Genomic DNA, 105,919 nt, shown 5'->3' with positions numbered 1-105,919 from the left:
GGCCATGCCACCCTGAACAAGCTCAATCCCGTCTGATCTTGGAAGCTAAGCAGGGTTGGTCCTTGTTAGTACTTGGATGGGAGACCACCTAGGAAGACCAGGTGCTGTAGGCATTTAAAAAAATAAATAAAATAAAATAAAATACACCCTTTGGAGAAAATCATTCAGTATTTTTCGCATACCTGCTCCATCCCAGCCACTATCCTGGGCATTAAAGTTAAAACGCTGCCCAGAAGCAGGCACAGTGGCCCTCATCATGAAGCTTACAGTCTAATATATCTTATCCCATGTTCTGAATGCCTTGAAGACTCTAATGAAAAGTATGGGCCCCAGGAAAAGAACTGTCACACAGTTTCAGGAGATGCAAAGTTTTCTGAAGCTCATCCATCACTCTAAGGTAAGAAACCAGTTCTAGACTGGCTCGGGTATTTATTTCTAAGTATGAGGATGCATTTGTGATGTTTTGGGGAGGAGAATAAAGTTTTTTGGATATAGGACATTTAGATAGCAAAAAGAAACTGGGGGCAACTTTGTGAATATAAGTCTGGAGAAGCTTGGAAAAGCAAAAATCAATCATTTTGCCCATGGCTGGTCCCTGAAAAAAAAACTGTGTAACTCACAAAGAGGAGCTTGCTGAACAGAAGTTGTGACTCTACAAGGCCACAGATTGGCATTGAGATTGAACCGATGGTCAATGGAATAACATGATATAACGATTCTCCTTTCACTGAAATAGCATTGAGTTGACCTTCTCACTCCCGGCTTTGCACTGTGATGAAACAGATCCAGTGTGACAGGGTCACAGAATTAAAAACAAACGAACAAACAAAAAACCCAGAGGACATACCTGATTGGTAAAGCTGGACTTGACAGTGGTTGGAACACACTCCTCCAGGTTGGCATCCTCAAAGACGATGGCAGGATTCTTGCCCCCCAGCTCCAGGGAGAGCTTCTTGCAGTGGAGAGCGCTGAGCTGGATGATCTGCTAGGCTGTAGGCTGGCTCCCAGCGAAGGAGATGAGGAGCACATCTGGGTGGGACACCAGGGCCTCGCTTACCCTGGGCCCTGTTCCGAACACAATATTTACCATACCTGGTGGAACACCTGGATGGGAAACAGTATCAGTTAAAGTAATTCTTCTCAGTATGTTGAGGACTTCAGGTTACATGGAGATTCTCCTTGAAAGTCCAATTACTTGAATGGGGGAGGGAGGAAATTCTTATGGCTGTCTCTGGTTTAACAGCAAAGCAAAGACTATAGCATCACCTCGGTCTAGAGTACACCCTAGGTGGGATTTCTCCAGGCACTTTGCCTCAGAACATTCTACATAATTCATTCCCTAAAACTAACTAGGCCTCAGGGGCTGAGGATGCAGAGATACCTTCCAAGCCCTAGGAGGGAGGAGAGCCCCACTCCAAGTTGGCATCCAGGAGTCACCACTGAGTGTGAAAATGTTATGGAGAGGGGAGACTAAATCATGCATCATCCGGAGAAGAGATGGACTGTCTTGGCCCGGAAGAGTGAAGGAGGGTTTCCTCGGAAAGGTAAGTTTTACGTTGAAGGTCCTGTGCCTCATGATATAGAAGCACCATTACACTCCAGGTCTGACTTAAAAGGCCAAGAACCAAAAACAGATGCTCCACTCTTTTCTATCACAAGACCCTCTTAACCTAGGTCTGCATATGTTTATTTACATGTTCCATGGATTTACCTGTTTATTACTTACCTGGCACTAGAAGGTATACTAGCTGGGGGAAGAAATAATATTTTGCTCTCCATTGTATCTGCGGCACACAGCCTAGTTTGCCATAGAGAATTAATGCCAGTAAATGTGCACTCACATTTATTGGGTGCTTATTGTAGGTCAGTCATTGCTGTGAGCGATTCACACTTTTTAGACCTCCCATCAACTCTATTAGGTAGGTAGTATTACTATCCTCACTTTACCAAAGAGAAAATTGAGGCAAAGTAAGGTTAAATGACAACCTGTAAAGGCAAAACTGGATGTAGAAGGTCAAGAAACATTTATTAAGTAAGCGAATGAATGAATGAATGTTTAGTGTACATTATCCACATTACAAATGGTGCTTGACTTCAGGAAGCTTTAAGTGTTCAGAAAGACAACCTGTGTGCAGTGTGTTGTGTCCAGGAGGTTCATATGGTTTGCCTGGAGGTGGTTGAGTTTATTCCCTCTATTTCTTCAGGCTTGAATTTTGTAGGGGCAGAAATCCTCCAGTGTATAAAGTTTTTGAACTAATTTCCTGCTCCTAGTACCTTTCCCTTGCTTCAAGTTAGATGTTCTCTCAATAGAAACCTACTCTCTTGGATTAAAACTATCTCTTCAAAACTATGCTTTTAAAGTATAAATAATAATATTGCATTGATGATCAATTATCATCCAAAACACCTTCCCACAAAGCCTTAGCCCAGTCACGCTGAGGGACAATCAAGGCCCCATTTGGGTGAGGTCTCAAGAAGGTGAGTGGGAAGATTCAGTGAATCATGATGGTATTTGGCAGAGCCTCACTTCTCATGACCTCCCCCTCCAAACTCAGTGTGCATACTTGTTGAAATCCAGTTTAGGTCAGTTCTGGATCATAAGTCACTACCAGATGAGGGTAGGCCAAGAACCAGGCACCATGAGAAAGAGGCTGGGTCCTGAGTTGCGGCAAAGAAGATGCTTAGGGGTGCAGCTCTCCCTGTGATTGATGGGAGGAAAGCAAGGACAAGTTTCTCACCATTGGCAGAATGGGACCCTGCATCTCCATCAAATATTGGGTATGTGGATATTTATCTGATGTTTGGATAGGGGGTTGGAGGCCAGGAGACTCTTGGGCTTTATAAATTTCAAAGGCAAAAAATGAACCGAATCACTTGGAATGTTTACAGTAGCATTTTAACAGAAGGTGAGAGAAAACATAGAAACATCACATATTTATCATCACGGGAAAATGAGCTTGTTTCAGCGGGCTGATGGTCTTCTACACACCAGCATAACTTTTTGATTGCATTTCCTTGAGCTCCGATGTTAATGCATTAAGAGCTATCTACTGGCCATTATTCTTCAGTATCGTTTTGCCATTTGATCAAGGCATTAATGGAAATTGTTTAGAGACATCTGATCTCTACCCTTAAGAAATTCTAGTTTTAAGATAAGGAAGGTAGTTTAATCAGCCAATAACAATTTGGTAAAATTCAGGGTAGGTGCTAACAGATAATGGAGAGAACGAGGTCCCATCCAATGCTAGGATGTGGCAGGGTGACAAGAAGTTTAAGCTTAAATAGAGCAGAACAAAAACTAATAGGAAGGGCCAGAAAACCCATCAGTGGAGGCTCTAGGAATGAGGGCAAACATTTGGTGCCCCAAAGAAGAAAATGAATATTCCAGGACTCTTAAAGAGGTATTCGTCGCATAATTTTTTAAATGATTTTACTCTAAAGGAAGGTCATCCATCTCAACACTCAGGACTAGAGGAGCTAGCTTCTTAAATATCCTGAATGCATTAGCAGGTGACTTTAGCTCTCTTTTCCCTACACTATTAAGTTTCTCTCGCAGTGCTCTAAAGCAAGATTATGTAGATGTGAGTCATGTGGTAGAGAATCTGGGGGCTTAGAAGCTGTAGGCATGGAAGAGGTAGGCATGTTCATATCATACACCCTCTTGAGGCCTAGGGCATCCATAGACATCATCTCAAAAACCTAGAGATGGTCTCGTTCCTCTTAGCACACGGGGTAATGAGTGGCTAAACCAGAATCTTAAGGCCCAGTGCTTTTTGCTAACAGGCATGGTTTAACCTGTCATTCTGGAGTAAAGAATTGACTCATCTTTCCTGGAAGCCAATATGAATGTTTTTGTTTTGAGAGGAAAGGTATCCAGGAGAGAGAGATGGGCTCTTTACAACTACCCACTCAGTGGATATGGGTGAGCCCGGCAGTACCTTCTCTGTGGGCTTGAAGGAAGCAGGCACGGCGGAGACTGGCAGAGACAGAAAGACAGCCTCTTTCCTGCCACCCACCCACCATTCCTAACCAGGCTGTGCAAAGACACAAGCTGAGGGACCTAACAGCAAGGGGCTTTCCCATTGAGGACAAGCTATGGCCTCCTGCCTGTTATCTCCCAACTCTCATGCAGCATCAGGAACACCCTAGAACTAAACCAGGCATGTACCCTAAACGTGGCCATTACGATACTAGCAAAGAGAGGACATGAAGCCACATTATATCTGCATCCAAGTAAGAGTTCCAAATGCAGGGAAAACTGAAGGATGTAGCATCTCAATTCTCTCGAAAACAGACTCTTTCTATCAGGTATTCTATAGTTCCGCAAACCAGAGAACTGCTTAGCAATAGTCTTACTTTCATCAAGGTTAACTTGTGATTCAAACATAAGATTTAAATTGACTATTGAGGACACTCTCTGGAGCAGGCTGGAGACTGATTTGTTCAGGCTCTTAAGCCTGACATTATACTCCTCTTGCATGCCCTCTTCCTGCGATACTGCCAGCTGACCCCTGCAGGGAGGAACTGTGCAGCAGCAGCACCATCCTGGGTTCAAGAGAGGAAGCCGTGTGAGCGAACCCCATGGATGAAGGGCATTTCTCAGAAAAAAATCAGGGAAACAAAAACCAAAGACGGCACTGGAATCTACTTTGCTACTGAGCAGATTTCTATCCAAAATAACTTTTCAGATGTCAGTGACCCTAAGAGAGCTGAAGCCTACAAAACATATACCCCCAAAGCCACTCCTGTGCCTCCTTCAAACTCGAACACCTAATTACCTGCTTTCTCCAGGAGTTTGCACACCATCCACGCAGTCACTGAAGTCAGCTCGCTGGGCTTGGCTATCACAGCGTTGCCAGCAGCAATCGCGGGCACAGTCTTCCAGGTCAGCAAGTAGAGTGGCAAATTCCAGGGACAGCTCAGACCAGCTAACAGAGGAAAGCAGAAGCATTGCCACCAACGACATGCCCCTCAAAGCAGGTCTGCCCAATGGGATTTATTAAGGTAGAACTCCTTTATGCTGCATGAAACTTAAGCTCCAAAATCCTAAACTTTGCTGACTTGTAGCCAATTGCAGGGAAATCATTCTAAAATGTATTACAGACATCACTGCCTTTTGAAACTATAATCCATACAGTTTACTCATTTTCCTGATAGTTTACAAAATATTTATAACAACAGCAGTATGAGTTCCCAGGCTTAAAGCCTGTCACATGTCACTAAACAGTTTCAGAATGTGATGACTTCTGAGATTTATGGACTGCTTCTTACATTTGTTTAAACTTCTCTCTCCTCATCATTAAACTGCCAGCTACTATTTCTTCAAAGTTTCTCCATCTCTGTTTCTGATCTGTTGTAGATTGAGACATAAAATCTCTAGCTTTTTACAATTATTTGTAAAATAAGAGAAAATAGGTTCTGAGACTGCAAAATCTAGAGAATTATTGCATTAAAAAATTAGCTCTAGGTTCTCAGTTGTATCCTAACCAGATAGGTTTGCTAGGTAAGTAATAAAACCAACATCTAGAATGGGTCTTCATGTAATAGTCTCAAACTGTCCAGGCTTCCAACCATAAAACAAATTTTTAAAAATTACCTTATGAATAAGTAAATGGATTAACCTTATTTTACAATCTGCCCTCCAGTCTATGCTATAAAAATAAACATATTTTATATTATTACATTTCTTTAGGGGATAACAACATTTTTGCAGAATAATGTATTAGCATACTTCTTAGGAGGATGTTTGAGCTTCTCATAAGGCCTTGAAAATACCATTTCCAAAGCGTTCAAATAATCAAAGTGGTGAAATGTCCCATTTTCTTTTTCTTTTAACTTATATTCTGTCATAAAATGTAACTAGTAAAATATGGATTTTTTTTTCTAAGAGGAAACAATGACATCTAGTGGACATTTTGAGTCATTGCAGATATTCACATATCCTCAAAGGGCAGGAAGCAAAGAAATGAATGAGGGAAGTAGATAATTCAGTCAAGGGTTATTTACCATATACCTGGGCCTGTTCTTACTATCCTATACTTATTAATTTATTTGATATAAAAATATATAGACACATAATCAAACTATTCTCCCAATTTTTCAGGTAAGAATACTAAAGACACAAAGGTTATATTACTTGCCACATACGTATCCAAAATCTATGCCCTTAACCATAACACTCCCTGGAAATGAACTTTTTTTTTTTAATTACAAGGGGAAAAATAGCCTGGTTTGTGAATTTACTCTCAGCATCATTCTTTCCCTGTGATTTCCCAAGAACAATGTTCTAGGAATGAGTAGGGGACTGCACACAAAGAAAATAAACCAGAAATCAGTTTTTAAGGCTAATTATATTTCAATCAAAGTAGAAGAAATCGGCTCCTTTCTTTTCCTCATGCCAGTGTTATGGTTTTCCCCATAAGAAGTCAACAACAGCAAGCACTGTCAGTGTATTTCTCCATAGACAGTGGAGACACTTTATCACACACGTACCCGAACTCATGCTGAAGTAACCTCTGTTCCTTCCAGTCTGGGATGGTCGTTATTTGAATATACAGTATTGATTATGGTTTGATAAAACCATGAAATAATTAGATATGAGGTTATATGATGAGGTAGGAGGGTTAAATTTGAGTCATAGAATCTTTGCTTTATTGACTGAACAATTCATAGGTATCATGAATTTGCCAGCTCTTTCAATTCAAAAATCACAAGCTTTATACATGCTACAAAGAGGTTGGAATGGTGGGTGTTAAGACAGCTGTATTTGGACATCACAAAAAACCACTTTGATAAACACGTGATATATATTAAATATCCCCTAACATATGGCAGAGTCTTTAACATGGACATGTGACAGAACGACTGATGGGGACCCCTGGCACAAGATGCTGTGTGGCACTTGATCGCCCATATTATACTCCATATACATCCCAGCTCCTGGATTGAACAAAAAGAGACAACTAAGCTTATCTGGATTATTAGTTATCTTTAGTGATGCAGGGAGATTCTGCAGCGTCCAAAGTATCAGCAGGAAATATTTTCTTAAGAGCTTGGAGTCAGGCTGCTTCCTAACTTCAGACTGGTTTACCGCACACGTATAATTTTAAAAGGATCTTGGCTTTTCCTAACAGATATTATTACAAAGATTTACAGACATTTATTACCTTACCTTTACCTCTGAGAGAGAGTTTAAAAATTGGGTAACTGTGTTGGAAGTGGAATAGTAACATCTCAGAAATCTTTCTAAATAACTTGCCCGTGCAACTGCTCTTCAAATTACCTTTGCTTTGGAATTCTCCACCCAGAATTGCTGTAAGATCACAGGATCAACTCTAGTTCTCTCTCTCTCCCCAGATCCATGCCCTTTGACATACATACATCTTTGCAATGCTTTCCACCAAAGTGTATTTATTTCCCTGCTTCCTGAACTTCGGTTCAGGGTTGAGTCACTTTAGCGACAGAATGAGGCAAAAGCCTCAGCCTCTGCCATGAGAAGCACATGTTGGGGCTGTTGGCCTGCTGGTTCCAGGAGGGGTAACATGAGGAAAGGGCCCCGTTCCATCCATTACAGTTAAGAGGCAAGAGATCATCTGACAAACTGGAAGGAGAGGATGAATCGCCAGCATCTGATTAATGGATTGCACTTTCCATAAAGCATTTGGTTAAGAGACAGCTGCGCTCAACACCCGGCTCTGCTAGGGCGAGAGCTGTGAAGACTGAAACGGAAAAGGCCGGCAGAGAGGGCTCTCACCCTGGTCTTTAGACTCGGCCTGAGCCAACTCCTCCAGGCACTGCTCCAGCAAGTCCGCCAGCCGGGGCAGCACGCGCGAGCGCTCCTGCGGGCTCCGGAAAGACCGGCCCGGGAAGGCTGCTTGGGCGGCCTCCACCGCCGCCTCTATCTTCCCGGAGCGAACCGGAGAGAGGGTCACCTTAAGACTGTGGCTCCCGAGGGGTCGGATGAATCCAGAATCCACAGGTCCATACACGTCTAATTTTTTTCTGCCTAATTTCGATTTATTTTATGCCTAGTTTCCCAGTACTGTTACCCACAAAGTGGTGTTGACGTGACCTGCAAAGCAGGGGGCACCACAAATATAAAGAAAAACGCTCCGTCAAAGATATCTAGAATGTGGCAATCGAATCATTGGAAAGAAGCTATTTGAATTTTAACAGATGTACGTTTTCGATCATTTCAAAATATAGAATTTTTTGGAATAGCTTATGAGAGGAAACTTAGTCAAGATCTGTAGAACCTCTCAAGTCCAGCTCTGACATATCTGATAAAGTCTAAAATGTTGTTTGAAAACACATCCTCCGACTGTCATTCCTACTTGGAATGCCCAGTCATATTAGTCGTTTATTGACTAATTTTTATATATAATAGAAAATGCTAAATGCTTTTCACAAATTATTTTATTTAACTCCCTTTAAATACCTGTAACAAGAATATTGGTATGGCCATTTTGCAGATGAAAAATGGAAGCCTGACAGCTCAATTTCCCAGAGGTCACACAGATAATAATTGGCAGAATCTGGATTCAAACCCAGATCTTCGTGGCTCCTAAGATTACAAGCGGGCCTGCTATGGCATAACAGTTTTTGCTCTGTGCCTGTCTCTGCTCAATGGAAGAGGTCTCTGTTGGAGATAAGAGTATGGGTGGTTGAACAGATCGCTTCAGAACCTGGTTTTGGAGCTAAATCACGTAAATAATATATGGAAAGGTATGGGCAAAGCCAATGTATGCAGATAGAATGAATTCTCAGGTCATCTGCTGCCTTTCTCCTTTCTTAGGCAATATCTAAGCAATGCCTTTTCAAGAGAAAGCAAATCCATAGACTGTGTCCCATCCTCTCTCCTCTCACATGCATGACAAATATTTGTAATCACTTACAGCCATTTTCCACCACGGGGCCCACAGGCTCAGCCCCAGAATCCTTTTCCACAGGCTTCAGACAGCCACAGCTTATTTCTTGGGTCACATGACCTGACAATTCAGCCACCCAAGCCCTGTCCTAGCCCTGTCACCCAAAATTTGATCTCTACTTCTATCCTGCTTCCTTTATGTAGACAAAGTCATTTTCAGATGAGTCGAAGTAAGGTATAAAATGATTCTCATCTTAATTATAAATTTCTGGAAAGACGATGTTTTCATTTCAAAAACTGAATCCCTAATAGAGTTCTGCAGACAGGAAGAAGGAGGACATGTGGGCTTTAGTGTTCTCCATCATGAGCTGCAGCCTCGCAGACGCCCTGTTGCCAGCCAACAAGAGAGGAGTTTATTCCTATAGCAGTCAACGTAAAAACCTCATCTTCTTACAGCTGTCATTGTAAAAATCTACTCTTTTTGATAAGCAGAAAAGTCAGGTCCATTCATATTTTTAAAATTGTTTTATGACACAGGTCTTATGTCCATTTCATATAGAATACATATTAATCTACTACGTACAATAATATTCACAAAAGCTAATACTTAGAAAGCATTTACTATATTCCAGACAGTAAGAGTTTTACAAAAACCAATCTATTTAATCCTCAGAACTCTATGAAGTAGATATTATTATTCCTATTATATAAATAAGGAGACTGAGACTACTTAGTCAAGACCATAGATACTAAGTGGTGGAGCCAGGTCTTTGCAGCCAGGCTATGCTTCTAACTGCAATGCCATAAGGCAAATGCTACCACAGATGTCACAGATGTGTGTGTGTGTGAGAGAGAGAGAGAGAGAGAGAGAGAGAGAGAGAGAGAGAGAGAGAGAGAGAGAGAGAGACTATTGATCTAAGCATCAAAGATAAGCCTATTAGCATCCTGTCCTCTGTAAAATAAGGATAATAGTAGAGTCTAGTTTGTAGGCTATGACTCATGTTTGGGACAATTCATATTAAAGGGCTTACTGAATACAAAGTATGTAGCACTTTCTGTGAGTGATCTTTTGAGAAATTGGGCATGTAGTTTGTATGATGACCATATTATTCAAGCTAGAAAAGAATAGGATTTATAGGATCAGATAGAATATTTGCAAGCTAGATTGCTAGGAAATCCAAAATATCTAATCTTTTGCTAGCGAGAGCATCCATAACTCAAAAATGCATGAGCCATTAGCTGCAGAAAATATTTCAACTGAATTTGGCATATTTTATATTTTAACCACTTTGGAAAACATTCTGAGATAAGGACTGAAAAATACAATGCTGGATTTCCCACATCTATTTTAGGTCATTTGAAGTAAATTTGTGGGTTACAGTTTAACTAACAAATTAGCCAATATTGATAAACTTTAATCCACAAGGTAAGGTTTTTTAATGTGGACAGATTTAAAATATTATTAACAATAGAAAAATAATAGCTTAGTTCTTCCAAAAAATACTTGTATATTATATTTACTTATATATGAAGGCCACAATTATCTTTTAAATAATCTAGTTCTTTATACCTTAAAAAATAAAATCCATTAGGTATTATATGAGTACAGATACATCAGCCACATTTATCATCCTAGACATTTTACATTCTCCATTCAATCACTGATAACTAATCAAATAGATCACAAAATTATTCAAATAAAATTAACTTTATACCACTAAAAAAATGTTTAATGTGTGTGACATTAAGCACTTGAATAAGAAAAAGGATGCTGTTAAATCTAACTCCAAAAATATATGGGAATTTGATTTTGAATTTCACCATTGAAATTGTCAGCTTTACTTTACTAGCTACTTTGAAGAAATTAGGAATTCTTAGAGGATAATCCAAAATAAATCGATGGATATAGAGGCAAGTTTAGGCAACACTTGATAAAGAGGGGGTACTTAACACTGATAATTTTTGCGAATAATACTTTTTACTAGACACCTATTAAGGAATGTCTGCGAATTGTGGCTATGTGTTAGGTTGCCTAGATTAAGGATTTGCTTCTATGTATAATAACCTGAAATTTGTTCCATGTACCATACATGTCCAGTTACAAGGTAAACCTTCTACCTTCTGCTAATGTTTAGCAGTTCTACACCTTTTCCCAACTCCCTTTACCTGTAGAAAATTAAGTTACTCTTAATTTACCAACATACTAAGCACACTTCAGTCTTCTCTGAGTGAGAATACTTACCTCATCTTTTCCACTATTCGGCACTCTGCAGTACACCTCTCCTGTGGATGGATCATAAGAATCTATAAGTGAGTTACAAGGTAAAAATTTCCCATCTATGAAGTTTTCTAGCATCGAAAGTGTCTTTGTTCCAGCCATAGTAAGAAAACTCTGGATCTTTCCCTTGACAGTTGTTCAGGTAGGTTATCCCCACTGCTTTTACTCTACTCCTGAGTTAGTTTCCTCCCCAAGTCCTCATTTGCCAATCAGTGAAAGTGGGAGATGACCTGACACTCTCAGAGAGTATCCTGGTCTCCAAACTGAATGAAGAGACTTCTCAAGTATTTCACAGAGCTGCAGTACATTATAAAAAATAGATAATAATATGTTAAACATCAGCTTATGTGTTCATGGCCTTTCAAGACTGTCTAAGGCTTCTGTGTATATATCATCAGGTTCACTGTAAAGGGTACATTGCTTAAACATTGGTTAAGTGCCAGGCCCTGAAGCAAGTCCCTCACATGAATTTACTCATTTATTCCACACGATCCTATATAAAGTAAATGACAAAACCGCCCCTCTTTTGTAGCAGAAATCGAGCCTTAGAGAGGTTAATTTATCCAAAACTTCATAGTTAGTAAGGGGTAAATTTTAATCCTTTTGTGCTTCTTCCTCAATGCATTATTGCCATCACCCACAGCGGTGGCTGAGGACAGACTCTATTTTTCCGTTGCTCACCTGTTTCTCTTTATCTTTGATGCCTTCTCGCTAACCCTCCTCTCCATCCTGAAACCAGGGCTGCAGAGACCGTGACTACCATCCCAGATGTGCCATGGAGAAGAAGATACGAACCAAAAATATGTATGATATATAACATACAAGATGTAAGAATTTCTACAAATCGGTAAGGTATCATAATTTCTCTGATTGTCCTTGGCCATTTTAATTGATTCTAAGGTCTGATCCTCCCCAAGCATCCAGTCACAAATATTGATCAAGGCACTGTGGAAGTAGATATGCTGGATATTCAGAAACGATGGGGCATCATGTGGCAACATAATCTCAAAATGTTCAGGAAAAAAATTGTTTGTATAGTACTTGGAACTTTTTCATTCATATACGTGAGAGATTTTCCAAAAACATACTAATAGAAAAAGTGGAATTGAGTTTTTATACCAAGCACATATACTCATTCTTCACAAACATGTGTAGAAAAAAAAAGTTTTTTAAGGAAGGAAATATAAACCTCAAAATTATCATGTCAAGGATGGGGAAAGGCAGACTGATAGGATTAGGGTGACTTCAGTATTTGTTAGTAATGTTCTAATTCGTTACTAGAAGAATGGATTTATGGGGTTTTATTGTTATTCTTATTCTGGATATTAATTACATATATTCTTTTGCTTGTATCAAATATTACATAATAAAAATCTAAAGAATAACTACGTAAAATATTTTTTAGGAGTCTTAGGTTCACGGAAAAACTGGGAATTCTCATGTACTCTGCATCTAGTTTTCCTATTATTAATGTTTTACATTAGTGTATTACATTTGCCACAATTAATGAACCAGTACTGATACATTTTATTTCCTAAAGTCCATAGTTTATTCATATTTCTTTAGTTTTTACCTAATGTCTTTCTGTTGCAGGCTCCCATTCATGCCCTCTTATGTTCATTTTGGCAGTGAGTTTCTCAGACTTTCCTTCTTTTTGATGACTTTGATGGTTTTGATTAATATTGCTCAAATATTTTGTAGGACGGCCCTGTAATGGAATTTGTCTGATGTTTTTCTCATTAGACTGGTGTTAAGAGTTTTTGAGAGGAAGACCACAGACGTAGAGTGCTGTTTTCACTACATCACACCAGTGGTATACATAATCAACGTGACCTAATCGCTGTTGATGTTAACCTTGATCACCTGGCTGAAGTAATATTTTTCAGGTTTCTCCACTGTAAAATTATTGTTTTTCACCCCTTTTCCATACTGTACTCTTTGAAAAGAAGTCACCATGCTCAGCCCACATTTAAGGAGTGGAGTTAGGCTCCACCTCCTTGAGGATGAATATCTACATACATTACTTGGAATGCTTCTGCAAGGGAGATTTATCTCTTCTCCTCGCCCCCAACCCAACCCTTTATTCATTCCATCATTTATTTATATCATTGTGGATTTATAGGTGCACTTCCTGAAGACAGTTGTTTTGTTTCCTTTCTAGGCTTTTAAAATTTTTAATTAATTTATTTTGAATATGTTGGTAATAAAAATATTTAAGGCTATACACTCTGATTCCACTTCACATTACATATAATACACATATATATTATATATTTGTGTAGCTACATATTTATACATTATGTACTTGTACATATAATTTTTATTTTATTTAATATTATTTATACCCACAGCACCTGGTCTTCCTAGGTGGTCTCCCATCCAAGTACTAACCAGGCCTGACCCTGCTTAGCTTCTGAGATCAAACATCAGGCTTGTTCAGGGTGGCATGGCCATAGACTATGAACTATGGCTCCACTGGGGCATGAATCCAGAACTTTCTGCATGTAAAACAGACGTGCTAAACCACTACACTATGGAACCACGTCCTGTGTATACATATATATTATATATTTGCGTCACTCATTCTTTTTTTTAGTTGTATCTAATTCGTTTAATCTAAATACCAATTTTTAGTTTTAATTATATGTTTCATTTTTAAGTTATATTTTGGTTAACTTTAAACTTGTCTGGTCATTTTTTATTTTATTTTTATTTTTTATTTTTGCTTATTTATAGTTCCACTTAAGTAAATATTAAAGATTAAAATATTTCACCCAGCTATTTTGTATGCTCTAACCAAATAATTCCAATATTTGTCGTACAGAAAGGGAAAATTAATCTGTTTAAGACGTTCCAAAGCTGAAAGATAAGTCCATATCTATGGTCTGATCCACTGAGTTGCCTTTGTAACATAACTCTCCAAGAGTAGTATTATCTCATTATCAAATTCTTGAAGGAAACTTATAACTGTGTTCTCTCTGCATTTATGTTCATTCTTTCTACTTTATTGTTGTTACTCAAGTCTTCTGACTTTTTGTTTGTTTCCTTAATCTATAAGGCGGTGCCGTGAGAATTCCTTAATAATTATGTCCTTTAATTTTTTATTTCTAATTTTCATTATGCATTTTGATGCTATTTGGTACTTGTTTCATTTTTTTGCTCACGATTGTACCTCTTATCAATATGAAATGGTTCTCTATATAATCATCAAGGTTTTTTGTTTGTTTGCTTGCCTTAAATTTAGTCCAGTATTAACATTGTTACCCTTGATTTCTGGAGAGGCAATGTGGTGTAGTGAACATGCCTTCCAGTCAGGCTTAAATCAAGATTTAAATCATGGCTCTATAATTGACTTGTTGGTTTTTATTAATCTCTGAACTTCAGTATTCTTATTTATAGGCTGACATTAATAATGCCTACCTTATATAATTATAAAAATGAACAATTGTGTGAAAACTGCCTGACATATGTAAACACCGAAACCATGGTAGTTATCTTTACTTCCTTGATACATCTGTGTATTTTTTCTTCCAATCTATAGTTTTAGACATGTCTTTTGTAAACAGCTTATCATTAGCTTTGCAGTTTGAGTCTTTTTAAGAGAAAAATCTAAACTTAATCTTTGTTCTTCCCCTCCTTCATGTCCCCATATTTGAGGTATAATTTAATGACTTATTTCATTATTTTGTTTTACACTATTAATTTATTGCTGCATATGTAAATGCTTTCAACGTGAGCCTGTTATTCGCAGCTAGGTCATGGTATTCTCTTACTGAACATTAACAATTCCTAAATCATCGACATCAGAGGAGGTCACCGTGATTTTGAAGAAGTGAAATAGACCAAAAGTCACTGTGCAAACCATAAAAATGACTAAGCAACCCCCTCTTGTGGCTAACATGAGCAACTGCTTCTACTTTACTTCGTTCCGTTTCTCCTACCTCCTAGATAAAAACTGATACCCAATTGCAGAATTACTCCCATTCTGACAGCATCCAATGCAGAAGAAACCCCCACTCACATGAGCCCTCCTCAAAATTAGCTATGTGTGCTCAAATTCTTTAACAAACCCCTCCTTACACCTTCTTACTAAGAAGCACCTCCATGGTCTGTTGCTCCAGTAAGCAAGCCTCAATAAAAATAATTTTGACTAGTTGTGTCCTGGTGGTCTTTGACTGATGACATCAAATGATGGGCATCAATATATGCCTGCTGCAGAATTTTGTATCGTGACCTCCCCAGTCTTAAGGTTTTGAACTACCTTTTTGTGATTTGATCATTTTAAGCCCTTCACAGCTCTCCCAGGACATCTCCTGAGACTTTCTTACCCTCACCTACAAAGGATGCCATAGCTGGGTAATGAATTTGTGGGTTACAATTCCTATCACTTAAAGGTTTATGTATTTAACTCCTGTGTTCCTTTGTCTTTTGGAATTCAGTGCTGCAGAAAAGACTGAGGATAATTTTTATTTCCTTTAAGATGACTTGTTGGGGAGTTTTTTAGTCCCAAGACTTGTTTTAATCTCAAAACTTTAAAAGTTTTAACGAAAAAAGTGGCTGTAATCTCTTTGTGATATTTTACATAAAATATGGTATACACTCTTCATGTGTACCTTGGGGTCTTCCTGTTCATCATTTTCACCTATCTGCATTCTAGAGGTGGTTTCCAAAGACAGCTTCTAGATCATCAGTTCCACTTTTTGTGATTAACTGTTTTTACAGCCTTCAATGAATATTTGAATTTTGCTACTATGATTTAGGTTCCCATGTAGTCTTTTCTAACCTATCCTGATTCTTTTCTTAACTCAGCAACCGTCTCAGATTTTACAGACACCACGTAGCAGTTATTTAAAGAAAACTTGTTTCCTGTAATATGCCTGAAAGGTTTTTTGTCTCCACATGCTGTGAACATCACTCTTCATGAACTGCAGATGTTTCCATAGATTTGTTACCATGTTTTTAAAATCATCTCTAAATTAAAATATATATATATATATATATTCGAGCCTAGTGTTGGAAAGTAAGAATGCTTCGATTACCTTCAGCCACCTCACGGTCCACTTAGGTGCTAGCAGAATCCCTGGCAGCCAGGTGACTGCTGGTTCCCATTCTGAAATGCAAGCACACTTGAATCTTTCAGGCTCAAGAGGCTCACCCCAGTTCAGGAAAAGACTCCAAACTAGGGCAGTGATTCACCAAACAGAAGGACAGACAGAAGCAGTTCTAAAGTTTGCTTATGACAAGTTTTCTTTTTCCTTCATTATAAAAATAGCCCCTTCGCACACATTATAATGGAAATAAAAACTTGTAATTTTCAGATAATAAAGACATAGAGAAATTAAAATCATCCATAATGCTACCACCAGCATCAATGCTTTCATTCATTTAACAATTTGATGTGCTAGGGACTATACCAGTTGCTGAAAAATAATAGTTTAAAAAAAAAAAAAAACAGGAAAGGTCTCTTTCCTCTTGGGACTTGCATTTCAGTGGAAGGAGAGAACAATAATTAATCATACAATAAATGTAAAATTGCAGCCTTGAAAGCATTCTAAGGAGAGAGACAAGGTTCTATGAAAGCACACAGTAACTCATTCTCCTTTACACTAGTCAGAAACCAGGGGTTCCCTGGGAAAGTGGCATTAAGCTGGGACACAAGAATCAAAACTGTTACACACAATATCTTAATTTATCTTTATCATGTATAGTTATACACCTCATCTCATCCCTCGTGTTTCATAGGCTTTTTTTTTTTTTAATCTTGTGTGGCTTTGGCATCTTCAAAGAACCAAACTGTGAATTACCCCATGAGTTCTATCTTTTCTAAGATTCTAAGACCTCTGATGCCTACGGGCTTTAAAGGGCTTCAGCGAAGGTTATGGTTAGGCTCATCTTGCCTCCTGCATCCATCCTTCTTCATGTCAGCTACTGAGTCTGCAGCCTTGTGCCAGCTTCGGTCCCACTGTTAAAGATTCTCATTGCTGTGGCTCTTATTGGGGGTGAATGAGTTCTAAACAATGGTTTAAACAGAGGGTTGGTAAGATTTTCGGTGTTGCTAGTTTGGAAGCCAAAAGCTGCCCTGCAGGTTGATTTTGCCAATGCAAAACCTGCCTCCCCCTTCCCCCTAATTTCTGAATTAGCAGGAAAGAGGCTGTGATTACACATTGAGTTACTTGGACTAAAGAGAATGTTTTATGTAAGTAAAATCTTACTTCAGCATTAATGGCTCCACCTGCTCACCTAGTACCTTCCACACTGTCTGTAGGGGATTCCTCCTGGATGCCTTCATGCTGTTAATTCTTGTTTGTAGTTTATGGTACTGAGAACTCCCCTGACTGGACTGTCACCCCTTTCAAGACCAGGGCTCAGGAGCTCTTCCTTGTGCCTGGAACACGGCAGATTCATATTTAGGAAGGAAGGAATGTATTCTATTCACATATTAATATGGACATTTTAGAGGAAAACTAGAATATGATGACCCAGTAGTTTTTATGAGACCTTCTCATTTGGAAGCTTTTTTTTTTTTTAGCTGTATAATCTCGACTGATTCTTATACATCATGGCATGTAATTTTGTATTTTTACATCATTAAAAAAAGCTATTAATATTTTAATTGAAAAATCTTGACATAAAAAGATCTTGACTAACCATTACAATTACCTAACAAAAATTTTACTGTAGAGAAAAGAAATACATCAAAATGTTAGAGCAGTAATATTTAGGCAATAGAACTATGGGTGAATTTTATTCTTCCCTGTACTTTTCTGTATTTTTCAAATTTTCTAAAGTAAGTTATTACATTGTAACAATGATTGATATTATTGATCTGCATATTCATGGGAAAGATTATTTCTAGAAATAGTTTTCTAAAACACCTTTCACAATATAGGGGGCTGAAATATTATCAGAAAAAATGAACGTGTGAAAAAACACTAACCAGTCAAAACATGGATCTGTAATGTGTACAGGCCAAGCTACCCTCAAGTAATTGATCAGTAGAGCCTCACAAAGAGTCGAGAACAGAGGACAAAGCCACTAGTATGAAGAAATGGTGAAACCATAAATAGGAAGATGAGAAGTACTTATAACAAAATGAGACAAAATGGATGTTCTATTATAGATGGAAGTTTCAAGGGGAGGAAATCAGACCAAAATCAAGCTTGGGCATGCTTCTTGTACCCCGTCTCTTAACCCCACTGCCAACACTCTTCTCTCACAGTGGGTCCTCTTAGTATCACCACCCCCTTTAACAACAATCAATTGTAAACATAAGGTGAATAAAAAGTCTGCACTTTATCACAATTTGAGCAGGAAGAAATAAACTCGTTCATTTCTACTGCTACTACTGTTCGTTTTACAATAAATTCTTATTTAAAATTCTTAATTCTATCATGGCCTCATATAATAGAGTGGATGTTTCTCGTTTTTGCCACCCCCCACCCACCAAACCATCTTCCCTTCCTAATAGTACAATTTCCAACCCTCTCCCTACAATTCTCAGCTATGTGCTTTGAGTGATATTCACTTCACATCCAGCCCCAAGGATGCCCCAAGGAAAGAAATTACACTCAATTATAGTTGGTGACAGATGTTTCTAGGGTTCCTGGAAAAAGACATGCTCTTTCGGCCTTCCCCCAGACGAGGATCTAAACGCTAGCGGCTTGATCTAACTCAAAGCTGGGGCTACTGCTAGTCATTCTTTTTTGCTTAAGTTACTTTAAATTAGGTTTCTGTCAGATGTATCTGTTAAATTCCCGATAAATTTTATAAAAAACAATTCCTTACCTTAGCAAGTTTACTCTGAAGTGACAACTACACAAATACTTTTTTAGTAAGAAATGTATCACACGGTGTGTTCACTCTGTGATCACCCACCAAGCTGCGCATTTATGCTCTGTGTCCTTTACCATGGATGCCATTCTTCGCTTAGGAAGAAAAAATGATGTTTTACATACAAATGACATCATTTACCAATTTAAAAAGTTTATCAGAGAGTCCATCAGATCCGAATTCCAGGCTCGGTTGAGGACAAAATCCACTCTAAAGCAATTTATACCCAGGAGGACACTCAACAAATACTCGTTACTAAATATACCTTGGAAGTTTTGTTGCTGAAACTTTAAAAAAAGCATGACTCTTACAGGGAACTTACAGTCTATAAGGTAGATAAGAGTCATCAAAATGTAATTCTAAAAGTGAGAATGAGAAAAAAGTTATGGTTAGAAATGGATGAAACTAAATTTGATTTGTTATTGAGATAAAAAGCCAGAATTCATGTGAAAAGCATCAGGAAAACTCAGGTGGAAAAGGGCCCATAAAACCCCCAAGTCACATTTAGTGACAGTGGTAGAGACTCTCATAAGCATTTAAGAAACAAAACACGCTTTGCTGTTATGCTCAAACTAAGACATTTTATTAGTTGGCTTTATACCTTAAATAATAAAGGAACAGTTTCCACTAATTCCAAACTAATCTTTCAAAAAAGTTTACTTATTGAGGAAGAACATTCTTATGCTCAACACAAAATACCTTTCTTATAACCTTTATCAATTCTTTACTTAGCGTTAACCAAAAATAAACAAAAAAAAAAATTGTGCAGGTCAAATATTAACTACTTCAACAACCAAATTTAGCTATTTTTCCTTAAAATGTATGCAGTAGAGTTGAAAATCGAAATAGAAAACTGTAAACATTCTGTGGTTTAGCTGGAAGTAGCGTTCATTTCATGATGATTCGATGTCTTCTAATACATATTTCTGACAGTTTTCATAAATCTTAGCAAAGTAAATCCATTCACTAAACATTTCAAAGGGAAGGCTGGTTTTTAAAATAAAAGCACAATATTAGCCTTTCTGTGCCAGTTGGTGACTTGAAATTTTGCAGGAATGATGATTAATAAATACTTCTTTGTAGCTGGTTACAGCTTTAATTTTCTCTCTCATCAATTGCACCTTCTTCTTTTAAGTGAATAACTGGATTCTATAAAAACAGAGGTTAGCGATTTCCTTGCATTTGGAAACATGGTAGAAATTCTGACCCATCATTCTTTTATCTGCAAAGAAGAAAAACATATTTGCTATAATTTAATCAGTCATGTTACAAGAACAACAAAAAGAAAGCGGCAGTGAAATAATCATTATATCAAGATGAAACTTGCTTTTTCTTGCCACTTTTTCCCTTCCCTGGTCATGCTATTTCTGAGATTAACTATAATCTCCCCATTATTTCCCACAAGAAACTGTATCTTATTTTTAGAATGTTCTTTTATAAAGAATGCTTTGACAGATTAAGTATGATATTGATAAGAATGATGTTAGATAACATTTATTGAATTATTATATGTGTCAATTACTGTGCCAAATCTTTCTATAGATCATTTTATTTCACAATTCTAGGAGGTAGATTCTACTACCTTGTTTTTTTATAGAAGGATAAATTGAAGGAGAAATATTGTACACGTGCTGCTAGCAATCAGTGGAACGGTAACACAAACGTGGACAGTTTAACTCTAGAGCCTTTTACATGATACATGCATTACTGAGGGTTTTTTTTCCTTTTTAATATCTTTCTTTTTCAAAAAATTTATTTATTTAAATTAGTTTCGAGTATTCAGTACATTGGTTAGACATCTATATAGTTCATAAAATGATCCCCCCAATTGCTCCCTCCGTCCCCTGGCCCTCCACTTAGCCATCATATTAATGCTAACTGCATTCCCTCTGCCATGCTCCCCATTCCTGTGATCAACTATCAACTACTGATTTGTATTTCGTAACTGAGTAGTGATGCAACCTAACGCCCTATGTCCAAAGTATACATCCAATAAGTTTTATGCAGAAAATAATTTAAAAAACTAATAAATTCCCTTTTAAAACTATAATATCCATTAGATTTATATTGATCATGATAATGTGGAAGAAAATTTTAATTATTGAAATTTTTAGGTTCATTTCAGGCTATTTTCTCCAAAACTCAACTGCACCTCACATTACATTATAGGTTTGTTTTAGAAACATTACTAATATTTTAACTGAAGTTTTTGAATGAATCATTTCAAATGCCCTTAGAGCCAATTATTTAAAGAAAAAAATTTAATAAGGGCTCTTCCATTAAATGAAATTACTACTCCCAATTCATTTGACTCTTAAAGTCTGTATTCTCATAACCTGGATTGCATACTTACAGATTTTTCAACAGATTTCCTTTAATTTTGAGTGATATTATTGGTGGAGAAAATAGTTTAGAAGTCCACCTGCAGGAAGTTCTAAGACCTAACATTTTCTTCCCATCTTTCTTTTAATTTTTTAATATAAATTTTAAAATCTTGTTCTAATACGACAACTGTGTTTCCCTTAAGCCATAAAACCTCTGTAATCATTCTTAAAAAGCAGAAAAAGAAAAGACATTGAACCATGGATACACAGTCGGCCACTTTAAAATACCTCAGTGACTACACCAGCAGCTATCGTGGAACCACTGTAACGCAGCATAAATCTCCCCAGCTCTTTAAAGTCTTTGTAGAGCTCAAGAGCGATTGGTCTTTGTGTCTGCAGCTCTACCAAGGCATTCTGGCCTTTACTCAATAATCTATGAAGAAAAAAAAACAAAGGAACAAATGGATATCCAATAGAGGTGAATAAATGTATTAACAACTTGAAAAGAAAATACTTCATAATTGACAAATCGACTTAGTCTTTCAAAAACGTAAAAAGAAAAAATTTTTTCTTAAAATGAAAATATGTGCTTTTAATTTTTCTGGGTTAGTTGAAAAAAGATGACAGGAGTAATTTTAGATTTAAGACATATTAGCTAGTTCATTATTTGTCATATATATAGTGCCAATTTTCCAAATATCGCTCTAGCCCTTGAAGGACCCCATAACCTAAAATATGCTCAAGGCGCCTCCACCAAAGCCCTCCCTTTCATTCCCTCATGAAAGAGAGAGGCTCAATTATCTCATAAAGAAAGTGAGGCAACTGAACTTTAAAACAGGGATGCAATGCCCCATGTCTTCCTTAGTAAAATTCTAATTGGTAGATTATGTGTCAGGAAGTTGTCTTTAAGAGGATAATCCCCTAGTGCCAACGAACTACTCTAAATCTCTCTCTCTCCCTCTCTCTGTCTGCATGGAGGAACAGTGATTCTTTAACAGATATTCAGGACAAAATCACATAGGATTTTCCCACATGATGTTTGTAGGAAATAAAAGGGGATGAGACATGGGCCTGATTGTAAATGGGTTCACACGAATAAGCAAATATACCAAATCCTTGTACATGGGCCCAACCCATACTTAATAAAATAGGTCGAACTCAAAGGGGTACATTTTGAAAATGTTCTCTAATTTAATTTTGATGTGCTCTAGAAGGATAGAGGGCAGCAATCATAAACTTGCCTTCTGAAAAATCAGTTCAGTTCAGAGACATACAGAATAAAAATTTCTAAAAACTTAGTCTAAAATTTTCAAATATTGGTTTTAGACCATTTCAGCCCAAAGTCTCATTCCTTAGGGAGGAAAGCATCTAATGTAGTCATAATTTGTGCTTAGTTACTAAAAAGTTCAATTTCACTATATATAAAGCAATTAAATCTACAATGTGCCTATTGTGTAAATGAAAAGGCCAAATGGTGTCAGTGCAAATAAGAGGACTAAATTACAAATAAGATGGCAGAGAAAACTAACACGAGAGTATATTAAGACCTAACATCACTGAGCTAAAACTTTGTAGCAGGAGCAGTGAGGGGAAAATTCAGGATTAGATATGATGAAGCAATTTCAGATTAAGAATTAACCATATCTCTGGTCTGGGTCAAACAACCTGACTCCTGACAAAAAGAATATAATTTATGTGAACCGAATGACTGGGTTAGAGTCTTGGTAATGCTACTTGCTAGTTTTGTGACCTTTAACATGTTATACAACCTCTCTAAGCCTCAGTATCCTCATCTGAAAAATGGGAAAAGTAATAGTACTTGCTTCATGTAGTACCTGAGGATATAACCACGTGAAAGCATTCATGATGGAGCCTAAAATATAGTGGTCCTCAAGAAATGTTAGTCATTAATTACATCACATTTCTCAAAACATTATGGCAGACACTCATGCTAGAAGCTAAAGGCTCAGGTTAAAATAAAGAACTATCTTTAAGAGATGTTAAGTAGCCCTTCCTTCATAACGGAGAAAGAGGCAGGAGTTTAGAGCAGTGTGAAGATTCTCTCTTCCACCTGCAGCAACTCATTAACCCAGTAACCACCTTTGGCTTCTTACACAGGTGCAAATGAGGAGGAACGCTCAAGGACTGAAAAAAGGGGATTTTGGGTGGGATTCCCCATAGGGTTGAAATGAGGAAAACCCCAAAGCTGAAGCAGCCAAGCCAAACTGTGGTTAGCCTTTAATTGAACTGGGGCAAGCAACTTAAGTTTCTCAGGAAGCACTTCCTTTGAAAAATCTCAACTTTGTCCCAGCCAAAGGTAAACTGTCTGCACAAGGCCTGGATATTACTGGTAGTCAGAGGAAACCAGCATGATGATGACCACCTTAATTTAAAGCTCTAGTTGGACTTCGAGCAGAAGGAAAATACTTTCTGGGTAGGGAAAAACTAAGTACTACAGAGTGTGTAGTTCACTTTCTTCCTGGGGTATTCTTTGCATAAGGAATGATTCTCATTAAGGAGACAAGAAAGTTGTGAAGATGACTCAGCTAGAATTTGGAACCAAAGGATAATATATCAAATTTATCCTTTAAAGTGTAACACTGATTTTTTAAGTGCCTTTATTTTTATATCATCTGTATTTAGAGCTTCATACATACATATACATTTCTATTTCTATTTTTATTTACAATTCATACCCCACCACTACCATATAGAACAGAAACTATATCAGGCACTGATACCTAAACAGGTGTTTAAATATTTGTTTTTGTGTGTTTTAATCTAGTCCTTGAAAAAAAAAAAAATGATTTCTGGAAAAGTAAAAACGGACTTCACTTACTACCAAAAGAAATATTACATGAATCAAACTGTAAGAAATTTGCTTAAATTGCCTGTGTTTATTATTTATGCTTTAAAACACTCACTTAGGCTTCTTCTTGGTGACTTCACCTGTGCTTTTGTTTAAGATGCTAATCAATCGTTTAATAACGGCAGGTTCACTGACAGTTTGGTAGTGTAACAGCACCTGAAACAAAAAATGGTAACACAATAAAACTGCTTACCATAGCGTCTCTGGTCTATTATTTCAGTGCTCACATTTAATTATTTTAAACTCAGCACTACAGCTTGGAGTCTTGCAGTATCTCCAGTTGCCTCCTCTAAGTCTCCACTCTATTCATGTTGTTGTTCCTTAACTTACCAGGGAAAAAAGGTCACAGGAGGCATTTCAAATATCTCCTCCATCACTTACTGTGCCGACTTTAGTGAATTACATAACCTTCCTTACAAGGTTGTGATGAGAATTAAACAGGATCAAAGACAGTGCATGGTATAGGAGATGTGTAACAAATGTGAATTGTTCCATTATAAAAATAAGGGAAAGGGAATCATGTGACCTGCAGCAAGAATTAATGTATTTGTTGGATGGGAATAAAATATCACATGAGAGTTTAGACCAGCTTTGAAGTCAGACACCTGAGTTCAAATCCTGACTCCACACTTGTCAGCTGTACAACTAGGGGCAAATCCTTTAACCACCCCTTACTCCTAACATCCCCAGCCTCAGGATCCTCATCACTAAAATGAGGAAAATCAGATGTTAGTTTAAAGTGGTGCTTAGCCACTTTAAAATGGTAAAACATTCAGTTTTTGATGGCTTTACATATTAGCTATTGTTGCTCATGTTTTATATTTAAGAAAATTTAAAATCAAAAAGGCTAAGTAGTTTAATGTGGTTGTGGTGATATGTGTTGGAGAGCAGCTGGAGTCAGAGTTACAGATAATGGGTTATCCTCCATTCAAATAATAAGCATTGAGTGTGTACTATGCCTATAGCTTGGGGTTACCAGAAAGATCAAATAGCCAGGAACTGGCAAAGCTATCCACATTTAACTGGTTTCTAAATACCATTTTATGCTGTTCTCCTGAAGAAACACTGACACTTCTACTCTGGGATTTCCTGGTTAAAATAGTTTTTACACTCAGAAGACAGAAATACAAGGGGAACTTGTGGATGCACAATCCCGGACTTAGGAACTTTCTAAAAACTGAGACATTCAATCAGCACTTTGTTTTCTAGTTCTACTTCTTTTCTTTCACCATTACAAAAGCAGTTCGGACAATCGTCTCTCATCCAAATTACATCACAGACTCCTTGGTCTCTCTGCCACCATTCCAGTCCTTGTATAACCCATTCTTCATATGTCTACCAGACCGATATTCTAAAATACAAATTTAATGATATGTCCTTGCTATTTAAAACCATGGGAACTTTAATTCCACTACAAGGTATTAGGGCCTCCTCAATCTGACCCTTACTAACCTCTCCAGCCTCGTCTTTCACCATCCTCTCTTGCATTCTATGCTCTGGACATACAGAGCCTCCATTCCCTACAGGCACCAGGCCCTTGCTAACCTTCAGGCTTTACGGGTACTATCTGCTCTGGATAGAACACACCCTCCCATCCCTGCAGCTTCATGTGGCTAACTCCTACTCAACCTGGCCCCAGTAGAGCATCGCTTCCTGCAAGCCTGAACCCGTAGTCTGAGTTAGATATGCTTCCTCTATGTCCCATAATCCCACTATGTAACATCTCATTTTTACTATAATTGCTAGTTTGAATGTCTGTTATCCCATGCAAAAATGAATTCTTTGAGAAAAGGAAGTATGTATACCAGTGCTAGACATTTAATTGGCACTCTGTGAATATTTGTGAAGTGAATGTAAGAATAAAGAAATAAAAGAGCACCTAAAAACATGGAGAAAACCAGTCACTTTTTATTAAGGCATGACTGAACCTTCATTACTCTACAAAGGCAAACTAGTTTTCTTTTTCAATGGCATTTGACCATTATGAACTGGAAAGACTCCAGAAAAAATTAGCAACCAACTCTTAGGGAAAAATACTTCCACAATGGATGGTAAAATGATGAGAGCCACATTTGTGTATTCAACAGATTCAGGTATCAAGCAGCACCAACAGTAACATAAATGTAGGCTTATATAACTAAGAAGCATGTCTTTCACAACAGTCAGGTAAACAAGCAGGATCCCTTTCACTGGACTCGGATGTGACTAAGACATTGGCAACTGGTCTCCATGCCAAATTTAAAAGAACAGAAACACATGAACTTAATTAAGTTCCTTCTAACCTTTGTGAGCTATGTGTGAGTTCCAGGGTAAAATCAGGATGGATGAAGAATGGGTTGTGGCAGTATGGGGTTAGGTTTTGTCTGTCTCCATGGTGTCTTATAGATTCGTAGCAATATCAAAATACTTGAACACGTGAGTAAAAAATCTACATGTAAATAAATGGGAAATAACTACATACTATCTTAACATTTTAATTCATATGATATATAATCAAAGTCAATCCACAACATAATGTAAAAGGGAAAAAAAAATACTGAATTTTGAAGTGAAAAGTGCTAAGTATGAGTCTTGGCTTAATCACTTATTATTCAGATAGTCACAACATCTCAAGAGTCTCCAATTCCTCATCTGTAAGTGATATAATACTAATACAAGTCCACAATTTCTTACCTGCAATTCCAAAAGCCCCAAAACACTGAAAACCTAAGTTATTCCTAATTCTGTTATAAGCCCATTTAAATAGTAAATTGAGACCTATATTGATATAATTTATAGTTCTTATTTATTTCACTCAACATTAATAAACTGTGGTACAGAAATATTAGTATGTTTGACTACAGGGTGTTGCCCTATTCTCTGTTAGGGATTCATGTATATGTATGCATCATATCGTCTTTCTAAATCTGAATATTTCTGAATTCTGAAGCATACTAGCCTGAAGAGTTTCAGATAAGGGTTGGGGCTCTGTACTTCACGTGGGGTTGTAAGAATCAAAACATCTAGCATTTTATAAACTAAAATGGGTTGCATGATCTGTTAGGCAGCAAAATACATCAAAAGGAAGAGGTAATTTCTTAAAGGAAAATTGAAGCGCTATTTCCCAAAGAAGGAGGTAAAAGTTCAGACCACAATCAAGAGATGAATGAGTAAGCAAAATGTAGCATATACATACAATGCAATATTATTCAGCCTTAAAAATGATTGAAATTCTGATACATGCTACAATATGGATGAACCTTGAAAGCATTATGCTAAGTGAAATAAGCCAGATGCAAAAAGGCAAACAGTTATGATTCCACCTACATGAGGTACCTAGAATAGTCAAATTCATAGATACAGAAAGTAGAATAGTGGTCACCAGGGGTTTGGGGATGGGTGTGGGGAGTTACTGTTTAATGGGTACAGTTTCAGTTTGGCATGAAGAAAAGCTCTAGAGGTAGATGGTGTTGATGGCTGCACAAGGTAAACGTACTTAATGCCACTAAATTGTACACTTAAAAATGGATAAAATGGTAAGTTTGATGTTATGATGTTAGTTAAATTTAGTTATGAATAATTAGTTAAATTCTTCTATTTTTCCTTCTTAAATATATATAGTTTACCATATAAACCAAAGGAAACGAATATATTTATACAGCATTAAGGAATTAGTCCCTAAATAGTAAAATTCTAATTGCTGAGGAAGGCTCTTCTTCGTTAAAAAACTTTCTTTTTGAAGGTTTCTTCCCACAGGGAGTGGACAATGACAAAACACGACCTTTTATTCTGAAACAAATTTCATCCTGCTATTCGTGAATCAATATATATGAGGATGGAATTTCACAATGCAGCACTGAAAAACTTTCAATTCATACTTATTTTTAAGAAACTACAGTAGACAGGAAGACAGTGTTACTATTCAAAGTAACTATTGACCTCTTGACCTCTCTACCTCCCCATTGGCAAAAATTATCGCTGCATGAGTAAAAACACGCAGTAATCAACATCTCCAGCTTCTCTCCATTGGACATATTGCTTTCTAAGAATGAGTGCCATTTGTTCATTGCAATTAAGTTGTAGTTTCTTGCCTATCAATACATGAATTTTGAATAATTAAAAATTAAATATTTTCAACTGTAACAATTTTTTTGAAGTTTTTACTACTTTATTAGCATATGAGAGAAATGCAATATAATTATACACCTAAAATACTTAAACAATATCTTATAAATATAATTTTATTTAATTTACATAGAAATAATTACAAAAGATTATAAGCGAAGCCCACGGGGTTTTCTCAAATAAAAGCGTAAAGTATAAAATGAATTTAAATGAGCTAAACGAATTTATTTCCAACTCCTAAAATATATCACTAACTTAATTTAAAGTTTAAAGGTCAACATCTTTACTGTCTTACTTTTATTGCAAAGATTCATGAAATGGTGAAATGATTTGTTTATATTTTCAAAGGCAAGCCATTTAATTCCACTGAGGAACACTTTTTACTGTTGTGCAGAATCTGTACTATGTAAGCTGATCAAGAAAAAAAAAAATCTAATGGGATAATGATCATTTGTTAAGTGGCAAAAGCAAAGTACAAAACTATGAACAGTATAGCCCCAAATATCTGAAAAAAATTACACATAAAACAAGGAATTCATGGTAGGCACAAGTAGCAGTATCTTTTCTAGACAGTGTAAAATCACCTTCTTCTCATAAATGTGTATGTTCAAATGATGCCGGTCAATGATGACCTATAAACCACCTCACAGCATACATGCTATCTGAAGGTGTTGTTTCAGTACAATTAAGTTTACTCTATGTCAAGCTTCCCCAGAAAATACCCATAAACACCAATGGGTGGAAAACATGTACCAAAAAAAAAAAAACACACTGAAATGTAAAGAGCATATAGTTATGGATTATGCAATTATATAACATTATTATTATCTTTATTTTATCGTGTTTTTCAAAAAGTTCTATAACTATGTATCACTTTTATAATCAGAAAAACTACAAATTAACATATTAAAACAAAAACAGAAAAACCTAATCTATGAAGATCAGTCGGATAACCTTTAAAACAGCAATAAAGTATCTACCAATTTCTCTACATGAATGTTATTATTATCATAAGTTTGTATCCTCTTGATTATGAAATTTCTGTTCAACACTTCTTTGAAAAAATCTTCAGGCTCAAAGATCAAAATAAAAAATAAAATGAAAATGATTTTCAAATTCTAATTTCATGTTTTTCTAGATTAGAGTAATAAGACGTTAGCTGAAAATAACTATAGCATCATCACTTGTAAAGAAAATTACAAATTAAAGTGACTTTGAATTTATAAAACAGTAATATTTTGGAACTTACAGGAAATCCTTTGGTGATAGGAATTTCAATATTAAAGATGAGGATTCGGGCTCTGAAACGAGTACAAGCTCTAATGGGTTCTTTAGGGCCACAAAATATGCAGCCAACACTGTAAAAAAAAAGAGAGAGAGAAAGGGACAGTAGTTGGGAAGACAAACAAATATATATCCATTAGGAATACCTCTAAAACCATGTACAAAGTAAAATGATCAAGCAAATTAGAGACTTTTTCTAAATTCTCCCTTCTGGATTAAAGCGTGGCTTTAGACAATTATTAACCTACATATTTTCACACATCATAGCTTTCACTCAGGGAACATGTCAAGTATGTGCACTGACATGTATTAATTTCAGTTTTAAGTAGGTTTTGCTTATCAATCTTATACTTCCAGTAAGTGCCTGTTTTGGGCCAAACGATATTCAGAATTAATACTCATTCTTTCATTTAAACTTGTGAATTGCAAAATTTATGTGTTTTGAGGTCCTATATCCAAAACAATCATTGCTTAAACTCATTTTCTCACTCACTTGATTTTGATGATATCCATCCCAACCAACGTAAGACTAACATGATCACCTGCTGCTGCCCAATCAACAGGTTCATCATGCAGAGTGATTCCTGGAAATGAGTAAGAACCAAAGAATACAGTAAAACACTTCAATATCAAACCATAACAACCAAGAGAGTTTGGCTGATTTGTGTCTCACCAGTCACTACTCAACATTTTCAATATGAATGGATTGAGAGTGAGAAGAGTAACTGTGAGCGTTGAGGAAAACACACTTCCTCTAGACTTGACTCTGCTGGAACACCACCCTAAACATAAAGTGACTTGTATTTGTCCATGAAAGGCTGATTTCTACTTTTTTAATCAAGAATTTTAAACTCACACAACTGAGTATTCATTAAACATGTCTCTTTCAAGTATTTCTCTTACATTAATGAATGCAGTCATAATACAGTTCAAGTTATTTTTAATAACATAAACGATGGGACTGGGGAAGGTGCCTAGTCTTGAGCTTTACTTTTAATTAGACAACTACCTAAACAATTGCCTCTGTTCTCCAAGTAACCCACAGGGCATCAGTGCTCAGTCAGTTGTGCTCTTGGCAGGCCCCTCACTGATTCCTGTCTCAGAAGAACTGCTTCCCAGAGAGAGATGCACAGTGATAACTGGTTATATGAAAAGGAAGAGATTAATTTAAATTTAATTCATCCATATCTTTCTGAAAATGCTTATTTTTCTATGTAGCATACTCTTAAATAAGTTTAAGACTTTTTAAAAGTTTAAAGAAAACTTTTAGAGCTCTGAGACAACCTACAGTTTTATTCAAAATTTCATATATATGCACATCTGAATTACTCTTGAGAAGAGGGACCATAACTTTCATGAAGGTATCAAAGAGATTCTTGGCTCCAAAATTGTTAACAATTATGACATTAAGGAACGTCTGTTAAATTTTCAACTAATTAAATTTAGTTTTTAAATGTAAATTTTAAATGACCATATCTGATTTTGCTATGAAATGTGGAATTAAAGACTGAAGAGCTTTCATACTACAATTCAATCAACAATATAAAATTTCAAAAAGATAATATATAATCTGGTTTTCTCCCCCCAAACATAATTCATTGTATTATTTATCTTAATAATGACCTTCTTCATTAGACATTACACACAAAAAAGTTCTTTTCAAAACTCGATATGTTAATAAATCACTCGATATGTGAACTTGATATGTTAATAAAGTAAAAACGTAGTTAAGAATTTCCATTTGTTGGTTGCAGATTTAGTCACTACTCTTTTAGGATGCTACTGGTTGTAAGCCACAAAAGCTCCTAAAGTGCTCAGACAGAAGTGTGCATTAAACAATCAAGCAAATCAAGCAGAAACAACAGGGTTAGACAGTAAGGACCGAGAACCTCCAAGCTGGGTTACAAGCATGGCTCTCAAGGAATAGGGTGCTGCTCCCCAGATGCTTCTGATATGGCTTCTCTTTAAGAACCACTAGATTAAAGATAAATGATTAGAGTTTTTCTAGAAGAAAAGAGTCAGGAAAGAGCACAAGAAAGCATGTAAGACTTTCAGAAGTAACCAAACTGTCATAAAAGAGTCAATCTGAATGGCCCATGGATAATTTTAAAATCACAGTTTTAACTCATGTCTAGGGATTATAAAAAAACTTCCTAGTCTCAAAAAAGCTCATTAATGTACAAAGAAATTTGTATTTCAAAAATGCTTTAGCTCTGGATCATTTTAAAAAACAAAAACAGAGATTAGAACTTGCAAACAATAGATCTATGTAAAATGATTATTTTTTTTAAAAAGCATATATTACTTTTTACTTGTACAGAATTTTCATAATCTCTAAGCAAGCAGAAAGAAAAAAGTAAAATGGAAATACCTTTGGCTTTCATTCCCTATTCATCTTTAAATTTAGGTTAAACTCTGTTACCTAAACAGATACTCATTAATAATCTTTAAGAAATCAGCTTTTAAAGTAACCAAATCAATTCAAAGAAAATGTACATTCAAATTTATAAACCAGTCAGATACAACTCTGGATATAAACTATAAGACTAACAGAAGAAAAAGTACTGCAGTCTAAAAAATTTTAACATTCCCAGTAGATTATATGTTAGCTTAAAATTGTTACAAATATTACTTTATAGTATAAAACAGATCTTGAGTTTTATGTTGAAATCAGAGGCTTAGTTGGAAGGCAGGTATAAAATTATAAACTTTCAAGAAGAATTCAGAAAAAGATAATCATGAGAAGATGGAAATATTTATTAGCTAACAGGAAAGGTCAGACAGTAGATTACATGCAGAAACAGTAATTGTGCACTTTAAATTAGCTCGATTTCTCTTTTCAACATTAAAATTCCTTGCATTTACATCTTTTCTTAAATCTTCCTGTAAAATACTTTTTTTTTTTGATATAAACATGATCAGAGCTCTTATAGTAATTCTGAAATACACGTTTCAAAACAACAGACTATAGCAGTATGCTTTGCCATTGACTATCTAGTGCCAGTTTGGGGTTAGATTTAATTTCTGCTACTGAATACTATTTTAAATGTATCTGTCAGGTGTCTATACATCTGGTTAAATCCTAACCAGACTTCTCAAATCACCGTCAAAAAAAAAAAAAAAAAAAAAATGTTACCACAGTTAGAATGTTATATGTATATATGTACACAGTCACAAGAGAAAAAAATCGTTTAATGTTTTCACATTTTTATCTTCAACAGTTAGTATCATTTTGACAGTCAGTTACAATTTCAGTAAGAGGTTATTTACTCTGGAGTTAATAACTAAACTACTTTTTAAAATCTGCTGTCTCAACTTAAGGGGTGTTTGGCAAAAGAATCTTGCAGAGGAATACCTTTTGCAGTACAGGTTTCATTAGGAGGCATTGCTAGTAGTCGGTCACCAGTCTGTATATAACCAGCTTCAATTTTACCAGTTACACAAAATCCAGATCCTTGATCTGCAAAACATGCCCAAATCTTACAATGATTCATATAGCAATGTTATCTGTTGATTAATACTGTTAGCTCTATTTAGTTCCCTACTATGATCATCTCGAAATTTTTAACTAAATATGATATATTTCTGATTTTTTTTACAAAAAAAATTCTTATCACAAAACATGAAAATTAATTCCTTTTTCAAATAATTTATTGAGTGTTTACTAAGTACCAAGCACTGTGTTAAACTCTGGGGATAAAAAGACATGAAAATATAAGCCTTTATCCATAAGGAGTTTAACCTAGTGAAGAGAAAAACAAAAATAATTATATTGTCTGAAGACAAATGTTATTTATAATATACACTAGAAATAAAAAAGGTGCCCAAAGAATCCATGGTAAGGGAATACCGTTACCCTCTAGCTGAGCACTTAGAAAGAGAATGAACAGGAGATTACTAGGTAGCTTATGTGTACGGGTAGAAGAAGGAAAACACTGCTGACCTAGGAAACTTCATGTTCAAAGACACAGAGTTATAACGGCATGTGGCATGTGCTAAGACCTATGTATCATTTATATGGAATCATTTATATGAGATAATGAAGGAAAGGCAAGACATGAAGCAACATAGGTAGGCAAGGGATAAATGATAAAGGGGCCCAATAAATCACACTTAGGGCTTGAATTTCAACCTCAGTTAAGTAATGGGAGCCAGTAAAGAATTGTGAACAGAGGAGAGACATGATGGTATTTTCATGTCAGAGAGGAAAAAGGCTAATTGAAATGTAGAAAGGGAATAAACTCAAGAATTTGGGAAGAAGGTATAACGGATTTAGGGTGATAAGGTAAGTGAGGGATAATGGCAAAAAGGGAGAAATCTGAGAAGATGATGCATTAACTGTGAGACAGGAAATTAAGTAATAAGACTCATTTCAGCCTTGACTTGTAGAAGTGTCTACAAGTCATATAGGTGGAGAAGATGCATTCCGAGCATCCCCTTCAAAGACACTCGATGTAGAGATGTTCACCAACAGTTAGAACATATATCTGGAGAGTACGAACAGGTTTGGGTTGGAGATACAGATTTGGGAATCATCAAGAGGCCAGAAGTAGATGAACTCATGATGTCCATCCAAAAGAAGCATGTAGAGTAAGAAGAGGACTGAAGCAATGGAATGCTAGTTAAGAGACAGAAAGAGAGGGGTCCACACCAAGATACAGAGAAGTCAGAGACATAGACAGGATAGCAGGAGAAAGTGGAGCACAGGAATCAAGGGAGAAAAGTCTCAAAGCAGATGTGGCTACCAGTCTCAAAAGTAATGCCTAATTCAAGTTAGATGGAAGTAAGACAGAAATGAAAAATGTTATTGACTTTGGCAACCAAGAGGTCATTTGGTAACCTTCATGGAAACATACTGAAGAGAACACTGTAGGCAGAAGCCATGAAGTAGCTTGAAGAGAGAACGGAACGTGAAAAATAAAGTCATCAAACATTGTTAATCAAAAAGAAAATTAAGCACCTCTTGTATTTTAAATTGATAACAGACATTTTGAAAGCATTACTATATTTCCTCTACTACTAGAATGCTGGAAGCTAATAATGATAATAAATTTCTATTTCATTAAATAATTTTTGTGAAGCATCTTCATTCATTCATTAAACATTTACTAAGCATGTATTATGTGCCAGGCACTGAGCTAAGTCCTGCAGATATAGATACAGAAAAGAGAGTACTTGCCCTCAAGAAGTTCACAATCTAAGTGAAATAGCACAAAAACAATTATATACTGCATGAAAAAATGCAAGAGGATACAAAGAACACAGAGGAACACTTTAGAGTATGTGTTCAGTGAACTTGTCAGCTATCAATTTATCGCTCCGCAGTTCCAAATCCACTCTTTAGTGCCTGCTCTGTGATAACAGAGATTCAGGGGACAATTGACATCTTTATCGTACTGATGATTATTCTGGTATATAAATATGTTGTATCCTTTTATTTGTTGAAATCTTTTATTCCATTTCCATTTTATAGTTTTCTGTATAGGGTCTTGTACTCATTAAGTGAGATGTATTCTTATATATATACTACAATACCTTCTTCATCAAGGTCAAAACCCCTACTCTGCCTTTCCTTCCTTGGACAGTCTTCCTCAGCCCTAGGGTACCATATAGTTTCTTTATATCTTATAGTCATTCTTTCATCATATTAGTAATTTTTTATATTAAACTTCCCATTTTACCTATGTGTGGTATCTATCTTCTGATTGGACCCAGATGGGTAGGAAATAGAAATGTAAAAAGAGAGAAGAACAAAACATGAGTATACACAGGGGCAATAAAAATCTCCTATGTGGTTAAGAAATAGTCAATGATCCAGTTAGGCTGAAGGATACAGAGACTTAAGGGATCTAATGGGAGAAAAAAGCTATGAGGCTAAAAAGATAAAGAATAAGGGTTATTTTGTTTTGTTTTGTTTTTTATACCTGGAAGATAAGTATGAGATGGGGAAATGGTGAGTAAACTGAAGGTTCTTCTGGGCAGGGGAGTTAAGTAACGAGAACAGTGCACTTTAAATCTGGCAATGGTCCTCAGAAGGGAGACTGAATACAATATAGTAATTCATACAAGAGGTCAGGAGAGAATGGAAAGGCAGGCATCATACTGAAGACACACTGTAGAGGTAGCACTTACCTTTGAAAACATCAGATACACATAATCTAAAAGGCTTATCAATAGATCTTTGAGGAGGCTTGAAGGAATCTGGGAAAAAATGGCAAAAAAGTGGGGTTTAATTAAAAAGCACTTTTTGACTCATGTCCAATGAGCCCATTTTGCCCCATGTCTTCTAGAAAATAGGTTTTTTAAAGTAAGTATTAATAACAAATTCACTGTCATTCATAAAATGCTTTGCAGTTTATAAAATGTTTTCACATGTGTTAAATTATTTAATGTCAACAACAGTTTGTGAGGTGGGTGGGGTCCAGGTATTAATTAAATAAGGAAATATTGCATGTGATTTCAAAACTGGTAACTCAGATCCCCTGAGTACAAATCCTATGCTTTTTCACACACAACACTGTCTCCATAAAAAAACTCTAAATAATAATGACAAGTTTATACTGCATCAAAAGTCATAAGGCTGTATTCTTACCAATTTGTTCTAATAAACACAGTCCTTTATACCATTTTGTAAGTTCACTCAGTCGAGATCTTGTGATTAGATTTTCACCACTGAGACCACTGGTAGGGATAAAAGCTACATCACTTTCCTGTTAAAAAAGATTATGTAAAACAATATTTAACATTGTTTTTAAAGCTAAAAGGTTCACCATTACCAAAACTGCACCAAGTTTACAAAAACAAAAATAACATACTTTTTAAAAAGTAATAGAAATGAGAACGACAATCCTGAAGTTAGCTGAGCCAAAGTTTTCAACTTCATTGATTCTGTGGAAAACTTACAAAAGTGTTCCAAAACACTTATGCATTTTTACCTAGTAGCAAAGGCACATTTCACATTTTAGCTGGAGAAACTCCTCTCTGCTAGTTTCCACTTTCTTCTAAACATATATACCTAACTTAATAGGTGGAGAAAGTCTTTTATTTAAATTAAATCAAAGCCAATTTTTAAAATATATGCAAGTAAAGGTAAAGCAATCGAAAGAACAGAAGGTAATATATGCACAATACCAGGGGAAATAAAAACAAAAATTAAAGATACTTAACAAGATAAGAACACCAAAGCATTAGTTTTTTTCCCTCATATCAGTGAAATGAGACTTAAGAGAAGTAACCAAATTAATTTAAAATTATCTTACCTTAAAACCTGCTTGTTTAAGAAAGTGTCCAAGTTTTCCAGTAATCTCTTGAAACCTTTCTTGTTGCCAATTAACCTGGTAAAGATCCAATTTATTTTTAAAACTATGCTTTAGATCTTACAATATATAAAATTTAAATTTCTGCAATAAAAAGTAAATAATCAAGAATATAAAATATAAATATAAAATCTATTAAATGTGAAATCCTTTAAAATTAACTCGGAATATTAGCTCTTACTATTAATATGATCTAAAGGTAACTTTTCCTACAATAGAAAGCCTAGAAACAAACTCCAATACATATAGAAATTTTTGAGTATGCTAAAAGTGATTTCAAATTTAGGAAGAATAAATAATTTATTACATTGTGCTTGGACCAACTGCTGAAATAAAGCCAAATAAGCTAAAAATGTATATGTAATATGAACTCTAAATAACATTATGCATGCTGTAGTATTTCGGGGTGAGTATAACAATGTCTGTAACTTACCTGGAAATTTATATCAAAATAAGATGGATTAATGGATGGATATAGAAGTAGAGAGACAAAAATGTGATGAGGCAATTAGTAGAGACTCTTAAGTAGTGGGTATAATATAGGTGTGTTTACTGTAAAATTCTTTCAACTTTTCTTTATATTTGAAATTTTTCATACTAAAATACTGGAAAAAATAAAAGATATGTGATAATGATATCATAGAAGAACTATGTAGAAAAATGTAGGTGAATATGTATCTGATTTCAGGGTAAGAAAATACCAAAGTATAAAGAAAGAAGTCAAAAGAAAATATTTATAAAGTTGAATATATGTCAAAAACAGACCGCAAAGAAAATGAAAAGTAAAATAATAAATTGGGGAAGATATCTAAGACAAAAGATTAGTACCTTTAATAAATAAATTATGCTTACAAATTGATAAGAAAAGTTTCAAAAATGAGCAAATTTATAAATAATTCCCAAAAACCACAAATGGTTACTATACAAAGTATATTTACATATTATTAACATTCATAGAAGAGTAAAAGAAAAAAAATCATGTTTTATGTATCAAACTGGAAAACAATCCTTTAATAACAGCAGTGTTGATAAGAGTTTGGGAAAATGAATATATCGCATTTGCCAAAAGGAAATAACTACTTTTCTCGAAGGCACTTTGATCACCTACAGCAAGTCTTAAAAATGTATATGCCCTTAGGTCCAGAAATTTCTATAAAATAAACTATTTCTAAATACACATACACACGAAACTGAAAATATTCCTAAGTAGGGGATTGTCTGAAAATATTATAGTATATCTTTAACATAGACTAGAATAAAGCTATAAAAACTACACAAAAATTATTACATGGAAATATGTACAAGAATATTGTCAATTTTTTGAAAAAGCAGGTAATAAAAGAGATTATAACCCTACGTTATAAAGATTCTTATCTATAAAAATAAATTGTATGGATGTACAAAATAAAAAGTATAAAGTTTTTTAGGGGGAAAGGGAAGTGGGGAACATAGGTTCTTTCAGGTTTTCTTTATACTAAAATGTGTATTACTTTATAACAAAGAATTTTAAGACATTTTAATTAATTTTGAAAATGAAAAGACATCTTCATGCTTAAATGTTACTCATACCTCATTTATTTAACATCAAGATTGTGAATTCATTTTTTAAAATGTGTCAACTGGACTAATAAAATGTACACTAGTCACAACTTAGGTCATTAATATAGCAGAATACATTCTTAATAAGCATCTAAAATGAATTCTCATAAAAGCCTTTAAATACCTGATCCATTTTATTGACTGCAACTGCAAGCTGTGTTACTCCAAGAGAACGAACCAAAAGGCCATGTTCTCGTGTCTGTCCCCCAGTCTCAAATCCAGCTTCAAACTCTCCCCTGCTGGCATCTACAACTAAAACAGCTACATCCGCCTAAGGAAGAAAAAACAATCACAACTAGAAATAACATCACAGCATTTAAATTCAAAGGACAGATTATTCAACTAATTGTGTTGGTCAGCTTTTAAAGGCAGACTCTAACCTGATACCAAACACCAAAGCAAATCAAACAAAAAAATTACACAGATGGATTAAAATTTTTAAATAAAAAAATAGTAGTAGCATGCAATAAAAAAAAAAATGACATAAGGAATAAAAAGTTTCCATATTTGATTACAATTTAAATACCTGGGTAAAAGAAGAAAAACATTAACAAAATTAAAATGTAAGTAAATAGGGATGACTATTTGTAACATATTAAGTAAAAGTTAAAATCAAGTAAGTTTTTTTAAAAAAAAATGAGAAAAAGGACGTAGTTCTGTAAAAAATAGTTAAAGAAACATAAATGGCTAATCAACATGGAAAAATTCAAATTCATTAGAAACCAAAAAAAAGACATTAAAAATACAACAAAATATTCCTCCCTTTTCTCACTTTTACAAATTATATTGGCAAAGATTTTTAAATTATTCAATATAAGTAATGATGCAGTGAGAAGGGCATTCTCATACATTGCCTGTGAGACTCTAAGTGCACAATCTTTCTGGAGGGCATTTTCACAAGTTTCAAGAGCCTTATAATATGTACATTTTGCTTCCCATCAGCTCCACCTCTAGAAATTTATCCTAGAGAAATAATTATGGATCTACAAAGATATTTGTCACAGTATTACTTATAGTAATAAAAAAAAAGTGAACAAATGAATTATCAAAAAATAGCATATTCACCCTCTAGGGTCACTCAAAAAGAACCTTTAATAACAAAGCTTCCTAACCTTTGTGGAGCATTTTGAGAAACAGATCAAACACATTTCTCCTCTTACACAATTTACACAAAATAAGAAGAAAAAAAGTGAACCTTAGCCTTAGCTCATTTTCCTCTTTATCTTTATTGATACTAGTTTTACAGATTCCCACTACTCTTTTGTGTGATGTTTCTTTTTGTGATTCCACTTACATGATGTGGATGTAGCCTTTTAAAACATACAGTAAACAGTTTGTGCAACTACAGATGTTTTTCCATTTTCATTCTCATCAATTACTTCTGTCAATGCATTGTCAGGACATTTTTTAAAGAAACACTTTCATTTTTCCCTTTTATAGTTTTTGCTTTGTATGCATACCTGTTCTCACAGAAATCTGTTTTCCTGTAATCCAGGATACAGTGATTACATCTGGCATTCCCCTCCAGCTATCTCATAATGTTAACACGATAACCCTGTCTCAGAGGCCCTGTTACAGTCAGTCCATCCTCATCAAGTTCTCTGGCCTTCTGGTCAGAACAGAGTCCACAATAGCCTTTCTCTCTGTAGTTTCCTCAATGACACTTTGTGCTATATAATTTTTAAAGAATTTCACACACATTATCACCATAGTGGGAAATAAAATAGTCACTAAGTAAGTAAAGACTGGATCAGATACTTTGCTCTGAACAGAACTTTATCATCTACATACTTTGATGGGGCAACTGACACTATTATTTCTATTTATTCTATGCAAATACTTGTCTGATTTACTTCTACTCAAATCAGCATTCATTTCCATTCTTTCATAATTTATAATGGTGAACTCTAATTTCTTCAATGAGATCCAGTTCTTTTGATCAAGGATTTTTAGTTAAGAGTATAAACTGGGGCAATCAGTTTGAAAATTGGCTCTTTCACTACTGATGGGTAGTCACTAACAGGTATCACATGTTAAGCAAATTGTGTAATCTCTCCACTTAACAATTTATTCACTTCACAGATACACTGGGGGAGTTAACAGAGTTTTTTAAAGCGTCCAGCTCTGATCTTCCAAATCCTAGGCTCAATAATTGTAAATCTCTCTCATCAAGTTTTGCTGATAACTATCAAATTATATTTACTTTCTTAGGTTAAAATTTGAAATTCAATGACTTGGTATTCTTCTTGATCCTCTTTCCTATTACTGCCTCCAAAAATTTTCTCAGCAATTTCTCTATTCTTTCTTTGCAACAGCCTGTCTTGGGGAGCTCAAATGCCTATGCATTTTCAAAGAAGCTTTTTAAAGGAGTACATAGCTATCTTTCCTCATCATGTATACTGTGTACCTTATTCTTGTAGTACATTTGTATTGGTCTTTTTTCTTCCCATGTCTTACCTTCCTACACTGTGATTTCCCTGGAGAGGTACCATGTCCTGAATGCTTCCTTGTGTCCCCAAAAGCCTACCACAGTATTCTGCACACTAGGTAAGTGACTTAACGTTTTTGAGTCTATTTCTTAATTTGTCACAAAATGGAATTTAATTCAATAATCTCTAAAATCCTTTCCTACCCCTAATTCCATAAGGAGTTTGGAATAAATGATCTTTATGATTACTCTGGACTTTAAGGTTCTAGGACTGAAAAACATTTTACTGTAAATGCTTGTTCTGGTGTTTGCCTTTCCCATTTAACTATCAATATGTGCTTTGTAGTCCATCATATCCCCAGACTGCCTACCATAGTGCTGGAATATAGCAGGCATTCAATAAGTATTTATTAAATGAATACATACATACATACACACACGTATGCCTATACATACATACATACATACACACACAGAGACACATACATATAAGGAAAGAAAGCAAAAATATATCCGCTGGTAAATGCAATAAAAAGTATATTCATTTAAAGTGGGGATGATATGTACTTCCAGAATTGTTATAAAGATTAGATTAAACTAAATGTATACAAAAGAAAACTAGTATAATGTCTGCCCATATTAGGTACTTAATCAACAGTGATTATTATTTTTTAATCTTCATTATCTATCAGCTTTCTAAAATAGAATCAAATACTTTCTCATTTACCTTCACATATATTCTAATTTATTCATATAACACCCTTTTTAGGTTGACAAATGCTCATATTAACATTGCTTTTTAATGGGTGGAAGAACTCAGAAAACGGTCAATTGCTAAAGTCACACTTTGCCAAGTGACACAGGCAAATTTTTGAAGTCTCTGTATATTCCAATAATCATCTATTACAAAATAAATCAATGTCAAATATGTGCAATGCTATTTTCATTGTTATAATTTGATTTCTCTTCAGTATCTCTATTTAGAATCATGTAAGGTTACAAATTATAATTGTTTTTTAATCCTATAAAGTAAATAAATCACAAGGGGAAAACTCGCAAGCTTCATTATTTCTGCACAAATTAGCTCTTAATAAATATATAGGACTTGAAGATATAGTAAAAAGGTGATGTTGAAACAGTCACTCCAACTTATTAATAAATAAAATATAAGGCTATATACTTCATCAAGTGTTTTATCATTATTTTTACTATAAAGAAATTCATAGCTTTTACACATTTGCTTTTTTATATAGTTAGGGAAATACTGGGTACCTGGGCTGCTCCCGTAATCATATTTGGAATAAAATCCTTATGGCCTGGAGCATCCATCAATGTAATAACTTTGGTTGTAGTCTCAAACTTTGTCATACCAACATCCATTGTTACTCCCCTTAAAGAAAACAGAGAATGGTTAAAATGCACTATATAAAAAAATCAGTGTTACAGATTAAATTATTTTATAATAGAGGTTAAACGATAGCCTAAATTTTTAAGTAACGATGGAAATTTTATTATCTAGTCTATTATTTTGAGAAATTAAGCTATCAGTTTGGGCTGGAATTTCTGCTGTAACAGAATTACACCCATATGGCTTTAAAACAAAGTTGCAGACAGAGGAAGAACTTAATCAAAACGATAAATATATATATATATATATATATTTTTTTTTTTTTTTTTTGATAAGCAATGTAGGTTGCAAACAAGACACATGGGGATGGACAAATCTCCAAAGAAGGGAAAAATAAATATTGCCCATGAGAAAAAATAAATATTGCCCAGGAGAAAAAATAAAATGAAGAATGATCACTATCAGGAGGTAGTTTTCCTCATCTTCTTACATTTATGCTTCACTAATTATAAAAATAAACTTATAAGGATTTATTTGCAAGATAGGTCAGCATGTTACACATTTAGAAAACAGAAAATATCAAAGGAGATGCCCAATTTTTTAAAAATTGAGAAAGATGAACAGTGGTTTTTTTCACATCCCATTTCATCCTCCTTGGAGAATAATGCAGTGCGTCTTTATATCCACAAAAATGTAGATTCAAATTATAAGAAAGCCGACTACAAAGGTACTAAAGTCACCTAGACTTCAGGAATTTAGAAGGGGAAATCAGGTAAGCAATAAACTAGATAACCATTCATCTGTTTGCCCAGGATAGTCCAGAGTAATGAATGAGCACTCCCTTTTACTACCAAGTATCCTAACAATTATAATGATAAATTACGTGTTTGCCCTAGCAGTAAGGTAACTGTGGGTCTTCTTAGTGAAGTCATTCTAGTTTAATCTGAAACCATGGGCCATTTGAGTTTAAGAAAATGCTGCTTCATTCTCTTTACTAATCTCCAAATAATTGCTTCTAGAATAGTGATGAACCATGACTTATTCTGAGCTCCTCCCTAGACTTCTTTGACCAGAATATATTCTTTTGATAGAGCTCTGGTTTGGATTTGTGAGCTAAGGATACAAAAATGTCACTCATTTCACTAATTTCTCTTCAATATACAAGCAGAACAGAGAATTTACAAATATTTAACATGGTGGGATGAACAATATATTATATTTTTGAAATGCTATTAAGGAACATAAAGTGGTAAATTAAAACTCCCATCATGTTTCTGAAAGCTTCTGCTATCTACGGAATGAAGGAATACTCTAAAAATTGCATCATGCTGTGCAATAGAGAACCAGCAGCAACAAAACTGACACCCAACCAGGAGATGGTATTATTAAAACAAACAACCAAACAAACAAAAAACCACTAAAAATGTTGATTATTTTAGGAATGAGATTATTAGCTCTCTTGCCAGCTCAACTCACATGTTAAGTAAATTCAAACAGGTCATTCTAACTTAAAATATACTCTTCTCAATCAGTTACCTATTTAAAAGATGACACAAAGAAAGCTAAAAAGCCATATACTTTAATAATCTGTGTGGTAAACTAATAAAAATTATTTAGTCTTCTAATATGACATAAAAAATGCCACCATTTTCCAATATAAATTTTCTAAAAATTTGCAACTGTCCAATTTTTCTTACTAAGTTGAAAAACAAGATTGTGATAGTACATACAGAACAAAAATGACATCCACAAGAAGAAAAACACTATGATATAAATTCCTATTTAGCAGAAGAGCTAAGAATATTGTGATTCCCTTTACTGAGAATTATCTTATATATTATAATGTAGACTATCCAAGACTCCAAGAAAAACATACACATTTTTAAATAGTTTGAAAATCCAAATATATCTCCAAATCATTCAGAATAAAGACATCAGGGAACAGAGAGTAATCTCTTTGTTGAATTAGGACTTTCAGAGGACTTCAGAGTCTTTAGAGTAATTATTTTGACACAGTTGATATATCTGCCATTTCACTTAATCATTAAGGTGTTTTCTTTGTTTCCTGACAAAGGTGCCATTGGCTCCCCCATCCTTAATAGTTCTAATGTGATATATATCAACATTCTAAAAAGACTTCAAAAGAAATATTATTCTTTGACCAGAGATATATGAGTAGTGGCATTCTCCTGCTAGAATCTCCCCCAAACTATAATTGAACACAGTTAACAAAACAGACAGAATAAATGACTGGATTAAATCTATATGGTAAGAGATAGGTTTAATCACTTGTTTGTTGCCTTTTTGTCTCACAAAAATATAGTACAGAAAATATAAAAATGAATTAAGCCCAGTAATTTGCATTTACTGGTCATTTTGCTTCCAGAGAGAAGACAGTTTACTATAAAAAGCTGCCTTTCCTTTATAACCTAATATAAAATTAACAGTCTTATTCATAACTTTAATTCAAAATCAAGACAATTTGATATATACTTAGGAAAATAACAAGAGAAACTTCTCCCAATGAATTATTAGCTAAGTTACTGCTTTTTTTTCTGTTTTTTTAAATTTTTTTGATAAACATTCTTTTAAACTATTCTAAAAGAATTTAGAAGAAAAAAACATATGTAGGTTCTTTATGTACACAGTAATGAAAACTAAAATATAAATACTTCCCTAATAATGGAGAGCTTTTTCTAAAAATAGCATCTAAAATATTTCATGGTACATTTCACACATATTCACATTTTACATATTTAATGAAAAACTACATATCATTCCAAACTTTGAAATATAGTGGCTACCTTTCCCTTTCTTCACCAGTCTCATCCAAGACCCACGCATATGCAAACGAAGCTTTGCCAGCCTTTTTAGATTCTTGTTCATACTTATGCATAGTTCTTTTGTTTACATTGCCCAGAAGATAAAGCATATGGCCCATCAGAGTACTTTTCCCAGCATCAACATGACCTAAAGAAAATTGATTCAGGATTAATACTAGGTACATTTTCCAAACGTTGTTTACATTGAGGCATTGCATAAATATGTAATTCAATAGTTCATTCAGTGTTTAGAGTAATAAATACCAATTTTTATCAAATGATATTTAAAACATCTAAATGGAGGAGGAAAAAAGGTATATCTCTTTGGGGAGGGGCAATTTCTCTGATTTTTGTAAACTGTCAACAAGACACCATTTTCAAAATGTTCACAAAATGAAAATGTCACAACCAAGTCTAATGACCTCCTTCATAACGTGATCACCCAGTGTGACCAGAAAGCATTATGATGCAACGCCTCCTTGCTTTATGTCCATCACTCCCATACTGAAATTCAGAGTGCAATGAGCGTATATATGCTGCCACTAGAAAGCTGTCCTGCTAAGGCAGAGTGGACTGACAATCCAGAGTAATGAAGGGCATTACCAATGACCACTAAGTTGAGGAGTTGCTTCCCTCCTTGCCGCTTTTCCAGTTCCGCTTTGACATCTATTTGTTGCCTCAACTTGCTAGACTTTTTCACTGGTGTTTGTGTGGAACTCTGCTCTTCTGATGCTTGAATGGTGTGGGATGAAAGAGCTGACTTAGAAACGGTCTCAAGAACATCAGAAGAAGCAAAGCTGGTATCTTCACTAGGATGTCCTTTATGAGGTGTGTGGAAACTATGACCATTTTCTTCAGCAGTTACACTACAGAAAGCAAAGATAAAAAAAAAAAAATGTTTAAACCAACTCAACTGATGTCTTATAATGTCAGAAGGTCAGAGAAGTTCTCTATTCACATTCCTTACTCTTATGAACCAAAAATGATCTCTGCTAAGTGGCTAGAGTCTGCTAAGGTGGAAATGATAAACGAGCTAGACCCAAACCACACAAATAGACTTAGAAGGTCTCAGGAGAAAAAACAGTCTACCAAAAACTAAAATAAGAAGAAAATATCCTGTAAAATAACAAACTCAAAATCTAAGCCCATAGCCTTAGCCATATAATCCTATCAAAACAGATGACATGAGACATTTTGTAAAAATTGGCACCAAATGTGTTCCTGGAGATAAATTAGTATTTAAAAAATAGTTTTATCACTAACTCATTCCTCTAACAGGACAAAGACAACCTCTTTTGCTCAAACACTATCTTTAAGGGAGCTATCTCTAAATGTCTACATATTCTTAATACTTTTGGCAAAAGAGCTTTATTCATTAATCCAACCAATACTTAATTTACTAAAAATTACTACATATCCCAGGCACTATTACATGCTAAATACTATTACATATGAGAAGTAAGATGATATAGAAATGAGAAAATTATCCACACCCAAAAGCTGACAATCCAGTGAAGGGCTCAGAAACATAAAGCAAAAACAAGATCACCTTGCTTAATTTATTCTCTCCTTGACAATGCAAATGCCTCTAAAAGTAAACACTGATCTCAGTTCTTCATTAGCTCTTTGATTATTTTCCACAGAAACTATAGCAATGCTATCCTATGGAATGTGATCTAATCTACCAGACTGCAATATACCTTATATTTCCTTCGACGACTACAGATAAATAGAATTAAGACAAAGAACAGGTTAAATTGCAAGTTATTAACAATGAAGCCAATTATATCCAACTTAATGTGGAGCTGGCAAATACAAAAAGTAGTTTATAAAAATCACTGAAGATAGCAGCATAATGAAAATGTGTAAGAGTAGTAAATCTACTTTCTTTTTACCCATTGTACCAAAAATCACATTCGTTTTTCCTTCCCAGGATACTTTTACATGCTTGACACTTACATGCTTGACCCTTCATCCTATAACTCAGCAAAGAGTCAAATTAGTTATAATTGCAACTTCATTAAAAACCTCAAACTCATTCCCATTTTATTTTGTTCTGCAAGTCTTCACTAGCCAATTTTGTCGTTCAGTTTTTAACACTACTTAGATTAGCTTCATCTCGAACTACAGGGGGAAAAAGTTTTAGTAATGTGGAAAATGTTCCCCATCTTTTAAAGGATTACAACAGGCTAAATTAAGTGAAATCAAACTTAAGACTATAAATTGCAAACATTTATTTGAATGATCACAGCTAGGTCTAAAACCTAAACATGACAACTCTACATTTAGAGGAGTTAAAAAAAAAAAAACAAAAAACCTACAAATTACAAGAAAAGTATTCAACCAGAATGACTAGACATAGGCCTTGGTTCTAATCACACTTGAGAGAACTCGCCATCTGGCTTCAAATCTTTCTATTTTTGGTTGCAGAAGCTTTCCAAAAGCTGATGCTAACTACATCATGAAAAAGAAATAAAAGCAGAATGGCTATGGTTGACAGAACTCAACTCATCCATCAATCCAGGCAGCTTTCGGGATAAGGAGAGCTTCACAAAACGTGAGTCTGACTTAATCATATCATTTTCAACTTAGTAACGTGAAAGGTTTTTTTCCTCTCACTTTCATAACATTCTCTTTCAAGTAGATTTTATTTGGTAAATTGAAAATGAATTCAATAAATTGTATAGTGTTAGAGGGAAGTGACCAAAGTAATTAGAAAAGCATCCTAGTAAAAACTTCTGCATATTATAAAGTGAAAGTCAATGTTTTAAGATTTTGAAATATGTCTAAGATGAGGTCTAAAAATGAGCATTCTGGGTTTAAGGGCTATAATTTCTGACTGACAAGAAAGAAAGAATAAGTTGGTTGAATGTTTTTTCAAGTACTTTCTAATATAATTTTGTAACCTATCTATTATAAAATGACTAGTCTGTTTCTAAACCATCTTTCCAAAAGTGGGAATATTTCTACATGAATCTAAAGGCTAATCTTTCTTGAATTATTTAAATGACACTGGAAAGCTAATAATGTAGATTTAAGAGAGTAACCAGAGAGTATTTGTTCTGTATTAGGTTCTGAACATTTTTATTTACATAAATTCTCTAGAGAGGTATGTACTATCTTTAATAAATTAGTGAAGAAAAAGTTTGCTGTTTGAGTTTCTTCTAAGCAATGCAATATACTTTTTTTATGAGCTGTCATTGGGAATCACACTATGTAGAAATATATCATGTGGAAATCTTAACTCAAAGTGTTTCAATATATTTCTCTGTGCTTTCTTGAGACCAAATCAGAACAATTACCTAAGTATTATCCCTACTATAAATTTCTCCAAAAAATCCTATGAAAGTATTTGATGCAAATATAGCTTAGCCTTTGAGCAATTTGATTCATTTTTGAGTATCTCTATCTGTACCTACAGACCTTTCACATTCTGATGACTTCTCCCATAGGGCCACATGAAAATATTAACTCACAGGCTGGTTTTTCTTTTTATCTTTATATATTACCAAGTTTATTTTTTAAATAAAATATATTAAAAATCAATAAGTAAATAAATAAATAAAATATATTTTCCTAAGGACTCTGATCAATAAATATTTAAACAACTATTATGTGAAAGGAAGACAATGATGAACACTATAGTGATGAAACATATGCTCTTATGAGATTTTAAAAGTCCTGCATTACATTTGTAAAGTATAAATCTGAGCTTTCAAAAATTATTTACTGTATTTACTATTTATTACCCATTATTTTTATAATTATTCACAAAAATATACATTTACTTCTGATACATTTATTTGGGCTCGTTGGCATGTTGTTTTCTAAGACTTCCGAAACCTTTTGCATTAAGATTATAGACTCCTTAGAACAAGAAATTGTGTATTACATTTTTTTCTCTCAATGAAAATAATCCCATAATAGGATTAAATGACACTCAAGACTTAAGGGTAAAAAAGCCATCTATTACTCTCACAATCCAATCCTAATTCATAGACAAAAGACATACATTAAGGTTTTTGTGACTGAATCAAGAGTTCAAAATTATTTTAACAGGCTAAAGTTACCCACATTAAAGATTTATTTTTTTATTCATCTAATCATTCAACTAAAATATACTGAATGCCTACTATGTTCTAGATATGGAGTTCTTTCCCTCAGTAAATCTGAAATCTTGTGAATAAAGTCTTGTTTTTAAAAAATCAAAAAATTAAACAAGTTGATCATTATGATTCTTCCCATCCAAGATGCATGATACATCCACTGACTTAGACGGAAGGATGCTATAAGGGAGAAAAAAAGCCCACTGAGTTTATTATATTTGAAGTTATATCTTGAAGTTAAAAAAAATCCTTCTATTGTTTATATTTGATAACAGTGTTTCTTATCTATCTAACTGGCAGCGAAAATATATATAAGTAATTGATTTAGAGGATGATTTAAAAATCGTTTAAAGAGGTTAAGACTTAATATTTTCAAACTGTACTTCCCTTGTCTATAAAAACTCCTGGGAGAATTCTAGACTGTGATGAGAAAGAACAAATGAGTGCTACTAATATATGACTTATTATCATTTTTAAGTAGATATCTGAAATTTAACTAGACATCTGAAATTTATATTTTATGTCTTTGTTACACTGATCCATTTTATTCAATATGAAAATCTAAGAGTTTAAAAATAATTAGCAAAAATATTTTAATTAATGATTCCCTGATTTGCTAACTACATGTAAATCCCAAATGCTGCTTACATATGCCATCTAGTGAAATCTAGCACTGTGAGTCCCAATCTCACAGTGCTAGATTTCACAAAATTCAAGGATTTTTGTTAAAATAGCTATAAATAATTTAATTTATATGAGGAAATTGATAATGAGATAGATTAAGCAACATATATACATAAGTCTAGAATTAAGCCTCATTTCTTATCCCCTTCTCTTTGTACTATGACCTACTGAAGGCTGTGAAACTTCAGTGTTAATGATATGTTAAGCAAATTGAAACAGATTCTCTTTCTTGTAGTCTAACAGGAGACAATACCAGTTACAATAAAAAGGCAGTGGGGTGAGGGTGGGGAAGGGGGGTTAAAAACCTTACCCAGGCACTTCAAATCCCATAGTTTGCTTCTTTCCAGATACAGTCATTTTAGCAACTTTTGGCACAATTTCAGATTCACTTCGAGATGACCGAGAATCTATTGATTTTCCTAATTAAAGAGTGAAATATAAAAGGCCAATTAATTAAAGTTGATTTCTAGAAACACCTATTACATATTATACATAGTATATATTATAATTACACTTCACCGAATTCATATCTTTATATAAACACATTTTCTTTTATATAAAAAATTAGTAAAATATTAAAATGCTGAAAAAAATTCTCTGTCATCCTATTCTGGGAAATCCCCTATATCAGGCCTTTGGTATGCTTAACCTCCACTAAATCTCTTCCTAATTTTGAATTGACTCTTAAGTTTCAGTATTAAGAGGTCACAAGTTGGTTTCTGCACTGAGCCTTATTCTGACAATATACCTAGACCCTTTATCTCCATCTCCTACCACACCCTTTCGCAATACTAAAATTATTTGGTCAGTTAGCAGATGGCTAAACTATTTTTAATCCTGTGATACCTACAAACTAAAAAGCAAGTTGAGAGTCTGTTGAATTGTGCTGGATACTGCATTTATTTTACTTGTACACAATATTACTTAGCAAGATATTTGCTATCTATAAAGAATAAAAGGGAAGAGGTTAACATAGAAAAAGTGAATTAAGAACACAGAAGATAAATTATGAGCTAAATCAAAGTAAGACATTTATATATGTAATCCATGGAAATCTTTAAAATTTATATTTTCAAGAAGAGTGCTATAATATTGGGTCCACATAAAACTACGGAAAATGCATACACTACCTTGGTAAATATATATACAGAAATTACTTTTAAAACTTAGAAAAGACAAAAAAATGTACAGAAATAATTCAAGATGTTTGCTATTTGCCTACTATATGCCAAGCACTATGCTGAAAATATAAAAGTGAACAAAAGCAGACATAATCCTTGTGCTGAGAGAACATACATTTACAGTCTAGTGGAGAAAAGGTATTGAGTGATAACAAAAAGTAAAAGTAAAATTAAAACTGTTATTAGTGTTATAATCTGCATATGGTGCCATAAAATTTGGTGATGGGCATATGAATTAGAGCACTTCCACAGAAAAGTAGAAGTTGCACAAAGATGCAAAAAATGAGTAGGAATTAACTATATAGAAAGAAAGACCATTCTGACAAGAGGAAGTAGCTTGTATATCGACCCTGTTGTAGGAGGCAGCATGGTACTACAGAGGGAGTAAAAACAGAAGGGGACAGGAAACATAGTTAAATGAAGCTGGGGTCAGGGTACGGGGAGCAGCAGCAGTGCTGGTGCCCAGGCAATGCAGGACCTTTAGGCCAAAGATCCTAATATTTGTTCTAACAGAACCGAAAGTCACCAAAATGATGTCAACAAATGGGGGGGGGGGGGAAAGTAAAGGGTCAGGCTCAAAGGAGAGGTCTGGGATAGAGCGTATATTTATGACTCATCAACACATAACTAGTAGTTGAAGGCACAGACATAGCCAGATCACTGAGATCACATAGAGAATAAGAAGAGAAGTGATCCTAGAACAAAGCCTTGGAATAATCCAGCATTTAACTGCAAGATGGAGGACAAGGAGTCTGTAAAAGGTGACAAAAGAGAGCCAGGGGAAGACAGTGCCAAGGAACCTAAGAGAAGAGGGTGCTTGATAGAGCTGCTATCACCAGTCAAGTAAAATGAAGACTGAAAATATGATAACACCTAGTGACACGATTCTTTTATATAAAGGTCAATGGCAGTTAACAAGAACCATTTGAGAGAAGTGAGGGAAGTAGAAGCCAGAATGGGTTTAAAAAAATATGAGGAAGGTGAGAAAACAGAGGTGGCAATACATGTCCATGATCTCTCATCCACTATTTTGAAAGCCAAAAGCTCTGAAAACTTAAGGGTTGTTTTGTTTTAATAACTCATTTGGAAGCAAAATCTTACTTGGACTGATTTGAGGCTACTTGTAGCCCTTACTTATCCCTCTGATCTCAAAGGCTTTAGATAAGAGATTATAGATGTGTATAAATGACTCTTTAAAAAGTTAGGCTGAAAAGGGAGGGATGTGGTAGAATGGCAGCAAAAGAGACACGTGGAATCAGCTGATGGAAAGGATAAAAATGAGGGGAGCTGTTTGAAAATACTAGGAAGAAAAAAGATCACTTTAGATATTTTAGGATTTCTGAGAAGGTAGGAAGGAATGGGATCCAAAGCACAAGTAGAAACTAAACTAAGATAGGAGACAGGCTCTTTAATAGAAAGCAGATTTGTATGTTGAGGAGCTAGAAGATGAAAATTCCTAATGGTTAGTTTCTATTTTCTCCATAACACAGCAGCTAGTTACCTGCCAAGACTGAGGTGAATGAGAAAAGTAAAAAGACTGGTGAAGCAAAGTTTTCAATAATCACTGTACAAAGGAGAATGAATTGGGAGAAAGTAGGGGGGTTCATAGCACTAGAAAAGGTAATGATATGAGAAGCACAACCAGGTGGTTGTGGTTAAGAATGAAATGTGTGAAATTCAGGATTTTGGAGGAGGGGGCATTATAGTGAATTGCTGACAGGTGAAGGTCACTAGAAAGAAAGTGGTCAAGGAACTGAAAGTCCAGGGTGTTGGACTTGGCATTTTTCCACATCGATACACACGTAAACTATGGACATGAAGAGCTTAGTGTGGAGAAAACTGTAAGCCAGCTAAAGTCTTCAATGCATAAGAAAAAGTGGCCATGAGGTTGTTCATGACAGTACTGGTGACTAACAAAAGGCCAGTTAGGGCAAAAAAGACAGAAACTTCAAGGGAAAAAGAGATTTAAGGAAAATAAAAAGGATGGAGGAATTATGCTGTTGGAAAAAGCAGCAAAGAGAACAAAGTTGACTTTCCAGACCCTGAGGTTTGATAAGGATAGCAATGAAATTAGGCAAGGAAGTAAAAAAAAAAAAAAAAATGAGGAAAACAGATTTAGAATTATAGAGGAATTTGCTTTTCAAGAAAAAAGCAGTTCCTAGGTTTATAGCAAATGTAAAGAGGAGTGAAAGGTAAGGATTAGGTAAAGATTAGGAAAGAGGAAACAGCCTTATTTATTTGTGTGTGTGTGTGTGCGCGCGTGTGTAAAACACCTTGACTGATTAAGAAAAGAGGCATGGATGATTTTGGCCTCTGTTAAAAGAATAGGAGGAAATAACCATGAAGCATAAAAATGTCACAATCTAGGCTATACAAGACTAATTCCTACTTCTGGGGATGCAATAAATATATTATTTTTCAGTTTTGGTTATCCTTATCTATAAGACATCAAACCCAAGATGTAGTGTTTCAAGCATTTGGATATGTAAGTGAAAGTCTTTTTTTAAAAGGGAAAAAAGTCTAGTATAAGGAATCGGAATACTATCCACTAAAGAGTGTAAGTTCTTAAACCTTTTTATTTCAGTCAAATAACCCTTTGAAAAAGCTAATGAAAATTCCAAAACACTCAAGAGAAAAATGCACCATACACACAAAATATTGCATGCTATTTCGAGGAGTTCAATAATTCCAACTCTGGACCTCTCCCTTGAGAGATAACCTTGATTTGGGCTATTTTGGAAATGTTAATTCAATTTGATGTTATCCACGGTCAAAGAAAAAAACATATATTCAGTAACTTTTCCACTAAGCTGTTAACAGCAATGTGAAGTACTTCTACTTATCCAAGAACATTACCAAGTCCCCTTCATGTTGGTAGTAGGCAAAATCACTGACATAGGTCAGAAATAAACTAATAACTAAAATAATCAGCCATGGATCAATAAGAGATACATATGAGTATTCGAATTCATCACTGTTTACTGTGTTTCCCCAACCAACTAGTTCATTCGCTGTATAGCAAGCTCAAGAAATTGGGCATTAAATTTTCAGAAAGTCCTAAAAAATGTCAGTATGGAATGGAATTAGTACTTGATGGAAAAAAGGAGCCTGGATTCTGGTTCCTGCCCTGCCACTAATTAGCTGTTACCCACTTTACAGCTTAAGCAGTTCATTTAATTTCACTAGCTTCAGTTTTCTCATCTATATAATGAATTAAATTAAATGATTTCTAGTTCTAAAGAGTGTAAGTTCTTAAACCTTTTTATTTCAGTCAAATAACCCTTTGAAAAACTCCCCAACCACTAACAAGTGCTGTAAATCAGTGATCCCCAACCTTTCTGGCACCAGTGCTCCTTTGAGAATCTAATGCCTGATGATCTGAGGTGGAGCTGAGGCAGTGATGCTAGCTCTGGGGAGCGGCTGCAAATACAGATGAAGCTTCGCTCACTTGCTTGTCTGCCACTCACTTCCTGTTATGCGGGCAAGTTCCTAACAGGACATGGACTGGTACTGGTCTGCAGCCTGGGGGTTGGGGACCCCTGCTTTAAATCAAATAGCTCACTATGAAGTAAAAATAAAACGTATCATTCCAAAGGGAAATCCCTTTATCAGTGTCCTCCCCCAAGTCATGTAAAACCCACCCACCAAATCGTTACCAAAAAGATTTGCCTTCTGAAGACTCACATTATTAATTAGTGTCCGTTCAGTCTCCAGCAGGATGGTGAATTGATCATTTAGATTTTTCATTTGGGTGGAAATAACAGCTACCCAGTTATCAAGTCTAACCTGTTTATTTTATAAAATACAAAAAGCAAGAGACAAAGAAGTGACTTCACCTTAGTGGCAGAGCCTGCACTTAAACACTTTCTCATACTCCAGCTGTATCTAAAGGAAGGCCTTCCTGTGTCCCTGTGGTTACCCCTTGATGGGCTGCTTCCTCCAAGGCTCCACTGCTTCCTTTCTGGAGCTAAGATTTAAATAGCAGTATAGGTTTTCTCTTGAACATGAAATTATCTAGGTCTCTTGTCCTGAGATTTTTTTTTTTTCAATGAATACTCCTTTGTAAAAGATTTAAAGCTAATCTCTCTAGCCACACAATTGTCACAGACTCTTGTTGAATCTAAATGAAACCCTTTGCTTGCATCTCTACATGGTTTACCCTCTTCCAACTCATTTCTTTGATCTTTAAACACAGTCAATAATTGACTACTAGCCCTGAGGGTAAAGACTGCCTTATAGATGTGTTCACCTAGTCCACAGAACATGACATAGTGCTCTGCCCAGAACAAGCAATCAATAAACAGTTTAATGATTAATCCCTAATGGTTTAAATTTTGAAACCTCAAGTTGATCTCTAGTATTTCTGCAAGTTATCTTAGATATCTCTTCTTTAGACAATAACTTCCTCAGATTACCCTCTCCATCTACTTCTTGCATGAATACCAGCCACCTCCAAATGTTTAGAGATCTGGGTTCTAGAAAGCCACTTGGCGCTTGCTACAGGTATCTCATATGCTCTCCTGCCAGGTGCTTTCCATGCTTTTTACCTTCATAACAATTATACAGGATAGTTTTTTATTCCTACTTTAGATCTGCGAAATGCTATAAATTTGTGACGTGGCTAGATTAAAAAAGATATAAATCATACAGTGGCTACTGTCAACAAGCTTATACGCAATCCTGAGACAATTTTAACAGTTGTGGAGATGAGTTACAGAGAAAATAAGCAAAAGAATTCAAAGTATGTACCTGAGTAATTATGGAAGACATAAATGAGATTTAACCTGACCCTGAAAAATAAAGAGAAGACAAAAATAACATGAGAAAAGGCAAAAGTTCTGAAAAAGACTGGGCAATGATCAATAAACTTTTATGGTAAGACTATATAATTGAGGCTTTGAATAAAAGGCTTTTGTAAACAAAAAAAGATCTTTTATAGACATTTTCAAGGATTCTGTTTTTCTCATCTAATAAAAAAGTGTAAAACAGCAGTAGTAGTAAATACTCTAAATTAAATTAGGAAAGATCATTACTGAGACTGCTTACAAATGGGGATGGCCAAAGTAAGATTAGTTAAGAGAAAAAACATGGAAACTTAAGTGATAATGATTTCGGCATAAATTATGCTGCTATGTCTCATCCTTCTATAAGTCCTTTATTTTTCCCAAGCCACTAATGAGGCATCCCCGAACCCTCGGTCCTAGGATGCTATTTAAACTCTACAGATATCATCTATCCCGTAATCAATTCTACTTAGTCTAATATAGCTAGAAATCTAAGGCTCTGCCACCAGAAAATTCACAGAACTTGAGTCTTGACCTAGACAAATATTTCAGAGACTTGAGTTATCCCACCACAAAATGATATCAGCACCCAAATTAACTGTCTAGCAAAGATGTTATAATAAATATTATATATGTGAAAGCACTTCACTATTAATTTAAAAAATATTCTCAAGCAAAACTAAAAAAACACCTTCATTCCATAGAATTATCTCATCATTGTTTGTATAATAATACCCTTGCCAGAAAACTTTTAAATCAAAAATAACTGCTGACGTTCATGGCCAGTACGTTTACTGTAATTATTTTTAGTTGGACTGAATACTGCTGTACCCATTAACCTCTCTTTTCAAAGTGATTTTAGGTGATTATAGGATCAACAAGTTCTAGATGCACCTAGTCATGGATAGACAATAACACAAAAAGTGTACCACATCTTGGGTTGAACCCAGTGTTTTTTTATTTGCATAATAGCAATGCAAGTTAAGGAGTACATAACCCAAAGAAAAGAGAAAAAACAGGAGGAGAGGGAGCGGGGAGGAGAAGGAGAAGAAGAAGATCTAGTAGTGCAAAAGCCAATGGGACTATATTTTGGGGGAACACATTCCAAGTTGATACTGAAATTCATCTGGAAAAGTGAATGTAAAGGGATGACCAATAAAAATTTTAAATTAAGAATAATAATAGGGGAACTGAACTACCAGAAATCAAGACCTCCTATAAAGGTGGAGTAAATTAACATGTGGTAATAGCACAAGAATAGCTTGATGAATTAGAATAGAACATCCGCAAATAGACCAATTAACAGAAATATATTTTTATTTGTTATACATAGGAATAATACTTAAATATATGGAAAAATATATAGGGATATATATGTTAAATACACTTATAAATAGAAATTCAGTATAAACAAAAAGATAATTCAAAACAGTGGGAAAGGATGGGTTTATCCAATATTGTATTGGGAATATTTGGTATTCATTTGAGGAAAAAGCTCTATATGTCTATAGTATATCATAAATAAATTTATTGATTAAAGATATGAATATAAAGAAAACATAATCTTCAGGTAAGAAAGACTGATGAATCTTACATAATTTTAAAATTTCTTCTTGATTACAGACACCACAAGTGAACACAAAGTATGTGCGGAAATATGTATGTAACCATGTAAATCTTCACTTCTTTAAAATGACTTTTTTTCTTCTTTCTCCTTGATTCAAAGTGGCCTTGGGCTCGCTCACCTGCTTCTTTTCTTTCCTTATCTTTCTGCATACTGCACAACCACTTCCTTAATCATAAGCCCTTAGGTCAGCATCAGTCTTAGGTCTATTGACCACAGAAACAGTTTTGGTCAAACAAAAGATAACACCTTGCAGCTCCACACCATGAACGCAGAAAGACCCTACCAGCATCTCCTTGAAACCAAACAGAAGGACACCATGACTGACATCAGGACCCAATGCAATGACCAACTGCCTCCTACCCTAGCCCTGACTAATCAATGGAGCCCACGACCCCAACTCCCTCAGATACTGAGTTTTCCCCTATATAACCCATCCCCTAGAGACCATGGGGGAGCCAGGTCTTTGAGCACTAGCTCATCTGTGTCTCCAAGCGTGGAGCCATTTCCTGAAATAAACCTCTACTTTCTTTGTCTGTATCTTTGTTGGCTTTGATGCATGCAGGCAAAATGAGCTCCTTGAGTTCAGTAACATATTCAAGGGGGTTAATATATATATATATATATATATATATACATATTGTTATATATATATAACAATATGTATATATATATATACATATTGTTATATATATATAACAATATATAACAAAGAGCTCCTACAAAGCAGTAAGAAAAAAACTCAGAAAAAGTGAACAATAAATAGACAAAGTCAAAATACACAACTCAAAGAAAGGTGTGGCAGAGAAAAGGGAAGACAGAAATGGGAGAGGGGAGAGGGAAAAGAGGAGGTAATGAAGAAGGGGAGAGAGAGGAAGAGTGGAAAAGGAATAAGTATTTTTTTATTAGCATCTAGTGCTTCCAAGGGAAGTGGGGAGAGGAGCGAGCTCTGACACTGCTGGTTAGAATACAGCCAGGTACACCTTGGACAGGGTGTAAAATTTTGATAAAATCAAAATTTTTCTATGTATACTATATTTTTGGAAATGTGTTCTACAGAAATATTAATACTACTGCGCCACAATATATGAACAAGATTGTTTACCATGGTGCTGTTTGTAATGGCAAAAAAAAAAATTGTAAATGTACATCAGTAAGGGAATGGTTCAACAAATTATGGTACATCCAGACAATGAAACAGTTTGCTTCAGATATAAAAGTAGTAAACCTACATGCATGAAAGGAAAACCATGACACACTAAGTATAAAAAGCAATTGCAATATTATATAGCAAAAGTGCTATATCACTATTATTGGTATTAAAAAGTCTATAAGAATATAAGTGAACTTTTAAAACTGACTACTTCTAGAGTGATATCAGGAAAGAGAGCCAGTGACTTTAATTTCAAAACATATACTTCTATGCTACAATAACTATATATTTTGATAAAAATGTTTACGTAAAATGCATACATATTAAAACATTTCAAAACACTAAAAACTTCTTTCTATATTATTCTTGAGACTCTTGATTTTTCTTAAAGTAAAAAGCTACTTAGCAATAACACTTAGAAATTGTGTACCACAATAAAACTACATCAATGATCATGACTATAACATACTACTGAAAATATCCACTGGAAAGTTTATGTTTTGAAACAAAGATACAAAGTTCATGTTTTGAAACAAAGATCCAATCAATCATTCAAGGACAACTTTATATTCAGAGTGCTCTAGTAAGGCTGAAAGTAATGCTCTAAACAGTTTTGTCTATATACAATGGAATATTACTCAAGAATAAGAAAAGATTAAATACTGCCACTTGCGACAACATGGATGGATCTTGAGATAATCATGCTAAGCAAAATAAGTCAGACAGAAAAAGTTGAAAACCAAATGATTTCATTCACATATGGGATATAAAACTGAAAGCAACAAACATGACAATTGGAGACACATGGATATAGACTGTGGATTAGTGGTTACCAGAGGGAATGTGTAGAGGAGGAAGGCAGACAGAGGAAAAAAGGGTCAAATATTTGGTGACAGCAATAAATATACGACATACTGTTGAACTGTACACTTGAAACTTATTTGATTTTACTAATCAATGTCACCCCTATAATTTTTAATAAAAAAAAAAGTTTCGTCTTTCATGTTAACTAAACTCCTTCTTTAAGCTGGGAGGCTCTCTGACAGCAGGGACTGCATCTTGAGATTTCTCCATTTCCACAACTCGAAAATTTAATACATTGTACATAATTTATACATGTTTGCTGAATGCTAAACTGAACAAACAAAATCATTTCCCGATAGCTCTTTCAATGCTGATAAAAATTTCCTCAAGAAGGGAAGGTGAAAACTAAAAGGGAATCATGTGACTTCTTTGAACATGTATTTTCTCACTAGGTTAAAAAACAAGGTAAAATCTAACCTGGCCTCCTTGGACTCTCTAAAGTAGGATTTCTCAGCTTTGGTACTACTGACATTTGGGGCAGGATATTTCTATGGTGTGGGAGGCTGTCCTCTGCACTGCAAGATGGTCAGCAGCATGCACTGTAAGATGGTCAGCGGCATCCCCAAAATGTCTCTGGACATAGCCAAATGTAGGGCAAAGACACCTCCAGTTGAGAACTACTGCTCTAAAGAGTTATTAGCAAAAGAATACATATTACGTACCCTACGTACAATCACCTCAAATAACATACAACATCTCTCTCTTAAACTTATCCTCTTGCCCATAAAACAAGTAATTTTTAAGCCTTTTCCCATCCAGCCAAACTTGAAACCTCAAAGTCATTGTTTTCTGATTCCCTTTTCTCTCGAAACCTCTAGATCCAATTAATACTAATTCTAATAACTTTTCCCTCATAAATATTTCTCAAATTTGTCCTTTTCTTTCTCACCTACTTAGGCCAGGCCCTCGGGATCTCACGTTTGTGGTGTTGGATATGGTGTCTCTCCTTCTGTCTCTTGCTTATTAAAACCATGTCCTACCACTATCACTAGGTTTCTCATCACCTCACTCATCTGCTAAAATATATTTAGTGGCCCAGTACAAAAAAAAATCAATTCTTTATATAATCCTTTGAAACTTGACCCTAACTTACTTTTCAAGACTCATCTCTTCTTTGCTACTCCCATAAGCAGACTGTGATTCTCTGGCATAAACACTCTTGCTCTCACATCCATAGCCATGGCTCACGCTATTTCTATGTTCATGCAAATGCCATTATGTTCATGAAAATTATTAATACAAGGAAGCCAAGGCTTCTCGATAACGCATAAATCACGGAGGCCACTTCAGCACTGTATGATCAAAGATGTTTGGATTCATCCCACAAAGAGTCACCGGGCATCTATAAGGTAAAAACACTGAATAAAGCACAAGCAAATTTATCTGCATACTTGTATGTTCCCACAAGAGAGTCGCAATAACCATCCCATGCCAAAACCCTCCAATTCATCAGTCACTTAGAGTATGGTGAAATAGGTAAGACACAGACTCTGCTGCCAGGTAGCCTGAGTAAATCCAGGCTCCACTACTTACTAGTTATGACTTCGAAGTCATCACTTAACTTCTGTGCCTAGTTGCTTCATCTGTAAAATGGTAACAACAGTATCTACCGAATAGCGACGTTAGAAGAATTAAATAAGACATGTAAAATGTTTACGGCAATGTGTGGCAATATATTAAATATTCAATGCTTCACACCACTAACAGAAAGCAACATAGTCTGTGGGTGTCTGATAGCACCAAAATATCGACTTCCTTTTCCTCATTTGACACCAGGAAATTCAGACACAAATTACTCTCTGGCAATCCATATTGATTCATGATGAGGAGGAAAATGTCAACTGTGTGACACTGTGCTAGGTACTGGGACAAACAACCGAAAAATAAGATGTGATTCCCATCCTCAAGAAACTAAGCGTAACAGAGATACCACACAAGCATATTAGTACAATGTGAACTGCAGGCTCAATGAGAGTGCATAGTAAAGATACTAAGACACCCACACTGAAAAAATTAGACAAAGTTTTCTTCAAAAGATTCCTAATGAATCTTTGAGGAAAAAATAAGGAAAAGGGGTTCAGAGTATGACTTATCTACTGACAATGCATACCACTGCCAGTAGATCGGCATGGCTGGGAAATAGGGAAAGAGATTAAGTGGTGAGACGTAAGGATAGAAAAGCAGGCAACTCATTTAAAGCCATGTATAACATACATTTAGGCACTTCACTTGATTTTGAACAATAAGAGCCACTAAAAGATTTTAAGCACTGGAGTATCATACTGTGCTTTTAAAACATCCTCTGACCATAATATGGAAAATAGTTGTGGAGGCAAGACTGAAAGGAGCAGTTAGTAAATTGTTGTACTGATGTGTGTAAAAAATGCTATAGACTGACCTAAGGTAAGAATAATGGGGAAAGGGATATCTAAAAGACATTATAAGGTAAAATTAGGAACACTTGAAGCCCTAAGATATGAAGTGAGGTGAGAAAAAGAGCAGTTCCCAGATTTTCTACAAGAGAGTGAATGGTTATGTCATCACCAAATGGAGAATATATTCAAGAGAACTAAGAGAAGTCTGCTAGTCAGGATCTTGCTCCTCTTGGGTCGTTTCATCAAGTGCAAAATTACAGCAGTCCACAGAAGAACTGTTTCCTGCTAAGTAAATGGGGGCTGCTACCAAAGACTATTTTTTAAACAACACCTAGATACTATCTCAGGTCTTTACATTTTCAAGTTAAATTATAATGTGTTCTTGGCACTGGGGACACAAGGATGAGTAATAGTCTCTGTTTTCAGGTAACTTTCATTCTAGATGTGATGGACATGTAGATAGATAAGACTGAAAGAAAAGACAGAGGAGGATAGTCATAGAACTTTGCCAAGAGATCACAAGTGCTATGACTGAAGCTGAGCAAGTACCAGAGCATAGGAAATGAGTAAGAGGAAACAGGCAGGAGAGACAATACATTAATAGGTAATAGTGATAAATTAAATGTTAGGGAAGAAAAAAAAAAAAAAAAAAATAGCAACTAAATCCCAAGTACTCTAAATTAGATATGAATGTGGTATACATTGGGTCTGAGAATCTTTCTAGACAAATAGAAATTGGAAAAAGAAAAAAGAAAAAAATAGAAATTGGATAGAAACCTGGATAATCAAGTTTGGAAAGCAGGAGAAATGACAGCACCACTAAAACACATAAAGTAACATAAGACCTAGGAATGGATGAGACGGCTTACAGAAAATGAAGGGTGAGAAAACACCCAAAGGAAGGAAGGAATTCTGATTAATAAAGAGGAAGGCAGAAAGTATTCACATTCCTTGTAGTCCTTACGTGAATTTATTCATACAATCATGCAACTTTGTGGGCCATAATTTTAGAGGTCATTTGGTTCAGCCCATCATTTTACAGATGAAAATTTAAGTACATTTCTAAAGATCACACACCTAATTAATGGAAATGTTGCTCTTGTTTTCTCTAGGCTACTCCCAGGCACACTCCCCATTGCTCCTCCTCAGGAACTAGTGGAAGAGGTTTTCCCAAGATGGCTGAACCGGGCTTATTTTAAAGCTAAATGTATATAAAAACTGCTTGATCAAGTACCTCTTAAAAATGTTAATGCTTTGTCCAGATCATGATTTTGTGACTTCAGCGAGGCTAACAATCATTATTATCTACTCAGATACTTCTGATAACAGTTAATAATAAAATCAAAAATTCTGATTTGGTTTAATATTTGCATTTCAAAATCTCCTAACAATGCATATAGTTACAGCTAGCAGTTAATTGTTTAATAAAGTTAATTGCTAATTTATTTTAAATTCCAGTGAGAAACTAGGCCAGGCTAGCCTTCCTCTAATAACAAACACCTAGATATTATCTTTTTACCTTTTGCTTACGTTTATTTTACATGTGAAAAGGGATATTTAGGCTCTAAAGTATGCATCTAGCATAATTCTCCCAATTTTAAATCACATATGATAATTCCAAATTCCTGAAAATGATAACTCCAGACCGAAATGATATAACTTGAAATCAAAAGCTTTATTGTATATGTGGTATTGTTTCTGTGAACACCATAAAATATCGATATTAAAGTATGGCCTTACCTCTCCAACTAACCTATGAGCACCAGAGGGGAACTTTTGATTATATCCCACAACATCCAGCCCAGTGCCTGGTACAAACTAGGCACTCAAATATTTAATAACATTATGTAATTTTACATATGGAAAAACTAATATATTCTCTAAGCTAGTGATTCTCAGCTTGGAAGAAGGTGGATCAAAAGAACAAAGATATTCTTGCCGTCTCCTCCTTTGAAAATCACTGTCACTGGTAGATACTGATGTTGACAAGAAAATGTTAAATCTCTCAGTTGTTCTGGGACAGAAAAAATAAGAATGACTTACCTGGTATAAAACTAATTTTACAAATAAAAAAATGAGAATTTACGTAAGTTAAATAACTTGCCTGACCCAGTTTAATATTCTTGTAAATTATACCTACCTCTTTCTGACTGGTTTCAGGTTCATAACTAAAACAATGTTTAGACCTGCCTCAAATCAGGAAACTAGTTCAGATGACCTTTTAAGGTTCTTGCCCTCTTTTTAAAAATAACTACTTAGCCTATTCATTGACAATCTCTCCCTTCCAAACATATGTATCTTTAATCTCTAAATGACATCAACTACACAATTCTTAAATATTTAATATAATCACCCAAATCAAATAGGGTACTAGTTAATGAAAACTGCACAGGAAATAATATTCTTAAATCCAACCAAAAACAACCGAGGTTTGTTTGTTTCATATAAAATCCATGAGAAATATTACAAGGGTCACTTTTTTTTAAAGTATGCTTTTTTTTATCTGATAGCATTAAGTAATTTCAAATATGAACAGTACCTACAAAGTTGTGAAAATACTAGTACAGAATACCTGTTTTTGTTTTAAATTAAAAATGCCTTCTATATTTTCTTAATCAAAGTTTTAAAATTATTTTCTGAATCAAAATGGGATCTAAAATTTGTTCCACATTTAAAAATGTAAGTGCAGATAGACAGACATAGATATAAAATGAAAAGGGAAAATACAGGATACAAAATTGTATGTATAATAATTGTATATAAAAGCCATAGACATAAAGAATAAAAATGCATATGAATAAAATAAAGAAAATATGGCAAAACACGAGACTGAGTAAGAAAATTATAAGTAACTTTTTCCTCTTTTTCTACATTAAGAATATACTACTTTGACACTGAGGAAAATATAAGTTAATGGGTGATTTGAAAGATTTCAAAAAGAGGATAATTTTTTATTTACATGGTTAATATATAAACATTCAAAATAAATTCACGATAGCCTTTTAATATAGGACAAATTTAAAATTTAAAATCTGAATCAGATCAAAACACTGAATTTAAAAAGCATTTAAGGTTAGGGAACTTTCCAGAACGCTGGGTGAGAAGCGGAGGAACAGTGGCTGGCTGCCCGAGCTACACACAGAAACACACTCCTTCCCACTCTCCCACACCAGCCTCAGCCCGCTCACTGGCTGTCAAAAATGGTGAAAGAAACCACTTACTATGATGTTTTGGGGGTCAAACTCAATGCCACCCAGGAAAAACTGAAAAAAGCTTACAGGAAATTGGCCTTGAAGTACCACCCTGATTAACAATCCAAATAAAGGAGAGTAGTTTAGACACATTTCTCAACCTCATGAAGTGCTTGCTCTCTGATGTAAAGGGAATTATACGACAGAGAACAGGCAATTAAAGAAGGTGGAGTAGGTGGTGGTAGGGACTCCCCCATGGACACCTTTGATCTGTTTTTTTGGAGAAGGAGGAAGAATGCAGAGAGAAAAGAGAGGTAAAAATGTTGTGCGTCAACTCTCGGTAACCTTAGATTTATATAATGGTGCAACAAGAAAACTAGCTCTGCAAAAGAATGTGATTTGTGACAAATGCAAAGGCCGAGGTGGTAAGAAAGGAGCAGTACAGTGCTGTCCCAATTGCTGAAGTATGAGATGCAAGTAAGAATTCATCAGATAGAACCTGGAATGGTTCAGCAAATTCAGTCTGTGTGCGTGGAGTTCCAGGGCCACAGGGAACAGATCAGTCCTAAAGACAGATGTAAAGGCTGCAACAAAAAGATAGTGAGAGAAGATTCTATAAGTTCATGTTGTCAAAGGCATGAAAGATGGCCAGAAGATAAATTCCATGTTGAAGGAGACCAAGAACCAAGACTGGAGCAGGAGGAATTATTGTTTTAGATCAGAAGGACCATGCTGTTTTTACGCGAGAAGACCTTTTTATGTGTATGGATGGACATACAGCTGGCTGAAGCATTATACGGCTTCCAAAAGCTACTAGCTACTCTTGACAGCCAAACCACAGTCATCACCTCTCATCCAGGTCAGATTAGGCACGTAGGTATCAAGTGTGTGTTAAATGAAAAGCATGACAATTTATTGTAGACCATATGAAAAGGGTTGCCTAATCATCGAATTTAAGGTAAACTTTCCTGAGAATGGCTTTTTCTCTCCTGATAAACTCTCTTTGCTTGAAAAACTCTTACCTGAAAGGAAGTAGAAGAGACTGATGAAATGGACCAGGTAGAACTAGTGGATTTTGATCCACATCAAGAAAGATGGAGAAGTACATGAGGATGAAGAACATAATCCTAGGGGTGTTGGTGTTCAGTGTCAGATCTCTTATTGGGGCCAGTAAATAACACTCACTGCTGACATTATTTATATGCAGTAGTGTATCAGTGAAGGACTGTAATCATCATGTGCTCACTATTGCTATTGTTTTCGTTTTAATATTCAACTATAGTAGTGTTTTAAAAGTTAAATGAAGAATAAAGTCGAATATAAAAGCTCAAAAAAATTAAGGTTATTTAGAAAAAGAAAAAAACAAGTTTTCCAGGTAAGTACACTTTTTGCCCTCAATTATATCATTCCTATAAATGGTTCAATATGCTAAGTACATATAGGCACATGAACAGAAAACTAATATTCTCCAAATTTCAAAGAAATCATTGTTATATTTTCAGTGAAAAATGACTTCAAATATGAAATCATTTCACTGAATCTGACTACATATTTAAATTCTAGTTACTAGATTCAGAAAGTACACCCACTAGGCTACAGAGAATAAACCACTTCCTACAATACTACAGCTGCACTTACTGTGATTTATTTATTATTATTTTTTCACTTTAAAACATCCTTTACTGTATAACTTGCCTCATCAAATCCACCATGCAGTATCTACCTCCTATCACACAGAAAAAACTTTTTAACTCAAAAGATGCATTGGGATCAGATTTCAATTTTCTGATCACTGGGCCAGCAATTTTTAAAAATTTAAAAACTTTAGATGAATAGATTTCAACATGTATTATTAGATTAGATTACATACTTTGAGGAAGCATGCACAATATTTATTATCTAATATATGCAATACATTTGTGATATTATGAACATTTATAGCAATAAGAATACTTGCTACTTCAAATGTTAAGGAATGAAGACAATACTGTGTTAATAATTTTCCTTAAAAAAAAAAGTGAAATCATCTATATTTTATTTGTAAATATTTACTGCTGAGATTAAAAAAGAAAATTTAGGAGGCCAGTCTACAAGTAAACAAGGCTTTTTTATTTTATGGAATGAAACTATATATCAAAACCCTTCAAAAAAATACTAGACAAATACATCATTGTTCCTCACGATTCTTTTCTGGACTTCTGTTTGACTTACTATAAACTCTCCCTGAGAGAGCTCATCTAAGCCCATTATTTGAATTATCTACCCTTCAGCATCCCCCTAACAAATCACATTAATTCTTCATGTCTTATATTTAGGCATGATGTTATCGGATAAGGGTAGGTCATCATAAAACTCTGAGGTAGATATTATTGCCATTTTAAAGAAGAAACCAAGTCTCAGAGGAATCAAGCAACTATACCAAGGTCACACAGATAGTAAATGACAGAGACAGGTTGCAAGACAATATTGATCTAAACTGAGAACTACCATCCCCTCCTACTATACAACACACTACCTGTCACAGCATACAAGCTGATGCATTTTTAAAGTTCAAATGAAAATCCAGAAAAAAATAAAGTCTGACACTTTTCTCTACACTCTACACACAAAAAAATAAATTTTAGAGGAATTAAGTCTTACATGTAAAAAAGAACATATAATAATTATCTTAAAAGAAAATTTAGAATATGTATAACCTAGAGGTTGAGGTTTGTTTTTTTTAATCCAAGCCTGAAACCTGGTTGTTATAAAAGACAGAAAGAAAGAGTGACTAAATTTTTCTATAGCAACAGATCTAAATTAAAAAATAAAAATAAAAAGACGGGGAAATTATCTGCAATACATACAACTAATGAAAGGTTAATATCTATAATATAAACAGACAAGTCAACAAGATAATCCAATTAAAAAAGGGGGGGGTAAGGATATAATTAGCAATTCACAGAAGAAGTTCAAACAGCATATGAATATATGAAAAAATATCCAACTTCATTAATGGTCATGGAAATACAAATCAGAGTAGCAATGAGACATTAACTTATCAGACTGTCCAAAGTCAAGAAATGCAATGACAGCTATTGCTGTAAGAGGGATGAACCATACTTTCATAAAGCAATGGCCATATCTATTGAAAGCAAACAATATAACTTGTAACCCAGCAATCCCACTAAAGGAGATCTCAGAGAATCAAAAGCCCTAGTTTGTAAGGATATGTACACAGATGTTCTATACATAGTACTACTCATAGAAGCAAAAAGGAAATAAATGTCCTTTAATATGGGAAATCTTGAATAAACAATAGTACAGCCATATCATGGCATATTATAAAATCACCAAAATGAGTAAGTTGGAACACTACTCCAGTTGACACAGTATTAAAAATAAAGAGAAATAAAAATTATAGTACGTCTTTTTTTATATATAAAAGAAAAAAACCCTATATGTATGTGTCTATTTTTATATATATTTTGTGGAAAAAAAATGGAAGAAATCTATAACAGGCTGTTAAAAATGGCTAAGTGCAGACAAAGAAGATAGATACATAATCCCCCAAGGGGGATTACTTTTTCTAAAACATCATGCATCATTTTTTTTAAAGCTCAGAAGAGTCAGTCATTTAAGTAACTCAATTCACTAGATTTTAATATAATCTCTTGATAATAGCACTTGTTTCTTGGGTGGTAATAAAGTATTTCTTTGAATTAAGTTCAATTATCACTTGTACATTTTCTGTGTGCGAGATATGGTGCTAACTGTATCACATGGGTTATTTTACTTCTCATAGAAACTTCTAAGAATTATTTGCTCATGAGTAAATGGTATTTTAGATACTGCCAACCTGTAACAGCATGCATAATGCACCAAGGACAAAAAAATATAAGAACAACTACAATTAAATATAAGAAGTAAATTAGTACAATCTTTCTGAAGGGTAACTTCACCATACTAAAGCCTTAAAAATGCCCATACCTTTTTACTCAGCAATATTACTCTAGAAATATCTTTTATAAAATAATTGAAAAAAAATGCACAAATGTACAAAAATGTTTACTGAAGCTTTTTGTAATAATAAATAGAAAAACTTAAGTTCCTATATTAGGTATTTGGTTAAATGAAATAAAAGAATACAGTACTATGAAACCTAGATATGTTAGCATACATAGAAAGGTCTATGGGTAGTTGCTAGGAACTAGGGAAGGGGAAAATGGAGACTTGTTGAATGAGTATAGAGTTTCAGTTCTGCAACATGAAAAGGTCTGGAGATTGTATAACAATGTAAATATACTTTATTAAACTGTATGCTCAAAAATAGTTAACATGGCATATTTTATGTTATGCGTATTTATCACAATTAAAAATAAAACTTAACAAAGTTAAAAAATATTTTAAGTAGGTCTACAGCGCATCATTAAGTTAAAATGGGTTCAAAAAGTTAAGTGTGGCCCCATTTTTTAAGAAAGGAATATCACCTATATGTGATATTCCTTTAACACATATAAAATGTATTAAAGAGGGAGCTTTGGTATAAGATGCATCTTATCCTAAATGTCCTGCCATTTACCAGTTTTGTAGCCTTGGGCAAGATGTTTAGTCATTTTTGAGCTTCAGAGCCTCCAGCTGTAAATCTAAGATAAAAATAATCCTTACTCTAAATGATTATTGCGAATATAAAATGAGATAGCAGATATAAGTTTTAGTACAATATTTGGTGTGTAGTTAAGTATTAATTAATAATGCCTACTATTATTGTTAAAATGCATCAAAATGCTAATACTTCTAAATTCTGAGTAATGAAATTAGTGATGTGTTTTTTCTTCCACTAGCTCATTTGAATTTTATAGTTTCATTCAATAAACAAACTCAATAAATATAAAAATACTTATTTAAGCATGGGCTTAAAAAATGGCACCAAGCTAGCAACTATTAAAAAAATTATTTGGGATTTTTAAATCAAATAGAATTGTTGCTTAAGTAAGAAATCAAAAACCACAAAGTGATTTAAAATTAAACTAGAAAATGACTTCACATTTTAGGACTGTTAATTCACGAGGATTTAGAAGCTGATACCAATTCTCTACATATAAAAGTCAAAATCTCTCAGTTAATACTAGTAGAAAAAAAATCTGAAAGTAATTTTTAACTATCTCACTAATAATAAAGCTGGTTTCTCTAACAAACCAGCTTTATCCTTAAGATACTTACCAACAAAAACCAAACAAGGTAAAATTATTACAACACAAAATTTTGTTGCAATTACTATGTAACAACAATAAAAATGATGTTAGAGTTCAAAAGAACTCAGTTTGAGTTATGATTTGCCTCTTTAATAAGGCAAATTATTGATATGAGCCTGTTTTTTCCACCTACTTCAGATTCTCATGACCAAATAAAACAGAAAACAAAGCCTGACACAGTTTACATTTCAATATATTAATTCACTTCCCTACTTGCCCTTGAGAGGTAGCAGCTCCCAGAATAGAATACTTTACACACAGCCAATAAAAAGGAACAGGTAACACATTCAGAGAGAAAACATCTGGCTATGGTTGGTGCTTCTCTTAAATCCACTTAGCTCCTGAAGGACTACTATAAAGCTCTAGGGAAAAGTCTGTGACTTAAATCTATGTCCCCCATGGCTACCACATTTTTCTGATCAAAAGTGAACATGTAATAAATGCTGATTAAACTAAATTTTATCTTTTCCCTCTATTCTGTCCCTTGCTAAAACACTTAGCAATGCTTAGCACATATACCAAGCATTCAAAAAACGTTAAAAAGATGTATAACTGCCTTGGAATAAAACAATAATATACATAATCTGATATACATTATGTATTTATATGTAAATATACATGAACTGATTGTAATTGTTATGGTTAAAAAAAGATAATTAAAAGAAAACTGTGTTTAACATTAACACAATTTTCTTATGGTACTGGCTACTCATGAAGAAGGTAAGCTGTTTTGAGAGTCTACAGCAAATTATTTTTAAATTAAACAATTACTGTTTCAGTTTTTCCAGTGTAGGTGTATATACAAAGAGAATCTTAAGACATATATGAGAACATTCTGAACTACAGCTTCTTCACTCAAATAAACCACTTCCTTTCAAAAGCCCACATAATTTTAAAGCAGAAAGCCAAATGATTTGAAACTTTTCTGTACAAGCATAAAATTCCTTTAATTGCTTGAATAAAATTACTGATTTAAAATTTTTTCACCATTTATCTAAGAAAAATATATTTAAAAAGGGACATCAAAAAAACCGTAGTTTGATGTTTACTTTAAACTCCCTACAAAAAAGATTCAATTAGTAAAATGAAATATGTAAGTACATTACTGAAAAGTACATATAGATTTAGAAATGTCTATAACATCTCATATTAATAATTTTTCTTTGTAATACAGACTTTCTAAATTACTAATAGGATTTATCTACAGGATAAGGATAAAATCTCATAATACATTTGACCTGAGAAAGAGAAAGAAAAGGTTACATCTCCTCCCAAAAAGCTAATGTCACTATCTCTACCATTTAGTTATTTGGGTAATGTCGAAGAAAGAGACAAACAGCACAATAAAAAAGTAGAAAAAAATGATCTTGTTGGAAGTGTTTACAGCTCTGTTTTCTATTTCTTAATTTCTTGCACCTTCTGGAACAACCTGCCATCAAGACTCAAAACTATGATAATATGAGCATAAAGAACATTTTACAGATATTCAAATAGTAGTATACAGATAAACTATATGAAGTTTGTTGAGCAGACTATTAACACTTCAAAACTAGCAAAACAATGCTAGCAAATAACTATATCCTCATTATGTAAAATTAGGCTTTGTTCTATGAATGAAACTTTACTTGAAGGGAAAACAGTAAAATTCAAAAGGAAAGGAAAATGATGCACAATAGGTTTCTAAACAGTATGAGCAAATCAGTATTACTTAAGGGTTACCAAACATAGTAGCTTAATTGTACAGAACAGTATTAAAATCTATTTCTCCAAAACCTCCAACACTTTCAATCAATTTTCTTAACGGTCTGATTAATATAAACATTTGTTTGTGAGGCGATGGAAATGTTAAGAACCATCTAAAATGTTAAATAAAAATTACACAACTTCTTTGCCATACTTGTAGTCTATTTTTTCGTAATGCTTACTTTTTTTAGATCGACTATTTCCTAAAAGAATCAAAATAAATCCAATGTTAGAAAAAGCCTCAATAACAATCAAAAGTTAACCCCACTTCTCACAATAACATTTTGTCGAAACTGTTCCTCTTTCAAGTTATGTTGACTAACTATAAAATTTTAAACCATAAATAGTAAAATTTTTCTACCAAGAATGTTACATTTGAACAATAATACTACATATGTATTTCAAGCTCTGGATTTTTTGTGGAACAACAAATAAGACTCTATGTCACTCGGTTTTATAGTTTGAGAAGTGTTTTCCCCTTTGGTAGGTTTAATCTGCAGGGAAAATACCATCAGAAAACTGGAAGATTGTCCCACAATTTTACCCCCTTAATACACGCTGTTTAACAGTCCATACATACATGTGTCATGAAATTATACAACCCATTCTAAGCTTGCTTGTGTTTGCTATTGGTGACTTTCAATATTATATATGTTAATAAAGTGAACTAAATGTTATCTAAATTAAGGAGATATACCAACATTAATATATCATTTCAGAAATTAGAGTTCCAATTGATTGCCATAATAAAAAGCTAATTTTCATATAACTATTAAGTTCTCATTACAAAACCTAAAAATACAAAAATTATTGAGAAATTCTCTGAGTAATAAAAAAAAATTTCCTTCTACACTATTCAGTGGAACGTCATGATAAAGTCAGGTTGATGTATGATGGAATCATTATACCTAAGCATCTAAACATTTGGAACAAGGTCTGCCATATCACAAACTTACAAAGAAATTACTCACAAGCCTCTCAGATCAATCTAGTTTCACAGGTGAAGAGAGAGTTTAACCTTTCAAATACCCTAGGGAAAAAATATTCAATTAAAGAGAAAAAGTAAAAATGTTTCTATCTTACTTTCTCTCAAAAAAAAAAAAAAAAAAAAAGGGAGAAAAACAGGATAAAAGATGATAAAAATAGGAGGCAAAGTTCTAAAGTAAGCCAAAAGAGCTCAAGAGAAATATGGAAGGGGGAAAAAACCTACTACAGAAATAAAAGTCATACTACAAGCAGCAGAATAGGCCTAGCTAGAGCATCATGCAATAATAGAAAATGGTACGGCAATGTCTATAAAGCCATTCAGGAAGGAAAGAGGGACCAAAGACTATTACTTCTCAATCTGTCATGCAAATATAGGTCACAGAATCATTTTCATATATTTAACCACTTGGGAAATATTTCAAACATGTATATTTTAGGGGAAGGGTAAGGTTAAACCAGATGTGAAACAAGAAACAGAGAGAGAGGCCTAATCAAGAGAATCAATCAATTTTAAAGTAACTATGGTTGGTTTAAAACTAAGGAAATTTTGAGTACAGAATAAAATGAAAATGTTATAATTTTGGCAACAAATAAATAATATGACTAAAAATACCAAGAGAAAAAGGAAGAGGTCAAGTATGAGAAAGGATAACTCTGATAAGCTCAACTTTTAAAGGCAGGACTCATTAAACAACTTTATAAAGTTAATTCAGTTAATAGAAGTTTAAATATATTATAAAAGGTATAAAGGGCAATACCTTATCTAAGAATGTAAATAATATTAAAGTATGTTATTACATTGAACTGCAAATGTACCAAGTTATCAAAGAGTATATACAAAGTCAAAACAAAGATTATATATCAAAATGTATAAATATAAAAGATCACAATATGTTTATTTTAAGTGACAGAAGGCACATCTATACTATCAATCTCGGAAGTGGGGAAAAAATATCTATTAAAACAGAGTCTCTAACAAACTCAGTTATACAGGAAATACAACTAAACCAAAGTGACTCAAACTTTTAAAACAAAAGGATGAACAAATAAAACTTAAGAGAAAGCAGCAATCATGATATTAATGTTAAAGAAATTGAATTTAAGGCAAAAAAATGTAAAACAAGCCAAAAAGAAACCTCGCACTGATGAAAAATTCAAATCTACAGAAATATCAGGTGTTTTTACATATCAAAATGTACAGGGTAAAATCTATAAGGAATAAGATAAAATAAAAAATAAGGATATTACATTTTAATTTACCTCTGTCTACAACCAACCAAGGAAACAGAATTTACATAAGAATACTGAACTCTGTAATAATTAAAAGATAATTAACAAAACTATGTCATATTTTGTATTCTTCAGGTGGAATCTGTACTCTTGACAAGTTGCTATGAAACTACATTGGACCACAAAGAAAAAAAATCAATAAACTTCAAAAAGTAAAGGGCATAGACCACATTCTCTTTAACAGTACAATGAAACCAGCAATCATAACAAAAATAAACAAAAATCACACACATTTTAATACTCTTGAATTCTGTTTAAAAAGGAAACCACAATTAAATTGTGGATTATCCGGAAAATAATAGAAACTCTAAAGGAAACCAGGAAATAACTCTAAAAGAACCCATTTGCTATAGTAAATATAGTGTTCATAGGAAAAATAACTCCAGAAACATAAGAGAGAATGGGAACAATGCACATCAACTTGAAGGTAGTGGAGAGGAACACGCAAAAGGTGAAGCTAGGATTCCAATCTAACAATTTACTTCTTGTTAGAATGGAATCTGACCTGCGTGGCAAAATGTTACCTTGTTAAAATTAAATTGTGGGTCCATGAGTATTTGTTATATTATTTTCTATGTTTGAAATTTCATCAATTAATTAACTTTTAAGATAAAGAATTAAAAATGCATTTAAGGTCAATTAAATGTTCCACTCAGAAAACTAGAAAATAAAAAATGGAGAAAAGATTAGGTCATAAACAGATCAACTCACTAATGAATTAAAACCAGGAGAACTAATCAATTTAGGAGCCAATCTCTGGAGGGAGAAAATAAATTACAAGGCAATAAATCAAGAGAAAAAAAGCTGGCAAAAGGAGAAAGTAGAGGAAAGAAAAAAATATTTAAAATAAGAATGGAGATATAACCATGGTATAGAAGAATCTAAAAGAATAAGACAATGTTTTATCCCAAAACTGTGCCTTTTAGGATATTGATCTTAAGCTGGTTATTAAGAAACAAGATTCAGAAGAACCTTTGACCTTTCCCATTTCCTGTCTAAGAGATCAGATCAGAAGGCCTACTCCAGGAAGAAAATCTAAGCATGTTCGTTTTAGCCTAATTTGAATTGAGTATGGTAGATGGGAGGGCTCCAGGCAGGAGCCAGGAGCACTGAAACAAGAATTTGCCTGTCATATGTGTTCTGCTCTTCTTCGACAATATGAAATTGCCTATTTCCTTTGAAATCTCATACCCTGCTCCCTTGCTCCCTCTTTCCTTTTTGTCCAAAAAGACATATATACAAAATTTTACCTCACTGTCTTTGGGAATTTTCATGCTTATGTGAATTCCCCAGCACACATTTTAAAACATGATTTTCTCCTGTTAATCTGCTGTATTTTATTTGAATTATTAACCCAGCTATAACTTAGAAAGTAGGAAGAAAAATAATTTTCCTTAGCCCCCACACTACAATGTCAAACAAATCCATTTGCCAACTTGGATGAAAGGGATGGTTTTCTAATAAAATTACAACTTTCAAAATTGACTCTAAAATATTGAGAAGGATAAATCCTATCATGAAACAAATAATTGCAATGCTCTTCAAATTACTTAAGGATAAAGGAAAACTTTCTAAATTCTCTATACATCACGAGAGAAACCAAAATCTCTAAACATCACAAGAGAAACCAAAATCTGACCAAGAACACACACATAACTGTAATTTAATTTTATAAATAGATGAAGTAATCTTAAATATTAGCAATGACAAGAAAAAAAATCTGAGATGTTCTAAATTAAAATTACAGTAGCCAGCGAGCAGACACTTCTTCCTTGCGGACTTTGCTGCACCTATCCCACAATTAGCCCTGTTTCACTTTCTTCCTTTCCTTTGCCTAATGAGAATCGTTTCAGAACAGCTTACATCTCCCTCCATTCAACCTGATGTATAAGAATGCTTACAAAACTCTGGGATGACAGACATGTCGTCTTTCTTACCTAGTCATGCTGCTGGTGGTTTAGACTCCATGCCCCAAATCAGGTCTTATTTATTTACTAGCAATGGCCTAATAAGCCCTTCATCGTTTTTTTTTTTTATTATTATTTATTTATTTATTTATTTATTTATTTATTTAAAAAAAAAAAAGATGTTCAGCTGTGGAAGTTAATTATTTTAAAAGCAAATAAGATCCATCACATTAAAAGAATAATCCACCATGACCAATTAAGATTGTTCCAAGACTAGATCAATACTAGAAAATCTATTAAAATAACAATGTTTAACAATATAATGTACCTAAGGCCTTTTGTATCTATGAAAACAGTATATTTTTTCTCCAAAAATCTTTTGATAACATTAAACATCTCAATAAGAATTACAACTGGATTTTTTTCAGTAACTTGACAAGCTCTTTCTAAAGCTCCTGTGGGAAAAAGATCCATGTAAGATAATTCAGTGAAACTACGAAAAAGAAGAGAAAAAACAAGATAGCCTACAAAATACTAATACTAAACGAGATAGCCTACAAAATAATAAAAAACCACAGTAATTAACAATTTGGTATTGGCATGGAAGACAAATTATTGGCCCCAAAATAGACAGACAGATGAACAGAGAAAAATTCAGTACATGTCAAAGATGGCTTTTCAAATAAGGTTAAAAAAAAAAAATGATGAGTAATTCACCAGAGGGCACTGTGACAAATATCAGCTATTAGAAAGAGTAAGATATTGGTAAAGAAACTAAATTCCTACCTTACCCCCTAGTAGCAGCTGGATCAAAGGCTCAAATATTTAAAAAAAAAAAAAAAAAAAAAAACCCTGTAATATTTTAAAATTGTCTTGCAGAAGAGAAATTAACAAGTAATTTAAAAAAAAAGTTAAAAAAAAACAAGTAATTTTTTAAAATTGTCTTGCAGAAGAGAAATTAACATTAACCAGGGTAGAAGTGGCAGGAGAGGGACTAAAGCAGAGGAAACTCTGGTAGATGTTCTTGATAGGTTTGGGTAGGGGGGGCACACAAACAAACCAGTTCATAGGAGTTCTTATAAAATAATTTAAAGGGTTTATACACGGAAACAGAAAATTAAAGCTATATTTTGAGAAAGTTACTCTGGCTGTAGTGAAGAAAGTGTTTTGGGGTAAATAAACTGAGAAGAAACCAGTTAAATGTTTCAGTAACCCTGCTCAAAGTTAATGGGGCTTTATAAGAACTAGCATTAAGGAGAGTGTAGTGAGTCGAAAAATGTACAGTCAATCCTCATCATTAGCGGATTCCATATTTGCAAATTCACCTACTCGCTAAAATTTATTTATAATTCCAAAATCACTACTTGTGGCACTTTCCAGTAACTTGAGGACAAGTGCACAGAGCAAAATATTTGATTTTCCCAGCTGAGGTTCTTGGTTCAGCTCCCATACTGTAAACAAGTGTCCTTTTCATAACTCCTTAGTGTCACATTTTTCAGTGTGATTTTAGTTGGTAATTTTGCTGCTTAAAAAAGAACCCCCAGGAGTAGTGATAGAGTGCTGTTTAGTGTTCCCAAGAAGAAGGCAGCAGTTATGTGCCTTATGAAAAGATGTGTTAGATAAGCTTTGTTCAGGCAAGAGTTATAGTGCCATTGGCCATGAGTTCAATGTTAATGAATTGATAATAAGTAAACAATATACATATTAAAGTATGTTTAACAGATATATAAAATAATGTTGTGTACTAATCGACAAAAATACTGTGCCCAGAGAATCACAGTGGAACCTAACCCTGTACTTCATATAGGAGTAATGGATCAGTATTCATTAAGTCAGTACACGTATTTCATTCACTCAGTGTTTGTTAATTTATGGCTTTATAAAACATAACTACCACAAATAACAGCAATCAACTGTAATATGTACACATGTATGTTTACTTTGTAAAAGAGAAACCATAGGACTGGTAATCAATTATAAAAGTATATGAAGAAAAGAAATCAAGGATGATGTCACCTGGGTTTCTGGCTTAAGCAACTGGAAAATGTTGATACCACTAATAAAAATAGGAAATATAGGAGGTGGTGGGAGATTAGATCAGGAAGGCAAAGATGTCAGCTATGAAGCGTGGAATGTTCTATATGCCACAGTGTAATATAATTTTGTGTTTCCGTACTCCTATCCTCCACCCTTTCAGAGTAAGAATCATATCTTATTCATCTTGGTGTATCTCCTACAACTAAAATGATGGTTTCCTTTAAGTCATATAATAAATACAAACCAGGCATGTCAACAGCAGAAATGTGCACTTCTCAATTCTTTTACCTTCCACACCATCTTTGCAAGTACATTATTCATATTCACAATAATCTATACTTTTTTAATAATGTTTTTCTGTGAGTCCAAAAATGTAAAGATATATAAAATTTTACCTTTTGGAAAGTAAGAATTCTAAATGACAAATATCTTAAAAGAAATTCTGCATAACCAGGCAGTTTGTTTTTAATTTGTTTATAGAAACAAAGTAATACCTTCAGCATATATTATTAAAATACCATTCTGAAATATCAAGCTTATACAAAATATTCTAATGGGTAAATTGTCATATGTTTTCACACTTGATTTAAGAAAAATCTCAGAATCATAATTGATTTCAATGTAGCTTTTACAAAACTATGTATACACTCAAAATGCAATGTCTTTTTATACCCTAACAACTAAAAATTATAATATACAACTGCATATATTGAGCCTTATATAATTATAAAAGAAAACTAGTAAAGAAATTCGTATCAATCACTGTCTAGTCAACATTATCTCTATGTAACAGAAAACCATTTCTAGGTTACTACAAAACTGATTTTATAACCCAAAATATACTTATGTGAATACAAAACAGAAAACTTGATAAACAGTTCTTCCTCAATAGACATCTGTGTACTTATTTATTTGCAATAGTCCATATAGAGATTCTGGGTCAGTTTAAAAAGTAAATAATCATAGGAGAATCCAATATTTTTCTCCTGTGTTTATCTTAAAAGAGCTTCCTTTTACATACAAAGAAAAGTACTGTGCTAGTTTTATCCTTGATGTGACAATTAGTTGCATGACTTTCCAATGAATACTAAAAATTAAATATAACACACTGGGAAGTTATTATTACTTATATGATAAGAAAAAGGGTGAAAAAAAAGTTCAAGAAAGAAGGATTCAAAACAAAAGGGAGAAAAAGGTGTCAGAATGTCAATTTAGTAACTAGGAAATAAGAAAAAGGTAAAATAAAAAAAAAAGTTAAGCAAAGTGTTCTATACAGAAGTGAAACCCTAGTTCTTGGCACTCCCTGGTAAGAAGATCCATAACCAAAAAAGCCAACCAAAGACTTGAGAATGCAAAAGGACAAAACATCCATGAACATCAGATCTTTCAAAAACAAAAAAAGAGTAAAATGGTAATTTTAAATGTTTTTTATTTTACATCACTTAGAATGTAATTACAATGTTATTTCTAGTCCTGAAATGAAATATTAATGCATTTGATCATAATGCAAATCAAAATGGCTTTGCATCTCAAAATTAGTATGTGAACTAAAAAATAAACCAAAAACACTTAGCATATATAAGGCAGTAGTTAGTCAATGAACAGTGGTTGGTGCAGAATATGCACTTAATGCAAGCAATCTTTGTCACTAGAGTGTAACCATGAACAAGCAGCCACTGTCTCTAACAAGGGCTAATAGCCAAAGGTAGAAGGAGCAAAGGGGTCTTCTTGGTTCCAGCCTCTAAATTTCAGACTGTGACACTTCCTAGGTCAACAGAGCAAGTACATACCATGTACATGCCTGAGACCAGTAGCCATGACAAGTAAAATAGGAAAACATTAATTTTCCACTAAAAAACAAACAACAAAAAAAACTCTTAAATGGTAGTTGTAATCCTAAGCAGCCAACAAAGGGAGATCTAATTCATTTTACAAGATCTACTATGTGGCTTAAAAAGAATTGTTATTTCCGCTTGAAAACTGGTTATAAAAGAAGGTACCATACAATTCAACTTCAATATTGGTTAAGTAAGTACTTGTAGAGTCATGTGCAAAGTGGACCACTTGTAGCACTTACTCTATCAGATATTATTGTTAGTTCCAAACAAACTCTTAGAACACAATTCACTTCTTAGTTGGACACTGCCTATATATAAATCCAGTTGAGTCATATATTAATAGTTTAAAATTATTGAAATGTTTGATCAAGGTTCAAGACTAGAAAAACAAAATCAGTAGTTGGGGTAATTCAAACTTTAAAATCAATCATAAAGTATGTGATTTATATGATCTCCTAAGCATTAGTATGATGCAAAATGAAATATGCAATTAAAAATAAAACCTGAAGACATCAAAAGAAGGTGTTTGGTCAAGAACAATGAAGACATAATGCTGGCCTAAGTTTTCCCACCAAAACAGTGACTATAAACATCATACATAGCTAAAAAGATTAGAATGTCATTGTGAAAATAAACAGAAATAAGAAATAGAAAAAAAAAAAAATTATCAAAAGTACAGTGAAGTAGCTGCCAGAGAAAATATTTCTTTACTGGGAAATAGCCAGCTATTTTATTTTTATTAAGAAGTAATATTTTAGACACTTTTTTTTGCAAGAAATACTAATAATATATCAGCATCATCTTATGCAAAAGACTATAATTTCTAATTAGCAATTTTTCTTGGTATTCCTGATTCCTAGAAAATATGAATTATAAATTAAAGTTGGTCAGATGTTATTCTAAGCATTAGTAATTCCTTTCATTCTTCTTATTTAATTCTCTAGGGCAATAGTTCTCTTGTAGAAGTAATACATAAGAATCACCTAGGGACTATTTAAAAAATACACATTCCCAAATGCCATACCTTAGAGACTGACTGACCCTGTCTCAAGTGAATCTACAATACCTGTCTTTTGAAAAAATTCCCCCAGTGATTCTGATTGCTAGGTGAAGAAAATGCTTTAAGCGATGAATTATATACTTGTTCTACTGACATAGGAGCTCTTATTTGGTCTGCCATTGCTGAAACTTTGATTTTAGCACACACAGCTATCAGCAGCAACAAGAAAAACGCCACATTTATCTCATTATAGTAAAAAAAGTTAGAGATCTGATAAAATTATCTATTCAAAGAACATGCAACTATATTTGAAAATACTTTCTATATATTTATTTTAAAGTGTGCATTTAGGACAAATGGTTTTGAAAATGTATAAAAATAATTTATGTATTAATCCAATTTCAATATTTACATGGTCCCTTTAAAGAATTTTCATTTTATTTTCAACAAAAATGTATTTCAACAATTCTACAGTATTCTTAAGTCAGGAATGTTAAGATTTTCTAATAAAAAAATGTTAGTATCTGCCTACAGGAAAAAAATGAGAATGATATCACTAATATTTTAAAATATAATTGTGTCTCAGCTATGCTATGCCACGTATAAGAAAAATCTTCATTACTAAACTATAATAATCTTATGTGATGGCATTTCATTTAAGAACGAAGCACAAAAATATTTTATAAAAGAAAATGTCTCATTATAATAAAGTTGAATGATTCAGACAAAAATACTGTATCTGAGGTTTGATTTCACAATATCAAGTTTCCATATGCACTTTGTAAACATACACCCATTATTATAGTCTATCAACTTAAATAAAGCCAGTTATTGCTAAGAGTAAAAAAAAGAAATTCCAGTGCAAAAATACATACCAACTAACTTAAGACAATTTTAATATAAAAATCACAGCTTAAATCCCATAATATAAAGTAATCCTATAAAGACTTTAAGTTATTTTAAAATAAAAAGCTCTACAACAGTTATCAAGTTTTCCTTTTGTTACTATTCTCTAGTAAAAACTTTCTTTTGATTAGCTTTTACAATGTCATCAGGAGATGCTGATTTGAAGTCAAATGGTGTTATTGTTATAAGAGGGCTTATTTCTTTGTCCTTTACATCTTGAACTTGTCTACTATAAAGAAAGGTCTTGTAGAGGTCAAGGGTGCGTCGCTTGCAACTTTTCAATGGATAACGTAGACACAGTGTTGAAGCAAAAGCTGAAGGTCTAGCAGCAAGGGCTTTGGTCCAAGACAAAGAAAAAGGTGGTTCCCTATTCAGAGAGCCTTTACTGTTTTTCTTATTATCCCTGGCAGAAATGAAATTCTTCTCTAGCTTCGAATTTAGAACTTTAGTTTCTGGTGTTGGAACAACTGATTGGTCTACCACAGGTTTTGGTACAAGATCTGGGGATTTTATAAGGACACTGAGATCAATATTTGAATCTATTCCAGGTGACCTCATTTCAGATAAACTGAGCTTGAAAGAATCTTTCTTAATCTGAGAGTTGTCTATGTCAATTGTTTCTGCAATCAAATCAGAAAGTGACAAATTCTCAAGGTCTCTTGTAGGGGAAGCTTTATGAAATGCCAGAGATGATAGAGATCCTGTTAGTTCTGATATTCCAGTTGAAGACTGATACCGATTTGCTAGTTGTGACAGGGGAAAGGATCCTAAACTTAGATCTGTGAAACTGGCAGGTGACTGGTTACAAAGATTAGATAAAGTAAAGTACTGGCTTGGATTGTTTTCTTTGTGGTCCTGAAATAGTTCAGCTAGAGATGGACTTTCATATTGGCAAAACTGCAAATTGTCATTTTCTAAAATGTAATTCTTTGCACTTTGTTCAACTGAAGAAACATCTCCAATTTCAGTTATTTTACGAGCATTTAAATTATCAAGAGCCACATTTTCCAATGAGCTAGTTGGGAGGAAAGGATTATTTAAATTTCCTAAACTGTTTTGTACTGGAATGTTTTGCAAATCAGGTAGTGAATTATTTTGAATAAATAAAGAGTTATTAGGTGTCGTGCTCCTCATCATTAAGGATTTTAAATCCGGTATTCTTTTGAACGCAGACTCATCTTTGGAAACACATTCGGATGCATGAGGTCTTAACAAATCAGCATCTAGACTCTTTGAAAGGTTTTCCAGACTATCTGTGGATGATAATCTGACTGATGGCTGACTTTTATCAGAATCTCTTGGCATATCATCCATTAGGTCAGCTAGTGACAGCTCTTGTGTTAACTTACATGATTCTAGTTTCTTTTCACTTTTAGGTCTGTATAGTTTCCTTTTTTTCAAGAGTAAATAGTGACTTGGTACAACTGAGGAATTATGATATAATCCATATTTTGCTACTGGACCAAAAAAATCAAATGGTTTGCTACTGCAATCCAAATGTTTAGGGGACTGAGGACAAGAGCTTTGAACATTATCAGCTGAAACTTCAGAGGAAGGTAATAAGACGCCTTACCTTACAAGAGCCATTAATTTTCAGATGAATAGGTTCACATATGCAGAAGACAGTCACAGCAACCAAAAGGAAACATGAAATGAGGCATTTAATTACTAAATGTTTCTTTTGATTATGACATGAATAAAGTGATACTTGATCATTGTTTAATAAAAAGGGAACACTCTAAAAAATAATAATAAAGAAATTTTACCTTCTTTTAACCACCTAAAGTGACTTCACACTTTGTTCACTGATATATACAAATATAAGTACCAAGTTAGTCAATGTTCTAATTTCCAAAAATTTTATGTAAGGTTTTAACATTTAAATTATAGTCAGGATTATCTCAAATTCGAAATGTCTAAAAGACCAATGGAAAGAATTAGGTTCATCTTCTGTATTTTTAATGTATTAAAAACAAGGAAACACCACCCTATAATTTCTACCATGATCTAAGATAAACTATTAATACAGATGACATATAATATACTCATTCTCATACTGGTCAGTTGAAAGTACATCCCTCATAAATTTTTTAAATTTAAACAGGAAAAAAAAAAAAACCTATTTCATGGTAGCGGACTTCATATAACTTTGTTGTGGCAAAACTCGAGTCCTCAGCTTACAGGAAATATCAACCCCGTTAACAAATCACTATGCTCCTACTGACAGATCTCATAACAATATAAAGGTACCTCAATTCCCATTATATGTCAAATAAATTCCAAATTTAATCTCAAATGCCACAAATTTAACATTAAAGAGCTGGCTATAAAATGCAAAAGTAGTATTAATTATGATATGATAATAAAACAAAATTACATTTATCAATACTATAAGCCCAAAGTTTTTTTTTACATTAATTGTCAAGCTATATTAATTTCCGTCTCCTGACCCATCAGAGTTAAAAAACAACAATTAAAAAGCCCTCTAAGCTACTAACAAGAAGCACAAAGTATTTTATTTTTAATCTGATTTTATTTCCCCTCTATCCTGTGAGTTATGAAAACAAGCAGGGAAATAATCAAAACACAGATTTTAACAGAACTCAGCTTAAAAATTCACAAACTAGAAAATCAATTGATGATAATCACGTTATTGTAACATGCAAAATTCTCTCCATGTTTTTTACCAGCTCTAGCAAATCAAAGTCTCCTTTCAAGTGTTAACTATAAAACAACTAAACAGAACAAGTAAAAGCATACCTTTTACTATCTTTTCTGTAGCTATTGCTCCCTCATTCTTGACCTTCAAATTCTGCATTTTATCTTGCTCCAGAACCACTGACAGAGCCTTCTGCACATCAAACTTGTTCTTCAGAATTACTTCAATCAATATGTCATCTGGCACAGCATCTCCAAGTACCTCTCTCATGTGATCAAGGCATGAATAAAGACGAGCTGGAACACACAACAATAATTCAAAGCTATACTGAATGGTGTCATGAAAGAACTCTCAATCTTTAAATGTGAAAAAAAGAATTTGAAACTACAACAGGATGTTCAACTCTCCTTTTTCCTTGGCAAAACTTATAATGATTATATTTTTATGCACAATATACCTATCTTCCCTTATTAGAGGAACATTTTCATTAATTAAGAAATCGCTATAATAAATGTCTCCTAAATAATACTAATGCTTAAAAAATGTAAATTGTATACAGAAATATCTATTTTCAGTCAATGATAATGATTATGTTTGCACTGATGATGTTTTACATGTGTACAAAGGGAGGGGTATGTATGAAAATATTTCTAACTTGTTAGTGAGCCCAGTTAAATCACTCACTACATATATTTCTTAAATTTCTTAAATTATTACTACTTTAAGTTTTATTTTAGGCTAACTTCGGTTTGCCCCAGCCAACTAAAATCATCCTTTTTAGGGCATGATAACCTAATATAAAAATGCCATGAAAATACGGAAGTCCAGTAGATTAAAAAGAATGACATTCATTTTAAAAATACTAAATTTATATCTGGAAATCTAAAATCTTTAAGAATTTTTATTTTCTGATGACTACGGTAATTATTTATAAAAAGTTATTACTAATAATGTTCATTAATGATGTAAATTCCACAAGAGCAGAGACTTTATATCCCTGGATCCTAAAATAATAGCTGGTAGAGGCCACTGAATAAAAATGGATAAATGTATTAATTTTGTTATAGCACTTGACAGTTTTCAAAATGTTTCATATCTTTTTTAATCCTCATAATAACTCTATGACCTAGATATATTGGGCAAATTCTAATTCATAAAGATATGACTGAAAATCATGGAACTAGACCCAAGGACAACAACAACACTTTCTTTAAAAACACAATCAAATACTATTGTGAAGTTTATATAGCAGCAATCAAAATAGAACTCAGGTTTTCAGACTCCCTACTCTATGAAACCATTTCACATAATGCAATTTATATTGCCTCTGATACGCCTGCATGTTGAACAGAAATCTACTGGCAATCCCATCTCTTTGTTAAAAATAAAAAAGTACTTGATATTTTTCCACTGCCTTCTTTTTTAATTAGTCATAAGCCACATAACATTTCAGTCAATGACTGACTGCATATATGATGGTAGTCCCATGAGATTATAATGGAGCTGAAAAATTCCTATTTCCTAGTGATGTTGCCATCACAAGGTCCTAGAGCAACCCATTACTCATGTGTTTGTGGTTATGCTGGTGTTAACAAACCTACTGTGCTGCCAGTGGTATAGTACATATAGTTAAGTACTTGGTAATGATAATAAAACACTATTTTATTGGTTTATGTATTTACTATACTATACTTTTTATCATTACTTTAGAGTGCACTCTACTTATGAAAAACAATTTGCTGCGTTCTGCTGTGTTATGCCAGCAGCAGCCTCATATTTATTTACCATGTCTCGATTTAATATTGTGTTTTGTACAGTAACATGTTGTAAAGGCTCGTGGCCTAAGAGCAATAGGTATACAACATAGACTAGGTATCTAATAGGCTATACCATTTAGGTTCGTGTAAGTGTACTCTATGATGTTCACACATTGATGTTCATTCACCTAACTACGCATTTCTCAAAACATAACCTCATCATTCAGTGGCACATGACTGTATTAAAGAAAAATTTCTCAAATATTTGGGTAATTCTGCTTTGCTTAAGGTCAAGATTATTTTTAGGCTAATAAGCTATACTTGGAAAATTATACCATACCTATTTCATAAATACATGAATTATTGAAACTGGAACAGAATACTTAGTATAGCTTAGAAAGGCCTGTTCCAATTAATTAGAGCAACTATTTTCTTTGGAGTCAAGCTGTCTTGGTTCGTAATCCAATGCCACTTACTATAAGCTGGTACAACCTTCTCTATAAAATGAGGACAATAACTGGCCCACCTGATAAGGTTGCTGTGAAGATTAAATATGTTAATATATGAACGACATTTAGAACAGTACCTGGAAAGCATTTAGCAACAGTTAGCTACAATCATTATTATTGTTATCATGCAATTACTTACATACATCAGGTGGGAATGATTAACTTTCAATCTCAAACATAACTTTGAATTTCATACCTTCTTAACGATTCTGAGGCATAACAGAAAAAGTGTAAGACTTCTACTTATTCCTACCCTCTTACCCCACAGTAACAACTACAATACTTTCTTCAAACTACAATCAAAAACTATTAAAGAGTCTACATAGCAGTTCCTCTACAGACTTTTATCCAGATTATAAAATGTATTTACAGTTGATATTTTGATTCTATATCTGTTGTTTCCCTTTAGGCTTTCTAATTTTGTCTGCTTGTGCTTTCTCTCCATTTTTCTTGGTTTGGTTAACAGTTGATATATATTTAACTGATTTATTCAATGATGGGGTCTCAGATTCTTACATTTCCTGTTTTCAAATTAATTGCTATAAATTTTCAGTTTATAAATGCCTATAGAACAAAGTCACACTGGAGAATGAGCAAATCAACTCAGCCCTGCACTCCACTAATAACGACGGCATTACTGTTATGCCTGGCCATTTTAGTTCTGCTACACTGTTCATCAATCTACAGCTTGAGTAATATGTTTGAAACAATGTCTGAAATTTATTTACAAAAGATAAAAGCCAAAATACAAATATTTTTGTTGAAATGTGTAAGAGAATTGAAAAGAGGCAAACTCAGAACCAATGGCATTACTATTTACAAGTTCTGTCTTGAAACTTAATTTACATGGATATGACTAATCAGGACACTTGTATAGTTACTTTGGACTTAAATTAAAAAAAAAAAAAAACCGCTCTTATGGAACCTAACGTTTTATAAGGAAAATAGCTTCTGTAATCTAATCATAAACTCTACATAGAGCTTATAAAACAATAAATATTGCTAAAAACAAATCACTGAAGCTTCTCTCATAAGAAGATGAAGATTCAAGAATTCCAGTTACTAAATAATTGCCATATATTTATATAATCATACACTCCACATAAAATATATTTAAAATGTAAATTTTATTAAATATAAAATTTATTATTAAATTTTTCTTGATGATATAAAATGCATTTGTGCCATTACTACCCACAATCACTATTATGAACTATCACAAAACTGATAAATCCTAGTATATTATTAATCATTTTCAAATAAGAAACATAGATAGACTTTACTATACCTTGATCAATTTCACTTAGCTGATGATTCAAAAGAGAATTGGAGGATTCTGTCAGATCTTCATAACCATATCCTTCTACAGGCTCAACAACAGGTTTGTCACGTCGTGAGTAAATAAACTGAGCAGCTAGAATATAAAATATAAAAGAATGCTATAGTACAGCCATTTCTCATTAATTTTTTTTTTTTTTTACAAACGGTAAAGTAAAAATTAGGGATTCTGGCTTACTACCTACAGCCATTTACCCACATTCTATAATAATAGATAAAAACAAAGACAAAACTTATCATACCCTAAATCCTGCTCGAATGTCCTTGCTATTCATTAGCCTCTTATTTCATCTTCCTTCTTTCCTCCTATCTCCAAAACGATTCCCCTGAGCTTATTTTCTCCAGTTTTCAAAAACAATCTTTCCCAATAACGCATGCTTGCCTACTACTTCATCATCTTTGAAATTTTCTCTTCTTTGGTACAAATAATTTAAACCTTATATCAAACTTGCTTATTTGCATAAAGAAAATACTAAAAACAGAGTAAGCTTTCAATTTCCAAAAATTGCTAATTTTTCCTGAACCCAAAAGTTATCAAAATCATAGATCTTAACTTTTGAAAAGCTCATACTTTCAATCACACACTGACACTGTTTAACAGTGTCATATACTCGGAAAGCTTTGACTTTCAGACATTAGTCTATGCTAGTCTGCAGGACCAGCGGTGTCATCACTCAGTATGTAACTTGGTATTACATATTTCATTAAAAGGAGAAAAGACAAAATGTCAAAGTACCAATATATGCCTGAGTATCATATACAAAATATAAGTGATCAAAGGAGAAAATCATCATGTATGCCCAAAGTGTTGACTCTTCTGCCTCAACTGGATGCCCACTGAACTCAATTTATGGAGACTGTGTTCAATTGTGAAGGAACAAAACTGAAGAATAACTTAAGAAGGATAGAAACAGTAATACAGGATTCTAAAAGCAAGGTATTCTTAGGAATTTCATATTATTTAGCATTCTGGAAGAACATATAACATGCAAGTCTATTGCTTAGCATTCCCACATCTGACTTTTGTGCATGTTTTCAGGAAGGCACAAACTATGAAAGGAAAACTACATTGAAATTTTAAAGATAATGCATACATAGACAATAGATAATACAATTGCTTAAGTGTAATACCTATACTCAGAAGGCCATGGCACTAAGTGCTATCTATTCGTAGTATAAATTAATGATGGCCTTATAGATTAGCAGGCAAGGCAAAGAAGAAAAATGTAATGACATATTTTAAAAGCCAGATGAGTAGTACAGATAACAAGTGCTGCAGAAGCACAGAAAATTAAGTAATCACTGAAGACTAGAGCAGTTATAATAAAGAAGGGAAGAACATCAGAAAAACCGAAGAGGCAGAAGACATCTTGGACATCTGTGTTTCTAAGAAAAATATAGAGAAGTTGTGAGAATTCAATCTATTCTGCTATAATGCATGTCTCCTTAACCAAACTAGTTCATACCAAATGATAAATAGTGGAATAATGAAGGTATATTATTCAAGTTGCTTTGGTTTATGAGATTCCCCACGCCCCCAACACTTCAATGTTTTGCATCACTGCATAATAGCAGCAGGTACAAAATGCAAAAACACCAACCAGAGATGATTACACTGTAATATACTGTAATATACTGTAATAGCACCGCATTCTTCCTCTTGGCTCAGTTTGGCCACATGTCCTATCTTTGTGTGTGCTTATTGCTTGATTTGCAACATTACCCCTTAACTCTTTCTTACATCTTTTTTTTATCAGGCTTTCACCATTTTTTTATTAGCGTTATGTCCTATATTTACTGGAATATTTATTAAGAAGCTAATGTACTGTTTCAAATATGCAAGAATTTTTATTAAGATGATTACTGTTTTTATTAGTACTTTACAGGTTGAGTGGTCTGTCATTATCCTATTTTTTCCTAGAAGTTTTGTTTTTTGGTATATAATTTTGAAGACCACAGAATTTTCCAAGAATACACATATTATGTTATTTTTCCCCCTCTTGTTCAAAGAGAATATAACACTGCTATTATAAAGTCAGCATGGCTAAACAGCAGAAGAGATATCCTACTTCATACTCCATAGAAACTCTAAGATGACTATTTTTTTCACATTAAAATCTCTGAATGAGGGAATGCACTTCAATCACATGGCATCTTAGCATTATGTAATACTCAGACTGACGGACGATTTTTTAAAAACTGGTATGTAAAATAATGGTATGTCTTAATCTGTGGCATTTTAGATTTAATAAAATGTGGTAGTATTAAAAAATGTATATTGGGTCATTTTATGCCTGGTGACTTATGAATTACTTTCCTGGCTTAAACAAACTATTCAGTTTTGCCTAAAAGTAATATACTTTCCCCAACTTCCTCTCATAGATCTCAACTGTGAGAAAAGCCTAAGATAAATCAAAAATTAAGTGAGGCAAGACCTTAGATACCTCCCTCAACAATTTTCACTTAGGAAATATTAACAGGGAAAAGGAAGCTGTCAATATCCCGGCTTCTATTCTAACTCCTAGGAACTGTTTTCTCGGGGAGGGGAGGTGGGGCGGGATCCTACATCATACCCACACATGAACTCCACTCAGAAACCTAAACTATGGACATATTGTTTTGGAAGTACAAATCTGCTGAGGAGTGTGGAGAGGAAGAGCGAAAGAAAATTCCCCGGGGAAAATAGCTACTTAGAGGGGAGAAAAAGGAGGTCCAAATCTCTGAAGCTGAAATGAGAACCCAAAAAGGCAATAAATACAATAAAAAGAGTAAGAGAAAAGCAATGGTGAAAAAGAATATAAAATGCTATTCTTTTTTAAAAATGTAAATGCTTACAGAAAAACTGGACATCTATAGTGACTTTTAAAATTTAAGGCATTTTGACAAACATAGAAGTTTCAAGAATTCAAAATCTGACTCCAGAAACTGCCTAAATTTGTTTCCTAGACATCTTAAAATAAAAATCATGTGAGGCACTCATTACAGATGTGGCTTTTTAGACTTCTTTCCCTGGAGGTACTGATTCAGTGGTGCTGGAATAGGGCAGGGAATCTGCATTTTTAAAATCACTCCCAGCTGACTGGTATTACCAGGGAAGGTTAGGAAGCACTAGCCTACAAGTACCCGCTCCACCTGTCTCACCTGTAGTCTACTTTGTATTCTATTCATTCCATCATCAGTTACTTTCCTAAAATATTACCCCTTACTCAAAAACCTCCAATAAACTGACTCTACATGCCTAAAATTAAAACCTGACTTCCACAATTTGGCTCCTATTTTCTTTCCTAGCCCTCTTTCCTGCTGCAACTCCATTAATTCTGTAAGTCTTCACAAACACACTTCACTTAGAGCCCACTGCTCCAGCACTGCTGTCTCCTCTATCTACAATGCCATTCTTACTCCCAAATTTACCAGTCCCAAACCCACCTCCTTCCAGAAGCCTTTCCAGACACCTTCAGGCAGGACTATTTCTTTACCCATCATACTGTTGCACAGTATGTTTTTTAAATGAGACTTTTAACTGACTGCCTCATATGAATCTAATTTATAAATTTATTAGAATAGGCTTACACATTGATGCTCAATAAAGATTATGAGTTGGAATGAACTGAATACGGATTACCACTGTGAAAGTAATCATATGAGGAGACCATTAGACTGAGATGGCTTTAATACCTTGGTGACAAATGGAAAACTAAGCTAGTAGATTCTTGTAAATGCCTCAGGATTAAGAATAACAACCAATCACAAAAAGTCAACTAGGCTTTCCCAAATAATAATAAACACTTAAGCTATAGCCAAGCAAACAACTTCCTTGCTTTGCTTTGTGTCTTCTCTATGAAAACCTTGCCCCTAGCTCCTGCAGTGGAGTGCTCCTAACCACTTGCAGTTTGGAGCTGCCTGATTCAAAATTGACGTTTCCCAAATAAACTCTTAAAAAAAATCTTAGCATGCCTGAGTTTATCTTTTAACACTCCTAATTATGTTAGTTAAAACAAAATTCATAACTGTTCAAATAAATTTTTGTACATAGGCTCTTTCTGCTATCTCCAGCTCCTTGATGTATGTTCAATATTCATTATCAAAGTCAATCTTTCTTAAGGGAAAAAAAGCTGTAATGTTTAGAAATCACTTTTCCATCAGAAAAGTTGTAGTTAGTAGAGTTCAAAAAAAAAATATTTGCTGATGAATTTTAGAAATTTCTACTAATTGACAGTCACTCCATTATCAGAATTCATTAGATCAAAAATATAATCTTCTGTCTTCAATAATATTAAATGCTTCTTTAAGAAAATATCCCTCTAAAACTTTTCATTTTTCTTTGAAAATCACTTGGAAAACAAACTACTAAAAAGGAAAAGTAAGTTTCTGATCAGATATTGCTGTTATTTTATGCAGTCATGCGCCACATAACAACAAGGATACATTCGGAGAAATGCGTCATTAGGAAATTTTGTCACTGTGTGAACATCAGAGTGTACTACACAAACTTAGATTGTATAGCCCACTACACACCTAAGCTGTATAGTAAACAACCATCGTATATGTGGTCTGTCATTGACCGAAACCTTGTTATGCTTGTTATGTGGCACAGGACCATACATATTTTAAAAAATTAAAAAGTCCAAAACCACATGCTTTTGTTAAAATTACCAGTTTGTTATAAAAGGAACTCAAAACCATTTACCTATCTCTTGCTTTGATAAAGTTGGTTGACTTCTTGGTGTGTATAAAAGTAACTCTCAAAGAGTCATATTGTCCAGGACGTGAACCACATGCAAGACATATAGCAAGAGCTGTGAAAGACAGGGGTAAATTCTGACCTCAAGAAAACTAGGCCATAAATGCAAGTCTTAGAAAAACACCCTCAGAATGCCTGACCTTGTGTACTCTTAGCTCATTACTCAAGACTGAGTATGACTTAATCCAGATAAGACTAGATAAATGAATGAGTTAACCCTATAATATTAAGATGTTTCTCTATATTCCCTCTCTTCATGAAGGTTTTCACCCTTATGCAAGCCACACTCAACCAACTTCCAATTCCTGTAGACCTTAACTCCTGTAATTATCTCTTGAACCTATTCCCAAATCTAATGCTACCACCCTCATCCTAAACAAATAGTTCTCAAAGCAAACCTCGGAATCCTCTAGAAGTCTTTTAAAACAGAAGCTGCACCCCACCCTCAGAGTTTTCGACTCTGGGATAGGGCCAAGGATTACTTTTCTAACAAATTCTCAAGTGATGCTAATGGTATATGAGAACACTGTCCTAAAATATCTTCATCTCTTCTAGATCAGTTTAATAATCTACCTACATCCACTTATGTACTGCCTTCAATCCAGTCTCTACTACTTCGAAGAGATCTTTTTTTTAAATCTAATTATCACAACTACATCTACTCAGTGTCATGAACATGCCATGCTCTTTAATCTGCTTAAAGTATGAGTAATGAATTTAGTGCTACCAGACATCATTGTTACCTAGCTGACTGTAATAGTGAACTATAGGAGCCCAATGGGGTTATTCCTAATCCCTACAATATGTGGTCTTTGAATCCCTGAATGAGCTTTAAAGGAATACTGATTAAGCCACCTCTCAGCTTCTGCTCCAGTCTTCTTTACTGTTTTGTGATGCTAGGGTTGAAGTCTCTGCAAAGCACATGTCTTCTTTGACAGCTGGCTCCCTTTTAGGCAGGTGCTAAAGAGAGACTAGAAGGTCAGAGAAGACACATGCTCCTTTCTTTTTTGCTTCTTATCCAGACACTGTCACCCCAGTAATACTTCACCTTACAGAAGCAGTTTGTTCCAGTAACAGCAATCAATACCGGTTTGCAATTTTTCCAAAACTCCCAGAACCAGCTTCGACGTGCCCCCATCCACATCCCCCAGGCACCATGACTAGCCAGAATTCCCTCCTCAAAAGGCTGAATCCCAGCTTCACAGGATCCCTTTAGAGAGACAAGTACCAGCCATGCAGTGTCTCCCTCTTCCAGAGGTCTGAGTCACAGCTCTACAGTCCCTCCTCTGAACTTCAGAGACAAAGCAACAAAGTAGAACCCCCTCTCATCATAGGTCTAAGTCCCAGCTCCGAGAAGCCCCTCCAAAAGCTCTAAAAGGTTGGTTTCAACCTCGTTCACTTGTTCCACTAGACTGGTAGATGCTTCCTGAGGTTACTACCTCCTTGATATTTTTTAGGTTGTCCATTTTGCATTTTTTTTTTGTTTTCTAATATCTAGTTAACAATTTTTTATATTAAATTCTCTCTGGCAAAGTACTTGGTACAAGTTCTATCTTCAGAATCCTGACTGGTAACAGTGTAACATTAAAGGAAGAGAAGAAAGGCCCTCATCAGTTAGGCCAAATGAGGAAAAAAGACCTAGCTGTGTTTCAGAGTAACAAGAAAAAACAATGACAGAAAGAATAGAAGTGCTAAGACATTTCTAGAGCAGGAGTCTCCAACCCCCGGACCAAGGATCAGTACCGGTCCATGGCCTGTTAGGAACCGGGCCACACAGCATGAGGTGAGTGGCGAGTAAGCGAAGCTTCATCTGTATTTGCAGCTGCTCCCCAGTGCTAGCATAGGAACCGCTTCAGTTCCACCTCAGATCAGGCATTTGATTCTCAGAGGAGCACCAGTCCCTGGTGCCAAAAAGGCTGGAGACCGCAGTTCTAGAGGATCAATGCCTTCATGAAGAAAAAGAAGTTCTAAAAAGTCAGAAAAGACATATTTGGTCTAAAAGTGGTACATGTTTACAAGACAGCTCAGGAGACAATAGTGTATTAAAGAAAAGGCAGACTTTGATGAATATTTTATATTAAACCTTTAACTTGTGGAAAATGAGTTTTATGAATTAGATTTACACTGTACATAACCATTTGATTGTACTCTTTTTAAGGCATAGTAAAATTTAGCAAGACTTTTTAACCAACTGTTTATATAGTAGATAAAATCTGAAGACAATTGTACTGTTAGAGAAATTAGTGAGAGAAAAGTCTGTATCAAAGATTGCCTTTGCTGGAAAGAACATATGAATGTTTGCTTTATATGGTGGCAAAGAAGAAATCTCTCAGCAGATTAGACAGAAGATGAAGCTCTGATGTGGAATTTGAACTCTAAGTCACTGTAGCCCCATCAAAAGTCTCAACTATATGTATTTGATTTATTTACCAAATTGTTTAACAGTAGATAACTAAAGTACTGTATGAAGGGAATTCTATGCATAACACCTCAATGTTTCTAATATTCAAGAGATTCCTGAGAATATATAATTAACTGCTGTCTGCCTTCAGAAGTATTAGTTTTAGATAAAATTACCATTTTAGTACACTTTAGATTAATTGCATAGTGCAAATACTGGAAAAGCCACGGTTTTCAGAGTTTTCTTCAAACTGTTTAAAGCTAAATGATAGAATCAAAACTTTAAATTCTATTCTCGGATAAAGAAATTAATTTATTTACCTTTAAAAGTTAACATTTAATTACCTTTTTAACTGCTACATAACATTACAGTCTTATGGAACATTCTAGTCCTTGAATGACAATACTTAACATTTTTAAACATTCAAATAATGAAAATTAAACTATTTTTCTAAATTCACCTGTTGATGGCGAAATACAATAATCATCCTCTACAGACTGGCCATAGAGATCATCATCTTCAAAATCTAAAGTAAAAACATAAGAGATTAATTCATTTACAAGATATTTTTATATTCTTAGTTATTAACAAGAAAGCATATGAATTCTTTCCAAAAGAAATTAAATTGTTCATCAAAATTAAAGGAACTTGGAATGTTCACTTTTCCAAAAAATTCTAAAAATTTTACCCACAAAGTAGGTATATTCATTTTTTAAATTAATTGGGTTTTATTAAGTTGTTTCAATTTTTCAACTCATGGATCAAAAATAAGCCCACAAACCACATATTTTGTCTTTTCAGTGTTGACAAAAATCCAAAATGCAATCTATCCATTTTTATAACCAAAACATTTATTTTTCATACAACTGACTAGCACAGGGTATACAATCAGATCATAAAAGCAGTTTTTCTTCGTGTACAGCTAGGTAATCTCTATAAAAACCAGCTTATCCTAAACTCCCTTGTGGTCACTCTACTCAGGATAATTGGTCTTTTTTCCCACTGACTAGAATATCCTCTTTAACCAAATTTTTCTAAGGCTATTCCCTTCTCTTAGTTAAGGTTCCAACTCAATGTCACCTATTAACAGAAGTCTTCCCTGACCACTCTGGATAAAAAGCAGCAAGTCCTCCTGTCATTTTTACTCTCTAGCACACTCCTCCAACTAGACATCTTCAAAGCACTCTCTGAGGCCATAAGCTCTTTCTGAGTAAGACTTTGTGTAGCCAACTACCTGGCATATGTTTGGCACTAAATTAACATTTGTTTTATTATAAATAAATGAATTAAACAATTTAAAACTAAAAACTCCACAAAGAACATAAATGCATTTGCATAAAGTATTTATTCATTCAACAAATACTAACACTATGCCAGAGACTATCAAAAACCTTTTGGGGTAGAAAAGTGAGTGACAGGCACATTCCCAAATCTCTACAAATCTAAAATCGAACAGTGAACAGATGAGAAAACGGACAATTACAAAACCATACGACAAGTGTTTAATGAGAAATACAGAGCAATTTGGGAACACATATATGAGCAATAAAAACAGAATTGGGAGTGGAATGGCTAGGGAAAGATCCCAGGAATGTAATATTTAACCAATTTCATAAGATACTTAGCTAGTTTATGAGGGTATTCATACAGCAGAAATAGCATGTTCAAATGTTTATGGCAAAGAAAAATTAGTTATATATTACCATTGGATTAAAATATGTAACAGTCAATAAATTAGATCATGATCCTAAGTTAATAACTACTTATCAGCAAATAAATGAGGATCCGTGCACAGACATAAAAATTTTAGATATAAAATATCTTTTTTGCTAGGTCAGTTTTTCAATACTGAAATTGACCCTAAAAGTGTCACAATATAAAAATATAGAGAATTCTTTCCTGGTAGTTTTGTAAAGCGGTTCTTTTTCTCAACAAAATTTTAGGAGTATTTACTGCACATAAGCATTATGGCAGCTACTGCAGTAAATATAAAGTATGGACTTTGCTTTCCCAGCACTTTTAAATTAATAGTTAAGGCAGTTGTGTAAAGCGCTATCTAAATTAGAGAAGAAAACAGTGAGAATTAGAGGAACCAATAGGTTTTGGAGCACAAACTCTCTTTAATGAAGTCATACTAGTTTTGAGAATTTTTAAATTATTAACTGGGAAGAAGAGAAATAAACTGGACCCTTAAAATCAGTAGAACATTTGTAAGCTGGAAAAGGGGATGAACCTATGCTATAGGAATAGCTTGGTTATGACGTCATCAAATTGTTCCATAGAAACATGACAACCTAACCTGAGGTTGCCAAGGTGAGAAGATATTTAGCACTCACTCCCTCAAGCCAAGAACTTCTCCAGGAAGTTTTTCTTCACATAGAAATCCTACTTAAACTCCTCAAACCCATTCTAAATAAGGTATTCTCACTTACACAGATCCCAGAGCACTTTGTATTTTTTGTAGCATCTCATGCTCTAATCATCTGTTACTTTTGTATCTCCTCCTTTAGACTCCTTCAAACATCTTACTATCTGTCCCCAAAGCTTAGAACAGTACTCCAGGCATTCGATTAACGAAGAATAAGCATTCAATTAATGTTGGCTGAGGAAATGATATTAAAGAAATGAATAAGTAGTAATTAGGCCTATTCATGTCTTTTATATCATCTGCAAAAATACTTCCCAGGTTCAAGTCATTTCTCAGGTACCCATGGTCCACATGCAATACTTACATCCCTTGCAATACTTAAAAGGGCCTCCATTCTGAAGTGAACACCAGGAATCTAACATGTACCAGGCTGACTGGGTTACAGTCTCCAAAAGCAGCACATAGTGTTAGCTACCCTTCACTATGGTTAGCGTATTCTGATGTTCTACAATAATCTGCTGGGAGTGCCAGTAATAACCACCATAATCTGCTGGGAGTGTCAATAACCACCAATATATTAGGCACACTTATAAGTTCTGCCCTTTACAAAGCAAGAGGTCTTTATTCCTTGTCTGCACTTGATCATATTTATGATTTTAGTTTGTATGATGTTTGGTGATGCCTACAATTATCCAATGTATGCTGCGTTTATCCTAATTCTAACTTCTTTTAAACTCTCAGGGAACATTCACATGCACATTTTTTATTTCATTTTTTATAATCGGTTAAGTCTTTTTTGAAGCCTTCTTTCTTCTAGTACTGCTTTTTTTTACCCAAAATACGATTATATTGCGAATAATCAACCAAGAACTCAATATATACCTAAGATCACCTAATTGGTTTACTCTTCGGACCCTTTTAATATGTATCTTTTCACACCATCTGCTAAACTTCTAATTTAACTTGAAACTCATAGAAAATAAATTAATGTTAGCTCAAACCACATTCTGCACTAAATATGTATGAACAAATACGAAAGACTTATCACGTAAATCTAACAGCTACAGCAAAACAACTGAATGTAACTATTAAACCAATCCGTGTTTTACAAATAAGCTACATTTCAGGGGCATTTTTGAAGGGGGGCGGGGCGTGAAAACGAGCTAAAGCAGGCAAATGTGTACTCGACCAGGGAGAAAACAATGGAAGAGAGAGGTGATAACGCTTACGTGCATAAATGCCACCGGATCCCAACCTCGTGAAATGTCCATCCCATATGACGCTGTAGGGCACCTCCCTCGCCCTAAATAAACTCAATCCCAGAAGACAGAAATCACGATATAAAACAATGTCATTCTCTGGAACTCAGATGTCCTATTATTTTCTCCAACTGAGCCCCCTCTGAATTCCAGCCTGGCACCACTGACGAGGAACTCACATATCGAAGTGGATGCCAAGTAAGCTGGGATCCCGGCTGGAACGGAGAAAATGACATCCGGCATAAGCCTGTAACCTACCTTCATCGTAGTTATAGCCTCGAACATTCCGATGCCGGGCCATGGCGGTGAAGAAGGCGTTCGCCACAACTTCTTGCAAAATACCCGCTCAGAGAATGATAAGGCGCCAACTGTGGCCTAGAGAACACCTATACGCCATCTTGGCTTCCGGCAGGCCTCTGCTCCGAGCGCCTGCGCACGCGCAACGTCTTGTCTGCGCACTGCGCGACGGCAACCTCTCAGGGTCACCCACCTCGCTGGGAACGCATGCGCACTCACGAATATGGGGTTGAGCTTGGGCGTGGCCCCGCTTAAACGCAGGTTGACTGACGGGGATTCCAAAAAGGCGAAAGTTCAGTGCTTACGATTTGTTGTTGTTTTAGACAAATCTTATGAAGCGGTAACCTTGACCTACGCCCGCGTTTCAGGTTATTTTACAAATTTTAACTGTTGAAAAAGTTGTGTGCTGAATAAGAGCAGGTTTTAGCTAACTTATCTTTAAGGCCTTCTTAGGCCTATAATAAACATTAATAAATTTGTGTGTTTGTTTCAAGAATTAGCCTAAGCTTTAGAAGGGGAAAAATGCTCTTTTTAAATGGGTATATATGTTTAAATAGAGAATCTGGCTACGATAAGTGACCGCGCTTTCGTGTAATTCATGGTTTCAGGTATATGAGTCCCACACTAATAGCTCCAGTAAACAACCATCTGCCCTTGGCGATGTACACGATTATCATCAACATCATAAAAAAGGATTAATTAAGCATTCATTTAACGTATAATTGTGTGTAACATTCTCAAAGTATTAAATACAGCTTTTTAGACAGTACCTTTAAGGCTACTTACATGGTCATGAAGAATGCTGATGCATAAATCTGTAACCTATTAAATGTCCTCATTTCTTAGGACACAAAATGAATGATGTTATGTAAAAACACCTCATTATCATCCTGAACAAACTGAACTTCAAAAGCTAAACTTCAGTTTTAGCTTGTGTTTTTGAAATGGTGATACTTTACATAAAGGTAAATTTAAAATTCTATAATGAATTAAAAGCTTAATCAGCTTTTTATTTTCCATAATAGAAAGAAATAGTAAGAATACAAATTCAATCCATATTTGTAAGTGGCTCGAAATGTAGTCTATTTATGCACTTGAATGTGTCTACCAAATGTTCTTAACTTATCATTGTTACTTAATGTAGCTCCAAGACAAAATTTTACATAAATTTTACAGAAAATATAGTTGCTAATTTTATGGCTTAAGTGTTTTTCTTTTATACTTTTGGATAATATTTATGTTGCAGTCTCTTTGTCAGTAAAATAGATAGTAATAGTACCTAACTCATAAAGTTGCGAATAATTATGTGAGAGGATTTCACACAAATCTTAGGTGCTTTAAAATTTTAGATGTTAAAATACAAATGGCAACCTCTGGCCCACTGTAATTGTCAATTATAAGCTTCAGTGTAACTGAGTTTTGAAGTAGATGAGTTATAAATTGACCACATAAACAGAACTACAGGAGCAATGAAGAAGAAAACATTACTTATGCCTGAGGGGTAGTGTGTAATTTGCCTCTGGATCATCAATAATATACTCCCTTAAAATTCTAAATACTTGAAAGACTTTATTTCACCTCAAGCAATAAAGCCTCAGTAGCAAAGCTTTCACTGATTTCCTCAGAAAGTTTTAAGGTTTTTATCCTCTGCACCCACCCCCAGGGCTCTTTAGATGTGATTGTAAATTTTGTATTGTAGTTTGATGGAAAGTACCATGACTTTGGAGTCACACAGACCTGAATTTCAGTACCAGTTTTGCCACTTCCTGTATTATAACTTCTTTGGGCTCAATTTCTTCATCTGTAAAATGGATATAAGAAGTTGTGTCTTCTACTTTCTGAAAAGTAAATGAAGTGATGAATGGAAAAACAGTAGCTATTACATAATAGATACTGTAAGGGAGGAAAAATTCTCTGCCTGCTTTAGGTCTCTGGGTCTAAGAATTAAACTGACATAAGACATGTGAACAGGAGACAAAAAAAACAAGTTTAAATTTTTGCTGGTATATGAGAGCCTTCACAAAAGAATGAAGACCTGAAGAAGTGACCAGAGCAGAAAGCTCTTATAACTTTAGACAAAGAAACAATCAGTTTCTGAAGAATTAGCAAGGCCATGCAGTTTGGGCTATGGGTAATAAATTGTAGGAAAATGACTAGGAGATATTTGGTATAAGGGTGGGGGAATGAAATAACTAGTGGAAAATAAGAGTTATTTCGGTAAGTTTGTACAGATCCATTTTATCATCAAGTTCCAGTCTCTGATGAAAAGGATGCTTTCTCCTTTTTATACAGAGTGGACACCTTTCTCATGGGAAATTTTGTAACCTGTTTTAGATAGAAAAGGGTAGGTTAGAAAGCCCTTCTCGCATCTGCTGTTTCTCAAGTTCCTTCAGCTCCAAATAATCAATGTGGTATTTTGGGGTGACGTCCTCTGAACTCCTTTAGTACTCAATAAATGAGTACTAGTTCTCTACCACATTTATTGGAAAGTTTTACCTCTGTTTCTCCAGCACCTTGTCTGGCATATTGAATGTTTGCTGAGTCAATTACTGAATTAAAAAAGATAAATGTAGTCTCTGGTTATGAGATATTTAACAAAGGCTATAAATGACTATACAAATAATTATTTTATATAAATTTTTTAATTATAAATGAAAGTAACATAACTACATTAGTGAAAAGATTTTAACATCTTTATTGAGGATCATTGACAAAAAAATAAACTGCCCATACTTAAATTATACAATTTGATATGTTTTGATATATACCAGTGAGTAAAACCATCAACCCACTCAAGATAATGAACATATTCAGATTCCCAAAAGTTTCCTCAAGTACCTTTATAATCTCTTCCTTTGCCCCTCACTGTCTCCTCACCCTGGCCCCTAGCAAAATTGATCACCTTTCTGTCACTATAGATTAGTTTGTATTTTCTAAAATTTTAAATAGAGTAAATCATATAATGTATATATTTTTTAATCTGGCTCCATTTACTTAGCATAATTTTGATATTCTTGTAGGTGCTTGAATCAATTGTTCATTCCTTTTTATTACAGAGGAAAATTCCATTGCATGGATACACCACAATTTGTTTTTCCACTCATCTATGAATAGATATTGGCTACAACAAATAAGACTGCTATGATTTTTCATGTACAACTCTTTGTAAGGACATAAGCTTTGATTTCTCCTGGGTAAATACCTAGAAGCAGAATAGCTGAATGACATATAGGTTATCTTCAGCTTTTTAAGAAACTGCCGAACTGTTTTCCAAAGTGGTAGTAGCATTTTATGTCCCCACCATCAGTGTAATACTTATTTCCTCTACATTTTTACCATCATCACTTGGTATGGTCTAAAGATATTGTGCTTATTTGACTTTTCTATATTCTTTTTGATGAAGTGTCTGAATCTCTTTGTCACTTTTTAGTGGGTTATTTGTTTTCTTATTTTTTTTACTTTAGAGAGGTTTTTTAAAATATATTTTGAGTACAATTTCTTTATTGGATATATAATATGGTAATACTTCTTCCAGCTTATAACTGGTCTTTTCATTTTTTAATACTGTACTTCAAATAGCAGAAGTTTTTAATTTTGATGAAGTCCAATTTATCAATTATTTTATAATAGATTATACTATTGATTTTGTATCTAAGAAATCTTTGCCTAACCCAAAGTCACAACATTTTTCATAAGTTTTACAGTGTTGGCCTCTAAATTTAAATTTGTGATCCATTTTCAGTTGATTTTTGTATAAGGTGTAAGGTTTGAATCAAAGTTCAGTTTTACATATGTATGTATATTCAAGTATCCCAGCACCACTGTTGAAAAGAAGGTCCTTTGTCCACTGAATCACATCTGTATCTTTATCAAAAATCAATTGTCTATATATGTGTGTTCTATTTCTCAATTTTCCATTCTGTTTCATTGAGTTACTGATTTATTGATGTAGCTTGACACCAAAACTATGTTGTCATTACTATAGCTTTATAAATTTTAATATGAGGTAGTGTCAATCCTGTAATTTTGTTCTTTTTCCAAGGTCTTTTAGCCATTTTAGGTCCTTGGAATTTACATATAAATCTTAAAATGAGGTTATCAATTACTACAAATATCTCTGCTGAGAATTTGCCCAGTATTTTATTGAGTCTGTAGATCATTTGGGGGAAAATTAACATTTTAACATTGCTACAAACATTCAGTCTTTCAACACATGTACATCATATGTCTCTATATGTCTTCTTTAATTTCTCTCAATAATACTTTGTAGTTTTCAGTGACTGGTCTTGTACTGAAGATTTAATTCTAATTATTTCATATATTTTTATTCTGTTGTAAATAATATTTTTTTAAAATTTCAAAGTAAAAGTATATAATTAAACTATTAAAATTAATAAGGTAATTAGTACCATCAATGCACACAAAAAATTATACTTCTATATAACAATTGGAAAATAAAAATTAAAAATAAGTTAGCTATGTTAGCATATAAAATATTATCAAATACCTAGGATAAATATAAGGAAAAATGTATAAGACCTAAACTTAAACTAAAAAACATTGCTGAGAAAAATAAAGACATTCACGTTAAATGGAGACATATACCATGTTTATGGATTGGAAGAGTCACTATTATTATGTTAAATGGAAGAGATGTCAGTTCCTCCCAATTTAATCTATATTCAGTGTTATCCTAGTCAGATCCTATCATTTTTTGGTGGAAATTGATGGATTCTGTAATTTAAATGGAGCAACCAAGATCCTAGACTAGCTAAGACAATATCAAAAAAGAATCAAGTTGGAAAACTTACACTATTACTAAGATTCGTTTTCATGCAGTAGTAATACAGTGCAATTTTGATACAAAGGATAGACAAATATAACACTGAAACACTGTGGATAGTTCAGAAACAGATCCACACGTATATGATCATCCAGTTTACAACTAAGGCACCACTGCAGAATATCGCATGGCCGTGAGATGGGCAAAGATTCTTAATAAGGGCACAAAAAGCACAAACCAAAAGAAAAGACTCATAAATTGAAGTTCTAAAATTAAAAACTTCTGTGTAACACTATATCATATGTTTGAAAGTTAGATCTTTGATAAATTTAAGAGAATAGTTATTAAAAGTTCTCATCACAGAACAACAAAATTATAACTGTATGGTTATGGATGTTAACTAGACTTACTATGGTGGTCACTTTGCAATATATACAAATATCAAATCATTATGTTATATGCCTAAAACTAATATAATGTTATAAGTCAATCTCATTTAAAAAACTAAGAATTTCATCAAAAGACGTTAAGAAAGTAAAAAGGCAAGTTGCAACCCAGTAGAAGATATTTGCAGCACATATATCTTACAAAGAATTCATATCTAGAACATAACAAAGAAAGCTATGAACCCCTCCAAATATTAACCCCCCAAAACATTTTTTTTAATGCGTAAAAATGCCAAACAGGGACTTCACAAAAAAGAATATCCGTATGGACATCAAACATTTAAAAGGTCCTCAACGTCATTAATTATCAAAAAATGCAAATAAAATATTAATGGGTATACCCCTACTAGAATAACTAAAATTAAAAGAACTGATGATAATTAAAGATTGGCAAGAATGTGGAGCAACTGGAAGCAAATGGCTAGTGCATGTGCAAATTCATACAACCAACCACTTTAAAAAGCTTTTGGCAGTACATCCAAATACTGAACATGTGTATGCTCTATGATCCAGAAATGCCACTCCTAAGTGCATACCCCACCCCAAAATTAGTGCTTGTGTACAAGAGCATTTGTAGCAATATTCTTACTAGCTCCCAAATGTAAACAAATCAAATGTTTATCAACAATAGATTAGATCAATAAGTTGTGATATCCATTTAATAGGAAACTAACATCATATTAAAAAACAGCAAGGGAAGTATTATACATATGTAAAATTTTATTGCACTGTATGTTTAAGACAATGCACTTTGGAGTATATGTTATACCTCATTTTAAAAAGCCAAACAAGAAGAAAATGGGGGAAAAAATCCTTCCATGGCATTTTCAAGCTGTCTTTACACATATATATGTATATATATACACATATATACATATACACGCATGTAAATGCCTAAGAAAGTATGGCCTATATTATAAATTATAAAATGACATAGTTGTGTAGAAAGATCTTTTTGGGGTCCTCTGCAGTTCTGTGGTTGTGATTATACATTTTAAAAAATCTATCCTAATTATTATCACCAAATATCTCTACAATCCATGAACAGATGACTTAATTTTCCTGCTCATCTTCCAAATTAGTTCTAAAATTCTCTGTCTGACCTAATGATATTCTTATCTTTTCCTATGGAATTTCCTCTGACTTTCCTCACATATTCATTTTTTTTTTTTTTTAAATTTAAGGCTGAAATTTAGCTGAGTGAAAATTGGCAAGATCCAGTGAACAGGTCCTTCATTAAAACAAAGCTTTGCTCCCAAAGAGCTTGAGGCCATCCAGGGATTCCACATTTGACAGAAGCATTGACAACATAACCAAACAAACAAGGTATTCAGGGAAGCTGAAACAGGATCTTCAAAGAAGATTCAGTGGGTGATTTTTAATTTCTGT

At 34.0% G+C, this 105,919-nt stretch overlaps 2 protein-coding genes and 3 pseudogenes across 4 annotated transcripts in view; 2 read left to right on the top strand and 3 right to left on the bottom strand.

The window, feature by feature from the left end:
• LOC111737247 lies at window positions 1–113 on the top strand (annotated as a pseudogene).
• The window catches only part of ALDH8A1 (aldehyde dehydrogenase 8 family member A1), a 25,986-nt gene extending 14,594 nt beyond the window's left edge, over window positions 1–11,392 (bottom strand). Inside the window, 4 exon segments of the mRNA XM_011356236.2 lie at window positions 848–1,104; window positions 4,779–4,928; window positions 7,748–7,901; window positions 11,109–11,392. Coding sequence (XP_011354538.1) covers window positions 848–1,104; window positions 4,779–4,928; window positions 7,748–7,901; window positions 11,109–11,246 — 699 coding nt within the window. The 5' untranslated portion in view covers window positions 11,247–11,392.
• Window positions 11,393–13,486: 2,094 nt separating this feature from the next.
• On the bottom strand, window positions 13,487–13,602 carry LOC111737172 (annotated as a pseudogene).
• A 5,931-nt stretch (window positions 13,603–19,533) lies between these two features.
• Window positions 19,534–99,500, bottom strand: HBS1L (HBS1 like translational GTPase). 3 transcript variants are annotated; one of them, XM_011356187.2, is made up of 18 exons: window positions 99,263–99,484; window positions 95,838–95,903; window positions 88,186–88,311; window positions 84,733–84,927; window positions 50,169–50,277; window positions 45,672–45,934; window positions 45,051–45,216; window positions 42,171–42,288; window positions 38,595–38,741; window positions 36,815–36,889; window positions 36,148–36,265; window positions 35,688–35,756; window positions 32,911–33,015; window positions 30,049–30,139; window positions 29,521–29,629; window positions 24,223–24,323; window positions 21,587–21,731; window positions 19,534–20,196 (listed from the first exon to the last, which is right to left on the bottom strand). In XM_011356187.2, exons 1-18 carry the CDS (start codon window positions 99,303–99,305, stop codon window positions 20,185–20,187), a joined length of 2,058 nt encoding a protein of 685 aa, XP_011354489.1. In that variant the 5' UTR covers window positions 99,306–99,484; the 3' UTR covers window positions 19,534–20,184. The 3 variants fall into 3 exon arrangements, with proteins under 3 accessions (XP_011354489.1, XP_011354491.1, XP_011354490.1); XM_011356189.2 differs by lacking the exons at window positions 84,733–84,927; window positions 88,186–88,311; window positions 95,838–95,903; window positions 99,263–99,484 and adding exons at window positions 55,789–55,829; window positions 83,546–83,574; XM_011356188.2 differs by lacking the exons at window positions 19,534–20,196; window positions 21,587–21,731; window positions 24,223–24,323; ... (9 more) ...; window positions 45,672–45,934; window positions 50,169–50,277 and adding an exon at window positions 79,641–83,540 and having other exon boundaries at window positions 99,263–99,500.
• LOC105289498 lies at window positions 64,651–67,092 on the top strand (annotated as a pseudogene).
• Window positions 99,501–105,919: the final 6,419 nt, after the last annotated feature.

Source organism: Pteropus vampyrus, unplaced genomic scaffold, assembly GCF_000151845.1.
Source record: "Pteropus vampyrus isolate Shadow unplaced genomic scaffold, Pvam_2.0 Scaffold24, whole genome shotgun sequence".
NCBI lineage: Eukaryota > Metazoa > Chordata > Mammalia > Chiroptera > Pteropodidae > Pteropus > Pteropus vampyrus.
The sequence above is the reverse complement of the archived record's forward strand: the minus strand, read 5'-3'. Positions and strand labels throughout refer to the sequence as shown.

Coding starts and splice junctions, on each gene's coding strand:
- HBS1L (XM_011356187.2), bottom strand. CDS start 99,305: ATGGCCCGGCATCGGAATGTTCGAGGCTATAACTACGATGAAG. Junction 38,742..42,170: donor TGATTACGGGAGCAGCCCAG/GTACCCAGTATT, acceptor TTTCTTCCTTAG/GCGGATGTAGCTGTTTTAGT. Junction 30,140..32,910: donor TGAAACCTGTACTGCAAAAG/GTATTCCTCTGC, acceptor ACTCATTTCCAG/GAATCACTCTGCATGATGAA.